This window comes from Bos mutus, chromosome 25 (assembly GCF_027580195.1).
Source record: "Bos mutus isolate GX-2022 chromosome 25, NWIPB_WYAK_1.1, whole genome shotgun sequence".
Lineage (NCBI taxonomy): Eukaryota > Metazoa > Chordata > Mammalia > Artiodactyla > Bovidae > Bos > Bos mutus.
In genome coordinates, this window is record NC_091641.1 from 38,881,265 (window position 1) to 39,003,334 (window position 122,070).

A 122,070-nucleotide genomic window follows, 5' to 3' on the forward strand; every position below is an offset into this window, starting at 1 on the left:
TAAGTGGGGCGCGGGGGGGGGGGGAGCGAGGCGGCGGCGCGGCGGCGGCACCATGTTCCCGGGGACTGCCTGAGCCGCCCGGCCGGGCGCTGTCGCTGCCAGCCGGGCCCGGGGGGGCCGCCGGGCCGCCGGGGCGCCCCCGCCGCGGAGTGTCGCGCTCGGGAGGCGGGCAGGGGATGAGGGGGCCGCGGCCGGCGGCGGCGGCGGCGGCGGAGGCTGGGGGCGGGCGGTGAGCGCTGCGGGGCGCTGTTGCTGTGGCTGAGATTTGGCCGCCGCCTCCCCCACCCGGCCCTGCGCCCTCCCTCTCCCTCGGCGCTCGCTCGCGGCTCGCGCTCGCTCCTCTCCCCTCGCAGCCGGCCGGGGCCGGCGCCGACCCCAGCCCCGGAGCCCTTGCCGACCCGGCCGCCCGCGCTCGGGGCTGTTTTCGCGAGCAGGTGAAAATGGCCGAGAACTTGCTGGACGGACCGCCCAACCCCAAACGAGCCAAACTCAGCTCGCCCGGCTTCTCGGCGAATGACAGCACAGGTGAGAAGGGGGCCGGGGCCCCGGGGGTTGCTTGTCAGCCCCATCCGGAGGTGAGCGCCCCCGGGAGACCCCAACTCGGCGGCGGGCTGTGCGGGGCCCGCGGAGCTAAGGCCCGCGCAGCCCCTTCCCCTGGACCCCGGCCGCCGAGAGGGAAGTTTGTCGGAATACTGTCATGGGGCCCGAGTGGGGTGGCACATGCCCGGTGCGCTTGGATCGCCCGGAGTTGGGGAGCCCTCCTCGCCGGGAGACCGAGTGGTACTTCCAGGGAGAAAAAGTAAAGTGGAGCGTGTGTATTCTGCGTGGTGATTCCGTCTGCCTCCCACTGCCGCCGTGTGTCCGTCCACACAAGCGTGGCTGGCTGGAGGGATGACAGCGGAGGCGACGCTGGCTAGTGAGAAGGAAATAGTGCAGCCGAAAGGAATCCCGAAGAGTTTTCTGAATCGGTAACATATTCACAAGGCTGCGACCAGAGGACTTTCCTAACAGCAGCCAGCCCGTGAGTTACGACTTATAAGTTTCTTGGAATGTGCTTCCTGAGAAAATGCTTAGTGCTATTTTGAAAACTCTTGTCGCTGGTCACCTAAGCCATTCCATTTTTCACAACCCAGAACTTCTTAGCAAGATGTCATAAAAGTTGCTGTGGAGTGTTAATTTCACGTGTATAACTTCGGAAGAAAGTTAAATAGCAGATTCATCTGGGCCGCAGTCTCCAGGGGAGCTTGTGTTGTTCTTACAATGTACATATATATATATGTATATATGTGTATATATATATATGTATATAAATAAATTATGTTCAGGAATGTCGGAGTTACCATTAAAAAAATTTTTTTTATCAGAGTATTAAATAAATCTTTTAAACAGCTTGTCTGGAGACTTTCTTCGGTACTCATATCAGTTGCCTAAGAGAAGTATTTTAGTTTTCTATTGGTTTAATGGTTCTGGGTTTTTCTGGGCTGGTTCACGGTAGCGTTATGTACTAGTTATGTTTCCTCTTTCAGAGCTCTCCTTTGCAGTAAAACGCAAACTTGTGCTCTGCTGCCCATGATTTGATTCCCAGCGTTGCTTGCATTTCTCCACTACGGTCTTGCAGTAGCAGCATCTGAAAATCAGTTTATAATGAATGGGTCCAAATTGAATTATATTGCTGCAGCAGTGCCTTCAGATTTGCAGTAGACACAGCTGTTCAGCTTGTGCAAATATTTCTTTGACCACTAGCGTTTTTCTACTAGTGGTCTAAATATCTCTTTCTCCTGTTGAGACAAAACTTGAATTTTGTGGCTGCAGTTTTAATACAATTCCTAGACTATTATTTAATGTGGAAGTGAGAGAAACAATAAAAAAATCAGTCATGAGATTCTTGTCTGGTTGAAATAAATTTGTTAAGCAGCGGAGAGGAATGAGTAAGTCTGGTGGGTGATATGTAAGTCACTAATAATACTCTATTTAAAAGCTGATAAAGAATTGAGTTTGATGTTAATTTTGTAAAATCGGCTTATCTGAAGTGAGAGATGTGGGAACAGGCAAGAGTTAAATGCTCTGATTTCACACCATGAAAATACTATGATTTTACTGCAGAATAGATCTCCTTTGCTTCATTAATCTTGACATGTTTGAGTGAAAAATCTTTGAACATATGAAATGTAGATCATACCAGACAAGTTCGGCCTTGAAGCTTGTCCTCTGAAACTGGTAACTTTTGAATGGCTTTGCAGCTTCGCTATTGTTAAATGAGGTTATTTTAGATTTTGTTTTATAAAGAGGGACAAATTAGTAACATGACACTTTAACAGAAAGGCTTGTTGCACTATATACTTTCAGCTGTTTCCAGGATGGTGCACAATGGATTGGCCTTTGGGGCAGTTCTGTTCCTGGATGGTTAGATACTTAATGTGCTGCTAATCACAACAGAGTTTTATCAAAAAGGATTTTCTACTCATGACCATTTTCCCCCCCTTCTTTCCAGTTTTGACCCTTGTAAGGCACGGGGGCTCTTTTGTGAATGTGGAACAAAAAAATCAGTTTTTAATGGCTCTGTTTAAATAATCCAAAGAATAAACTCACCATTATATTTATGTTGGGTCCTTGGTTGCATATTCATCAACGTCACATTGTTGTGAAATGGTCCGTTAGTGTGGGGGCCATGGAAGGCCCACATGTTCAATCACCATTGAACATGTTAAACAAGGTGTAACTTTGTCTCCCATAATTGCTAGTCTAAAATAGAGATTTTAAGGACATATATTAAAGCAAATAAAGGACTAAAGGAATTACATTACACGCACAGAGTGGAAGCATTTGAATAGATGGAAAAGCAGGGAGAGACCTGGCAATATCATTCTGAGAGACTCAGCCTCGTTTTAATGAGGGGATGTGTGTTTGTGGTTTCTGGGATAAAGTTCGGCCAGGCAGAGCAAGGTGTGTTCACTGCTCATGAGATAAAATTTGAGGGAGGGGCGCTCCGAATGGGAATAGCTGAAGGGTTAGGCGGAGCAGGAGGTGGCCTTGGTGGCCTGAGAAGCAGGAGGGACTCGGACGGTCATGATCCAGTGCGTGTCTCTGGGGACTGGCCTTCGGAGCCATCCTGTCTGTCAGCTGAGTCTGGTGGGCAGGCCGTGAGCCCCCGAGCATAGTACACCTGAGGAGCTGACCAGCTAGGATGCTGCCTGCAGGGCGCTTGCAGTCCAGCCGGGGGAGCGTGGATGTGCGCAGGGCCCAATAAGGTAAGGTGGGATCTCTGACCAATGCCATTGCCACCAGTGACAGGTGGGGGAGGTCAGTGCAGGCTGGGGAGATCAGGGGACGATTCTAAGGAGAACATGCGGAGGTGATGCAGAAATAGGAAAGGTGCCCCAAAAGGTAGCAAGAGGAGGAAGGGAAAGCAGTGCTTTCCACCCACACCTAGCCTTTCTTCTGAAGCGGCACAGGATTTGATGGCATCTGATGTTGCGGAAGTAGCCTTGTCTTGTTTTACATTGAGGACGTAGATGCTTTCTCACAATTGTCATCTTCATTGACTTGGCACCCTTTATGAGCAGTGGGACCAGTATATAGTTTGTTGTGTGTTCTGGAAATTTTTGTGTTTAATATTTCCACATTAAAATAGCGTATTACTGTTTTGCAGCAGCAGGGATTCATGATTTAACAGTATGGAAGAAATACCTAGGCAAGCAGTAGAGGTTTTTTTTTTGGTCAGCTTTATTGAGGCCAAATATACATTCAACAAATCTACTATAAAAGTTTGTAGGACTGCCTTCTGAAAGTTGAATATAGGTATATTTTATCTCGTGCTGTATACGTGTTGCTAGTGTGTATTAGTTGCTCAATCATGTATGACTCTTTGTGACCCCATGGACTATAGCCTGCCAGGCTCCTCTGTCCATGGAATTCTCTAGGCAAGAATACTGGAGTGGGTTGCATTTCCTACTCCAGTAAATGTCCCTAAGCAGTTGTGGTTACATTGTATACTGTGAATCCCTTTAAATGCAATAGAAAACTGTATTTAAAGATACTTGGTGTAAATACCATTACCAACCAAAATGCCTTTTACAGCAAAATGATGACCTTTTAGGTTTACATCTCAAGAGTTCTTTTCTCCCCATCACTTCAGTTTGATCCTCAACAGCATCTTGTCAGGTGGGAAGGGAAAATACTGTTTTTGCCAATTCCAGGTGGGAAATCAGACTTGAGAGAGATGATCTATTGAAAGTAATGCAAAGGGTGAAAGCCAGAACCTAACCTAGATCCTTAAAGTCTGTACATTCATCTTGTGAATCTGCATCCAGAAACACAGAATTTACTTGAATCGTGAACTCAGGAGACTACGTCCTTAGCAAGTTTCAGTAGCATAACTCCAGCAAGTGGGGTCAGTTTGTCAGTGGCTTTACGGGGATGTTGGCGGCGGGTGGTTGGGCGTGGGCAAGCAAGAGAATGCTCCCCTCCAGGGGCAGGGGCGCCCCCTCCCCTTTGTTCTGGCACTGCAGGATGTCATCCAGGGTGTACACGGTCTCACCTGTTTATTGCAGCAGATAATTGAGGACCAGTCTCGGGTTATTTCGTGTCTTTACTACGTGCCAGCTAAATAGGAGCTGTGAGTTTTTGCAGAGACTTCTAGGGCTAGGGCTTTTCTTGACTTTGCTTAGCTTTTACTTGGTAGAAAAGTAGGGATTCTTGGATAACTGAGAGGCATGAGGACAGTGGCCACATTTGAAGTTGCTTGGGGTGGGGGTAAGTATGAATCCCACCAGGGGAGTTGTCACAGTAGAGCATAAGATTGGGAATCATCCCTGCTTAACGCTTGAATTTGATTGTGTGATTCTCCAGCATGGTTGAGAATGACTTGTAAAGGGACTTAGGCTTAATCCTATAGTCGGAAGTTAATGCTTGTATTGTTAGCCTGTGTTTTTACAACTTCTGACTTGTGCCATTGTAGTTGTGTGACAAAGTATGTGATTACTTGGGGCTATGGAAGTGCTGACTTTGTGTTTTCACTAATGTGTTTGAAGACAAATAGTTAAAAATGATTTTGCCAAAGCATGCCTTCCTTCCCTTGTTAATATGAAATGTTCCTTACTGTGAGCTGTTCAATACGAGGAAGGCTTGCTTTCAGCCAGGTTAGTTGTTGGTGTATTCTTAGTCAGGACAGCACCTCTTCATCTCATTCAAACCAGCTCTTCGGTATATTCCAGGGACACGTAAGAAAGTGTTGCTCAAGAGCAGATTTGTGCTCAGGAGAAATTGGGCATGGCTGAGGCTCTTGCCTGCAGACTCTCCCCAGCCTTCCTGTGCTCTGGGCTCTGAGTCTTGCAGGGGCTGCAGCATCATTCCCAAGTGCATGGGTCACACACCTTTTCTGTAGAGGGTCAGAGGACAGAATTTCGGCTCCGCAGGCCATGTGGTCTCTGCCACAGCTGCTCACTCAGTGCTGCCACTTCAACGTGAAAGTGGCTCTGGGTGGTATGTCCACGTATATGCCAGGAAACTAGTAAAACTCTGGTTTCAGAAACTGGCAGCTGGGGGTTTGGCCTTGAGGCTGCAGTTTGTGACTCCAAGGTGATATGGGACTGGTGCTCTGAGGATTTTCAGTTGCCTCAGGTGTGGAGTAGAACGAGCATTCCCTTCCCCAGGGGCTGGGTGAGATGGTGTGTGAGAGGTGCCCGGCGCCAGCGCTGTCCGGACAAGGGGAAGAGGTGCACTTTGTAGCCACGTTTGCTGGTGGTTCTGGAAGCAGTAGCAGCCGCATGCACGCGTCCACACAGGACACCAGTGGGCAGGTCTGTTGTAGTGGAGCACATTCAGCATATAGCCAGGAATTCTTCCATCAGCACTATTAATTTTTTTGCCTCCGTTTTCAACTGTTTTTTTTAATAGGAACACGATGGCCATGAAATTTTAAAATTGCAAAAACTTAAGCAGTGTGGTATGTTCTGAAAATTCTTACTAATTTTGAAGCATATGTCACGGACTGTTTAGGCAGCCAGCGTGTGAATCTGTTGACTTAGTGTGTGTATCACACTTCCATCTGAGGTGCCCCTTATGCCATAAGTGTACAGAGGATCCGGGTGACGCCTTCTAGTAGCTTAGAACTGTGTTGACGAAGAGAAGACTAAGAAACAGAACTTGAGAAAAGAATGTAAAATGCAGTTAGGTGCCCAGATGCACAACTCAGAAAGGGCAATTGAAGGAAGCTTCCTTTACTCACCTGCTTTTCACTGAGTGCCCCTTGTGCAGAAGCCCAGGGCTGGGTGTTCGGGAGGGGGTGGCACCAGAGGCAGGCACTTGGTGGTCTTTTCTTTGAAGCCCGCACCCTGGGAAGTCTGCTGGTTTTCTATACTTTCTGTGTGTTGGGAAAAGCGCTCTGGCTACTCAGAGAATTTCCTCTCTCGGTGTGATCTTGGCCCATGGCCTGCACCTAAGTCCTTTCAGGTTGTCCCAGCTGCTCTCTCAGATGCCCTCAGGCTCCTGGCCATGTCCTCTTGATTTTCAGCACGTGTGCCCAGTGTCCCCTGAGCCCTTCCCCTAGTGGCACGTCTCTCATCAGAAGACTGTCCCACACTTGGGGGGGCTCTCAGGATCTGGAGTGGTGTACACAGCTCCTGCACAAACTGGGAAGCGGGGGGTGAGGGGTGCCACACTTTCCCCGTCCAGTCTAGGTTTAGCTTTCAGGAATTGTCATGTCACAGCAAGGCATCGATGCAGGGTGTCCGCACTTGCACCAGTGCCTGTTGGGGACACTGGCGACTTTCCGTGGGGCTGTGATTGCCAACAGGGGTGCTGGGGAAGAGCCATGTGCAAGGGTTGCCCAGCTCGAGCTTTGACTGGAAGAGTTGGGAATCGGGGTGGGGAGGGGCGGCGGTTCTTTAGGAAAGGCATGGAAGTAAGCAAAAGTGGCTTTTTTTCCTTGTTCTTAGACAATACACAGAACGACTGCTGCTGATTTAGAAAAATCTGCCTTTAGGGTGTTTTCTTGTTCTAAATTTGGGAATTAAGGCTATTTTTGAGCTCTATGTCTAAAAGTCAAATTCCTGTCTTTTAAAACCTTACCCTTAGAAAGACTTGGATATCATCCCATGTGTCATTTTCCCCCGTGTTTCATTTCCATTAATCAAAAGAATGTTTAGTTGAACTCTCGCTAAGAATAGTAAAATCTAATGCTGAAGAAATTTTCACTTGGTTAAATCCGACTTTCCTATTTCTAGATGTCCCGTCTGCTGCTGTTTGACAGTCTCTTAGTTTGCCAGTCTCTCTAATACACCTGTGCCTCAGTCTATGTAGGAGGTGTTTCTTAATAGTTGGAGCTGTTTAAAGGGGTTGTACAATTCTGTTGTGAAGTAAAATCTTTATATAGTTCAACAGCTTCCTTTTGCACTGCCCCCAAATATTTTGAATTTTTTAAAAATCAAAACTGTATCACCTGGACATGTTTTAATTTTGTAGTTAGAATACCCAGTGAAATCACAAGAAAAATAAGCTACTATTTTTTATAACAGCCTGTAGAGTGAGGCTTGGGCCATATTTGAATAACGTGGATTTTGGTGGATTTATCAACAAACTTCATGATAACATTCAGGAACTATAGAAATACATCAGATAATTGGGGTTTGCTTTGACAATTATGGACTATATGAGTTTGACCCCTATTTCTTTGCGTTGATTGCTAAGGAAGGCTTTCTTATCTCTCCTTGGTATTCTTTGGAACTCTGTATTTGGATGAGTATATCTTTCCTTTTCTCCTTTGCCTTTAGCTTCTTTTCTTGTCTCAGCTATTTGTAAGACCTCTTCAGACAACCATTTTTGCCTTTTTGCATTTCTTTTTCTTGGGGATGGTCTTGATTACTGCTTCCTATATAATGTCACGAACCTCTGTCCATAATTCTTCATGCACTTTATCAGATCTAATTCCTTGAATCTATTTGATACTTCTACTGTATAATTGTAAGGGACTTGATTTAGGTCATACCTGAATGGTCTACTGGTTTCCCCTGCTTTCTTCAACTTAAGTCTGAGTTTTGCAATAAGGAGTTCATGATCTGAACCAGAGGAAAACAGTAGAATGGAAAAGACTAAGGATCTCTTCAAGAAAATTAGAGATACTAAGAGAACATTTCATGCAAAGATGGGTGCAATAAAGGACAGAAATGGTATGGACCTAACAGAAGCAGAAGATATTAAGAAAAGGTGGCAAGAATGCACAGAAGAACTATACAAAAAAGATTTTAATGACCCAGGTAACCATGATGGTGTGATCACTCACCTAGAGCCAGATATCCTGGAGTCCGAAGTCAAGTGGGTCTTAACTTGAAGTGTCACTATGAACAAAGCTAGTGGAGGTGATGAAATTCCAGCTGAACTATTTCAGTCCTAAAAGATGATGCTGTTAAAGTGCTGCACTCAATATGCCAGCAAATTGGAAAACTCAGCAGTGGCCACAGGACTGGAAAAGGTCAGTTTTCATTTCAATCCCAAGAAAGGCAATGCCAAAGAATGTTCAAGCTACCACACAATTGCACTTGTCTCACGCTAGCAAAGTAATGCTCAAAATTCTCCAAGCTAGGCTTCAACAGTACGTGAACCGAGAACTTCCAGATATTCAAGCTGGATTTAGAAAAGGCAGAGGAACCAGAGATCAAATTGCCAACATCTGCTGGATCATCGAAAAAGCAAGAGAGTTCCAGAAAAACATCTACTTCTGCTTTGACTATGCCAAAGCTGTTGACTTTGTGGATCACAAGAAACTGGAAAATTCTTAAAGAGATGGGAATACCAGACTACCTTACCTGCCTCCCAAGAAACCTGCATGCAGATCAAGAACCAACAGAACCAGACATGGAACAATAGACTGGTTCCAAATTGGAAAAGGAGTACATCAAGGCTGTATATTGTCATCCTGCTTATCTAACTTATATGCAGAGTACACCGTGTGAAATGCCTGGCTGGATGAAGCACAAGCTGGAATCAAGATTGCTGGGAGAAACATCAATAACCTCAGATATGCAGATGACACCACCCTTATGGCAGAAAGCAAAGAGGAACTGAAGAACTTCTCGATGAAAGCGAAAGAAGAGAGTGAAAAGGCTGGCTTAAAATTCACCATTCCAAAAACTAAGATCATGGCATCCAGTCCCATCACTTCATGGCAAACAGATGGGGAAAGGATGGAAAAAGTCAGAGACTTTATTTTCTTGGGCTCCAAAATCACTGCAAATGGTGACTGCAGCCATGAAATTAAAAGATGCTTGCTCCTTGGAAGAAAAGCTATGACCATTCTAGACATAATATTAAAAAGCAGAGACTTACTTTGCTGACAAAGATCCATATTGTCAAAGCTCTGGTTTTTCCAGTAGTCATGTGTGGATGTGAGATTTGGACCATAAAGAAAGCTGAGCACCGAAGAATTGATGCTTTTGAACTGTGGTGTTGGAGAAGACTCTTGAGTGTCCCCTGCAAGGTGATCAAGCCAATCAATCCTAAAGGAAATCAGTCCTGAATATTAATTGGAAGGACTGATGCTGAAGCTCCAATTCTTTGGCCACCTGATGCAAAGAACTGACTCATTGGAAAAGACCCTGATGCTGGGAAAGATTGAAGGTAGGAAGGGAATGGGACAACAGAGAATGAGATGGTTGGATGGCAGCACCGACTTGATGGACATGACTTTGAACAAGCTCTGGGAGTTGGTGATGGACAGGGAAGCCTGGTTTGCTGCAATCCATGGGGTCGCAAAGAGTTGGACACAACTGAGCGACTGAACTGAACTGAACTGACTTTGACCCAGTTCCTTTGGATTAAAATATTTTGAGTATTTGTCACTTGATTAAAAGTAGAACCTTCTAACCATGACTCAGAGTTGAAGGAAATGTCAGAGCTTTTTATACTGGGAGGCAGGCAGTGTGGTAGTGAAGAAGGAGCTCGGCTTCCACTCAGTGGACACTGGAGCTTGGTATCCAGCTCTTCAGCTCTGTGACTTGGACCAATGACTGTACATTAGAACTTGGTTGGGGAGGATGGATCTCATGTCTAAAAGGGAGTCTTTCCCCCTAAAATTTTGCATTTTTTCTCGGTTTGATTAGCTTTGCATATTGGGCTCCTGAGTGCTTCCCAGATCGTGCAGTGGTAGAGAATCCACTTGCCAGTGCAGGAGATGCAACAGACGTGGGTTTGATCCCTGGGCCAGGAAATCCTCTGGAATAGGAAATGGCAACCCACTCCAGAATTCTTGCCTGGAAAAATCCCACAAGAGCTTGGCCAGCTACAGTCCAGTCCTTGGGGAGTCAGACATGAGTGAGTGCACAGAGAGAGAGAGAGAGACACACACACACACACACACACACACACACACACACACACACACGGTTCCTGTGGTTTCTGTCATTTAGCCAGGTGCAGTGGCTCTTACTGTTGTATCATTGTGTGGGAAAGTACTAGATTCGTTTTCCTCCTGGGCTGGTGAGGACGGGCTGATGTAGGTGAGGGGTCTGACCCAGAACCAGATCCGTGGACATCCTCGCCGAGCACACAGAAGATGCCGCCGCTGCTCGTTCCCATGGAGCACCAGGGCCAGCGCGGCCTCCGCCCCTGCCGGCAGAGGAGTGAGTGAGAGCTGAGATTGAAGTCCCAGGACATGGGTGCGAGCGTGACACACTTCACTCAGTCTGTGTTTGTAGTTTAAAATTGTTCTTTATTGGAAAATTGAAGTCTGAATGGAACTGTTTTTCTAGTATTATTTCAGAACAGGGACTTGACTTAAGTTAGGACTTGCGGGGAAAGAAAGTGAGCACAGAGAAACTATACAAATGGTCTTTCTTTTTTAGAGAACAGAGTTAGGGGAGAAAACGTCCTTTGAGTCACTGTCCAGTTTAGTCAGGCTGATTGGTTGAAATATCAGTGAAATTTAATTTCCTCTTTGATTCAGCAACCACTGATCTTGAAAGGGGTAGATTCAGCTGCTTGCTGTTTTGTAGAGTTTTCTATTCCTGCAGATTCCGTAATAGGAAGTGACCTCAGTGGAGTTTACTATTTTTTCCATTCTAGATTTTTGTTGTTGTTGTTGTTTAATGGGCAAGTTGTGTCTGACTCTTTGGACCCCGTGGACTGCAGCCCACCAGGCTCCTCTGTCCATGGGATTTCCCAGGCAAGAATACTGGAGAGGATTACTATTTCCTCCTCCAGGGGATCTTCCCCCCTCAGGGATCGAACCCGAGTGCCCTGCATTGGTACATGGGTTTTTACAAACTCTGAGCCACCTACGTATTTTAGGTATGGCAGTTTATGGGTTTTGCTAGTAAAGATTGCCCCATGGTGGACAAAGAATTTTTCTCCCTAATTTGTGTTCATCTTTACATTGGATCTTTTTTACATTTTATTTAGTTGTAATTTTTATTGAAGATAACAAAAGAGGCATAAAGCTCTGATAGATTGTCTGTGTCGTTTTGGTTGTGCCTCTACTGATGCTGCGGAGAAGGCGATGGCACCCACTCCAGTACTCTTGCCTGAAAAATCCCGTGGACGGAGGAGCCTGGAAGGCTGCAGTCCATGGGGTCGCTGAGGGTCGGACATGACTGATCGACTTCACTTTCACTTTTCACTTTCATGCATTGGAGAAGGAAATGGCAACCCACTCCAGTACTTTTGCCTGGGGAATCCCGGGACGGGGGAGCCTGGTGGGCTGCTGTCTATGGGGTTGCACAGAGTCGGACACGACTGAAGCGACTTAGCAGCAGCAGCAGCTACTGCTGTTGGGATTGTTTTTTGTTTGAAGAGCAGAATCCACCCAGAGTTGAACTTCTCTTTTAAAAATCTCTAAGAAAATCGTATTGAAAGATTAACTCCTTGTCTTAGCTCACAGTGATGACTTTTTCAGTCTGAAAGTTGAAGGAAAAACTGGTTCCTTCTCAACAGTAAGAATGGTTTTGGACATTTCCCTTGTTGGAAACTCTGTAGAGTTCTCATGGTGGTCAGTCCTGTTGAACTTCCACTGACGGTGGCCACCTTCTAGACCCGCACCCCCAGGACTGGGTCCACTAGACTCTTGTGGCCAGTGAGTGCTTAGACTGTTAGTAGTGTGACTCAGGAACGGCATTTTTATTTTTCTTTAATTGTAACTAATATAGATGTTAATAACCACGTGTGCCTATCCGCTGCTGCGCAGACAGCGCAGCCCAAAGTCACGTTCGTTGTTGTTTAGTCGCTGAGTTGTGTCCAGCTCTTTTGCGACCCCATGGACTGTAGCCCATGGGCTCCTCTGTCCATGGAATTTTCCAGGCAAGAATACTGGAGGAGTTGCCATCTTCTCCAGGGGATCTTCCCGACCTAGGGATCAACCCCACATCTCCTGCATTCGCAGGCAAATTTACTTACCTCATTTGCCTAGAGTGTTCTTTAAGATATAGGCCTGAAGCCCAAGTCCTCTAAAAGGACCAACTTTTAAAGATGGAAAACATTTTTAAAAATACACTTTGGTTTAGATTCCAGATTTTTCACTCATGTAGAAAGTATTCTAGTGTGAGTCAGCCCTGGAAATCTAGGGGACTCGGTGGGCCCAGGGTCTGCCTTCGCAGAAGGCAGCTCTGTCAGCGGCAACTGAGCGCCTTGGAAAGGAGGCCTCGATTGGGGCATAGGACAGAGGCTGTTCGGAAGGGCCCTGGTAGGGCTTCTGGAGGAGCTAACGGAGACCTGAGAATGAGTAAGACACGAGAGGTACTATTCCAGGCACAGGGAACGGCATAAATAGCGAGTGTGGTGGTCTGGAGGTATACACTTCTGAGCAAGTAAAGTTTTTGCAAGAGCCGGTTTTGTTTTTCTTTTACATTCAATAAATTGCCACTTAGAGGCAGTGTGGTCTTGCCTCTTGAGAGGGGGAGACTGCTAGTGTCGTTCGACCCTGGTGGGCCTGGGCTCCAGTCTCAACTGTGCCCCTCTTTATTCTTTTATTCAACAAGTATCAAAATGCTTATATAATTCACATTATCTATGTGTGCTTACTATGTGTGGACACTGCTTGGCTGTGGTTATATCATTGTGGCCCCGTCTTCTTGGACCTCAGAGGGTGGTGGTGCGGTCAGGCAGCCCAGCAGCCCTCCCTTGCCTGTCTTAATCACAGACTGAAAGCAGTGTCGTGATGGGAAAGAGCCCGGAGCTGCTGGCTGGCTGGTCAGGGAAACTCCTTAGAGGAAGGGCACTGGAGCAGGACAGACCATTGGGGGGGTCAGGCTGGGCACGTGAAGGCAAGGTCACCGCGTGGGAAGCCTGCAGTGTTGGCCCAGGGAATCCAGACTGTCCATTTGGGGCTTAAAAAGCAATTCAGAGTTTTAGAAACCCATCACATTCAGGGTGATTGGAGGAAGTGACTGTGACTTGTTCTCCAGGAGGCTCAATCATCTTTTTCCAGGTGTATTTTCATCCAAGTTCATATGTGCAGTGAGAGCCAACAGTTGCCTGCTCACTCCCCAAACTGTATTTGTAGGAGCAGGAAAAGACCCTAAGAACAACAACCTAAGAATCAGAACTACAGTTGACCCTTGAACAATGCGGGGCGTCGGAGTGCCAACCCTCCGTGCAGTCAAAAACCCATATAAAACTTGCCCTCTGTATACCAGTTCCTTCACTGTGTCTCCCTAACGCAGTTTCTCTGTATCCACGGTTCTGCATCCTCAGATTCAACCAGCCACTGTGTAGTAATGTAGTCTTTATTATTATTTTTTTTTATGTAGTCGTTACTGTTGGAAAAAAAACTGTGTGTTAAGTGGGCCTGTGCCGTTCAAGCCCTTGTTCAAGGGTCAACTGTAGTGTTCTTATTTAAGGTATTAGAAAATTTTTGTACACACAGGAGGTTTTTGTTAAAAAAGTTTTTTTTCTTTTAAATTCTTTTGACTGGGTGACATTTTCATAGTGTTCCAAACAGTACAAAAGGCTGTTTAGTGAAAAGCCTTCCTGTCCTTTTTCCAAAATCACCAGTTCCCCTCCCCACAGGCAGCTAGTGTTCCTCGTGTGTCATGCAGGAGACGCACTGTGTATGTGAGCACAGGCTTCTTCTGCTTACTCCTCCTTCCCCAAGTGGCACGTGGGTGTGTTGATCCAGTCTAGGTGCATTTCAGACTGATGAATAGCTCAGAGCTGCTAGAAGTGTTAATAATTGAAGAGCGGGCATCATTCTAAAAATCCCTTTTTTTAAAATGTTAAAATGTTTTGGCGCTGTACTTAACACAGAATGATTTTTGTATTTGTGCTACACTTTATAAATACGAAGAATCGAAGTTTTAAAAATTAATCTCGTCTCAAAGGGTATTCGAGGTTTGTTGCTGTTCTCATGTTGCACATCACGTGACCCTGGTTGACACCAGAGTTCTGTTTTATGGTTTTTTCCCCAGTTTCTGGAAAAAATTCTTTAAACCTGTGGTATTTATTAACCACCTTACTGGTTGACATACAAATACCTGTAGCTTAACACAACCTACTTCTGCACCAAGTAGATAAAGTAAAAATCAGTCTCTGGCTTGGTAGGACTTCTGAGAATATTCATATTCACCCCAGACGTTTCTGTTAATTTAGTCAGTCAGTCTAGATGTTGCAGAACCTTAACGGTGACGCAGCTGTCCTTCAGAAGAGGAGTAGCTGAGCTTTCCGCCATCGCACATCTGGTGAGGGAAATTGATAGGTGTTTAAGATGGAAGATAAATTTCAGAATTGTTAAGTAGGATGGAGAGCAGAAATGATAATTAGACCCTTTTTAGGGGTAGAAAGATATACTAACGCACGCATAGAATATTTTCAGAAGGAAATCCCTGGAAATTGTTTTTCTTAGGCATGGGAGTCCTCCACTTTCACTGTGTATTCTTCCAAATGTGTTTTTTTTTTTTAACTTTAAAGCATAAATATATTGTTTTTAAAATGAAAAACTAGTTTAAAAGTAAGTCAAACCCACAGCAAAACATCTTTAGTATTTGTGGTTAGAAGAATCTGTGAAATGGGGAGAACTGGAATTCCCTCTTGTAACTGGTTAATCCCTCTTGTAAAACCTTTAGATCTGTAGCAGGAATGATTTGAACAGAATGTAAACTAACTTAGAGGTGTTGTCCAAGGATGGGAAAATATGATTGTGTTTTAGTGTGGTGTCCAGTCATCACTTCCTTTGTCACAAGCGCTGACTGTAGCAGAGTCCTTTTGTTAGAGAATCTTCATTGATGTGCTTGAAGCTGCAGGACCTGACAGCCAGCTGATGTTTCTTCAAGTATACTGAAATAATGTCACCTTTCCCAACGTGAGCAGCGTGTATTTTACTACTGCGTTGGGTACAAAACATTATATGTAGATTATCACATTTCTTTAGAGAAAAGATAGTATTTTTGAAAAGTCCTTCTTTACAGTACGTTTTATTTTCCTGCCTTTCAAACTCATTTGAATGCTAAAAATATTTTAAAGTAATATTGAACCCATTTCTGATTTCATCCTCAAACTGTATAAACACTTCCAAGTGTAACCAGGAGCATCTGGAAGCCTTCCAGGTGTTATCACCTGGGCTGAAGCTAATCGCCTGGGTCTGGACACCGCAGGGGCTGCCTAAAAACATCAGTTTCTTTAATTAAACCGGTAGTTCACTCACATTGTTAAAAAACTGACACAAGTCTGTCAAGTGAGAGCCTCCCCCGGTCCCCTCGGTGCTTTCCTCAGGGGTGATTTCTTGGAGCAGAGAGCATGTTTGCAGCTCCCTTGCCCCCGTCCTGCCTTTGTCTTCTTACTGGAAGCTGCACCCCGTCCACATGGTTGCCTGCCTGTACACAGCAGCACGTGGAGAGCTTCCCCACTCTCCCTTTCTGCAGTTGCTTGGTTCCCACTGTGTGGGATTGGTTCAGTCTGTTCCCCACTGGTGGATGGTCAGCTTTCTAGTCTCATCAGTGCCATAATGAATAGCTCTCCTCAGCTACATGTATCTGTGTAGAACAGATTCCTCAAAGTGAAATTAATGATGGAAAGGAACATGCATTTGTAATTTTGATCAAATCATCAAATTGTCCTCCAAGAGTTTGTATGTTGGTGGAGCCCTAAAGCTTTAAAAGCAGCACGCTTAAACCCAGCATAGACATCACTGGGTATTTTGTGTATGTTATTAATACAGTTGATAAATACTCAAGTTATTCTTCAGCTTATGATTCTGTATCATTTTGTACCTCTCAGTCGTTTGTGATTTATCTGTAATTTTATGGCATACCCTTTTTTTCCCCCTTAAGACAATTTTTTAACACATTTTCATGTTCAGAGCAAAACTGAGGGGAAGGTTGTACAGCGATTACCCACATATGCTCCCGCCCCCTACCCACGATAATCTTCCCATTATCTGCATCCCCCACCAGAGTGTACACTTGGTATGATTGATGAACCTCGTTGATACATGATAATTATCCCGAGTCCATAGTTTACTTCAGGGTTCACTCTTGGCTTGGTACATTCTGTGTGTTTGGATGAAGGTGCAGTGGCATGTATCCATCATTAGAGTGTCATGCAGCGTTTTTTCACTGCCCTAAAAATCCCCTGGGCTTCCTTGGTGCTTTAGTGGTAAAGAATCTGCCCATAGTGCAGGAGATGCAGGTTCGATCCCTGGGTCAGGAAGATCCCCAGGAAGAGGGAATGGTAGTGACATCCCATGCAAGAGGAGCTCCCATGAACAGAGGAGCCTGGCAGGCTCCAGCCCATGGGGTCACTTAGCGACTGAACAACAGATCCCCTGTGTTCCTTCTAATTTATCCCCCTCACCAACAAAAGCAAACTCCTGGCAATCATTGATTATTGTTACTGCCTCCATAGTTTTGCCTTTTCCAGAATGTCATATAGTTGAAATCATGTAGTATGTCATCTTTCAGATTGTATTCTTTCATTTAGTAACATGCTTTTCAGGTTCCTCCATGTCTTTTCATGGCCTGATAACTCATTTTTTTTTTAGAACTGAATAATATTCCATTGTCTGGATGTTGGTGTACTTTTTAGACTAAATGCATTCATTTCTCTCCTAGCCCACACACACTTCCATATGTTGTACACTGACACCTCTAAGTTCAGAACAAGGCTGTTCTTCTTTCTCCTGACATGGGACTGCTGCCTACCAGCTGCAGCTCCCAGCATTTGGGCCAGGGGACCCATCTCTGGCTGGCTGCTTGCTTGTACATACGCCGTGGCCAGTAGTCTGAGGTGGCCTAGCCCCTGAGGTGAGGGGTTGCTCCCGCAGAGGCCGAATCCTCGCTCCGCCCCCACATCCTCCTCTGGGACTTTTAACTGGGTTGCCAGCACTGCCCTTCTCTGCCTGGATGCTGGAGAACAGTGAGCCCCTTTCTACAGGCCAAGCTGTCTGGTCCCCATTCCGGGGCTGCTGGTGGTTGATGGTTGGTCTCATGGTGGCTGTACCTTCTGACAGTACCTTCTTTCCCACCTTTGTCCCAGGAAGGCTTTTCTCCCCTCAGGGCTGAAGGAGGCAGCACACAGACCTCATTTAGGAAACTGTAAATTGTCCTAAACTGTCTGGGAAATGGCACTCCCCTTTCCCTGGGGCTTCTGAGGGAATCAAATGAGGTCAGAGGCTGGCTGCAAGTCCAGGACTCTCCTGATTTAGGGTCTAGTGTGACAGAGAGCTTCCACTCAGTATTATCTTATAATCCTTTCATACAAGTCTCTGGTGAACCGTCCCTGCCTGGAACGAAGGCCTGAGAGCAGGGACTTGCTCCCACTGAGGAAGGCCTGGGAGGAGGGGGATCACCTGGGGCTCTTGGGCAGATAGTGATCTTGAGGAAGGGCATTTTGTTGTTGTTGTTGTTCAATATAAAATCACTGTTCAGAATAAAGTAAAACCTTATTTTTACTAATTTATGTATTGCATTAAATATTGAAGCCTGAATCATAGATGATTTTAGAAAGAATTTGCTTTTAATTATTTCCTAATAGTTATTGTAACCAAAAAAAAAAAAAAAAGGTTACATTAGATGTCTTTTAAGAATGTGACTAAATGCCTGAAGTTTATTTATAGTGGCATAAATGCCAATAAAATAGTGCTTTTTTTCTTTTCCTTTTCCTTTAGATTTTTTAAAAAATTTTATTTCTCCATTGTTGAAAAGTTGTTCCTTTATTTATTTGCATAATCTTTAAGAATTTTCAAAGCAATATGAGCATTAAATCTAGTAGAATTGTCAGATTATTAGGGCTTTTTACCATACAGAAGAGACGATTGCTGGCACGAACTCTGTACCAGGCATAGGGTGCCAGGTCCTTGGTGTGCATGTATCGTTCAGTCTTCATAGCAACTGTGGAAGATGGGGCAGTGACAGTAATAATAATGACTAATATTTACTGAGCACTCACTGCATGCCAGGCTAAGTGCTGTGTACACAGTGCATGACTTAATTCCTTCTTCAGTGATCCTAGAGGCAGGTACAATTTTCCTTTCCAGGTTAGAGCTAAGGAAGCACACATAGGGAGCAGGCAGGAGTAAGAGACAGAGATGGACCCGAATGAGGCTCTGGCTGGGTACCTTCCTCACTACCCAGCCTGAGCTGCCTCTGTTGTTGGTTGTCTGATCAGCAGTATATTAACAAATGCACTGACGAGGCCTTGAAAGGGGTCCAGGTCATCTAAGACTGAAAACCCTGTGAAAATGTCTAACATTCTGTGGATTCCTCAGCTTTAGACGTGAGCTTTTTCAGGATGCATTGCCCTTTTTGGTTCAAGGTGGTTTTTCTTTCTTTCTTTTAATCCAGTTTTGACTCAGGAATTAAAATTCTTTTTGTAAAAATTTCCAAGGTTGATGAATAAAGGTGCTCAGCTTTTGAAAGATTTAAGAGATGCATTTAATAATGCCGAAGAGAATCTAGAGAATTCTGAAAAGATTTTAAAGAAAGCAGGCCTTTTTCATGGGGCCGAAGGGCTGCAGAGAGAAATAGGGGTAAGTGGGGAAGAGAGATCCTTGGGAGGGAGTTTGATGCTCAGAAGTAGAGCAGCACATGCACAAAGCAGCGTCTAAACTCTTGGATAGTTTACTTCCAATACCACCATCTCTTCTCTATTATGCTTTTTAATGTTTGCATCACCGGTAGGATAGAGGGTCATTGATGCCAAGATGTAGCCAGAGGGGGAAATAGACTTGGCTGGTTTTCTGGAAGATAGGCAGCAGGAAGAAGGTGTGAAGAGGAGGATGAGCAAAATAATGTAACATTTCAAGAAAATTCATTGTTGAATTTTGTTCTCTTTGTTTCTGTTCTAGGAAAATAGTAATAAATGTTAAAATTACCTCTTGCCCTCTTGGGCTAGACAAAGTAACTTGTTAACATTGATACTGTGTATCACCTGTAGCTCAGGCCTGTTCTCTCTTTCAGCTTGCAGTTGCCTGTCCCGGCTCCTCTGCTAAGCATGGGGTGGGAGGCACTGGGCACTGACCTAATCCCTGTGTTCGTGGCCTTTACAGCCTCATGAGCTGTAACAAGAAGTGATAGGAGATTTTAAGATCACCCATTATGTCTGTAGACTGTGGAAGAGTTCATACTTCTGGCCAGTGCAGAGTGTAATAAACTGGTTTGTACATGTTTTGAGAGAAAAATCAGTTCTGCTGATGTGGAGGATCTGGGGTTCTGAATGTAATTCAAAGAAAATAAGATATTATGACAGAAAGAGGAGAATTCAGAAAACCTGAGGGAAGAAGTGTCTTTTAGATGGTTTGTTTAATTAGCTGATGCATTTGAAACAACTCCTTTCAAACAAAACTTATCAGATGTTACTGGCTGGAAAGATTGAGTCAGTCACCTGCCAGGTATTTGATTTTGTAAAATGAAAAGCCTTTTCCAGCGTGTCTGATAGTAGTTCATTCCTTAAGGTGAAATGCTGCCTTCTGGTCGAGATGCATCGGAATGGGTCTTGCAGCATGGGGGGTGGTCAGTGTTTGGTGTGACCGTCCCCAGACTGAGGTCTCTGTGGTCCAGAGGGGAGAGGACCCTTGTGGCCCCGCGTGGTGAAGCCCTTCTGCTCCCGCGGCGTCGGGTCTGCTCAGCTTTCTCCTTCCTGAGCTGCTGCCACGGGCGCCGCAGCCTCACCGGGCGTGGTGGAGCCTGAGCGCCCGCAGCTGCTTTTCCCGGGTCAGCTTAGCTGAGAGGCACAGGGGAGCCTGGACCTGGTGGAGACGGGGAGGAAAGAGGTTCAGCCCCGCACCCCTCCTTCTCCCAGTGCTTTCCAGCCACAAATGAAGAGTCATTTGTGGAGGTTGACTCCCCAAAGTGTGTATGTTCTATCTTGAGTTCCTTGGTGCAGCTGGAAAGTCCCGAGGGGGCGAGAATTCCTGTTCCCAGCTGTGGCTGCGGACACAGCGTCTGCCGTTGGCTGTGTGACGGGTCTCATCTTCTGCTGAGGGTGACCCTGGAAAGCAGGTTCACCCCGAATCTCTTGCAGCCTCAGCTTTGCCCTCTCCTGGGCCCATCCCGTGCTGACGTGGTGGGGAGACAGGAACCTCCTGGGATTGGAAGTGGTGGCGCTCAATCTTGAATTTTCGGAACTTCCGATGATTCAGACTGGTGTTTGCCCAACCTGTATGTGGGGACACTGGGTGTGTGGAAAGCACAGCTGTGTTGTGTTGCAACAGCCTCCTGCTTCACTCTCCTGTGTCATGTTTTGTTCTGAACTAGAGAACAGGGAAGAGTAATGGTGAGGAAAGTGCGATGGTGTGAGTGTGGATCTGCCTTGCGCAAGCACTGCACACCCCCTTCTGTCTGTTACAGAGACTGTATATCATGTATGTGGCTGTTAGCGTATTCATACATGTTTGGACTGGGTAGGTGAGGACGCAGCAGAGTCAGTCAACCCTTCCTGCACCCAGACAGCTGTGAGATGATGTGCTTGTGCTGAAACAGGATGAGAAAGAGTGGACACAATGTGGCAGACCAGTAAAAACCAAAACCAGAAACGAGGCATAGACATAACACCTGCCACAGCCGTAGAAGGTGCGGGCTCCCTGGGACTAGAGCAAGACAGAACCAGAAAAGAATACGCATCAGTTTGATAGTGGCAGCACGTGGTGAACTTTTTAAGGTAAGAAAGTTTTTGTGCAGGATGGCGTTAAGATAACTGGTGTCAGTGGCAAAGCGCCCCTTTGCTGCTCTCAGCGCGTAGCCCTGGGATACCATTGTCCCTGTTTCACAGTTGAGGGAATTAAGACGCAGAGATTAAGCTGTTTGCCCAGGGACACGGGGCTGATTGACTCAGCCAGGATTTGCACTCCTGTGCTCTGCCTGCGAGTGTTCTTTCTGCGTTCCCATTTCTGACTCCCACTTGCTACGCTGGACTAGGGACCCTGTTGTTGACTTTGCTGTGGTTATCTGTTCTTCTGAATTTACCTGCTGTTGTCCTGGCCTGCCCGCCCTCTCCTAGAAAAGTGCTTTGGGACTCCTGGAAGGGTCAGTCGGGAGCATCCGCAGGCTATTCCAAACTTTGAATGTACAGTATCTGTAGCTCACTTCCTTCTTCTGGTCTCTAGAGCTTGACACTGCATCCCCTCCTAGCAGGTAAGAAGGAAACCTGGTGTCTGCAATAAGTGGCTTCCATTGTCTTTGTTTAAATGAGTTTCATTTTCTTGTTCATAGATTAAGAAGCATTGAATTAAACATATGCACACACTCAATTTTTCTAAAATAGTGGTCAGTAGAAGGCGATGGCACCCCACTCCAGTACTGTTGCCTGGAAAATCCCATGGATGGAGGAGCCTGGTGGGCTGCAGTCCATGGGGTCGCTAGGAGTCGGACGCAACTGAGCGACTTCACTTTCACTTTTCACTTTCATGCATTGGAGAAGGAAATGGCAACCCACTCCAGTGTTCTTGCCTGGAGAATCCCAGGGACGGGGGAGCCTGGCGGGCTGCTGTCTCTGGGGTCGCACAGAGTCGGACGCGACTGAAGCGACTTAGCAGCAGCAGCAGATGTGTGTACATGTGGAAGGCAACAAATACAAATGTTAGTTATATTAGAGGGTTGTTCTCATTTATTTTGACTATATCTCACGTCGTCTTTGTGTCTGGAGACCTTAGTGAATCTCCAGGTTAAGGACGACACAATAGCATGAAAGCCGTGGCATGGAACCCCCGAAGCCCCAAAACGTGGAAGCACAGGAGTGTGGAGGTCGCCTGCGGGAAGCCCTGGCCAGTGGTTCTCTTTGCTGTCTTCTGTATCCAAGAGTCCTGTTGTCGCTTTGTAATTAAGTGTTCTTGAGCCTGAGGAAGCAACCCCACCTTGGGGCACTCTACAGAACAACTGACCTACCCTCTTCAAAAATCTCAGAGTTATGAAAGACAAAGTCTGGAGGTCATTTCTAGAATAAAGGAGAAGACAGAGACATGACAACCTAAATGTGTTGGGATCTTGAAATGGGTTTTTTTTTTAAATTGTTTTGCAGTGTGTTTTTTTCTTCTTTATCTGAAATAGATTTTGCAACAGGAAAAAGAAATGTGATAAAGGACATTTTGGGAACAACTGGCCAGATCTGAGTAAGGGCAATCAGTATTAAGTACCATATCAGTGTTCAGTTTCCTGAATTTGTCAGCTGCCCTGCACTTGTGTAAGGGTGTTCTTAGGTGTCACACAGTAAAGCACTCAGGAGGAAAGGCGAGGCTCATGCCGTCCACAGCTGCTCTCAGAGGCTCTGCAAGCAGAGTGTGTGTGCAAGGAGTGTCTAGTCCCTCACAGGCAGGATGAACTAAGTATGTGTTCGAGGTGGCTTATGAGGCATGTATGTTTAGTGAACTCAGGAGGTTGAAAAGGGACTGGTTGGTTTTGCAGGAGGAGTCTCCGTAGTTACTGTTGAATGTGACAGAGGGCTGGACGTGAGGTTTTCTAGCCTGAGAGAAAGTGCATACAGAGGAGAAAGCTTGCTGATGCAGGTGCTGGCTTGTGGTATTGTGGCTGGGAGGTTGGGTGCCCCAGCAGGTGCTGAGGAGAGTGAAGGAGTTTGAACTTCATCCGTAGACATGATGAAGATACCAAGATGCCTTCAGCTGCAAGTTACCTTAGACTGCAGCTGGAATGGCTTCAGTGATACGAGTGTATTTTCTCTTGTTACAGGAAGTCTGAAGATGGTGGGGGGTGGGGCGTGGTTCCAGGATCGCTGTGTTAGCCTAGAGATGGCTTCATGGACCTGGGTGCTTGTGTTTGCCCTGCAGCCATCCTTAACGCGTGAGCCCTGTCTCCTTTCCTGGCTGAAGAGCGTTGCTGCAGTTTCAGGGTGAAATCTAGTGAAGAATGGGAGGTCATCTTCTGAGCATCCCTTAGCATTGGGAAGGAAAACCATCTCCAGAATGCCTTGGCCCACTTGCCTTCCGTTTCCATAGCTGGGACTGTGTCACTTGCCATGGGGAAGGTGGTCTGGTGGTTTTTGCTCCTTGGACTGGAAGGCGCTTCCCTTCCTGAAAGGAACATCCCAGGCAGCCAGCTGAGGAGCTGGTTGGGGAAGACAGTCGCAAGAGTCTGCACCTTGAAGAAAAAGGTTTTCAATTTTCTAAAAGTGGTTGGTGGCAGGGGCAATGGCTTGTTAAATTTTATAAGCCGCATGCACACATCACCCCCCATTTTACCCGTGCACCTATTTTTGGCAGGTTACTTTCCAGCTACTGCCCACATGCACGCACTTTAGTGCTAATCTTGCTCTCTGTGCCATTCTGCATACAGTTTCTATTTGCATGTTTTTATATAACACAAACATTTTCCTATATTTGTACAGTCTTCATATGTTAATGGATGTATAATGTTCTCCTGTTTCTATTGTGCAGCAGCTTATTAAACCTCTATTATTGGATGACAGTAATAATAATAGCTGAGGGCTTCCCTGGTGGCTCAGCAGTAAAGAATTCGCCTGTAGTGCAGGAGCCACAGGAGCCGTGGGTTCGATTCCTGCGTCAGGAAGACCCCCTGGAGGAGGGCATGGCAACCCACTCCAGTATTCTTGCCTGGAGAATCCCATGGACAGGGGAGCCTGGCGGGCTACAGTCCATGGGGTCACAGAGTCAGACATGACTGAAGCGACTTAGGAAGCACACACAAGTAGCCAATACTTTCTGAACCCTTAGCACCCACAGGCACTGTTTAAGTTATTTACATGTATTAATTCATTTAGTCCTCACAGCAACCCTCTGAGGTGTAGTAGCCATTATCACTCCCAGTTTCTAGAGAACTGAGGCACAGAAAGCCTACGTGACTTAACCAAGGTCGCACAGCTGGTAAGTGGGAAGCAGGAGGCAGAGCCGGCATCCAGATACTGGCAGTCTTGGTCTTGAGCTGTGATAACCAGTAGGTTAAACTGCTTCTGAGTATAGTCTGCGTTTATTTTGATGTTACAGGTAATTCCACGGTGACTGTATTTCTGCACATCTTGTCCTTTGCACTTGCACACATGGCCAGGTTGTTGTTATTTGAACACTGTGTGGTCAGTGAAGGACTAGGGATGACATATATAGGCCACACAAGAGAAGTGTTACTTTGAGAGGGACTGGAAAGAAGGAGTTGCTATAATTTTCATGTTTGATTACCAAAGAATGGTCTCTTTGGTTTACTGTTTTATCTTCCTTTGTGATCCTTACGTGTTTGTATATCCGTTGCACATTTATTCTTGGGAGGTGTGCTTTCCATCTTTATGTAAGATTGACTTTAACCCTTTCTGTATAATTCAAGTACTTTTTAAGCTATTTTCTTTTACTTTTAATTCTTTTTAATTTCTGTATATATCTTTATTTCCTGTAGCTTTAGCACTTTGAGGAATCTCATTTTCTGTTAAGGCTAGTTTTTTTTTTTATACTTCTTTTATATATATATATTCACTTAAGGCTAGGCTTTAATTTTCTCAAATTACTGTTGGTCTAACCTGATGCCCAGTTAATGTTTTACACACATACATTCTTGAAGCATTTTAACATCATAATTAAGCGAACTCGTTAAATTTCCGTTGTATTCCTTTAATTTGTATTTGCCTTACCCCACACTCTTTATTGTTTTGGAATATAGGATAGAATCTATCATTCTAGATAGCCTTCCTCTCATCTCTGTTTAACTTTCCCTTCTTCAGAATTTGAAAAATATTTTTCTGTTTTATTTTTTCAAATGAACTTTCAGATCATTTTGACATTACTCGTAAGACACGCGAGTGTTCCGTGTTAAGCGCCCCTTTAGGTTACGCTTGTAGTAATATGTGACAGTTGGAGAGAGATTATGGTTGCTTAGTTTCTCATTTCTGTTTCTGTTTCATTTCTAGATTTTGGATCATTGTTTGACTTGGAAAATGATCTTCCTGATGAGTTGATCCCCAATGGAGGAGAATTAAGCCTTTTAAACAGTGGGAACCTCGTTCCAGATGCTGCTTCCAAACATAAACAACTGTCCGAGCTCCTGCGAGGCGGCAGCAGCTCCAGCATCAACCCGGGAATAGGCAATGTGAGTGCCAGCAGCCCCGCGCAGCAAGGCCTCGGCGGCCAGGCCCAGGGGCAGCCCAGCAGTGCCAACATGGCCAGTCTGGGTGCCATGGGCAAGAGCCCTCTGAACCAGGGAGATTCTTCCGCCCCCAGCCTGCCTAAGCAGGCAGCCAGCACCTCCGGGCCCACTCCTCCTGCTTCCCAAGCACTGAATCCGCAAGCACAAAAGCAAGTGGGGCTGGTGACCAGCAGCCCTGCCACGTCGCAGACGGGACCTGGGATCTGCATGAACGCAAACTTCAACCAGACCCACCCAGGCCTCCTCAATAGTAACTCTGGCCACGGTTTAATGAACCAGGCCCAGCAAGGACAGGCGCAGGTTATGAATGGATCTCTCGGGGCTGCTGGCCGAGGAAGGGGAGCTGGGATGCCATACCCTACTCCGGCCATGCAGGGGGCCACAAGCAGTGTGCTGGCTGAGACGTTGACCCAAGTTTCACCGCAAATGGCCAGTCACGCAGGGCTGAACACCGCACAGGCCGGAGGCATGAGCAAGGTAAGCGAGTGTCAGTGCTTTGCAGCTGTCCCGCTAACCAGGGGCACGTTCCTGTCCTCCTCTAGGTGTTCCTCCTGCCCCTCCTTCTCGAAAGGGTTGGATTTGGCATTCCATGTCCTTCTTCCCAGCATACAGATCCCTGCCGTGTCTTTAAGGTAGGAATTATTGAAGAAGCCAGTGGTAGGCTAGCCTGCACGTCAGATGGTTGAGAACACGGAGGGGAGTGTGGGCCGAGGGCCAGTTTTCAGCCTCTAAGACAAACGTGTGGAGATAGGACCACGTGGTTGAGAGGCAGCTTCGTGGGGAGTCAGCCTTCTGTGGCGTTAGTGGGCCCGGCAGAGGCGCTCTGCCGTCGCCTCCCGCCGCCAGCCAGGGCAGTCCTCTTCATGCCCTTCCTGTGTTACAGCCAGCTGGCCTGGTGTGTTTTGCCACAGCCTCCGTTTTACCAGCGAGGAAGCTGGGTTCCTAGCTGGTTATCTCCTGCTGGGCTTAACAGGGAAGAGGTGGCATGGCAGAGCTTCGGGTCTCAGAGGAAACTCAGAGCAAGGGTTCTCCAGATGGGCTCCCAGGCCAGCGGCGTTAGCACTACCTGGAGCCTGTAAGGCACTCAGAGCTGCTGACTCGGGGGGTGTGATGGCTGTGCAGCGTAGAGCTCTGCTCCTGAGAAGGGCCTTGCAGCTGGTGTACAGTGTAGGAACTGAACGTGGAGAACAGGGAAGGCAGATGCCAAGGTGGAGAGAGCCCACTGGAAAAATGAGAGCAGACAAGGGACAGAGGATGCGGGCTGCCTTAGTGGCTTAGATGGTGAAGAATCCGCCTGCAGTGTAAGAGACCTGGGTTGAATCCCTGGGTAGGGAAAGTCCCCTGGAGGAGGAAATGGCAACTCACTGCAGTGTTTGTGCCTGGAGAATCCCATGGACAGAGGAGCCTGGTGGGCTACAGTCCATTGGGTCGCAAAGAGTCTGACACGGCTGAGCGACTTCACTCTCACTTTCAAGGGGCAGAGCACGGGCTGACCCACCAGACGCCGACCCCTGGGACACGCTGAGGAGGCCAGCTGCTGCCCCCAGTGCCCCTGATTTAGGCGGTGTTTGGTGCAGCAGATTCCAGAACAGGAACAGCAGAACTGTTTGAATTTGATGAGTCCCAGATGAGGGAGAGGGAGAGGTCAGCGTCGAGCAGTTTCCCCGTAAGGTTGATGCCAGCACTGGGTGACAGCTGTGAACCGTGTGACTGGCTTGGCTAAGAAGAGGGTATTTTTTAACTGAAGAAGTAAAAGTGAAGTAATTCTAAACATTCACATTTCATTTATCTCTTTTGAAGTGTTATTAAGGGAAAATGTGAACTCAAATTTTTGTTGTCCCTGGTGTTTGAAGAGGGGTCTGTGTGTGCGTGCACGTTTTAAAGTTGAATTGAGAAGAGATTTCTTTGGGTTTAGGCTTCATGGGTAGATTTGATGTTTGTTCCTTCCTGATTCACTGGTCATTCTGCTCCAAATGCCCAGTTACGAAAAGGTATTTTGGAGAATTTAAGTCACACACAAAAATAAACAGGGCTCCTGAGTAATCTTAGAAATTATCGAGTTGTTTTCTTTAAAATGTGGATTATCTGTCCATATTTGCCACATTAGATACTAAAAGAGAATTTTAAAACACAAATGTTCATTAACCATTGTAGTGATGTCAAATGTCACAGAGCCTCTTGTGAGAGGATGAGAGCAAAAAAGGCAAATAATTGTCTTAGTGTTTTATGAAAATAGTTTTGACCCCTGAAAAGACCTGAGTCCCTTGACCACATTTGGAGAGCCATTGGTAGTGTGTGTGTGTGTGTTCATGTATTCCTAAAAGTTGGACTTGGCATACCCGGGCAGAGTACACTGTCACATGTACATACGTGATGTCCTGTGTCATCGGTGTCCACTAGATACTCGGTTTCCCAGTGGTTGCATGTGTCGTGGTTTGTTATTAGAGTCCCCTCCCCCGAATTGAATAACCTATCTTTTATTCAGTTGCTGTGGCTCTTAAGAAGCTGTTAATCTCTAGAATTCTTACAGTTTATTTGTTGACACATCTGGCTGTTTTGCTTGTTTTTTGTTCTGGGAGTTGCCTGAAGCCTGGGCATTGCTGATCACGTCTCCCTCGCTCCATGTTCCTCCGTCTGCCCAGCGTTTTCACTCCTTTGTACCGCGGGGTCTGTCTTCAGACAGCAGCAAGCGTGCAGTGTGAGGACGGTAAGCCACATGACTTGTGGCACAGCCGTCTCCCATCCCAAAGAGGCCGATGGCGAAGAAAGGGTGGGAGGTGGCATTTTTGAAAGTTGCCGTGGCCTTTGGTTGGGACAGAAGAGCTAACAGTGGTGGGCAAATAGTGGGAGCGAGAGACACATTCATTTTAAGCTGAATAAGATTTTAAATGCACAGAGGGACAAAGAAACTTTTTTTAAAAGGCAATTTTGTTTAAAAAAATTATTGGTACAAAGGATATGCAGATTTCCTATAAAATAATGTAAATAGTAAAAAGAGCAGCCCCTCTTCTGCTTACAGGTAACTGCTTCTGTACAGATATATTAACACAGGTCCTTTTTTAATATACGAAATGGAACTAGACTACATGAGATGAGCACCTTGCTGTTTTAGGTAACAATAGACCACGAAATGCCTTTCCATGCCAGTGGGCACAGATTTTTCTTGTTTTCCGTGATGCACCATAGTTCCTGTACCCTGATGAGGAGCATTTGGGTTCTTTCTGACATCCCATTAGTACAGGTAGTGCTGCAGCGACTGTCCTCCAGTGGGCATACCCACATGCGTTGTGAGGTACATTCTGAAAAGTGAAGTTACTGGGTCAAAGACTTTGTTAACAGTTTTGTTTTTAGACAGTAATCATGCATATGGTTTAACAACTAAGTCAAATTTTTTTAAAAATCAGCATTAAGGATAAAAACTGAAAAGTTAGTCTCCCTTAATTTTTGACCTTTACTGCTACTGCTAAGTCACTTCAGTCGTGTCCGACTCTGTGCGACCCCATAGACGGCAGCCCGCCAGGCCTCCCCTGTCCCTGGGATCCTCCAGGCAAGAACACTGGAGTGGGTTGCCATTTCCTTCTCCAAGGCATGAAAGTGAAAAGTGAAAGTGAAGTCGCTCAGTCGTGTCTGACTCTTAGCGACCCCATGGACTGCAGCCCACCAGGCTCCTCCGTCCATAGGATTTTCCAGGCAAGAGTATTGGAGTGGGGATTTTTGACCTTTGGTTCTCCCAAATTCTCTCACCAAAGGCAGCTACTATTTCTTATCTGTCCTGCCAGAGATGGTCTGTAGATATACAGGCACAGAGAGGGGGTGTGTGTGTGTGTGTGTGACTTCTAAACATAGTATAGTATAATCTCTCCCCTCCCCTGCGCCCCCATCACATACATGTGTGTGCACCTGTCCTTTCCGCCCCGCAGCAGTGCAGGTTGGAAGCTGTTGCATGTTAGACGGAGCTCTCAGTTCCTCTCACGAGGTATGTCAGGGGAGTAGCCCCTGATTTGGCTGTATCTTAATTTATAGGACTAATGCCCCAATGGCTGTATGTTTTGATGCTATACGTTTGATTTTTGATTTGTGTATATATCTTTGTATAGCTAGATGTATCTGCTGGAGAGATTTGGCGGGTGAAATTTCTGGATTAAAGGATAGTGACATTTTTAATAAGCATAGATATTTAAGCACAGATCCTCTCCCAAAACATGCAGATTATACCCTAACCAACAGCAGATGAGTCCCTGTGCCTCAAATTCTCACCAACACTGATACCTTTTTTTTTTTTTAACTGATTGCCGTTCTCTTAGGTACAATATCTTGTCATAAATTCATGGGCCTTTCTATTTTGCTGTTGCTCATATTCTCTGTCAGTTTTTCTTTTGTCTTGTTTCCCATTTTTTCTTGTTGGTTTGTACTCAGTATTTTTGCATATTAAAAGCTAAAGTCTAAAGACAAAAAATTAGAAGCAAAAAGCATATAAAGTGAGATGAGAGAAGCAAAATCAAGCATAGCGTGTGTGAAAGTCGCTCAGCCGTGTTCAACTCTTTGCGACCCCATGGCCTATACAGTCCGTGGAATTCTGTAGGCCAGAATACTGGAGTGGGTAGCCTTTCCCTCCTTCTCCAAAAGATCCTCCCAACCCAGGGATCGAACCCAGGTCTCCTGCATGGCAGGCAGATTCTTTACCAGCTGAGCCACCAGGGAAGCCCAAGAAAACTGGAGTGGGTAGCGTATCCCTTCTCCAGTGGAGCTTCCTGACCCAGGAATTGAACCGGGGTCTCCTGCGTTGCAGGCGGATTGTTTACCAACTGAGCTATCAGAGAAGCCCTGAAAATATGAAGTGACTCATTTTTTTTTCCTGAAAGTGTTATCATTTTTTTTTTTAAGCTAAAGTCTTTTAATGAGGGAAAGTGTTTCCCCTTTTTTTACTTGCCAGAATGGCCACATAGTTCTGAGTTTTTACCGAATGGATGTTTTCAGTTTTTATAGAAGCAGATTTTTTCCATGTTTTCCTTTATGTCTCTTGGGTTTTATGTCATGTTTGGAAATACTTTTCTATTCCAAAATGGAGTATTATATATTCTTTTCCCTTATAGCTTGGGTCTTTAATCCAGAATTCATTTTGGCTTGAGTTTCTATATTAATAGAAATCTAGCTTTGTATACACTTTTCCAAATTAGTTAGCCCAGTGCATTTATTTAGTATTACTAATCTATCTATTTTCTCAGTTGTCTTACCCTGTTCATGCAAGCTTTGTCTTTTATGTCTTTTTATGAGTCTTATGTTGCTCAGAAGCATACTATAGTTTTCTTTATATAAGTAATACACCTTTTTTTCCCCTAAGTTTCTGGATGTATTCATGGTGTTTTGATATAGGAAAGATGTTAACATATATATGTCACTTCAGTAATCTGGCCACTTGATGGAATTCTCTTGTTCTAATACTTTTTCAAGTGAGTCTCTTAGGTTTTTCCTAGTATACAGTTATCTTTTGCATTATTGGTACTTTTGTCTTCTCCTTGGCAGTATTTCTACCAGTGTTTATGCTCTTGGGCATCCCTGTCTTGTCTCTGATTTAAATAGAGATGTATTTGGTGTTTTATTATTAAGTATAACGTGAGCTTTGGTTTTCAGCCTTTTTAAATTGGGACATAATCTATTCCTCATTTGTTGGATGTTGGATTTTATCAGAGTCCCTCTTGACATCTATATTATTACCCTGTGATTTTTTTCTCCTTTGTTTTATTTATGTGGCAAATTATCTCAGATTTCCTACTGTCCGGTTGAACCACCTCTGTAATTGTGAAATTAAGTTAATATTTTGCTGGATTTTATTGGCTAGCATTCATTTAGAATTTTTGCTTCTCACTAATCAATAGTGAGATTGATCCCTGATTCTTTTTCGTGTGTTTTGTCAGGTTTTCGTATCAGAGTTGTGTTAAATCGGTCAGAGTTTGGAAGCTGTTCATATCTGTTCTCTGAAACAGTTTGGAATTTAAATGATCTGTTCCTTGAAGAACTGAGAAGCTTCATCTGTACAAAAGCTATATGGGCCTGAAGTTTTTTCCCCAGAGGGTGACTTAAGATCTTTGACAATACTCCATTAGACTCTTGGTCTCAAATCAATATCTTTTTGTTTTAGAAAAATTTAAGTTTGTTTTTATTCTGAAGAAAAACTCAAAGCATTTAACTTCTACTCTTCATTAAAAATAAAAAGTGGGTACTATTCCCATTTTACAGATTAGAAATAGAGGCACATAGAATGGAGAGGAGAAACTATTTCATTTAAATCACATCATTCTTTGTTAACATTACTGGCATGTTGTTGAAATGGCTCGTGTTTTCTATTTTAAATGTTTAAGAGTCACACAAAATTAGGAATGAGAAAGTGGAAATAATCATAAACATCATAAAGGGCTTCCCTTGTGGCTCAGCTGGTAAAGAATCCACCTGCAATTCAGGAGACCTGGGTTCAATCTCCAGCCTTTCCCTGGAGAAGGGAAAGGCTACCCACTCCAGTATTCTGGCCTGGAGAATTCCATGGACTGTATAGTCCATTGGGGTCACACAGAGTTGGACGCGACTGAGTGACTTTCACTATCACTATCAGCCAGGCTTCGTGGGATCCTATCCTGGCTGTGCTGGGTGATCATGGGGAGTTACTCAGCGCCCCTCTCCTCCCTCCACTCTGTGTGTCTCCGTTTCAACAGTAGGAAACCTCGTATGTTACCTTTTTGGTAGCATGCTCTACTTTTCTGTAGAGAATCAAAACTTGTCTTTTAGGAGGACAGCAAAAAATATATTTAAAGTGGGGATTGGAAGCTATACGCAAGTTCTCTTGCCTGGAGGTGTTGTTGCCGTGTAGAGAGGTGGCAGAGGAAGCAGACTGATAGGAAGAGGAAGGTATTGCAGAGTATCTGGGCAAGGGGTCCAGTTCCAAGGCTGTTAAGTGCTTTTGCAGCCTCGGAAATCTGTTCAGTCCTTTCTTATAAGTAATATATAAGAAATCAGGGAGTTTTGTAATTAAAAAAAAAAGAAATCAGGGACCAAGATAGTTTGTATGGTAAGCCCTCTTCACAAAGGGTTAGATTAGGACTTGTTTTTGATAAGGCTTTTGGAATATTAGTCTTGTTTTAGAAAGTAGTCAGAAAAAAGGGGCCTGGCTTTCCCTAGAGCTGTCTTATAGGTGAAGGTTTTGATTTAGATCTAGATCCCCTGGTCAGTCAGCCAGCATTTTGGTTAGATAGGATAAAGCGATGATTCTCACACTTGGCGTCCAGCACAGTCACTGCGGGCTTGCTAACCCAGCGTGCTGGGGCTCCCCAGAGTTCCTTCTACAGTAGGTTTGGGGTGGGGCCAGCTCCCAGGTGACCGTAGTTGGTGCTGGTCAGGGACTGCACTCCGAGAACTGTCGTGCTGAAGGGATGGATTAGCAGCATGTTGTCACTAAGGGAGGAATGGAGCCAAATTGGTTATTGGGAATGAGTGACCCACCTTTTCTATTTTGGAATGATAATTGAAAATTTCTAACATTTAGTAGCAAGAGAAATAATCCTGTACATTTGTCTGATGCTTTTTTCTTTTTCATGTCATTTCTTTTTAATGTCATGTCATCTGATCCTTGGTAGCAAATAAGGACATTTTTTGTTAAGTAAATCCTAATTTGGCCTTTTTAAAAAAGATCACAGTGAAAGTAAATGGTGACTTTATAGAACAAAAGGACTGAAAGCTTAGAAATACTCCAGTGAGCTGTGGTATGATTATAGAGCTATTGTAGGCACAGGTTTTGGTAAAAATGTTAAGCAGTCTTCTACTGGTTCAGTCATCTTATCATGACTTTCATGGAGAATATGTGAGTCAGGATGTGCTGAACTTCCCATGATATGTATGCATGAATTTATTTTTATTTATTTTTTGTAATGAATTTAAAAAATAATTTTATTTTTTTAATTTATTTTAATTGGAGGCTAATTATTAACACTAGAACACTCCAGTATTCTTGCCTGGAGAATCCCACGGACAGAGGAGCCTGGTAGGCTACAGTCCACGGGGTCGCAAAGAGTCAGACATGACTGAGCGACTTCACTTTCATAAATTAATTAGCCTCCAATTAAAATAAATGAATTTATTTTTAAAAACTTTTAAATGAGACTGTATATGTGTCGGTCATGGCTTTGCACAGAGTCCTGCCCTGCTGCTGCTCCTGTCCTCGCTGTCGTCTCCTCTTCATCTTCAGCGGTGGTACAGGTTGCCTCCCCACATGGAGTGCAGTTGAGTGCTTGCAGCAGAGGTTGGAATCTGGACTTGCTGCGTCACTAATTATTAGCTGTGGGAAAATCATGTAATCACTCTGGGTCTTGTTTGTCCTTTAAATGAGCATAATAGTAATATCTGCCTTTGAGAATTGTGTAGATTAAAAGAGGATAGTAATATCTATCTCATAGAATTGTTATGCTGATTAAATGAGATGGGGTATATCTAGTTCTTGGTGTCTGGGTTTACTGAAAACTTGCAGAGAAGACTGGGTTAGTTAGCTGGCCAGATGCTTTCTTACCTAAAGGATTTGAGATAATTAACATTTGAAGTGATGAGACTGCTTTTCTGCTGTTTTCAGAGAATTATTTTTTAATTAAAAAAATAGTTGATTGAACAAAAATTGTAGGTCTAGAGAAGAAAACACTGTCAATAATCCTATCACCCACTTCATAGTTGGTATTAACTTTTTGATGTTTTCCCTAGCAGTCTTTTATCCATAATTACTTACCTCATTTTATTTTTTTTACTTTATTTTATTTTTTTTAGAAATATATGCATCATATTTTTTTAAATTATTATTACTTTACAATATTGTATTGGTTTTGCCATACATTAACATGAATCCATCACGGGTGTGTACATGTGTTCCCAGTCCTGAACCCCGCTCCCACCTCCCTCCCCATACCATCCCTCTGGGTCATCCCAGTGCACCAGCCCCAAGCATCCTGTATCATGCATTGAACCTGGACTGGCGATTTGTTTCTTATATGATATACATGTTTCAATGCCATTTTCCCAAATCATCCCACCCTCACCCTCTCCCACAGAGTCTAAAAGACTGTTCTATACATCTGTGTCTCTTTTGCTGTCTTGCATACAGGGTTATTGTTACCATCTTTCTAAATTCTATATATATGCGTTAGTATACTGTATTGGTGTTTTTCTTTCTGGCTTACTTCACTCTGTATAATAGGCTCCAGTTTCATCCACCTCATTAGAACTGATCCAAATGTATTCTTTTTAATGGCTGAGTAATACTCCATTGTGTATATGTATCCATAATTGCTTACCTCTTTTTAAAATAGAAATTGGAGTTACCTTTCTTTTTTTCAGTTAACTTTATAACATTATTTTTTGTAGCACAAACTGAATGTTTTGCAAAATAGCAACATTGAGTTCTTTGATTTGATAGGTCTCTAGGGTGACTACTTGGAAGAGCATACTTGTAAGAAAAACCAATCAACCTTATTACTTTCTAACTAGAGGTCAACAATTAGGATCTGGGGTTAGAGATCCTAATTAGTGTTTTATTATTTTTAAAAGTATAATTTGCATAGAGTGAAATGCACAAGATCTGAAGCGTTACAGTTTGATTTGTCAAGACTCATGCCGGTGTTATCCACACCCCTGTCACAATACAGGGCGAATCGTTAGCCAAAAAGTCCCTTGGTATTCCTCCCTTTTTGTGTTCTGCCACCCATTTCTTTCACCATGGATGAGTTTTACCTGTTCTCAGACTTGATATAAATGGAATTGGGTAGTGTGGGGTTTGTTTTTGATGAGGCTTCTTTTTTGCTCGGTGTTTTTGAGATTCATCCATGTTGTTGCCTGGATTCAATAGTTCTTTTTACTGTTAGTGTCCACTGTGTGAATATACCATGACTGCTTATGTGGTTTCCTATTCATGGACATTGTGGTGGTTTCCAGTTTGAAGCTGTTAAGAATAAAGCTTCTGTGAACGTTTTTGTATAAGTCTTTGTGTGGCCATATAAGTTTTCATTTCTCGTGGTTAAATAACTAGGGATGGAATTGACTGGATAAGGAGGGGTCTGTTTCTGGACTCTAGTCCAGGAGTCAGCAAATTTGTAGCCCATGGGCCAAATTTGGCCCATAACCTAAGAATGGTTTTTATATTTCTAAAGCATTGATTAAAAAACAAACAACTAAAGAAAAGAATGAGGGATGGAAACCACTGGTTACCTGCTAAGACTAAACTATTTACTAATGACTTTTACAGGGAGTCTGCAACCCCTCTTCTAGTCTGTCCCATTGATCTGTTTATATATATATATATATATATATATATAGCTTATTTATTTATGGCTGCGCTGGGTCTTTGTGGCTGCATGTTTTCTCTAGTTGCGACAAAGAGGGGCTACTCCAGTTGCCGCGTGGGGGCCTCTGGCTGCAGTCGCTTCTGCTGTTGCGAGCACGGGCTCTTGGACTTGTGGGCCTTGGTAGTTGCAGCACGTGGGCTCAGTAGTTACGGCGCGTGGGCTTAGTTGCTCCATAGCATGTGGGATCTTCCTGGATCAGGGATCAAATCCTTATCTCCTGCATTGGCAGGTGGATTCTTTACCACTGAGCCACCAGGGAAGCCCTGATCTGTTTATTTCTTTAGCTTTATCAGATCAGATCAGATCAGTCGCTCAGTCGTGTCCGACTGTTTGCGACCCCATGAATCGCAGCACACCAGGCCTCTCTGTCCATCTCCAACTTTAGCTTATAGTAAGTATTAAAAACAAATTGTTTAATTTCTCATTTTCATTTGTTTGATGTCTAGATTTTGTCTAGATTGTTTCACTTGTTTGTTGCTAATATAGAGAAATAGAATTGATTTTTCTTTATTAACATTATATCCTGTAACTTTTCATAACTCACTTGTTAGCTCTACTTATGTGATAGATGCCTTAGAATTTTCTAGGTCATGTTGTCTTTGTAAAATAAAGAATTTTACTTCTTCCTTTCTAATTGGTGTGCTTTTTATCTTTTTGGCTTCACTGCTCTGCCTGAGACCTTCAGTACAGTGTTTAATGAAAGTGTTGAGAGCATGTACACCCTGTCTTATTCTTGATCTGTGGAGGAAAACAGTCTTCCATAAAGTATGGTGTTAGTTGTAGGCTTTTAAAGATCCCCTTCGTCAGGATGTTGCTGAGCCTTTTTATCATAGATGATTATTGAATTTCATCAGGTATTTTCCTGCATCTGTTGAGAGGATCAGGAGGATTTTCTTTATTCTGTTAATGTGGTAAAGTGCATCTTTCTAAATGTTGAACCAACCTTACCTTCCTGGGATAACCAACCTCCCTCGATTGTGATGTGCTATCCATTTTATGTACTGCTGGATCTTATTTATTAAAATATTGTCTTAGGATTTATGCTTCTATATTCATGAGGGATATGGATCTGTAATTTTCTTGCAGTATCTCCTGATTTGCTTTGGTATCAAGGCGATGCTTTTTTGTTCTCTGTTCCTTACTTTTCTATGAGAGTTTAGTATTGTTTCTTTAAATATTTAATAAAATTCACCAGTGAGACCATCTGGGTCTGGAGTTCTCCTTGTGAGAAGATTTCAAATTATGATTTGATTAATTTAATAGGTACAGATTATTTCAATTTTTCATTTCTTCTTGTGTTAGTTTTTTTTTTCCCCAAGGAATTTATCCATTTCATCTCAGGTCTTAAACTTATTTAGCAGTGAAGTATTCATAATATTCCCCTAACTTCCTTTTAATGGCTATAGAATCTGTAATAATGTCCAGTGTCCCTTTTTTGAGTCTGGTATTTATAGTTTTATGTTTCTCTCATTTTCCCCTGATGAGTCTGGAGAGGAATTTGTCAACTTGATTGATATTCTCAGACAGCCAACTTTTGACTTGTCAATATTCTCATTTTCTATATCATTGATTCTCTTTATTTTCTTTCTTCTGCTTTGGATTTTTTTTGCTCTTTATAACTTTTTGGGGGTAGGTGAACATTTGAGCAATATATTTCATTCTAAATTTGCTTTACACTGCACTTGATAAATTTTGATAGAGTTTTATCATTTAGTTCAAATATGTTAATATTTTACTTGTTATTTCTTGGACTCATTTTTTATGTAGAAAGTGTTGCTTAATTTTCAAATATTTGAGATTTTTGCAGATACTATTTTGTTACTGATTTCTTATTCCATTGTGGGCAGAGAATGTGTTGTATATAATTTTTGTCCTTTGAAATCTCCGGAGGCTTGTTCTATGGCCCAGCATATGGTCTATCTTGATGAATGTTCTGCATATGCTTGAAAAGAATATGCGGTTGTAGGGTGTAGCATTTGTAAATGTCAATTAGAGTAAGTTGATTGTGTTCAAGTCAGCTACATCTTTACTGATTTAAGTTAATATATATTTTGGATTATTATGTCTTCCTGATGAGTTGAGTTTTGCATCATTCTCAGTGTTTCTCTTTATTTCTATTTTTGTTTCATTAACACAGCTACTCTCATTCTTACTAACATCTGCAAAGGATGTCTTCTTTACCCTTTGTCCATGTCTTTGAAGGATGTCTTGTGTAAAGAATATGTAGTCAGAACTTGTTTTTAATTTATTCTGACAGTCTTTGCCTTTAAGTGGAGGGTTTAGTTTATTTACATGAAATGTTGATACAGTTACACTTCGGTCGATATCTTACCATTTGTTTTCTCTTTGTCCCTTCTGCATTTAGTTCTTCTTCTTTTTCCCTCTCTCTTTGTTCCTTTCCTGCTCTCCTTTTGAAGGCTAATTCCAACATCTTTGTCCTCTCTGTGTTTGCAGTCTTTCTGTTCGTTTTTTAAAAATATATAATTCCCAGTGATGGGTCATATTTTCTTGCCTCTTTGCATGTTTAGTTATTTTTGATTATGTAGTAGACATGGTGGATGTGTTGTTGAGTAAGAGTTTTGTTGTCTTTCTTTAGAGAGTGTTGGGTTTGTTCTGGAAGACATTTGACTCTGCCCTTCGTATTCCTCTTGGGTGCTTTTCCTTCAGTGCAAATAATTTAGGAACGATTTGATTCTAAAGCCCAGCCGTTAACATATCTCAGACTTGAACATATCTTTGGGCAGGGCTTCCTAAACTTTATAAGGATTTGCAGATCACCTGGGGATCTTGTTAAGGTGCACATTCTGCTTTGGGAGGTCTTGGGAGTGGGGTGCTGTGAGTCTGCTTTTCTTAGCAGCTCTGGGAGGGTCAGGTGGTGTGGCTGTGCTATCTGGGCACTGGAAGGTCTCTCCATCTTGATGGTATAAGCGTAATTAGGGTGTGTAATGGGTGCCCACTGGTGACCGAATACATCACATTTCAGAAGTTATCTTTCATTTCTTTCATTGTTTAGTGCATAAAGTTAGGAAGTACTAAACTTAACATTCTTAGTGTAAATGGGTCCAAAGCATGACTTCAAGGATCGACTTCTCCAAAATGTTTCTGCAATATTTTGGAAAGAGTTGCATTTACTGTAGACATAATTTGCTGTCCATCTGTCACCAAGTTAAAACATTTAGGGTTTTTATGTTGATTACCGTGTAATACTTCTGGCATTTTCAGAAGTATGTAATGACTATAGCATCAAATTGCAGTATGATCCTTTATGAACAAGGATAACAGTTACCGTGTTGACTCTTTTTTGAACTACAGACAAGAGCAGGCAAAGAGTGACATTTCTGGGGCGCCGGTTATACGGGACTCTGTTCTAGGTGTCTTTGCAGAGTAATCTTGATTCTTTCGTGTTTAATAATCCTGTGAGGTGCATGCCATATCCGTTTTGCACATGGAATAAAATATTCTGAGCCACTTTTCTGTCTCCCAGGAAATTATTCAAGATGACACATGTTAGAAAGTGGCTGAATTTGACTTGCAACCCCTCCATGTCTGACTTCAAAGTCTGTATTTTTTCTTCACCATTTTGTCTGTGATATACCAGGATTCAAAATAAGGTGAGAAAGTGCATAATACCCGATTTTCTGTATATGAATCAGATTTGACCCCCATCGACAAGATGTCTAGAATAGATAACTTGGAGAGCGAGTCTGATTTCCCAGGAGTACTTTTTGTTGTACAAAAGGATTTGCTATTTACGTCCTTTTAAAAACACACCCATGTATACTGTACTGTGGTCTGATGGGGCTGTAGCTCTCAATCTGAAACAGTAATTCAGCCAAGCAAGATTGGCAAGCCCCATAACAAAGTTGATTTTTCTTGCTAGTGAAAATGTTTTTACCTCCCAGGTAGGAGGCCAGCATGGTTATAATTACTTTTAATGTGGTATTTTGAAGTCATCTTGCCTTTTAAAATTTTTTTAAATAATACTGCTACTATAGCAAAGAAAGGTTTCATTTGTGATTTTCTGGGTTTTTAAGTTTTCAGAACACACCAAAGAATGATAGAATCAGTATGTTTCTGTTAGAATTAACATGTTTATAGTTAGCAGATTTTTTCTTCACAGTCTTTTTTTTTTTTAACTTTTTAAAAAATTTATTTTTGTGTTGGCTGTACCACGAGGCTTGCAGGGTCTTAGTTCCCCAACAGGGGACCAAACCTGCACCCATGGCTGAAAGTGCTGAGTCCTAACCGCCAGAGAGTTCCCTTTTCATCTTTAAAGTAGACGTTTTTTAAGAACAGTTTTAGATTTGTAGAACAACTGGAAGATGGTTTTAAGGATTTGTACACCTCTTCCTCCCCCCATTTCATTTTCTCCTGTTATTATATTTGTATATAACATTTGTATATTTGTCACAACTAATGAGCCAATATTGATACGAAATCCATACAGATTTCCTTAATTTTCCCCTAATGTCCTTCTTTCTTAAGGATCCAATACCACTTTAGTTATGTCTCCTTAGGCTCCTCTTGGCTAGGACATTTTCTCCATCCTTCCTTGTTTTTGATTTTTTTGACAGTTTTGAGGAGGACTGGTCAGGTGTATTTAGAATTTCCCATTGTGATATCATTCTGTGATGACTGGGGTTTTAGACTTAAGGTGTTGGGGAAGGAAGATCATAAAGTGCCATTCTCATCACATCATGGCAAAGGTACATATTGTCATCATGGCTGATCACATGGCTGTGTGGCTGCCTGGCCTGGGTCGTGTCTCCGCTGTGCCGGGCCATCCCCTCTCCCTTGTAGCCAGTCCTCTTGGAAAGAAATCACCATGCACAGCCCACACTTAAGGAGTGGGGTTGGACTCTACCTCCTTTATGGGGGGTGGGGCGCATCTGTCTGTGTAACTTATTTGGAATGCTCCTGCATGGGAGATTTGTCTCTTCTTCATAGTTTTTTTTTTTTAATAAATAAAATCAAGTCTAACCCACTCTAGTATTCTTGCCTGGGGGATTCCATGGACGGAGGTGCCTGGCAGGCACCATAACATCGCAAAGGGTTGGACATGACTGAGCGACTTTCACTAGCCAGATTCAACATTCATGAAGTGCAAATGGGAAGTAGATGGGTTTTGACATTGGACAGGTATGGGTGTGAAGCACTAATTTATGAAATGGTAATAAGAATATTCACATCACAGTAATATTGTGTAGAAATTATCTATGTAAAGTTCTTGACATGGAATAGGTGCTTTTAAAACATTAAGCTCCCTTTCCTCCTTTCTTCCACACCTGACTCCCATACCCAGACACTCCCAGTCTTGACTATGTGGTCTAGATCGGGGTTCCTAACCTCTGGGATCTAATACCTGATTATCTGAGGTAGAGTTGATATAATAATAATAGAAATAAAGTGCACAATAAATGTCATGCACTTGAATCATCCCCAAACTACCCCTCTGTCCCCCAGTCTCTGGAAAAAATGTCTTCCACAAAACTGGTCCCTGGTGCCAAAACAGTTGGGGATGGCTGGTCTAGATCATGTGAATCAGGAGATTTGTGTGACGTTATTTATCATGCATCTTCCATAGAAAATATGTTTTAAAAACCCAGTTCATATTGTGTGTTGGGATTAACTTACTGGCTCCATCATTGACTACTTAACTTGTGTAAATCCTGGCTCTGCCATTTACTAGGTAACTTAGGCAAGTTTTTAACCTGTTAGTGACTTGGTTTCCTCATTTGAACAATGAAGATAATAACTACCCAGGATTAGATAAGATAACCATGTAATACACTTGACAAAGTACTTGTTGCATATTAAGGGTTGGATTTTATTACTATCACTGTTACATTATTAGGTATTTGATTTGTGATGGTACATAGATAAGCTTAGACAAGCCATACTATGTGCCTTATTTTGTAATCCATGCTAATAAATTTTATTAATAGGTAATAAAAAACAAAAAAATAAAATAAAAAAAAAAATAAAATAAAATCTAACAGATTAAAAATCTACATGTCTTATGTACGTTATACATGGCACACTATACATATTCATCTCATTTTTCAAAAACTTAATATTATTAAAATTGATAATATAGATTTGATTCATTTATTTTAAACATCTGTCCATGTGACTTTAACAATTCTTCCTTAAATTTTTTGTGTTACAGTTTTTCTGTATTGTTTGTGCAGGTTTTTGAATATATATGTAACACTCTGAAAACTTTGCCTTTTACAAGAACTTGAAGCAGTGGGTATAGTTGAATCTGAGATACAATAAATTTTTGTTTTAGTAATTTTTAAAATGAAGACTACTCACAAATGGAGTTTTCCCCCAAGCATTTTTTCTTTTTCTTTGCTCATGTTTATGACACTTGGTAAAATGAACTCTGTGTGTGCAAACATTCCTTTTCCTCCCTTTGGTTTTGTGCTGAGGAATGAGCACCCTTCTTGAATGTTTTAAAGAACGAGTGTCCAGAGTGCTCTGAACACACCAGGTCAGAGCTATCGGTTGATTGTTGATGACATTTTCTGTTCAGGAGGTGTAGGTAATTATCAGTGGATTATAATTCCAAAGTCATAGTTCTGTGTTAGTACACCTGTGCCCAGTATTATATATTTTAGGGGAGGAATGTGGCCTTTGGGTTTGTAGCTTTTGATGAATGGCATATTGCGGTGGTTGCTTTGTTATTTACTTGGTAGAAACTTCATACCCTCAGTAACAAGCCATTTCATTCATGTTTTTCTGCCAAGTTTTTGAAGAATGAACTGGGAGACAAGCCATCTAAAGTCCTAGAGTAAGATGAGAGATAGATGATACTGAGAAATGCCAACCTCAGACGTGATATTGCAATCACTGACTTTAAATCGTTAGCAGTTATGGTGCAAGCCCGCCTGTTTTCAGTATTGTAGAAAATCTATTCGCTTTAAAGAATCCTGTCTGAGGTTAGAGATTTTCTGTGCTCTATTTTTGGAAAGAGATATTAAAGCCACCTCAAGACTGCACAGTGCTTTGTGGTTTTCAGTGCATTTTCCTCTGCACTATTCCATTTGAGTCGGAAACAGGAAGTCTGGGCAGCCCCGTGTGCTGGTGTACTGGGGCAGTGGTCTCGGTGGTGGGCGGCCATGCCGATAGGGCCGTGGGGAAGCGCTGGGTGTGGCGATAAGGGACAGACCAGGCGGAGGTTTGGAGTCTTGTTTTCTCCCCATAGAACTTGGCACATTTTGCTTGAAGATTGACTATAGAATGGGAGGTGCTGGCCAGCTTGGCAGTTGTCAGGGTGTGACTGCGCCTCGGTGTGCTACTGCCGCACGTGGGTTCATTGAAGGAACGGCGTGGGGTAGGAGTGGCTGGAAGCTGCATGGCCGTGACTCTCAGGTCAGTCTGTCCAGATCTGACTGGAGACGTCACAGCAGTTTCCATTCCAGTCTGTCATGTTGCAGGGCTGCTCTTGAGAGACAGAGCTTACCTCTTATAAGTAATTATCAGCATTAATAACCAGCTTACTTCTGTTCTTCCCAGTCTCGATGTTCCTTTTAATTAATACCTTAGATTTGTCAGTCAGCTCCCAGCCAGATGGCTGGTCATCTAGTCCAATTGTTGTGGGTATTTGAGTGGAGAGACTTTGAAACTGAGAGAGTAACTCCTCTGTGGTGGGTACCCGGGGATGTCTTACCGTTTTCTCGTTCCTGGTGCTGATTCTGAACTGCAGCCACCACTGATGAACATTAGTGGTTACTGTTCAGCCCGCTTCTCGGGGCCCATCTAAGTTGGCCCACCTGAGCTGTTTGTCTGCCTGCCCCATCCCTCCCCAGACGCCATTTAGCAGTCGGGGTTGATGCCGCCTGCTGACAGCGCACATGTGTTTCCTTGTAGCTCGTGTCTCTGGTCTTGGGCTCGAGAGCACGTGGCCCCGTGTGCTCTGCACCGCCACCAGCCCGCACTGTCCCCTTGTGGAAGGTGCTGATAGATGGCATTCTCATGAGTGATGAGCATGCGTATCACCACCACCTTTTCAATTCCACTGTGCCGAAGGTCAGAGCATCGTTCCAGGAGCTTTGAGCTCAGAGGTAGATGGTCATCAGTGAGAGTGGGAAGGTGTGATAGATGCTGGACCAGCTCCTTGCTTGGAGGGTCTGCTCCCTAAACAGGTACTCTCCGCTGGCAGTGCATCTCACTGTCGAAATCTGGGAGCCAGACACGTTCTGCTGAGTCCCTCGTGATGCATTCTCTTGCCTGCTGCTCTCCAGAGCTCAGGTGCCAGGTGGAGTCAGAGGAAATGGTGTTCCTTGCTGCCTGGACCAGAGTGCAGGGAACAGGAGTTCTTTGTGCCTTTGTTGAATCAAGAGTCACTCACGCAGTTTCCAAGTTGATAAACATTAGCAACTGGAGCAGCACACAGTGTGTTACATCCTGATTGGCTGTTAACTGCATTTGCTTCTCTTTTCCCTCCTTCCAGCCTTTCTTGCCAATGGGAGCATAGATGTCTGAGTGGCTGAGCCTCATTCAGGCTTTTTATGGTCATATGTATAATACATTAGAGCAAAGTGTGACAACCTACAACCATGTTATAACTGTGGTGGATTTAATTTAAATTCCCACCCAGGAGTAATCTCTGGCAGTCATAATCAGTTTGATCTACCTAGTTTTATTCAGTGTCTGATGACAGGTTAAAATTAATATTTTAAATACAGCTGTGCAGCCCATCAGTGGGTCATATTAATGTGAGCAGTCAGAATATTTGAGTAGAGAATGACTTAAAAACAACTTTTCCTCGGATAAAATAATGCTTTGTGGAGAGAATTTGGATAATATAGAAAATGTTTAAAAAATAAAAACCACCTCTAAACCCTTTATTAAATATTTTGGTGTTCTCTTTCATGCTCTGCATGTATCTGTGTGCATGTGTTATGGGGATTATATGTTTTTATCCTTTTTTTTTTAACTTAAGGTACAAGGCCATTTTCCCCTTATCAGTAAGGGGTGAGTTTTTATAGTAAAAGAACTATTTTACCTTAAATGCCACCGCCACTGCTTTACACTGATTTTGCACTTTGCCTTTGCGAGAGCTTTCACATAAGTTATCTCTAGGAGTGAGGCGCAGAGTGTGTGAAGTGTTACGGTGCCTCTGTGTGTCCTCAGAGCTGTGTGCACCAGTGGACATGACCAAGAGCACGTCACTGTACCGAGTGTGTTTTTATTAGGACTTGACACAACTCGGATTTTGGTTAGAAGTAGAGCCACATGTATTTGAAACGACGACGTGTCTTTGAGTGTGTTTTATGGCTTGAGATTTATGGTGTTTAATAAGCTGGGCAGGACTTGACTTCATCCCCTTCGTTCCTCCTCTTGCAGCCGAGGAGGCCCCAGAGAACACTGGGCTCGTGTCCTCCCCTGCCTCCTGGGACTCTCCTCCTGCCCCGCCGGGAAGCTCAGAGCCTGCCTGTTTCCAGAGCTGGTTCAAGTTTTCCTGCCTCGGTGGAGAGGAAGAACAGAATTCTGTGAAATGTCAGCTTTCTTTCTCTTTCAGATTCTACAGGAAATAATCACGGGGTCTGGTCCCCCGCAGCCTTCTTTGCATATTCGGTCCCATCTTTAGTTACCTCTCCTTCCCCTGAATTCCCTTGTTACCTATGTGAGCATCTCCTTGTTCCTCTGTTGTCTCCCCTGTCTGCTGTGTTTCTTCATTCTTCAGGTAGTTTGTAAATCCACGGAGGAGGGTTCTTTTTGGCCTAATAGGAGACTTCTCCCCGTAGAGGGTTGGGGCAAGGTTTATTGAAAGCTTGGCATTCTCTTCTGTTGTGCTGTAGCTGGGCTGCAGTGTAAATTAAAATTCATCTTTATACACATTCATTCTTTATAAAATATAATGCTTTGTTCTCATGTTTTTCCCTTTTTTCTCCTGCTCTTTTATCATCTTTTCCTTTTTCCTCCTCTTTCTCCATAACCACTGTGGGCTGGGCTTGGTTTTGACTCATAAAGAGGCTGCTTTCCTACCTTAAGAAAATATTAGGACTTGAGGAATTAGGAGAAGTGACTGATTTTGAGTTTCGTCGCCCTTACCTTGTCTTGGTGGTACTTCCTATAACGCAGTCTGGGAGATGGCGTGGAGGATGCGAAGCTGTGGAAAGCCTGGCGTCTGTGGCAGGAGTGCCCTGCAGAATCCAGTCTCCTGGACAGGCCACTGGCCCCCCGACAGGGACCACGGCCTCAGTGAGATCCTCCCAGGCCAGGGGCCGCACTTGACCAGGCAGACTCCGAATCTCCAGCTTCCTGTCCCCGTCGATAGCTGGGCCTTCCAGGATATGGATATCAGACGATTCAGCGTTGATTCTGTTTGTTTGTTCTGGCTGCACCGGATCTCTGTGACTGCCTGCGGGCCCTCTCTAGTCGCGGTGCGCGGGCTTCTCACTGTGGTGGCTGGGCTTGTTGCGGAGCACTAGGGTGGCTTCAGTAGTTGGGGCTCACGGGCTTAGTCACTCTGCACCATGTGGAATCTTTCTGGGTCAGGGATCAAACCCGTGTCCCCTTCATTGGCAGGCGAATTCTTAACCACTGGACCACCAGGGAAGTCCCACACTGATTTTTTAAAACCGGAAGAGTCACTGGTTTTAGGATCCCAGGAAACTTTAAAGATCACCTAGTGGCCGTCTAAATGCTTCGTGTCTCGTGGTTGAGGAGAACTGAAACTTGGAGGGAACAAGAGGTTTGTCTCAGTCACACAGCTGATTAGAGGCAGATTCAGGATTAGTTCCCCCTGACCTTGGCCTGGTGCTCTGCTTGTGAGTTAGTGCAGACTGCACCCTGGAGAGCTGGTGTCTACCTATAGTGACCTCTGAGGGATACCAACACTGTTAGGGCATTTTTATTGCTAGAAGTTTCTGGAACAATTGGGCAAACACAAGTGAGGCCACCTGAGGCCTTGGCGGTGATCTGCTGTCCTTCATCTTCCCTTTAGGAGCTTCCATGTTCTAAGTCACACTCTGCTCACACACCATCCGAGGGCAGCACCAGGAGAGTCAGTACATACTTCTTTCCACCCGTTTTCCAGTTGCAGTTTATTAGTCTAAGGGGGGTCTTCAGACTTGGGGGGCTGTGTGTTTCCCCGAATACTTTCAAAGCTGGAGGCGTCGTGAGGTGATTTCTCCCATACTCGGGGTCTTCCGCCCAGTTCCCTCACTCCAGGTGACTCTGCACGGCCAGGTGATGGCTTTGGCATCGCGACCCGTTTGCGTATTCTCTTACCCTTTATTTGCCAGGTTGAGGTACTGGAAGGATTCCAAGAGCAAGCGGGTGATAGCAGACAACTGAATACAGCCGTGTCTTTCCATGAAAACTGTTTTTCTTGGCTTTCTCCCAGCACTATCAGGTTGCCAAGAGACAATGCTTTTGGCTTTACAGACGATGTGGCCAAACTCGGGTAGTCCTGGGGTTGTTCTGGTTTGTTTTTTGTTGTTTTGTTTCTTTGGTCATGGAAAAGAATCAATGCTTCTGGCTCTTAAATTATTTGGCATATTTTTGCTCATGGCATACCAAATTGTGTTTTTACACACTGTATATGAATTTGTGGTTTTATGTGTAGAGCACCGTGTGAAGAAAGATGCGAAAAACTTCAGGTTAATAAACCTGTCAGGTTAGGTCGAAGCCACATCAAAGGGAACATTCGTTGCTTTGTCGTGGCCAGCTTGTGAGTGGGCGTCACTTCAGTCTCTTTTTTGTGGGAATGTTCTTTCTTACTCAGTTCTTCTATGTTTTGATTTAAACTTCAACCCAGGAACATTAGTCTAGGGTATTTTGACTGTATATTGTTTCTGCTTAAAATCTATTTTAAGTTCAAAGTGAACATTCTGACTTATTTTTTGCTGGCAAACAATCTAGAATGAAAACTGAAAATTTTGTGATTTGCTAGGACAGTTAGAACACAGTTGTCTGTTAAAAGTATATCTACAACTAGTAAATGCACAAGATTGTTTTTGTCACAAGTTTATTTCATGTTTCTCTGAAAATGTCTCATCATCAAATGCCAGTAATCCCAGCTGGCTTCTCCCTCTGATCCTCCGTGTTTGAACCACTCCTTACTATCATGCATTCTCTGAAAAATGTTCATTTGCTTTATTATTATTAGCCTAAGCGTACTTATGAAAGAAACTGCATCTGGTGTGAAATAATTCCCCCCAAAGCCAAGTGGTAACACAGCAGCCAACACCGGCAGCACCTGCTGTGCATGGCAGTCACTCTTCTGGTGCTTCATGTAGTGAACCCACCTGATTCTAACAGGACCCTAAGCGGAGGCCGCACCTCCTCTTAACTCCATTTTACAGACGATAAAACTCGGGCACAGAGATGCTTAAGTAAATTATCCAAGGTCACACACCAGCAAGTGGCAGGGCCACCCTCAGACCAGGTAAATATCCCCAGCGTCCACAGGCTTAACCGCAGTGTCTTACTGCCTCTGAGTGCAGTCTTGTTTGTGGCTGTGTTCCAGTAAAACGTTTGTTTGTTTTTTCAAAAATAGGCTTTGAGCTGCTTTGGCCCTGGGGCCATGGTTGCTGACGCCTGGTCTTCGTGGACTGAGCCTGTCTCTGTCCAGCAGTGCCCAGAGCTCGAGGCTGGCAGTATGAGTTCGGGTGGCTCTGCCGGGGGCGGGGCCTCGGGGCGGGGCCTCGGGTGGGGTGGACGAGCCACCGCCAGGTTCACCAGTGACTTGCTGTGTTCCTGAGCTCTCTGGGCTACCCTTTCCTCATCCACGAAGTGTAAGTTTTAACTAGATTCTCTCTGAGGCCTTCCAGCTGACAGTTCTAACCTGTCCTTTGTCCCTCCTAAACTTAGCACTGAAGGCTGTATTTTGTTTTTTTTTTTCCTGACCAGTGTCAGTTACACTTACACACACACACACACACACACGTATGTGTGTGCACGCACGCACGCGCAGTACTTCCCCTGATCTTTCTGCTGTGTAGTGTGGTTTTAAGTGTGTATCAAGGTGTGAGGATGAATTCAGCTTTTGAAAAAACAACGTGTTTAGTGGGCTCATCAAAACCACATCAGACTCGGTATCGGCTGCTGGCTGACGCACTGGTGGGGCCGTGACGATAAACGTGCTCCTGGCTGTCCTGCCCCTCTCCTGGACATCCTCCCTGTTACCATCGTTCCTGATGCGCTCAGCTGGTCACCCAGTGTGTCCCCATCAAGCTGTTAGCTCCTAAATGGTTGTGATCTGATCCTTCCTGTGCGTGTGTGTTGCAGGAAGCTGTTTGGAGATGGAGACTGGGAAGAGTTCATTTGTGAGGATGGTGGTTCTGTGGGTGGTTGATGTCTCTGGACAGGAGTCTGCTCCTGGGAAAGGCCGTGTGTGTCGGGGGTGTGTGAAGTCTGGGGGGAGTTTGTCCTTTGTCCTCCCGCAAGACTCAGGGAGCTGCCTTCCCCAGGGCGGGTGTCTTTATACTTTAGGGGATCTCAGGACCCCTTTTGAGAACCTAATAGTGGATCTTTTCTTTCAGAAACACACATCACACAAAATGTGTACAAGCGCGGCCGCCCCAGCACCCCTCCCCGCGTCGACTGCCCAGCGGGCCCCGGCCTGCCCTGTCATCTCCGCGGAGTTCAGGTGGCCAGTTGGGGGTGGGGGTGGGCTGCACCGTGAGGTGGCCCTGCCTGCAGGGAAAGAGTTTCTCCGTTCCCGTTCCCACCAAAGGAGCGGGACTGGCTTGCTGCTGTGGTGGAGACTGCTGGGGAGGAGCCTGCATGACCACGGTTCCTCCCAGCTCACGCCCGAGTGAGTTCTCTCGTGTTCAGTTACTACCTTACTTGATTCCCTGAGTGAGGGCGGCAGCAGAGATCGTCTCCGGGTTAGTGTAGTGTGTGGAGAGCATCTCCCTGCACTCTGGGAGCTCACAGCTTGTCTTCTTATCAATAATGTTGGTAGTTGTCATAGTCTGACACAAATAGAAGATGGAAATATTTGTTCCCACACTGAGGTCAGCAGCGGAGGCCGTTGGCAGCCAGAGGTGACCGTGGGTGCTGATGGACCAGAGTTGCAGAGCACCAGTGGGAGGCTCTGGGCTGGAGCCTGGCTGAGGCCTTGCACCAAAGCAAGGGGTTTGCTGGCCTAGGGCATGCAAGCGCAGAGTGCTGTAGCACAGCCAGGCTGGGGTGCTGTCTGTGCTGTCACGGGGCACAAAACTGTGTTCATTCTGTAAGACCAACTTCGAGTGCGTGCTCTCTTTGTGCTCAACCTTCAGCACAGGCCAGTGGACTGGCAGCCTGTCTGTTGCAGCCTGTAGCTGAGATCCTCATGGTGACTGTTTGAAAGTCAGAAAGGAACCTGTTGTGCCTCCTCGAGTGCCCCCTATACCTAGGGGTGACCCTCATCTGTGCCTGCCTGCAGTGACTGGGTCACAGTGCTTTGAGCAAACACCCCCCGCCCTCGGTGCTGATGTTGGGGGTTCTGTTATTCTGGGGCGGGCTGCAGGATGCAGTGGTCTCTTGGATGTTCATTTATTTGGTTCTCTCCCCAAATACTAATCAAGTACCCACTATGTACTGGGGCCCATGGACACAGAGGAGACAGAGATTCCAGGAAGGCAAGAAATTTCATCCTGGTTTTGTGCCAAAGACAGATTTAGTCTGGATTGTCATAAATACTATTATGACAAGTAATTGCACAGAGCTGTGTCCTATTATAAATCTTCAGTGTGTCTGCACCCTGCGTCTGTCAGAGTGGAGAGAGCACGTTGTCTGCTCTGTCCTGCTTCTGGGCTGGTGGTCACTCACCTGTTGGCCCAGCAACTCAGAACTTGAGCTGTTTTTGATTGATGGGCCAGACGCCGTCACCAGAATTGGCTGTGGACACTGTCTTTGTTTCGCACGCTTTGTGTGCAGGCATCGCTCAGGTTTGCTGGACTGAGCCCTAAAGACCGGCTTCCTCATCTGCTCTCATGCTTCAGAGCCCTGCCATCTGGGGCGGGCGCAGGCTGCAGTGCTGACACTACTTTCGGGGGGCAGGTTTAGGGGGTTGTCTTCCCTGGTACACATGGCTGTAGTTTATGTGTCTTTATTCTCTCGGTGAAGTGATGAACAGCTAGGGAGTAGGTTCTCAAGTGGTTGATAGATAAACTTGATCATAGGAATGCTTTTTCATGGGAAAACTTGGTAGACTTATAAAGCAGTATTTAATTTAGATTTCATTCTGGGGGAAATTGTCTTTTTCCATTACTTACTATAGTTAACTTTTCCTATTTTCCAAGATTCAACTTGAATTAAATGTTTAAAAGGGCTCTGGAAGAATAGAGTGAAAGGATATTTTAACATGTATGGGCTGTTGCTGAATGAGGCAGAATATAAATACTTACTGTATAGACTTTAATTTGTTCATATATAAATTGCACCATTAACTGAACGGTTGCCTGTTTCTGCTCTTCTACTTTTTGAATTTTATTGAGAAGACTATGTGCTGTTTTTGGAGCAGCCTTAACCCAAAATTTGATAAACTTCAGTTGAAAATAAAGTTTACTAAGTTGCTATCAAGTAACTGTTGGGAAATTAAAAGAAATATGTAGATTTTATTAATTGGAGTTAGACAAACATCTTTATTTATACAGTTTCATCATGAGTGTTGGTGCTAAAAAACCTGTGGTAACTAGACTTGGGAATGTTCAATCTGATCAAAGGAGAGTAGATACAGGAAATCAGAAATCTAGAAATCTCTGGACATGAAAGGGGTTACTCAGAACTGCAGGCTAAGACTGGAGAGCAGCGTTCCAGTTCTCTCAGGCTCTGCCAGGAGATAGCTGGGACCAGGGGGCCTACTTGGCCGAATGCTGGGGGGACTGTTAAAGGACTGTCCTTACCTGGCCTCTGTTAGCTCTGATGTTGAAGAGGGTCTGGCCTGGACCAGGGAGCTGAGGTTGACCTTGGAGCCTGATCCTGTGGGTAGCCAGGACTCACTTTGGTTCATCTTTGGAGTGCGGTGTCATAGGCTGAGGGCGGGATTTTCCCCTATTTTTAAAACGCATCATCTCTGTGAGCTGGCCATTCCTTACCTGAAATCTCTGATCTTTGACTTTACCTTGGTTCTTGCCCAATGAGGGTAGAACCCACGTTGAGAGCTTTCCTTCACTATGGGATGGCCAAGAAGAAAAAGTGAGAACACATTTCCTGATGAAATCTGTCAGAGTTCACAGCACTGGTGCTTTGCCCCAGCGACTCACCAGGCAAGTAGTCGCCAACCGAGCAGATCAGTACGCACCAGGTGTTCACCCTGGCAAGGTGCGCGTGTGAACACTGTCCAGATGTTTGCAGCGCCTTAGGTGTTTTTGACAGGCCTGATGACCTTTGAACCACACAGGTCCCCTCTGGCAGCTCGTGGGCCTCCTGGTATTCACTTCTTGCTGTGCACTGAAGGGCCTGTCTGGGACAGTTAGATCCGTGCAGGGACAGTTGCCTTTACTTCCCCCCAGCTCCGCCCGTTCTGGCTCATCAGTACCAGAAACTTCAAAAGAACATTGATTTTTCTTGTTTATCAGATCGGTGGTTACGAGAAGCGAGCTCCATTGCATGCAGGGAAATTGCACTCAGTGCGCTCTGAACCAGGCTTGGCTCATAGCAGGCACTCAGTAAACGCTGGCTGGCCGTGGCAGAGGTTCATGGAGGGCGAATAGATGCATGTGTTTCCCGATATACTTGCTCCTAAATAGAGAAATTTTAAATGAAGTTTAGGAAATGGAAATTACAACTGTTTTTTCCACAAATTCTTGGGGCTCTGAGAACAGTGCAATGAAACAGCAATTCAGACCGTTTGGCAATCTAGTGGTTAAGAATCCACCTGCCAATGCAGGGGATGTGGATTCGCTCCCTGGTCCGGGAAGATCCCACATGGCTCGGGCAACTAAGCCTGTGGGCCGCAGCTGCTGAGCCTTGCTCCAGGACAAGAGAAGCCACTGCGATGAGAGGTCCCTCCCTGCAGCTGGAGAGCAGCCCCCATTCACCGCAACTGGAGAAAACCCGTGAGCAGCAACAAAGACTAAGTGCAGCCAAAATAAATAATGTTTTTTTAAAGCAGAATTTCTACAAGAAATAATCATTATGCAGAGTTAATTTAGTGTAACACTTCCTGAAAATACAGGGTTTTGGTTCATTTCTTCTTAGTTTCAGATAACAACTGAAGGAACCTAGCTGAAAATCAGAAATGTCCTTTATGTTAAGAAAAAGTTTGTCTATTAAATCTCTCCTTGATTAAGTCATGTGGATTTAAAGTGGAATCTCCTTGTGGGCTTTGTGGAGAATTTGTTTTTCCTTCAGTTTACTCAAGTTGACTTTGAGTTTTAGTTGTTCAAATTCGTTTCAGTTTACTCAGAGCAAATAGGGCAGAAATGGTAGCTAAGATGTTCGGAAAATGAGAGTATCAGCTGTGAGGCTACGTGTGGAAACCACCAGTACCTATGAAAATGCTAGACAAGATCTTTTTGGTTACAGTCATTTGGTTTTGTGTTTTTATGTGGATATTTCAGCAGAAAAGCCTCAATTGTGTTGAGCATCTATTTGTTTGCAACCTAAAATTTTAGAGCCAAAAGAAATAATGCAGTTGCCTTGTGCGGGCTCATCTTTCAGGTGAGGGAAAGGAAGGAACCAAAGTTGGCCTGTGTGAACGGGCTGGTGCTGCAGTCACCATGCGAGGCTGGTGGAGAGAACTGAGCTGTGATTTCTTGAATGGAAACTCTCCCCTAGGGAAGCGGGGTGGTCTTCTCTTCGGGGGACTCCTGCCTCCCCGTTGCTAAACCTCAGATGCACCAGGACCGCAGCAAAGTAGAACAGGCAGTAGGCAGCAGATGGGCTGTTGCAGCTTCGTGAGAGAGCAAATACGGGCAGGCTAGAAAAGCCCGTCTCTCAGTAACGCATCTCTGCTGCTCCTTCTCCAGGGGGGCAGCTGAGCAGCAGGGCCTCCCTGTGGGGACTCACGGGTGTGGAGGTTGGAGCTGAGGGGTCCTGTTGTGGCCTCTTGACTGCAGGGGACCCCCGAGGGGGTTGCTGACCCCCTCCCTGAGGCATAGGTGGAATCCCTCCTTCCCACTCTTGGCTTTGTCTACTGTATAGATTATTTTATTTCACTGCCAGTGCAGGAGACACAGGTTTGGTCCCTGGATTGGGAAGATCCTCTGGAGAAGGGAATGGCTACCCACTCCAGTATTCCTACCTGGGAATCCCCATGGACAGAGGAGGCTGGTGTGCTACAGTCCTTGGGATTGCAAAGAATTGGACATGGCTTAGCGACTAATAAGACTTTATAATGGAAAACTGCCAAACACGTACAATATTAGAGGGGCTAGTATAACAACCCCCTGCACTGTCCCGGGGTGAGGAGTCACCAGCATTTGTCCAGTCACTCTCCAGGAACACTACCTCTTGCTTTACAAGGTTCTTTTAAAGCAAACCCCAGACATTATATCATTTCTTTGTCAGTATTTCTACTGTGCATTTTGAACTGATGGAAACTTAAATCTGATTGAGGGAGGTGGTAGCTGAAAGAAGCTACTTACAGAGTAATTAAGGATTAAGCTGAAGGAGCTCCCCTTTGTCAGTGACTCGAAAGGTTTTGTTTTCCACATGATCTTCTGACTGTCAGTGCCTCAGTCAGCATGGCAGCGCGGAGAGGGAGTCAGGCTTAGGGGTGAGGGTAGAAGAGCATGGGCTCTGGGGTGATGTTTAGGAGGAGGGAACAGACAGGATGCTGGGAGCGGCTTTACTTGTCTTCGTCTTTAGTCTGTAGCCATTTGAGCAAGTTGCTCTGTTCATAATGCTAACTGTGAACCCTGAGAATTCACCTTTAATTTATAATTGAAATGAAGGTTCCAAAGGGAAGTAATGATTTTTGCTTCAGTGGGTCACAGTGAACATTTCTGAGACCCTTCCTTTCATAAGTGGTCATGTCAGGACGGCTGATGTTGCTCTTTCTGTTTCAGATGGGAATGACTGGTAACACAAGTCCATTTGGACAACCCTTTAGTCAAACTGGAGGGCAGCAGATGGGAGCCCCTGGAGTGAACCCTCAGCTGCCGAGCAAGCAGAGCATGGTCAACAGCTTGCCTCCGTTTGCCGCAGACATCAAGAACGCTTCAGTCACCAACGTGCCAAACATGGTGAGTTGCCCTTGGTCTCAGAGCTGTGGGTCTCCAGTGGGTGCTTCGGTGTGTGGATTTTCATCGTGCTGACAGTGAAGATCTAAGGCTAGAACTGTGTTGTAGGTGATAGGAAAATAACACGTATTTCCTGTGTGTGTGCTGTCTCCGTGAGTTTAATTTTCTGTTATGAGCTGCCCATAAGGGGCTAGTAAAGATGATTCAGCTAGTCCTCCCATGGTCCCTACCAGGAGGGAGGGGGTTTGTGAGTCACTTTGACTTTCCTCCAGTCACCCTCTGATTCAGTAGGAGAGCTGAGAGAATGGGGAACATGGGCTTTTGGGGCTTTTTTACACTTCCTGTCTGTCAGAGGTTGAGGCTGTCAGTAGAAGAAGCCCATCAATTTGTGTCACAGTCAAACGAAGGACATTTATCTCAGAGAACTGTGACTTCTCTGGAGATATGTGTGTCCTGTCTGACTTGACAGATGGCTTCACGTGTCTTCATTCTCCCTGAGATTTCCTACCTATAAAATAGAAACTGTCCTTGTAACTCTCGATCTCACTAACCCAGGGATCAGTGGGAAATAGCTCCTTTGTGCCGCAAGATGGAATAGCTTGAGTTCCAGCCACTCACGGGAAGTGTGTTCTTCTGTCGGACCTCACTGTGCGCACATGGCCGCTGCGTCTCTGATGTGCCTTTGGTGTGGGGTCAGGGCCTGCAGCAGCCACTCTCCTTTCCCTGGGCCAGCCCCAGGGCTGCCGGCCACTCAGCTATGCGGAGCCATCTGGGCTGACTCAGAAGAAAGCTGGGGGTTATGTTCAAAAAAGGTGGTTCTTGGTCTTTTGATTTTTTAAAAACTGTAACTTGGAGTATTTGTTGTGAAGATATCCCAGAGAATTCCTCTATCACTATCACCTGCTTCCCTGGATGTTAGCATCTTCGGTAACTTGGGACATTTGCCAGAACTAAGTACTTACAATACTTAGGAGTCTGGAGGTTGTTGGAAGCAGAAAGAGCTGGGTCTCTTTCTCTTTGTTTTTGATAAAAATCAGGACATGGGGTGATATCGAGGTGTCCTGATCAGGTTTGCTCTGTTTGCCACATTCTCACATCTTAAAACAAGAGAGAGTATGAGTGATGAGGCTTGTCCTCAAGCTGCTCCGAGTTCTGACCGCTTCTCCTTGTGGGCATCTCTGTGACTCTCCTGAGTCTGCTTCTCTCTCTCCAGTAACGGTGTGTGGCCAGGATCGCTCTGTTCGCAGCCAGGCAGATCCAGAACTTAAGGCAAAGCCCACTGCTTCTCGCACGCCCCCGCCCCCACCCCTCAGCGCCGCTCTCCCTAACCTTGCCTCCTCGAGTCCTCACTGGGGGGCAGTCGTGTGGACTTCAGCGCTGCTGATTGTCCCCTGGGTTTGCTCAGGGACCTGGAGCACATTTTGGCTTCGGGAGTAAAAGTGTTTGCTTTTCACAGACATCCTGTGTTTTGTAGTCTGGGAAACCGTGACCCAACTTTTTCCTCTCTTTTCTTCTTTAAAATTTTCTCCAGCCCCGCTTTTTCACCCTCTCTCCTTCATGCACAGTCTAGTGGCAGAAACGCTTCCCTGTGGTCCTCTGCCCGCCTCTGCGGCTCCAGGGACTGAATTCCCAGGACTGGTGCGCTGATCAAGGGCAGGGTCAGACCAGACGGGAAAGAAGCTTCTCTGTCTACCTGCGCATGGCCTGGAGCTCTGGGCTGTGGAAGGGCTTCTCTCTGCTGGAGGTTTCTCACTTGCGCGGGCCATGCTGTATGTTGTGGGATACTTAGCAGGATCCCTGGCCTTCACCACTCAGTGCTCCCAGCCCTCCCCCATTCCCTTTCTTTCCCTGCCTAACCCCCACCACCCCCAGCCCGCCCCAGTTGAAAGCCCCTGCCCTGGGGGAACGGTTAGAGGAGGCAGTAGTGATAAAATCTCATCCTTCTGTCTGTGAAGCTAACAAATGAGACCATCTCTTCCCCCCACCCCACCCTCCCGCATCCTTGGGCCCCTCTGGACAGCATGGTGAACTGGGGCAGCGCCTTGGTCTGTGCCAGCCTAGCCACCGCTTTCCCATGGGGACCCAGGTGGACCCGGGAAGTGATGCGCAGCTGTTGTCTTTGGAGTAAGGTCCTCAGACATTCACCCATGAGACACCAGAGCTTCACCAGCATGTACGTCTGAAGCCTTGGCCTTCGTGCTATTGGGTGCGCACAGGGGCTGGTGGGGACCGTCAGAGGAGCGGGCACGAGGGCGTGTCACTTGCCTAGTATCCAAGAGCTTTCTCATCGTGTGTTCTACCTTACTCTTTCACAGCCTCTTGAAAGACATCATTCACCTCCTGTTTTACAGATGAGGAGGCTGAGGATGCGACTGAGTTTATTCAGGGTTTGTAGCCTGTTGTCTGCAAGGCCCAGAACTCTTTCAGTGGTCCTGGCCATCATGTTTTAGGGGCTCCAGGCTATTTGGGGTGTTTATATCACTTATATCAGTTCCTCAAACATATTTGGTGGTCTTCCTTGAACTTCCTAAATTGTATCTGGCCTGTTGGAGCTCAGAGATTGTTGTCTGCAGGAAGGAAGCAGTTACCAAAGACTTAGGTCTCTTTAGAAAAAAGAGAGAGAAATTTGCACCTTGAGTGTTCTTGTGGTTTTTGTCATGCTTTGGAGAGTGACCTTGTAAAACCCAGCGAGGTTCTGTGTGTTGATTGGGTGAGTTTGGGACTCTGACTCCAGCTCACCTGGTGCCCTGGTTGAGCTCTCTGTGGAACCATTGAGACACTCGGTCTTTGGCCAAGGGGCTCGTGCCTGTCTCCTCTCCATCACTGGGGGTGCAGAGGAAGCCAGGGGTGTGGCCAGTCCTTTAATTTGCCACTTTTGTTGAGCACCTTTTCTGAGCCCAGGTGTATCTGGAATGTGGCTGTGAGTGATGTAGCGCTCACCCCCATGGAATTGCGGGCGGGGGGGGGCAGTGGTGGTGATGGAAAACAAATAATCAAATACAGACTGCCCCAGCAGGTCTGAGTAGCACACAGAGGTTGAGGTTGACACAGGGACCTCCTTAGATGGAACCATCAGAGAGAGAGCTGCACCAAGAATGGGGTTTAAGGGCAAGTTAGAGAGGGTGAGCAGAAGCCGTGGAGACCCCAGGGCTCTGGAAGAGCATGGCTTGTATGGGAGCCAGCGGAAGTCCAGGGAAGGATGAGGGGAAAGTGGTGTGAGGTGAGTACTGGGGGCTCAGCTGGAGCTATCTCAGGGAGGCTGTGGCTGGCAGTGGCCGCTGCAGTGGTCCAGGCTAGAGGAGACAGGTCACAGTAGGGACAGGAGACCAGACAAGATTTGCCGCTAGAGTAGGGTCACCATGAGAGATGACTTGGTGGGTGGTGGGACCATTTAAAGAGCTAGCAGAGGAGCAGGCTGGGAAAAGGGTGATGAAGGAGAGGGCACTCGTAATTCCACCCTAGACCTGCTCCTCTTGAGATGCTTGTGAGATGTCCAGGTGAAGAGGCCAGGCAGGTGGACGGACATACAAGTAGGGTGGCCACTGTCCAGGGGGGCTGGCGATGTCCCTGAAGGTAGGAGAGGAGACTGAGAGGGGATGGTGACTGTTGAGGTGGTGAGCGAAGTGAGGGCCAAAGATCATCGCTGGAGTGTACAGGTAGATGTGTGGGCGGTCAGGGAGCGTGTGGCCCGTAGTCATGGAAACCTGTGGCTCGCCATGCTCTGAGGTCTCCCTCTGGGTTGTGCTGCCGGGAGCTCCGAAGGGCAAAGAGCTCCCATTGCAGATGGGGTCCTTGTTGAGGGCATCCATATCCCCAGGACAGCATTCAAGAGCAAATGCCACATCTCCCTAAATTTTCACATGGATTTCATTGCAGCTCTGTCTTCGGCCATTTTATTTGTAATTTCTTAACTTTCTACAGATTTTTGAAGTTCTTAGAATTTTCACCATATTATTACTCTGTATTTCATGATTCTAAGGTGCACTTCCCCCCCCCCCCGACATTGTAGCATCTTTGAAATCAGTCAAGTTTTAGGTCTAATAAGACTCAGTATGTATGCTATTGTTTATAATGTGAATTAAGAAGGGTGACAACTATTAAATGTACGTGCTCACTATCCAGTTTTCTAGGACTACTCACATGGATGTAAGAATTTCAAAATAATGTAAGTTTTACTGATGAAGAAGAGTGATTTTGGTGGGGGCATAGGTTGGATTGTCTTTCTGTAGCCTGGCTTCAAGGTCCACATGGGCCATCTCAAAGGAGAAGTTTGCCCAGGCGGAGCGGAGTTGTCCCAGGGCAGTCCTCTGGAAGTGGGGCCGCCTGACCCCTCAGTGACGTTGCCCTTCTTGCCATTTTCACCTGAAAAGGTCATAACAGAGCATGGGAGCGTTAGCAGGAAGGGGGCGGAATTCGGGTATCAGCTGGAACCGGATTGTCCATTCTGCTGTTGCTGACCTTCATGACAGGTGTGGGGTTGTTTTGAAGGGGCCCCGTTTCAGGTGGGGCACCTCTGGGCTTATCTCACCTGAGAAGGTTTGGTGACCAGAGGGGCCCCACCGTCAGTTTCTCTCTGGAGTCTGCTGTGGGCGCCCCACTGTGGTCTCCCACAGGGTTATTTCTAACAGGAAGTTCATGTGTGTTGGGGTTTTTTGTTGTTGTTTTGAGAAAAACTAAGAACTGTATTATAGAGAATCTGCCATTGTGAACTTGTAATGGAGGAGGGACTTCCCTGGTGGCCCAGTGGCTGACTCTGTTCCTGCTGCAGGGGCCCTGGGTTCAGTCCCTATCAGGGAACTAGATCCCACATGTGGCAACAAAGACTAAAGATTTCGTGTCCCACAACTAAGACCTGGCACAACCAAATAAATTGATTGATTGACTTTAAAGACAGAGTTGTAGTGAAAGAAAATAATCAGGAGTGCTGCTTATTTAACACATTATTGCTTGGGGGATTTTTACAGAAACTCACACATGTGGTTAGCAATTTGTTACGTGAGTGAATGTTGAAACATCTCTGGTCAATAAAGTTCAGATAACAAAAAATGAATTAATACATCTCTGGTCAGTAAGTTGTTAAAATTGCACGCAAAAGGAAAAATAGTAGCTCATGGGAGTGGTGTTAGGATTCATTTTGTTCTTGTGTCAGAGAATTGGAACCTGAAGGCTCTGGACAGGCCCCCAGGCAGCTGCTGGTTCAGGTCTCTGAAGTGGGGAAGGGTGACTTCGGGGCACTCCGTGCGGAGGCGGGTCCAGCTGGAGTGAGCCGGGGGGCAGTGCCGCTGGCAGCTCGTGGTGACGTGCCATCAGCTCTGGCCCTTCCGGGGCAAGCTGTGTGTCTTGGAGTTGGTTCTGTCTGCTTCGAAGTGAGTCAGCGGACCCACTGCATCAGAGTGACTGGCCTCTGGAGCCCTGTGTCCTCCTGGTTCGGAATCTCTTAGAGGAAGAGGGAGGAATCTTTTTGTCTCTCACTGTTAATTGTGAAACTTTCATTTTTTTCTTTCTCAGTTTTCCAGTGTGTGCCACCTACTTCCCTCTAAGACAGTTCAGGATAATTGCCAAGTAGATGGACTTGTTCTTCGTCTTGTGGGGGAACTATGCTCCTCCAGTGATTCTGGTGTAGATTAGGCTTCCAGAGGCTCTGTCCCCTGCAGTGTCAGGGACTTGATGCCCAAATGCCCACTGGGGAGTGGCCTGCTTTGTTAGTCTTTGTGTCCACTTCAGCCTTCAGAAACCTTCACTGTCTCCCTCCCCCTTTTTGTCTTATTTTCTCATCATTTTCCATCTTCCATATCCAGTTTCCAGTCACTGAGGAATCAAGACTTGAACTGATTGAACTTCCTGAACCCAAGCGTCTCTCCCTGTTGTCGTCTTTGATTGGCTCATCCTAGTTTTAGCTGCCCTTTAAATGCTCGTGTGTGTAAAGCATTGTCTGTAGTTCCTTGTACTTCACAAGCATGGATCTAAAATCACTGGCACTCTGGTGTTTCCCTCCACCCTAGGACTAGGGAGAGAGCTTCCAGCACTCTCATCCTTCACTGGAACGACAAGTGAGTAGTGTCGTCAGCTCTTCACTGTGAGAGCAGTTTCTGTAGAAAATCACTCTGTGGCTATGAATTATGCCTCAGTAATTGAACTGGAATACAAGGGACAGTGTTGGGAAGTGCGTGCTTGCCTCTCACTATTAGTCCTCCAAGTTCTTGTAATTTTAGGCATTTACCTTTCTTATTCTCATCGCCCCACCTGTAACTTGAAGATGAGAAGATGAGTTTATGGGCCTTTGAAGAATAATTTTTAATCTAAAATTCTTACCAGCACCTATATAAATCCTTTCTACTATTTAAACTCATCCTCTTTTGTTTTAGCAATAAATATCAGCCTGGGAAACATAGTCTAAGCCCAAAATATGATGTGTTGCAAATATAAAAAAAGCTATAAATTGAGAAATATTTATGGTATTCTTTGATAGTAGGGACCAGCTGTATTGGTTGTACTGGTATTGGAAGTACTCAATCAGGATCATTTAACTGGGTTTCCCTGGTGGTTCAGTGGTCAGGAACCTGCCTGCCACTGCAGGGGACACAGGTTTGATCCCTGGTTTGGGAAGATACCACGTGCCACGGAGCCACTGAGCCCCTGTGCCACAGCTGCTGAGCCTGTGAGCTTAGAGCCGCAACAGGAGAAGCCACTGCGGTGAGAAGCTCACACACCGCAGCTAGAGGGTAGCCCCAGCTCTCCACACTAGAGGAAGCCTACAGGCAGCAACAAAGACCCAGTGGAGCTAAAAAAAAAAAAATCACTTAACTTCTTTCCAAGACTAGTTTCCATTAACCATGTCTTTTCTAGAGTCTAATTAGCATAGCCTTTTCTTCAATGAAGCTCTCTAGGTAAAACAGCATAAATTATCTCCAGAGACATTCAGGTCTTTGACTTCATGTAAAGTAGAGACTTAGTAAGCAGATTCTACGTGTCTAAACAAGTTGTGCCCAGTACACACACTAGTGTCAGAATTTCTGCCTGCCCGGTAGCAGCAAATACAGGGACTGTACCAGGCGTTCTGGAAAATGAAGTGACTGCTTTAGGAAGAACTCAGTAGATACCTTAAATGATTATACCTATATATAAAATTTTTTTTAAGAGGTAGAACTCAGTAGGCAGCACATTTAATGGGTCTGGAAGGAGACAGTCACAGCTACCAAAGATGTGAGCGCAGTGTCTGTCTGAAGAGTCACAGCTGTCTTCGTGTGGCCCCAACTTCCCAAACTTCTGTTTACCTTTTCCACAATTATCTGAAATGGCGCTTAGGCTCAAGCCATCAAAAGCTAATGTCTGTCAAATGATTAATTTGCCAAGTTATCAAAAACTTACTGTAATAAATGTTCTTGAAGAATATGTTCATATAGATGGGTGGTCGAGAAGATAATTCCTTGAAAGTTGTGCCTGCTGAGTCGATTCAGCCGTGTCTGCTTCTTCGCAGCCTTATGGGCTGTAGCCCCCAGGCTCCTCTGTCCATGGGGTTCTCCATGCAAGAACTGGATTGTGCTTCTGTGCCCTCCTCCAGGGGCCTTCCCAACCCAGGGATCAAACCCGCATCCCTTATGTCTACCTGCACTGGCAGGCAGATTCTTTACCCCTTGAGCCACCTGGGAAGCCAGTTGTTAGTAGACGGGTAATTCTCGTGGACTGGTTGTATACAGTAACGGGGCCTGATGCCCGTAAGACCTCGTAAGTCAGTTGAGATGTGTGAATCTGGTTGGCCTGTCCCCTTGGCTGTTGGAGTAGATCCAGCAGCTTTTACCCTCGAGGTTTCTTTGCACAGGTGTACTTGACCACACAGCCCCCAAGGCAGATCGACTCTCCAAGTGGACAGGAGTGACGCTGGGGCAGGGGAGAGAGTGGGTTTGTCCAGTTGTCTGTCCTGTGCTCTCTCGCCCATGAGTTTTCTTTCTTGACTTAGCTGTTTGTTTTCCACTGTGAAATCAGTGTTTCTGATTTGGAAGATTGCTTAGAAATCATTCTGGTCCACCTTGATCATTTTTAGTTATTTCCTTATTGAATTTAAATCTTAAATTGTTAGATAATCTTATTTTTAAAAAATCAACAGACACCAAACAAAAAGAAGACACAAGAAACATTATTCTATCTAAATAACTGTTCTCTTTCTTACCAGTTGATCTTTATCATCTCAGGTGATTATCACTTCTTCCTGGTTTGATAGCTGAGTACATTTAATGAGCATTTTCTCTATTTTATGACTGCAAAGCTTTGTGTAACCAGCTGTTCTAGGGTCCTTCTGGGGGAATCAGAACAAGCAGATATTGCAGAACAACCCTTTGTCCCACCTGGTGTTCACTTTGGTGTCATTTCCTGACTTTTAAGTGGAGACTGGGGAGAAGTAAAGTTTCCAGGTGGGTCGGGGGAGGATGTCAGAGAAGTAGGGATCTGGACTGCACTGGTTATGTGGCAGATCTGGGCCAGGCTGATCTGAACAGTTGTCTCTGCGAACCCCAGTCCTGCAGATGGGGGGCTGTGGTCATGTGGTCAGAGGAAGCACTTTCCTTCACTGTTCTGACTTGTCACTTTCTGCTTCTTACTGTTTGCAGAGTCCTTTGCAAACATTGTAATCTGTTCTTGGATACTTCATGAAAAATAACTTCTTTTTCTAGAAAGAATCCAGGATAAACTTTACACACACTCCTTGTGCACATCTGTGATCCTGTTCTTAGGATAAAGGGCATTTTAAAAAAATGGGGTTGGTGCTGATTACTCAGACCTATGTAACAACGACAGACCTAATAAAAATACAGCAAGCTCCTTTAAAATTAAGAAATACACCAGAATAAACATAAAATGTTTGCCTTTCAAGGCCATTTAATGGACAGGGGTTTAAATGATGGTTGAGTTACGATGCCAGCAAGATACATGCAAAGAACAAAAGATCTAGCAATGAGATGGGGTGAGTGGGCTGTGCTCTCCACAGCCCTTGGGTTGTACACTTTATGTTCACCTGCTGTTACTCATGGTTCAGAATGTTTACAGGCAGGGGGTCGTGATGGCAACACTGCGATTCCTGTTCCCCAGTAACCTTCCCCTTCCACCAGTAGGAATTGCATGTGAGCTGATGGGAGTTACCAAAATGTATTGCATGAATTTTAAAGCTTGTGATGGATACTGTTGTATTGCCTTCCAACAAAAGCCAGGGAGCAGGTCACTAGTATCCCATGATGCTCCCAAGGCTGGGGGTTATCATTCTGTCCTTTGACAGGAGGAGATAGTGTCCAATTATTGTGATTTGCATTTCTTGATTACTGGTAAGAATGAAAGTACATGTGTTTAGTATGTTTTTGTTTCTCAAGTTGCTTAGTTCCTGTCCTTGGCCAGTTTTTCTTTTTTAAAAAACTTAATTTATTTATTTTAATTGGGGGCTAATTACTTCATAGTATTGTGGTGGTTTTTGCCATACTCTGACATGAATCAGCCGCAGGTGTATATGTGTCCCTCATCCCGAAGCCCCCTCCCACCTCCCTCAGTTTTTCTGTTACATTCTCTTCAAATGGTTTATAAGGCAAGGTGGGCAGCCCTGTGACAAGGTGAGCGCAGAAGGGTTAAGGAGGTGGGAACTCTGCTGTTAGGCCGCCCCCAGGTCCACCCCCGCGCACGAGGCTGTATGGGCCTGCGTTAGTCCTCCCTGGGCCGCGGGTGGGCATTAACTGAGCTGCTGCTTGTTGGGCACCCAGCACAGAGTCCTTGAGAGGCGAAGGCTGGAGAAGGACCGACACCTGCACGGTCTGCCTCGTCTCGTGTGTGTCACATGTGTTGCCTGGTTTGTTGGTCACTGTTACAGGTCTGGCCCAGGCGCTCTCCCGATACTCATGACTGCCGCTGCATGAGAATCACCTGTGCATGGCTCTCCTGAACGTTTCTTTTTATTGTAACTGTAAAAGCGCATGCCTGTTCATTTTGGAAAACCTTTAAGAAGTATAAAGCTGTTGTAAGGAAGCCTCCTCTGTGGAACTTGAATACAAACAGCTCTGTCCACCCGCCCCCGCCCCCCCACCCCCCACCGCCAACCCCCATCTTGTGAACCGTAGTCTCTAAGATGCAAGACTGGGGAATCTGTATTTGAAGAGGTTTTACTGGGGACTAGTTAGGAACCACTGCTTTATATATTTTTACAAAGGCCTGTACCACTTTCTAGTACTTTTACAGTTTTTTAAAAATATTTAATTGTTCATTGTTTTCTACTGATTCTTCTGATTTTCCTCCCAAAGTGGGATTTTTTTTTTTTTTTTTTGGTTATAAAAATAGTAGACATTTCTTGTAAAACATTCAAACAATGCATGAAGTTGATAAGGAAAAACTGAATGACTTTATGGTACTATTTTAATAACTTTCTTTTGTAGCTTAATGTGTTCCATTTAACTCTCGGCGGCATGAAGGCCTGCGTTATTATTGGGGTCTGTCTGTGGGTGTTTCGGCCGTGCTGGTCTCCACTGCTGTGCGGCGAGCAGGTGCTGCTCCCTGGTTGTGGTGTGTGGGCTTCTGAGTGCAGCAGCTTCTCTTGTTGGAGCTCACGGGCTCTGGGGCAGGCGGGCTCAGTAGCTGTGGGGCGTGGGCTTAGTTGCCCCAGATAACAGTGATTCTATCTCTCAGTGCTCGGTGGGTCCAGGATTTGGTTGGGGCTTGGCTCCAGGCCTTTGTATTCCACGTGGCTTTGACTGGGGTCTCCTCAGGTCCCCCTTACTTTTCATGCCTGCATCTGATTTCATGAGGTCTGTAGCCATAATTTTTTTTTAATTGGTCTGCCTTTTCTAGACATTTAGGGAATTTTCCAGTATTCAGTAATTTAATCAAAGTGTGGTGTCTGTCTTTGTACATACATTTTAGCATAGTAGTCCAGTTACTTCCCTAATAATAAATTATAAGACGTAGAACCACTGGATCAAAAGGAATGGACATTTTTATTTATTATTTTTTTATCGTGGTCATATTGATAAGTGAAAGATGCTTCTTGGTTCTAATTTCATTTCTTTGATAATTAGTGAGATAGAAGTCATTTTATTTATTTATTTTTTCCTTTCTTTTTATTTTTTTTAATTTTATTTTATTTTTAAACTTTACATAATTGTATTAGTTTTGCCAAACATCAAAATGAATCCATCACAGGTATACATGTGCTCCCCTCCTGAACCCTCCTCCTCCTCCCCTCCCCATACCATCCTCTGGGTCGTCCCAGTGCACTAGCCCCAAGCATCCAGTATCGTGCATTGAACCTGGACTGGCATCTCGTTTCATACATGATATTTTACATGTTTCAATGCCATTCTCCCAAAGAAGTCATTTTAAAACCGCTTTATTGAGATACAGTTGCTCTCCCGTGCAGCCCCCTTCTTTAAAGTGTGCAGTTCAGTGGCATTCAGTGTTTTGTGCCGCCATCACCAACCGTGTTCAAATTTAGGACATTTTCATGTTTCAAAAAGAAAGTCTGTACCGTTAGCAAGTTCCTCCCATTTCCCTGAGATCTTCAGCCAGATGCAACCACTAATCTCTTTTCTGCCCCTGTGTATCTACCTGTTCTGGACATTTCATCAAAATGGAATTATACGATATGTGGTTGTTTGTGACTGGTGTTTTCACTTAGCACAGTGTTTTTGAAGTTCATTCATGTTGTAGCATGTACTGGTACTTCCTTTTTTGTGGTTGGGTTATATCCTTTTTTTGATATATCATGTTTTTCCAGTCTCTACTTGATGCCCATTTAAGTTGGTTCCATTTTTTGGCTATTAGGAATCTTGCTGCTGCAAACATTAGTGTTCATGTTTTTGTGTGAACATATGTTTTCAGTTCTCTTGGGTGTATGCTTCAGATAATTGCTGGTCCAGATGGTAACTCCAGGTTTAACCTTTTGAGGAACTGCCAGAGTATTTTCCAAAGTGGCTGCACCCTTTCACACGCACATACTACTAGAGTGTGAGAGAGACCAGGCTCTTCTCCAGCACTTGTTACTGTCTCGCACATACTACTAGAGTGTGAGAGAGACCAGGCTCTTCTCCAGCACTTGTTACTGTCTCGCACATACTACTAGAGTGTGAGAGAGACCAGGCTCTTCTCCAGCACTTGTTACTGTCTCGCACATACTACTAGAGTGTGAGAGAGACCAGGCTCTTCTCCAGCACTTGTTACTGTCTCGCACTACTGAGTGTGAGAGAGACCAGGCTCTTCTCCACCAGCACTTGTTACTGTCTCGCACATACTACTAGAGTGTGAGAGAGACCAGGCTCTTCTCCAGCACTTGTTACTGTCTCGTTTTTAAACTGTAGCCATGCGGTAGGTGTGAAACAGTACCTCACTGTGGTTCTGAAGATAGTTAATGGTATCGAGTGCCTTTTCATGGGTTTCATGTTTCAGTAAACATACCAGTTTTTTCATGTGTTTCTCTGTATATCTTCTTTGGGAAAATGTCTCTTCGTATACTTTGTCCATTAAAAAAAATTAGATTCCTTTTTTTAAAAATCATCGAGTTTTAAGAGTACTTTGAATGTTTTAGATATAAGTCCATTATCACATCTGTGATTTGCAGATGTTTTCTCCCATTCTTTGGGTTGTCTTTCACTTTCGTGATGGTGTCTTTTGAAACAGCTTTTAATTTTAATGAGGTCTAGCTTATTTTGTTCGTTACCATGGTTTCTGCTTTTGGTTACGCACCTAAGAATCTATGGCAGGATAGAGTCCTCCTCCATTTTTACCATTTTCCAAAATATTCTTGGTTATTGCAAAAATAAAGTTGCCTAAAATTATAAAGTACTTTTGGGGGGAATTTGCAAATTTTGTTCTGTATGTTTAAAGGGAGGTTCTTGTCTAAGCATTTTTCTTTTAATTCTCTTCTCCCGCCTGGACAGTGGGGACTGAGCTGGGAAGTTGGTAGAATCTAAAGGCTGCTTCTGACAGATTTTTGCAGAAGTTCATACAGCCCTTCCTTCTTGTTGAGCACTGGCCTAAGAGAGAAGGAAATTAAATGTGCCCCACGTTTGTAAGCACTCTGCAACCTGGACTAGCCTCATGCAAGCCCATGGAGTTACATGGGGAAGGCTAACCCAGGGACGCGAGTCGTGTTGTCTGCTTCATGTTGACTCAGCTTCATCCTCCAATTTGTTTTTGAGATGTGTAAACAGTGTGTAGGCTTACCGAACAGCTACATGTAGATGGAGAGTAGACCCAGACTTGAGCAGGCTGTATTTCCAGCTGTGCTATTTCTACATGTTGAGGTTTCAGCATACCATCAAATACAGTTCAAAATGTGTGATTGAGAACATTGCAGATGAGAAACACTGCGTTAATTTTTAATGACTTTAAAAGTCTTTTATAATTTAATCACATGATTGAGATTTTTTTAACCAGGTTTTTATATGACACCTCTTTTTACGTTTATTTATTTATTTTGTACATAGTATTTCTGTATTTTAAGAAATGGCAGGAGGACAACTGGCTTGATTCTTCCAGACGTCAGTATTGTGAGAAAGTAAAGGCGGGGGAGGGTAGCAGGAGATGAAGAACCTTAAAGACAGTAACCAGGTGGATGGTGTGGGCCTGAACTGGGCTCTGATCTGTGCACACCAACTCTAAAAGACTGTTTGGAGACAAGTTGAGAAACTTGTGTATGGACTAGATGTTAGAAGGTACTAAAGAATCCTTCATTTGGTTAGATGTGATAATGGTATCCTTTCCTTTCTACTTTTCCACATGTTTGAAATTTTTTTGTAAATGCAAAAGAGACCTAACCAGGGATCATCTTACATTTCCCATATTCTTCTGTTCCTGTTGATTTTCGCTTGGACTTTGTAGTCCATGGAAATAAGCTGATGGATGCAGAATCATTTAACATAGGTACTTATTGCTGCAGAGGGCATAGTCACAGGCTGTTTGTTTATGGGAGCCTTATTTTAAAGTGTCAGAAAAAAGAGGAGTGGCTGCAGTTTATCCCCAGTCTTTGGAGTTTGGATAAATGAATGTACAGCCACATGTTCACTACGCATCATGCTACAACTTACTGGTACGGGACAGAACCTAGAATAAATACCAAGCCAAATTTATATAAATGAGACTATTGGTCATGGTTCACACATACAAAAACGACTGGGAGGAGAAAAACCTGTCTGCACTTCCGCAGTGGACTCCTGGCTCTCAGGATTGCAGGTGTTAAGTATTTCCTTAGTTCTTTTGCTTTCCACATTTTTGAAATCGGGGAAATAGACATAAGGGAAAGAGGCTGTTTTCCCTCAGGCGTTAAGTACTTCTCCACTCAGTACACTCAGCCTCTTGGCTTGAATTTTGCTTTTGTTTTGGTTCCTGGTTAGGGTTCTAGGAGTTGTGCTCTTGAGTGAAGCCAGGTAGCTTTTCTACATACTTATTTTATGAGTTCTCATCGAGGTAAAGCCAAAACACAAAACGCTCTTTCTACAGTGAACTTTGATTCATAAAGAAATATGTTTTACTTGGTGTTCTCCTGGTTGCAAATGCATATAGTTTTGACTCTTCATTTGAAAAATCAGGCTGTGTTGTGCTTCATCGGAGGCGGTAGGTGTTGTAGAATGAAGTCAGAAGTGTGACCTGACCAGAGCGATAGATCGGAAAGTCCCGGAAAGGTGGGTTATATTGTTGCCTGTTAGGAGCTTTACATTGCTCTTACTTCACAGTTTCTTTAGTAAATTTCTGAAGAATATTGGTAGTTGGTAAAGAGTAAGAAGTTCCGCAGGTCCCCTTTTCCGTGTTCTTTGCAGTTAAGAGGTATGGTTGATCTGGCCTACTATTTTGAAAGGATGAAAGTAACTAAGCTCTGTTTCTGTATCTTTAGCACATCGTCAAATACGGAGAAAAGATATTGTCTGATGTCTGAGTAGAAATTTTAATGAAATGCAAAGCGTTAACGATTGTACTGGATGGTTGTATTCAAGATAAATGCTGTCTTAATCTTTGAGAAGTAATGAATGCTGCAGGTATTGTCCTTCCGGTCAGAAGACTAGAAATCTGCAGGGTGGCTCTGATTGCTCTGCACCGTCAGATCTTCTCAGTGGGTTGGAATTGGTCAGGCCTTGGCGATCTTTTTATTAGGTTGAATCCTATAGAACTGCCAACGTTTGGTCATCTGGCTTAGAGAAACAATAGTTTCATATGGTTCAACCTAATATAATAACGGATTTTCCTGCACTTGTATGTATTGTAGTGTGATAAATTGCCGATGAATTAAAAGAACCTCACCAGCTGCATTCTCACTGCGGCCTAAACTATCACTCAGCTTTACCCTTAGTTTGAAAAAATAGTTAATGAACATGAATTGGAACTCTGAAAGCTTATTAAAATGTTTGTGTTAATTTGTTTTATTTTAGCCTCAGATGCAAACATCAGTGGGAATTGTACCCACCCAGGCGATTGCAACGGGCCCCACCGCAGATCCCGAAAAACGCAAACTGATACAGCAGCAGCTGGTCCTACTGCTTCACGCTCATAAATGCCAGAGGCGAGAACAAGCCAATGGAGAGGTCCGGGCCTGCGCACTCCCACATTGTCGGACCATGAAAAACGTCTTGAATCACATGACGCATTGTCAGGCTGGGAAGGCTTGTCAAGGTAAGTGCTGTTTGCTCAGGTCCTGGTGGCAGAGCCAGGGGTGGACTTGTCTGGTATTCTCTGGCACCTCTCCTGTTGAGAAGGTTCCCACTTCCCACGTCCCCATGTGCTGACCAGTCAGATGCCTCTGGACGCTCACCTGCCCAGGAGAAAGGCGGTGTGCTTCTACAACGTTCCGTGAACTTTTGCTGGTGGGGCTGGGCCCTGCATTCGTTCTTTTCTGCCTTCCTCTGTCACAGAAGACCTGTGTCCCTTCCTGAGCACTGTCTTCGCCATGCATGTCTAGATCAGGTTTTCTTTTTGACAGTGTAGTGTGCACGCGTGCATGTGCCCACCTTTCCCCAAGCCTAGAGCATCTGTCTTGCAGTCGTTTCGTGCGCCCAGGCGCCAGGGCTGCTGCCTCGCCCCTCCGCCCTTCTGTCTTGGCTCATCAGGCTCCTGGCCCGGTTGTCCTGGGGACCTGTGTGTCCTGCCCACTCCTGCCACCTCCTTCCTTGCTCTCCAGAGGGGAGAATCATGCACACACGTGTCCCCTCTCTGGTCTTCACACAGACACCCCAGTTCTCCTGAAGAAGCCTTCCCTTAACTAACGGTTCTGCTTCCCTTTAATCTTTATCCTCTTTCTGTCTCTTCTCACTTGTGCTCCTAACCTTGGGGAGAGTCTCCCTGATCTCCCTGCTTCCCCTTGTGACACTCGTGAGTCCCGGGTGTAACCCTGTCCTGATGGAGAAGCAGAGGAGGGTCGTGCTGGACCTTTAGGAAGAAGTGGAAGCGAAGATAGAGACAGAGGGGCTGGCCGCAGCTGCCGTCTCGAGTGCTCTGAGAAGTGCCCGGGCCCCCTCAGGGTCTCCACAGACCTCTCATTTGCTTCGCTATGTTTCTTCAACTCTAGTGTTCAGATGGTTTCATCCTTGAGCATTAATAAACATAATGTAAACTTTTTATTGTAAATAGTGACATTACAGAATTATTTGTTCTGCCTTTCGTTCCACTTGTGTGGTATTTCAGGCCAAGTAGTTTTGTTTTGTTTTTGATTTGTGGTCTGAACCTTGTTCACCATCATTCATAACATTGCTTCTCTGGGAAGTTTTTGTTTGGAATTCTCAGTAGTCGACTTACAAACTTTCTGGAAAGCAGCCTGTTTTGTAAGCTGAGGACTGCCTGCACCGTGCTACAGTTACACTTGCGATCATCTTTTATGGAAGCTGGCCTTATAATGTAGGTGTAATGGAAAGCGCGACGATTTGGATAGAAAAATAACATCTCGTTGTTTTTCTGGTCATAGTTGCCCATTGCGCATCTTCACGACAAATCATCTCTCATTGGAAGAACTGCACACGGCATGACTGTCCTGTTTGCCTCCCTTTGAAAAATGCCAGTGACAAGCGAAACCAACAAAGTAAGTGAGCACTGCGGGTAGAGAAGCTTGGCGATGAGACACTGAGAACGCAGAGGAATAGGCAGGGAGCAGGGCAGAAACTAGTCGCTGCACCGCGTAGTGGGAGCTGGGGCGCCAGGGCGGACGCCGAGGGGGAACCCCCGCCCCGCCCCCCCGGACTTGGCCACTGCAGAGCAGCGAGCGCAGAAGAGGGACGTCACTTGGATCAGAGAGGCGAGAGCTGACGGGATGGCTCTCTGAGTTTCTTGACAGACACTCAGCATTTGTCACTGTAATGGCAGTGACTTTGGGGTGAGGGGTGGATAGACTGGACACTTTTTGAAATCACCCTAAAGTAGTCTTGAGGACCCTTTGTTCTAGAGTCAGTCAGTCAACAAACACCACGTGCAGGTGTTGTGGAGGCGACGCGGTTCCCAGGTCTAGTTGTGTAACTAACAGTTCATTCAGCGCAGATGGAGGGTCTCTGCACCAGGATGCCGCACCCTGATCGTTGCCCTCGCTTCGTCATCTTTCCATCGGTCTGTGTGCCCTTAGCGGGTGGTTAGGCAGTGCCCCCGTAGGAGGCCTTGTGTGGCTCCCGGGGGCTCCCATGGGCATCGGAGCAGGGAAAGGATGAGCGTCTGTCCCCAAAGTTAAGTCCCTTCTGGTTGTTTTCAAGGTCCAGCTGTGCTCTCGGGGTGTGTCCCTTGGTGTGGACAGGTAGGCCATGCCCTTGGCGCTCGTGTCCTCGTGGGCTGGAGCTGCCCTCGAAACTCCAGCACCGTCTGCGTCTTCACAGCCGTATCTGGGCCATCTCGCCCCACCCGCCCTGCTTGTGGTTATGTGTCCATTGCTCTCATTCTTCTTCGGCAGACCTGTTGCTGCCTCAGAACACGTGTGCTGCTTCTCTTTCTGCTTGTTTCCAAGTGGCACTGGGAAAGGTGGTCGAGCCCGCTAGGCCCCACTCCCTCCCAAGCGCCCCCAGAGCCCCACACACAGGGGTGTCTGTGGCCCAGGAAAGTGGGCCATGGCCACAGACCCACCCTCCCTCCCTTGCTCCCCAGTAGAAGCAGTCATACTAAGTTTCCTTGAAAAGTCACTTTCCTAAGTCAGTTAAATTATACTTTTATTAAGCAAAAAATGAATTAATACATGATTTTCTAGGACATTTCTTACATAAAGTGAAGATCTAGGAATCTGTGTCTTCTAGAAGCAGATATTTGAGACAACAGTTCTAGTGGAGTACAGTCTGAGTTTCTTCCAAGTTAGTGTAAAATGTTTTCTTTCCTACTAACATGTTGTGATGGTTATAGTTTCTTACGTCTTAGGATGTATTTCAGTTATAGTCCTTTTAAGTGTCAAAATATTTATTGTCGAGTTTGTGGTTGTACAGTATTCATTCCATGAATGATGAATTAGGATAGTGTTCTTAACCTTTAATTTGGGACTGTGAATTTTCTGAGATCCTTTGGTTTTTAATATGTATTGCCATGACAGTTGTAAACTTTTGAGATTTCTCTTTTTAAGAAACACTTTGTGTGGTTTTTACTTAAAAAAAAAAAAAACAAAGAAATGAGTGTGGGTTTTTTCTACCATCTTTATAACTGCCTGCTTGTTGTAATGATTGATCCAGAGTGAGCCCTCAGAAGTGGTAAACCACAGTGTCTCTTCCAGTCATAACGTAAGGTGTTGTCAGGGTGATTTCACACTATAAAGTCATGGGGCGTGTACAGACGAACTCTGTGCAAGGTTGTAGCAAATTTTCGTGAAAGAAATGAAAGTGGGGTATTTTCCTGTGTACTTTGTGTGTTTGTATATGTTTTTGTTTTTAATGCTTCTCAAGTTAGGTTTCTGCTCTGAGTGTATTCCTTTGGTTCCAGCACTGTGGTTTTGCGAGGACAAGGAGTTTGATAGGATGAGCGAGAACGTTGCAGCAGTGTCTTCTCTGTAAATGTTTGTTGCTATTCCTCCTCTCTTGAAGCAAACTGTGCCCATCGTGTGTGAAATGTAGCAACAGTGGGGAAGTGTGGCTCTGCCCCTCCAGCAGCTGATGGACTCTGTCCAGTTGCCCCTTACACAGCTCAGGATGAGGGCGCCGATCCTTCCACACAGTCAGAGGGCCACAGCCCTCCCAGCACATAGACAGCTTGGTTCCTCCACGTCCACAGCTTTGACCAGCGTGGACAATGTGTGGCTGTTGTATTTACTGTTGGAAAATGTCTGTGTAAGTGGGTCCATGCTGTTGAAACCTGTCTTGTTTAAGGGTCAGCTGTACGTTAAAAATAATGTGACAATGGCGTCGATCTGGGACTTCTTGCTGGTCCAGTGGTGAAGACCCTGCACTTCCACTGTAAGGGGTGTAGGTTTGATCCATGGTTCAAAGTGCACATGAGGTTCATGAGGCACATGGTTCATGAGGGCACAGTAAGATCCCTCATGCTGTGGGGTGCAGCCAGAAATAAAAAATGAGGCGACAGTGGTGTCAGTCAGAGGAGTGAGTTAGAGTCAGTGGTGTCGGCAGTCCTGGCAGGGAGGGTCAGTGTGCGTGGGAGGGGGGGCTGGGCAAAGCCCAGCTTCAATTAAGTGACAAGGGAAGAACTTTCTAGACAGCAAGGCTGACATGCCTACAAGGGGATACCTCTGATTGGACTCAGAGATTCCTATGCAAGTGAGGTTTGTAAGTGGGTGGTCAGGACCCCCAGGGATCATCTGAGACCCACCTGTGTCCACCGAGGCTGTGCTGTCCAAGCAGGTTTTCCCACAGATGCTCGCCAGGCCTGCTGCACACACCCTGCTTCTCTAACTCCTCCCTTGATGTCTCTACTGAGAGAGCCTGCCCAGGCCACCTGTGGAGCCTACCCAGGGGCCGCTGAAAGGAAACCCAGACTGCTGTGGCCTGTGTGGAGGAGACTTCGTGTAATTTTTCCCACGAGTTATTGTCCAGTCATTGATCTTGCATTATCCATCCCTTATAGAGATCGTCAGGTTTTATTGGCTAATGAGGAAATTGCAGGGCGTGTATCTAGCGTCAGTCTTGGCACCTGCCTCCCAGACCTGTGCAGGGTGGCAGTGGGTAGGCTTTGGCGGCACAGACGGGACTCCCTGTCTGAATTCATGTTGCCTCCTCAGGGGGCTTTTGCTGCTCCGCGTATGGTCTTCAGCCCAGCTGCAGGCGCACCCCTTGTTGCTTGTGAGAAACGCAGAGACTTGGACCTTCCCCCAGGCCTCTTGTGTTATTAGACTGCATCTTAACAAATTCCGCGTTTGCCGCTCTGGATGCCTCGCAGGGCAGAGCGTCGGTCCTGGAGCTCTTGAGACAGTGCGCGTGCTGCTCTGGGCAGCCACAGGTTTCCCAACTCAAGAGCAAAAGGACTGACAGAATGGGTGCTGCGGGATCAGCCCAGGGCCGCCCCAGCCTGCCCACTGCCTGCGGCTGCCTGGGTCTCCATGGGGGCACAGTCAGCCTCCCCAGACCCCTGGCTTGAATACCTCTACTGGCCTGCCACTCACTACTTGGCCCTGCTCTGTGATCCAGCTTTGCTGCTGCTGCTAAGTCACTTCAGTCGTGTCCGACTCTGTGCAACCCTATAGACGGCAGCCCACCAGGCTCCCCCGTCCCTGGGATTCTCCAGGCAAGAACGCTGGAGTGGGTTGCCATTTGCTTCTCCAATGCATGAAAGTGAAAAGTGAAAGTGAAGTCGCTTAGTTGTGTCCAACTCGTAGTGACCCCATGGGCTGCAGCCTACCAGGCTCCTCCGTCCCTGGGATTTTCCAGGCAGGAATACTGGAGTGGGTTGCCATTGCCTTCTCCGGTGATCCAGCTTGAGGCCCCTCTGATTGTTTGAGTTGCCTGCCTTCACGGTGTTGAGTCCTGCTTAAAACATGCCCTCCAGATGCCTACTTGGTGCTCCACAGGCACTCGCAGGCTAGGCACCTGCTTCACCTGCAGGTTCTCCAGAGACCACCAGTGCCTCTGTGACAGCCTGTAGCGGGGGCGGGGGAGGGGGTGGCGAGGCCGCCTGTGGCTCAAGTACCAGACAGCCCTCGGTGATAGCCTTCATTGGAGGAGCTTTGACCTCGCTCTTCTGGGCGGCGCCAGGTTGCCAGTTCTGAGCTCTTTGGCTTCTGAGGACACCTGCTGCAGGGTGCGCGTTCGTGCTTGGTGGTGGCTGTGACGGGGGGCCTGGCCCTCAGCTCGGTGTCCCTCTGCCCTGGTGGTACACAGGCCCGGGACGCCCTGTGCTGTGGGAGCAGCTCTGCAGAGACGTCCGCAGGTCTGACAGACTCAAGCTTGGCTCTCTTGGTAGAAATCCAGGTGACGACCAAGTAGTGGCTGCTATGCCTGCCTCATGGTGTCCCCCACCAACCTGACAAAGTTTTGGAATTCAGCGTGTCCATTTTTGTTGGCTTTCCAAATTGAGCACAGTTTTATTGAGACCAGTTGGGGGCTGGAACTTGAGGTGAGCTGCATGTTTCACAGCAGCAATGGCTAGTGTATGTGGAGCTTGCCCATGGGCCAGTCTCTGTGCCCACGGGGGCGTGAGTCCTGGACAGAGCCAGCTGTGAAATCCGGCCCTCTTCTGTCCTTAGTAGCTGCGGCAGAAGGGGAGCAGGACCACTCTGGAGACGTGCTGGCAGCAGGAGTGCTGACTGACGTTCGGGGAGAGGGCACACTGTGCTGAGATGCACTGAGACGCTGTGGCGGGATATCACAAAGATGGATTGTGTGTGAAACGTAGCCTTAAGCTCTGAGAAAGGAAGCAAGATGTAAAAATGGTAAAAAGAACAAGAAGTGTTGGTATCTAGAGAGGTAAACGTTGGGAGTTCCCTGCGATCCGGTGCTTAGGACTCCGCACTTTCACTGGGGGGGGCCTGGGACTAAGATCCCCTAAGCCACGCAGCACGGCCAAAATAAACAAAGAGGTGACTATCAATAATGTGTAAAATTGATTCGTGCAGCAGGCTGTATTCTCAGTGACACCAGATACGTGGAGCGTTGCTGTTTTAGCACTCCTCACGTTTTTGCTCAGCCTCAGAGCCCTCAGCGCTGCGGTGCTGGGAGGGCGCCTGCTCCACTGCTGCAGCTTGAGGCGAGTGCCCTGGTGTGAGGAGAGTCCTGTGAGGCACATGCAGGTCCCGCTGCAGGGAACGTGCAGGGAAGAAGAGATGGTCTTGATCATCTTGATCAGAGACCACTGTCTCTGATACAGGATCCAGGGCTGCAGCCTTTCATTATTAGATAGAGATGTTGCTCTCCCAGCAGACCCTGAGCTCCATGAGCGCACACTGCTCACTTCTATCCTGTTGTCTTTGTCTGTCCTGGAGTCTGTGCTTGCAAGTGAGAGAGGGAGCAAGTTCAGGCAGGAGTCGCAGGTGTCCGGAGAGGAGCAGAGGCCCGACGGCCACAGGGCAAAGTGGGGGGTTCGGGGAAGGCCAGCTGCTGCCAGGACACCAGCAGGGTGTTCACGGAGAGTGGAAGCATCTTCAGCTTGTAGGACTTAGAGTTTGTGGTGGCTTTCACCAGGTAACTCCCCTTCCAACCATCTCCCCCGTAGGAAGTGCCTGCGTTCCTTGTCCCTGAAGCGTAGATGTTATCTCACAGCAGTGTTTGTATTCGGATTGGGCCCTGTACGTCGGAGACCTTTTTACTTGTTTGTATGTTGATTTCCTTGTCTCTAAATTAGTTAGAAATGTCAAGTACCAAATGCTTGTCTTCAGATAGATAGGTATGTTTTCTTTTAAAGTAAAAAAAAACAGTAACGTGTGCATTTAGGACATAAATGCTTTTAACACACACACAAAAATACACTGACCAAGTCAGCAGCTTCCATGAGAGGAGGAAGTCCGTAAAGTAGCCCATAAGTGGCCTTGAGCTTGGGAGTGGCACTCCTCCTACGATGGGGAATTTGGGGTAAAAGGATAGCATTTGGGGAAGTGTGGACACGAGTGGATTTTAGTAGAAAGAAATCGTTGTTAAGGTACTGCTATTGCATCTTCACCCAAAACCCAAAGCCTTGTACACCTTGTTTCTTTAAATTCCTCTCTCTCCACAGTTGATCAGTATGCATGTCAATGTAGGTCTAGGTCTGTTCCTCCTTACACCGCAAAGTAATAGAAAAATAAATCATCTTCCCATTGTCACTTTCCTTTTTCTCTTGTACTTCTTTTAGACAAGTCAGCATGTCAGTTTCAGTAGTACAATGGCACGTGTTTAAAGTTTCATGGAGTATTAACTATTAGGAAAAATACCTTTAAAAGTATTATACATGACTTATTTCAGAGCTACATACTTGTCATAAAATGTACCTTGGGAATTGCTTTTCATTTATAATAATGAGGTGCTTGGTGTGTATAATTGTGTCTAATGAGCGTTAATGAGTTTGAGATCTGAATATTCTTATTAGAAAAGTTAAATAGTGTGGAATATGTAATTATCAAGGGCTTTTTTTTTTTTTTTTAACACATTTTGGTTTCATTAAGTTACTCAGATAAGTGTTTGAGTTGTTTATGTTATAATTGTGCTGATGGTGATATGAGGATATTATTATTACAGTAATGGTCTGAATTTTAAAGAAAAATTTGTGATAGTGTTTTATGTCTCAAAGATCAGTTATAGTATCAGTTTTATAAGCTGCTGTTGATGACACGACTCGAAGTTTGGGGAAGTTGGAAAGAAAGGAACTCTTACAAATAAGAATCAATGGTATGATGCAGAACTTCTACATCGATTAGGACATTTGGACGGATGGACAGACAGACGGACAGATGGGTATTTGGGTCTTCTCTGTTAACTTTGAAGCCCTTGGCAATGGGGCTCTTTATGTTGCTACAGATTTTCCTCAGTCAGGCACCGTATCTCTTGAACAGCTTCACGTAGCAGAGAGCTTAGCATGGTGCCCTCCCGCGTAGGAAACGCGGAGCAGAGAAAGGCGTGGAGTTGCCTGGTCACTGTACGTCAGGGGTTCAAGGAAATGCAGTTTTGTTTTTTGGAAGATTGTGTCAGAGATCTTAATTAAGTTACTGTTACTTGATACCTTTAGTAATTAAGATATTAATTAGGTTAATAAGTAACAGAACTGACCAACTAGGCATCTCCTCCGCTCCTCCTCCTCTGTGCCTGTGTGGTGAGCAGTGAGGGGCACCGAGGAGCAGCAGCAGGAGGGGCTTCTTAGCTCGCCTCAGTGGTGGCTGATGACCCCCAAAGAATGTGTGTTTTCCCATGTTTGCTGTTTCCCCCGAACTGACTTCTTATGAGGCTCTAGATTTAATACACGCTGACCTTGATTGCGTGATCGCTGATTTCCTGGTCTGTTGTTTTCTAACACAGAAGCTTGAATTCTCTTCAGATTTTTGTTCTTCAGGTGCCGCTGTGCAGATGAGATTAATAGAATGGGCTTCTTCTGTCTGCACAGTTCCTTTCTTGGTAGCGGGGTTCCAGTGCTTCATGACATACATAGGTGGTCTTCTGTTAAAATTTTACTTGTTTTTCAGTGGTTTTTAACTCACTTGTGGACTTTTCCCTTTTACTTATCTCTTGTGTTTGTCTGTTTGTTTTTATAGCCATCCTGGGGTCTCCAGCTAGTGGAATTCAAAACACCATTGGTTCTGTTGGCACAGGCCAACAGAATGCCACTTCTTTAAGTAACCCAAATCCGATAGACCCCAGCTCCATGCAACGAGCGTATGCTGCTCTTGGACTCCCCTACCTGAACCAGCCCCAGACGCAGCTGCAGCCTCAGGTTCCTGGCCAGCAACCAGCACAGCCTCAAACTCACCAGCAGATGAGGAGTCTCAACCCCCTGGGTAGGTGAAAGGACTCTCGAGAACTTCCTTGTGCAAATGCAGTGTCGGGAATGACGAGCCTTCTGGAGCCTGGGGCTGTTTTCAGCTACTGTTTTTACTTTAAATTCAAATTTTAAATTTAAATATATATATGTATATAATAAAATTCAAATATATATATTATGGCAAATGGTATCTTTTAAATGATTAAAATAAAAAAATTCCAGGAAAAGGCTAAAATGTCAGGTACACTGAAGATGTTACAGGCTTGTAAGATGAATCACATTTGCAAATGAACCAACATTTTTGTCGCTGTATCTGGATAGTTTTCATAAAGGGCATTTCACATGGCTCAGGATGCAAAATCTCAGGTTGGAATTAGGGCAGTACCAGTTGCCTTGACTCTGCAGCTCCTAGCATTTCTTGGTTGTGGACTACTTGTGACTGGAGCCGACCAGTCTGAATCCGGACTGGCTAACAGGGATCTCAGAACAGGGTTGTTGTGCTGGTTTTGTTCTTTTCCTAATAAAGTATTTTCACCTTAAAGATACTTTATCTGTTGCGTGTTGGGAAATAGTTGCCCTAATGCATTTCTGACTCCTGCTGGCTAGAAGACTGGGTTGGAGTCTTGAAATGTCCCTTCCAGTCTGACACCACTTCTGTTGGTGGTATAATCTGGGACAAGACAATTAACCTGTGTCTCACCTTTCTCTTACTTTAGAACAAATACTGTAGGCAAATTGATCTTTTGTCTTCTTCACCTGAAGTTAATTTCTATGATTTTTATCTTCTGATACGCAAAACAAAAAGATGATGAAGTGTATGTGACGGGAATGAAGCCAGAATCAAAACCGAAGCTGCAGATGGATCATTTCTGATTTTTTTCCACAGCCGCCAAGCATTCATGCTGCCAGCCAGCCTCCGTAGAAATGCTCTTCTTTGGTTTTCAAGTGCAATGGGAAGCAATTGAATTTATACAATTTGACCAACATTATTGAAAATATAACTCCCAGAGTTCCTGCCATAGCATTTATTATTATGAGTCATAAGAATAATTTTCATAAGAATCATTTATTTATATGTGACTTGTTATTTATCTGTTATTAGGACTTTGAGGTGTGTAATTTAGGAGTTGGTTGATTGCTTTTCGTCTTTCAGGAAATAACCCAATGAACATTCCAGCAGGAGGAATAACAACAGATCAGCAGCCATCAAACTTGATTTCAGAATCAGCTCTTCCAACTTCCCTTGGGGCTACAAAGTAAGACCTTTGTTTCATTTGGTTCCTATCTGAGTGACAGTCACATGTTAAAGTGGGCTGGGAACCACATAGAACTCTTGATTCTTTCTAAAGTGTAGGGCTGTTTCCCTCCCTCCCTTCTCTGTCCCTCTCGCTTCCCTCCCTCTTTCTTTCTTTCTAACAGATAGCAGAGTTTAAAGTCACATATGGTTGAAGACCCTTAGTTGGGTGAATGGCATGTGAGTCACTTTTCCAGTTGGATGACCTGTTCTTCCTCTCCCCTCAGCCCCCTGATGAATGACGGCTCAAACTCTGGAAACATTGGCACCCTCAGCACTATACCTGCAGCAGCACCTCCTTCCAGCACCGGAGTTCGGAAAAGCTGGCACGAACACGTCACTCAGGACCTGCGGAGCCATCTAGTGCATAAACTGTACGTGGCCCCCTCGCCTGTTACTCACATGTGGTGGGAGCACTTTGTGACTGATGGCAGTGTGACAGTTTTGCAGTTTGCTGGGTGTCTGATTTAACGCCCAGGTGTTTTTTTGGGCCCTAGGTGATCATACCCTTGAAACTGAAGGGGGTCATGTGCTTGTTTAGGGAGGCCGGAGGATCCCAGATTCTGAGTGCCCAGTGGATCCTGGAGAGGAATATGAACTTTGACCCATGTCACAGGGGCAGGCCTGTTCTCTAAGCTCTCAGTGCACGGGGAGCTGGGACTCACTCAGAAGCTTGTCTTATTTTATGGCTCAAGGTTATAGTTGTGGGGAGCCCTGAGAATTGCAGGCATTTGGGCCTAGTAAATACAGATGGCTTCACAATACCATCATACAATTAACATGGGAAATTCATAGTTGATTTCTCCAGCAATTTAAGTTAAATGAAGGTGACGTTAATCAACTCAATTCCGATGGAGTTTTCTTTTTTTTCTCCTTCATTAGTTTAATCAAAAATTTTTGTACTTAGTAGTTTAAAGATTAGGAATTCAAAATCATAGTATTCTTGAGTTGGTCAAGCATTTATTGTTAATAGCAAAATGTTGTGTTTGACTTGTGGATAAATTGACAGATCAGTATTGTCTCCAAAGAGTGACTGCATATGGGGGTCTCTCAGCAGTGTATTGTGCCCAAAGGTAGACAGCGGTTTGTTCTCTTCCCGTGTCACATGTGAAATGGCAAGATGTTGATGTTGTATTAAAAGTAGATTGAGAGTACGTGCTGTCCTTTCAGTGTCCAAGCCATCTTCCCGACACCTGACCCTGCAGCCCTGAAGGATCGCCGCATGGAGAACCTGGTGGCCTACGCTAAGAAAGTGGAAGGGGACATGTACGAGTCTGCCAACAGCAGGGTGGGTCCGCATTCGCGTTCCAGCCACACGGCACCCGAGCGACCTGTGGCTGCAGGTCTGGACGTGGTGGGGGGCGGCGGGGGGCGGGTTGGGGGGGAGGGTGCTTCCATCAGCCTGCTGGTCTCCTCGCCTGAGGACACTGACCAGGGAGATGTCCCAGTTAAGACTTGAGGTCCTCCTGCACACCTCTCTTGGTTTGTAACTGCAGAATCTTCAAGTGTTCCCACTACAGTGGTAAGTGAGGTGTATGAAGGTTTCCTAGTCTGTGGGTGTACTTTATAGTGGAGTGTTCTTGTACTATGTTGTCACCTGTGTCAGTGAGTATGCAGGAAGAGGTTCAGCTGTAGAACGAACTGTCACGAGGACTTAGTACCCCCTGACTGTTAAGTCCCATAGCATCCCTGGGCTTTGGTTTATGAGTTAGAAGTGCTGAATACTTCACCCGTGCCAGTGTACATAATTTTAATTTAAAACTTCATTAGTTTGTTAGAACCTACAAAACCAGATCAGTTGTTTGTTTGCAAATAACTAGTATTGACTGTTGCTGCTTTTTAGGATGAATACTATCACTTACTAGCAGAGAAAATCTACAAGATTCAAAAAGAGCTAGAAGAAAAGCGGAGGTCGCGTTTACACAAACAAGGCATCTTGGGTAACCAGCCAGCCTTATCAGCCCCCGGGACGCAGCCCCCTGGAATACCCCAGGCGCAGCCTGTGAGACCTCCAAGTAAGGACTGCATGTCCCGCCCCTGGTCTGTTCCCTCGTGTGTCTTTCTGCATTTGGTGTGTATTTCTCAGCACACAGAATTACATTCCCAGGGAACCTGTTGCTCTGAAAGCACGTGGTCGTGGCTGTGTTCTGCGGTGGCCTGTGTTTAGATGTTGAGTCTCACAGAAGGCCCTGTAAAGGGTGTGCTGACATCAGTGCACAGCACTTTTGGATCTGCTCTTCTCTTTAAAGGATTGTTTTAAGTAACTCCTTTTTTTTTCTGCCATTGTAGATGGGCCCATGCCTCTTACAGTGAATCGTATGCAGGTTTCTCAAGGTATTTAACTGTTGTTGTAAATCATATTTTGGGTTAACATTCTGCAGGACAAAGTTTATTGGTTTGTCTTCTTCCCTGTGTATTTCTTTCTCTCCATTTTTCCTTCAGTTTCCTTTTCTAATTGCCACCTCCCCCCCCCCCCGCCCCCCTCCCTACTGACGAGCACAGTGCACGTCCACAGGTAGTGTGAACATGTTGCCTTTGGAAGTTTGGAGATCACAGCGAAGCTCTCCAAGGAGATCAGAAGTAGGAGTTCACTTTTTTTTTTGATGGACAAGAGAAAACATTTCCCTTGGAAGAGTCTCAAAAAAAAAAAAAAGCATTGTAGGAGGGGGAAAGAAACATTTCTGAGCACTTGAAAGTAGGGCGTCAGGCCTATCCTGAAGCCCGAGCACCCTGACTTGGGGGATGGGAGGAACGGGTGAGGCTGCTCTGGGCTAACGAGCACAGGCGCCTTGCCTACCAGACTCGCCGAGGAGGGTCTGTGCTCAACAGCCCTCACCGGGCTGGGCTCCTGGCAGCTGGTCTGAGCAGCTTCCGGAGGTTCTTTCTCAAGTTGAGAGTCTTTGGTCGTGGTTGAAGCCGTCATTTGAGTTTGGGGGTGAGGGTCATTTCAGAGCTTTTACAACTCTTAGCAGGTTGAGACCTGAACAGTAGGATGTTTCTGCTGGTTGTGAAATGAGATGGCGACATTATCCAGTGTCCAGTGTGTGGAGTAGTTCAGGGAGAGAGTGGTCGTTCTAACAGCTGTGGTGATCGTCCTGCATACACCAGACCTGGTACAGCTGATGATACTGTGGAGGAAACTTTTTAGGGACTTGTTCAGATGGACCAGATGTGAAGAGTGAAAGAAATCAAGAAGGCAGAGAAATTGAGCCTTCGGAGAGACAGGGTGCTGTATTAGGGACAGGGTAGACGAGTCTGCTGCTTCGGGATCTGAGAACGGGGCTGTTGAGCAGAGTGTGGAAGGAGGAGCCTTTGAAGGAAGTGCTTGCATGCCCCTGTCACCGGCACGTCCAGGTCTGTGGAGAGGAACTTGTTACGGTGCCGCTTCTTCATGCATCTTTTTCGCATGCTCAGTAAAATCTCCTCTTGTCAATAAAACCCTCCAGAAGAGCAGGGCACTTTGTTCTGTATGCTTCCTGGAAGGTCCTGGTTACTCAGGGGGACATTTTTCGCTGGTGCTGAGGGGACTGGTGCTCTTTGATGCCCTCTCCTACTCCACAGTTAAGGCAGTGCCTCAGGATTCTGTTCACAGCCACAGGATTGGGCCAAGTCCTGAGACTTACTGAAGCAGTATTTACATTGAGCTCAGAGTTCACGGAGAATTGTGGGAAATTACAGAGAGAGAGGCTCCATGGCCTGGAGTCATGTAGCGGCTGGTGAGAGGTGTCGTTCGTGGTGTGGCACCCTTGGGAAGGCCAAGGCAGCCATGAAAGTGAGATCTTTCCAGTCAGCAGAGAGGAGGCTGACGTTGAGAACCGCCAACCCTTGGGCACTTTCTAAATGCTTAATGTCCTTGCAAAATTAAAGCCATGTTTTGAGTCTTATCCCAGATTCTAACAATAAATGTAAGCCCAGCCAAGGAGCTGGGGGGCCTGGGGTGATGGGAGCGGGCTTCCTGCTGGGAGTCAGGTGGTCCAGAAGGCTTTGAGGGGTTGGCTCAGAGGGGTGCCCTGGCCTCAGCAGACCTCCTCTGTGCATGGTGGGTGCTCCTTCCCACCACCCCGCCCACCCCCGTCTACTCTGTCACTCGGACCCTCAGATGCTCTGGCGCCGAGTGCTGCCTTGGCTTCAGCTGCTCGCAGCTTCCCTGATGCGCCACCTTCCTCTCCTCACACCGCCCTGCCTGCCCCCCACCCACCATCTCACCACCACCACAGTGGTGCCGTTTTTCCTGGATGTGAGCAATCTGTTGCTTAGCCATCTTTTCTGATTGGCTGATCTCCTTTCAGTTGTGTATGTAGTGTGTGTGTTCTGTCTTATTTGGCTTCAAGTTTCTTTGGCAAATTGTCATTCTGTTTTCCTATGGGTGCTTTTCCTAATGAACTGTTGTGGGTACGTTTACAGGGATGAATTCATTTAACCCAATATCCTTGGGGAACGTACAGTTGCCACAAGCGCCCATGGGACCGCGTGCGGCATCCCCCATGAACCACTCTGTCCCGATGAACAGCATGGGCTCCGTTCCAGGGGTAAGTGCTTGTCCTCCCCTCAGCTGTGCTGAGACGGCCTTGCTGCAACAGGACAGTTCTCCCCATGGGAGCTTGGAGGTTGGGAATCCTGTGGCGCTTGTTCCTTTGGATTGTGTTGTGCTTTGGCAACTCCGTCTCTCTCTCTGGTCCTTATTACTCCAAGGTTTATTTGACCTTTACTTATTTTTACTGAAATGAGAGATTCCTTGGCACCTGTGACTTTGTGAGAAGACGGGAGTTCTGGGGATGTGTGACAGAATGAGAGGAAAGGTGTCAGTGTCCGCTGGCTCTCAGAGCGTCCTCTCCTGAGGCTGTTTTCTAAACGAGTCCGAGAACTCCTAAAAGGCGTATTTGAACTTTACACTATGGCATGCTGTTGATTTCTGTTCAGAGGACTGTGTGGAGCTGGCTCATTAGAGATCTGCATGAAAAAGTGTGCAGAATGCCTGGGAGCCAGGAGGTCTTAGTGCGTGGTGGGGTCCCCTCCTGTGAAGGGGGTAGTTGAGGATTCCTCTCTCTTTCGGTTCACCTTGGAGACACAGGCCCTGCAGCCCTCTGAACACAGTGGCACATGTTGTCTTGTAGATGGCTATTTCTCCGTCCCGAATGCCTCAGCCTCCGAACATGATGGGCGCGCACGCCAACAGCATGATGGCCCAGGCGCCTGCGCAGAGCCAGTTCCTCCCGCAGAGCCAGTTCCCGTCGTCCAGCGGGGCGCTGAGTGTGAGCAGTGTGGGCATGGGGCAGCCGGCGGCGCAGACTGGCGTTCCACAGGTACTGTCCATCGTTTTAGTTGTCATTTTCTTAATTTTTGTTTGTATATTTTAAATTCTAAGCTTCACATGTGATCCTGAGAGACACTGGTTTTTGAAGAGGGAGTGAGGAAAGATCCCTTGAGTTTACGCTTAATGATTTGGCACTTGTTGGTTTAAACTGCCGAGGTGAAGTCCAGCTAACTGGGCCATTTGAGTAGTTCCCTTCTTGTTGAATGTGGTTTTATTCATTCAATATAATGCTGGCGGGGACTATTTTCCACTCATTTCACCGCCTTTCCCCGACTTCTATTAATTGTTAGAGTACATCAGATTGCTGCTGTGTACAAATGTACATGTATTTAAAACAGACCAACTGTTCCCCTGAGAGATCAAATTCATTATTTAACTTAACATGAATAACATTGAATAATAGGCAGTGACTACACTAGATTCACTAAGTAAACACTTATTAAGTAATTGTTTTTTAAACGTTTTATTTGTTATGATTTACGTTTGGCTGTGCCGAGTCTTCCTTGCTGCGTGCAGGCTTTCTCTAGTTGCAGTGAGCGGAAGTTACTGTCAGCGCGCTGCCCAGGCTTCTCCCTGGGGTGGCTTCTCTGGCGGAGCATGGCCTCTAGGCATGAGGGCTCCAGTAGTTGTGGCACGCAGGCCTAGTTGCCCCACGACATGTGGAATCTTCCCCGACCAGGGATAGAACCTGTGCCTTCTGCACTGGCAGTTGGATTCTTAACCGCTGGGCCACCAGGAAGCCTGATGCCTCTTAATTAATTCTTTATTTGCATAAATTTTATTTCTCTAGCAAAGGGGTCGACAAGTTTGTCCTGTAGATATTTTCAGCTTGGTGGACCGTGAGGGAACTGTTCTGCTCCACTGCTGTGACACAGAGGCAGTCATAGACATGTGCGTTCACACGTGAGTGAATGGAGAGGCTGCTGGCCAATAAAGCTTTATTGACAGAGACCAGCAGCTAGCTGGGTTTGGCCTTGGGCCCTGTGTGCTTGGCAGATTCTTGCTCTAGATTCAGAATAGCTTTTTAGTTGGCCCACAGGTAATTTTGAAGCATATCCCTAGCTGAGAACTACCATACTGAAACAATTCAGTGTTTGAGTAACTCATTTTTTTAAAAAAGACAAATACCTTTTCCAGTGGCCTTAGCTGTTGGTGGATATTATGGAACATGAGCTAGTAACTGAAGTGTATGTGTGTGTGTTTAAGCCAGAGATTTCTACACTTACATAAATCCAAGCTTGATTACTACAAAAGCAGGTTACTATAAGCATGCAGGTCAGTGACACGTTACAAGTGGAACGTTCCCGTATAGTCAGCAGACCTCATCCAGAAACCGTGTCAGGTTCTCATATATTTAATTCTTTATGTCTGCTGCCACATTGTCAGATGGAGGGGAGACCAGTTTTAACTCGCTCTTTTCCTTCTGCCTGTCAGGGGCAAGTGCCAGGGGCCGCTCTTCCCAACCCCCTGAACATGCTTGGGCCCCAGGCCAGCCAGCTGCCTTGCCCACCAGTGACACAGCCGCCGCTGCATCAGACCCCGCCTCCCGCCTCCACGGCCGCCGGCATGCCGTCTCTGCAGCACCCAGCAGCTCCCGGGGTGACGCCCCCCCAGCCAGCTGCGCCTACCCAGCCTTCAACTCCCGCATCGTCTTCCGGGCAGACTCCCACCCCGACTCCTGGCTCCGTGCCCAGCGCCAGCCAGACGCAGAGTACTCCTACGGTCCAGGCAGCCGCCCAGGCCCAGGTGACCCCGCAGCCTCAGACCCCAGTGCAGCCTCCATCCGTGGCCACCCCACAGTCATCGCAGCAGCAGCCAACACCTGTGCACACGCAGCCCCCCGGCACCCCGGTGAGCCCCTCGGCCTGTGGCCGTCTGCCCACAGAGTTGCAGATGAGAACTTGCCCCTGAGCAGTTGGTCGTGAAGCACCACAGGTCTTGGTGCAGCTGCACAGCGAGTGTGTCTGCAGCCTGACGGAGCTGTAACGGGTTGTGTGTTCATTCCAGAATGGGCTCTGGAGGCCAGGTTTGGCAGGACATGACTTGTGATTATCTTCCCAGTTAAACCAGCTTATAGAAATCAGCAACTGAAAGAGCTCGTACATGGGTCCCCTGTAGAATATTTCAACTATCCATAGGAGCGTCACCTGTCACAGGTGGTCATCTCTGAGATTTAGTTGTCTTGAGGGTTTGATAAGCAAGTCAGTTTTTTAATTGTACATACTTTGACCTTGCTCGTCAGCCTTGTTTTCCAGTTGGAAGCTTTTTCTTTTTCATGACAAAATGGCACAGCCAGGTTAGCACTTCTGTGGCTCAGATCTCCCCACTCCTCCGGGGAGGTGGCAGTGGCAGGGTCACAGCATATCCTGTGTCCCGGTCCCGCGCTCTGCCGGTGGCACCCGGCCGGGCTCCCCCACATGGGGCCATCCCCACCCACCCCAGGGGCCCGAGGCTACTGTTTCTTACCGAGCCATGGTATCTGTTTTCTTACCAGCCTAATTTAAAAACTTCCTTCCCCCTGAAATGCGTTAACTTTATTTGTGGGGGCTGAGGATGTTTATTTATAAAATGTCAAAATTAATCCCAAGATGAGTCCCAAGATGACACTTTTTATTTTTCCATAGGGAGTGTTCTTATTGTTTCTTATTTTATGTTATCTCTGAGTAAGATCCCTTTGTAATGTTACGTTTTTATTTGTTTACTTAAAACTCTTATCAGGTAAATCTTTGAAAACTTGAGAGCTTTTTTTGAGATTTCATCTCTTAATGCTTGTTTACTCCTCCACCACTGTTCCTGCAGTTAACAGGCTAGTTATACACTCTTGTTCCGTGAAGTGAAGTCGCTCAGTTGTGTCCGACTCTTTGCGACCACATGGACTATAGCCTATGAGGCGCCTCCGTCCATGGGGTTTTCTAGGCAAGAACACTGGAGTGGGTTGCTATTTCCTTCTCCAGGAGATCTTCCCAACCCAGGGATTGAACCCGGAGCTTCCCTTGTGGCTCAGCTGGTAAAGAATCCACCTGCAATGCGGGAGAACTGGGTTCAATCCCTGGGTTGGGAAGATCCCCTGGAGACAGAAAGGTTACCCACTCCAGTATTCTGGCCTGGAGAATTCCATGGACTGTATAATTCATGGGGTCGCAAAGAGTCAGACACGAGTGAGCAACTTTCACTTCGCTTCACTCCCGCATTGTAGATAGACGCTTTACTGTCTTGAGCCACCAGGGAAGTCCATATAGGTACTTTATTCCCCTTCTGACAGTGTATATACACATATTTATTATTCATCCTTTTACCAAAACCATTAGGATCGTTGTTGGAAAGAATTGAATTTAAAATAGGTTCTCTGACTTATGTAGAAAATTCCCAGAAGATAATTTTCTATCACAGTGTAGAAAGCTTCTGCTCTTGTATCTCTGCATTGTTGACAAGAAGTCAGTTGTGTTTCTGCCTGATGTTGACTTCTCTGGAACTCTTCCTTTAACTCTTATATTCTTCAGTTCTCTCAAATAGGGGTGCCTGTTAGGTTAGTATTGAGAAAGAGTAACATGGATCTGTGTTGGGTGAGCAGCAGGGTTTAAGATCATCTGTGTTGTTTACAAAGATAAGTGATTTTGGTTTCCCCACAGCTTTCCCAGACAGCAGCCAGCATTGATAACAGGGTCCCCACTCCATCCTCAGTGGCCAGCGCCGAAACCAACTCCCAGCAGCCAGGCCCCGAGGTGCCACTGCTGGAGATGAAGGCCGAGATCAAGACCGAGGACACAGAGCCCGATGCTGGGGAGCCCAAGGGAGAGCCTGGGGCTACGGTAGGTGCCTTTCCTGGACATGGGTGGATGTGCTGCACACAGAGGTGCCATGGGGCGCCCGGGGGAGGCGCCAGGGTCCGCCGTGCGTGTCCCTGCGTCGCGTTTCACTACCCCACTCAGTTATGGTTCAAGTGCAGAAGAGATTAGAAACAGATGGGTTGTTTATTTTTAGATATTAGGTATGGGTTTATTTTTATTTTGCCAGAAGTGAAGAGCACTGGCTTATATTTTAAATGTTTAAATCATCCAACAACTTTTTCACTGCTGTTCCTCATTCATTTATAATTCTCCAGAGGCAGGCTGCTCAGGCGGTGTGTTCTTTTACTAATTAACCTGTGGCAAAAGTTGAAAACTGGCAGACCGTGGGCTGAACCCAGTCTATAAATGTATTTTGTTTGGCCCACACAGTATTTTTAAAATGGGAAATTACAAATAATACTCTAGACTTCTGACTTTTCTTGGAAAATGAGGAGCTTTGCCAGCACCGTGTGGCAGCAGAGCAGTCTGGGTGGGAGCGCCGGCATGGCGCTCAGGCGGGTCACAGCTCCCCACTGCCTCCCTCCGCGCTTTCTGCTGTTCTCGTGGGCTTCCTCTGCCAGGCCTCTGAGCAGTTGGACTTTCCATCCTTCCCACAGTTTTCAAGGAAATTCTTGTTCCAAACTAGAAATATATGTAAAACTACTGAAGAGGTAATGGTATATGCAATGTTTGTTTTTAAGACTATAATACACTGGCACTGTATTAAAGCGCCTCCCAGGCATTCGACCTTTCCTTTTGGGAGAGAGAGAGTGATCGATGCAGCTCTGACTAGGGGAGGTTTTAACAAGCCTGTAGAGACTTTAAGGGCCTTCCGATAAGGCTGGGTAATAACAAAGATCTCTCATAGTCATGTATCTGTGTCTGTGACTCTGTTTTTCTCAAGATGATGGAGGAGGACTTACAAGGATCTTCTCAAGTTAAAGAAGAAACAGACCCGACAGAGCAGAAGTCAGAACCAATGGAAGTGGATGAAAAGAAAACTGAAGTGAAGGTCGAAGCTAAAGAGGAAGAAGAGGGCAGCACCAATGGGACAGCCTCTCAGTCCACGTCCCCTTCGCAGCCTCGCAAGAAAAGTAGGTCGTGTTCTCAGGAATTTACGTGGCGCTGCTTTTCCATCATGTTACGAGTGCATTATGTGGTTGTAAAGCTAAAGCAAAAAAAGAATTCCATCCCTTCCTGTTGCCCTTCTTACTGGCCATTCCCCCAGTTTTAGAAATGGTGACAGCTGGACTCCAGGGCACCGGCCCACAGGGTTTGTGCTAGGGCTCTGAGGAGCAGCCCACACCCAGCCTCTCCAAGGTGGTGCTGGCTTTACTTAGCATGCTGTGGACACCCACGGATGGTCTCCATTGATAAGGTGACCAGGAGCTTGATGTTGGGGAGTTACCACCATGGCAACCTGTGGGCTATTAAGTTTGTAGGTTTCTGCTGGTGCAGATGGAACTGAGTCCAGAGTTGGGGGCTGGGAGCATAGAACCAGGGACCAGTGCAGTGGGAGGAGGGCAGCAGAGAAGGGAAGATGCTGGAGTTCTGAGTAAGCAGGCTGAGCCAGGCTCATGGTGGAGGGCAGATAGAATCCATCTAAGACGTGTCCAAAGTAGGGAGGAGGAAACAGTGTCAGAAAACTGTCAGGTGACAGAAACATGAGACGAGGCTCAGTGGTTCAGGGGTTGCAGGTGATGCGTTTAGGAATGATGGCAGAAAAACTCAGAGAGGCTCATGCTGTACAGTCCTGCTGCCCTGGGACCCTGGGGATCACAGAGGACAGCAAGCCTCAGGCTTGTGGTCTCAGACCTCTTTACACTCTTAAAAATTGACCATCCCAGAGAAGTTATTGTTTGTATGGATCATCTATGACTTCTACTCTGCTAGGTGTCTTTTTAAATATTTATTTAAAACTGAATGTGTTTCATGGCACCCATAAGTAACACACTTCTGTGAAAAATAACTTCCACAACAAAAATAATTGGAATGGTGACATTGTTTTTCACAACTTTGTTTCTCGGAGAATTAAGTGAACACGGCTGGCCTCTCCTATCTACCTGTCCCTTCGCTGTTGTATTCTGTTGTTTGTTTGACGGACACAGAGAAAATCCAGCTCCACTCAGATAAGTAGCTGATAGACAAGAGTATTTTAATATTTAATAGCCTTTTCAGGTACTTGTAGATAATTCTTTCTTGACACTACACAAAAATTCAACAAATAGAAGTTTCTTAAAGGCTGTTTGCAGTGTGACGTCTGAATCTGTAGCCCTGAATTTCTCGTGCTCTACAATTTTTCTGTCTTGTACTCAGACTGGCTCTTTTGCCATTGTATGACTTTTTTTTTTTTAAAGCATGATCCTTTGGTCATTTGGGAATTTTGCTCATCTTCCAAATGTTGGCATACTTTATTATGTAATATTTTTAAAAATCACATTTATTAATATCACTGTGACTCGCTTTAAAAAGTCTTGTAAACTTTGACAAGCTGTCAAGCTTGTGTAGCAGATACAAGTTTTTCAAAAATTCTAATTTTTGATGAAAGTCCAAATTGTATCATTGCTAGCAAATTGCGTCAGTTGTCCTGGAAGTAACTGGTGTACTTGGTTCATTTTTGACAAAATGTCGTGTACCCGGATCTGAGTAACCATAGCTTGTCTGTCAGCCATTCTCTCTAGTTTTCTGTGTTCCATGAGAAATTGCAGTTACTTCAGCTCTTAGCTCAGCACTCAGACGAGTGCTTTCTCTGAAGACAGCGACTGCCTGCAGCAGAATGCTTTCTGACAGCTTCCCTGTTTGTCGTGCAGAATAAAAGAGCTGTAGCCGAGGGCTGAGATTTAATAAAAGTAAGGATTTTTGCTCCTTCATCAAGGACATTTGTTAAGTGCAGATGGCATTTTACCTGTGTATGCAAGACAGCCCTGAAGAGCGCGTGGCCACTGAGTCACGTCAGGCGCTGCGGCCTGGTCCCGTTGCCGTGCTGGTGTCCACGGTACTCCGTGTTGCTCTCACCCCATCTGTGTGCATGTCAACACAGTGCAGAAAGCAAGTGATGACCGAGTGTTAGCGTGAAAATCATTGTGCATCATGGAATTGGATTTCACACACCCTGGAAAAGCCCTCAGACAGTGCTGGAACTTTATGCAATGATGGAAATGCTATGTGTCTGCCCACTCTGTAACCACCTCTGCCTCTGAGGTGGAACCAGCCGTGTGTGGCTCCTCAGCACTTGAAATGTGACAGACGTGCCTGAGGAAGTGGGTTTTTTACTTTATTTAATATTAATTCATTTCCATTCAGGTAGCCGCACAGGCTGGTGCGGTCCCCATAGACAGCATGGGGATCCCCAAGTCATCCGTGGGCCATGCTGTGGACACTGCTGACGTGGCCCCTCTGGTTGTCTGGAGAAGGTTTCAAGCCAGAGGAGTGGAGTGACTTGCTCATAGGACACTGCACTAGTCGGTGGCAGGAACTTGTTTCAAGTACAGCTCCTGACTGCTACCTCCACTCATTTGGAGTCTTGTTATGTCAACGTAGTGGTTAAAGACAGGAGTTAGAAATGACTTTTCCTTGCCATAGGTTTTAAATGTTCAGTGAATGAATGAGCAGTCGTCCAGAGTGAGACACATGTAAGCGCCGTAAGCGATCAACTCCAGAAGCCCAGTGGGCCTGGGACAGTGCGTCAGCAAACCGTCCGGGCTGCCAGGGAGGGCGTGTTTCGGGCTGTGTACGTCATTGGGTTTCTGTGGCAGCTGCCGGTGCCTGCCTTGTGCGGGGAAGGCAGCCACAGACACACGTGCACAGATGAGCATGGCTGTGTTCCGATAAAGCTTTCTTTTGGAAGACTAAACAGTGATTTTGTGTAATTCACGTATCATGAAATATTATTCTTTTTTTCCCTAACCATTAATAAACTTAAAAACTATTCTCAGTTCCCAGGCCCATACAAAGGCAGGCAGCTGGCCAGATTTGGCCTGTGGGTCATGGTTTGCCGACCCCTGATTTAGAAGAATGAAGAAGCTATTGATTAACTAAAGAATTGCTTTCTTATAAAGAGTTATTCGAAGAAAACCAAGCTCTGTAAAAGCAGACTGGAAGAAAAAGGGTTAGCTGAGGGCAGGGTTTGCCTGTGTTTCACAGCTCCATGGGGCACGTCTGCTCCCTGGACCAGGGCTCTGGCCTCCAGGGGAATGTCTGTACTGGGTGACCCTGGTGCCCACTGACCGCCAGGCGTTCTGCAGCACAGGAGGCCGATCAGGACACCTGGGCGGTCCCTGCTCTGGTGGCAGTAAGCCCTCTAGAAACTTCCCAGCCAGTGCCTGCTTCTCTCAATGTACCCAGTGCAATTTTTACGGTATTTTAGTCTGATTTATAAATTTACAACTTACAATGCATCCGTTCTAGAAAATACTTTCAAAATCCGAAAAACTATGAAGTGGAAACCTCCTATCACTTAGGACCTAAGCCATCAGAACCCGTCTGCAGTGTTTGCCTCTCTGATGATTGGGCTGTGTGCAGGGGTGTGTGCCAGCGAGGGTTGTGAGACACTCGCTGCTGCCTTCACGGTTCCCGCACCCTTGCAGTTCACGAGGGGCTCGTGTGAATGAATGGCAGCCAGTGTTTATGCTACGTCGGTGACAACACTAAGTGTAGTAGGAAGTGGGTGGGCCTGGAGCTTGGAGACTTGGTTATTGCTACATCTGCGAGGGGGCAATAGAGCACTTTTGAGGAGAATGCATATTTTTGTAGCTTGCTTATGATGTACATTTGTTGGTGAGGTTGTAACAAAACCATCTGTCTCAGGTGGTGTGAGTTTACTTCCGCCCGGAGAAAAGGCCCGTTCTGGTGAAAATGGCTCTGTTTCCACACATTTGATCAGTGAGGCAGATTTGGAAGTTAGCTTCAGTTTTTTTCTGTTCCAACAGAATTTGGTGTTGGAAATCTTTTGTTGAGCAAGCAAACTTCTCAGTGTGGTAGTTTTGCCTCATGATGTGGATGCAGTTTTAAAAACGCTAGTGTGGGGGGTGGAATTAAAAAAAAAACGCTAGTGTGACTGTGTTCTCAGAACCCCTGAATGGTAGCTTGAGAAAGTGCTCACGGCCGGGAGGAAGGTGACTTGGGCCTCCTCAGAAGCAGCCCAGCTTCCATTGAAAAGCTCTGCAGGAGGAGTCTGGGTGCCTTGTCAACAGTGTCATTTCCTGTGTTTTCTAACGCAGTCTTCAAGCCGGAGGAGTTGCGCCAGGCTCTGATGTCAACCCTGGAAGCTCTGTACCGACAGGATCCAGAGTCCTTACCCTTTCGGCAGCCTGTGGATCCCCAGCTCCTGGGAATTCCAGTAAGTGGATGTCATGAAAACACTGTGGCTTTTCCAGTATGCTTCAGGAGCATCCACGACACTTGCTTAATCTCTCTAAATTGAGTAGAGTAAGATTTTTTTCCCCCGAATGTAAAGAAATTAGTTTGTTGTCAAAATAGAAATATACTTTTGTCTTACTAACTGAAATGTGTGTGTTCCCCCACCCATTTCCATTGAGCCCCAGGGTCGTGGGGGGATGCGGGAAGATGTGGGAGCACAGCCCGGGGCATGCAGCCTCTGTTGCCTTGCTTTACTCGTGGGTAAGACTTTGTCCACTGGAGTGGGTTTAAAGAATTGGTGCAAGTCCCTTATAAACCACATGGGCCTCTCACTTTGGCATCCCTGGGTGCTCTTGCAAAGGCCGTGGTGACCAAACAGGTTCTATTTAGTCTTATTACTATTTTTGTTTGTCTTAAATTTCATTTTGCTTGTTAGGACCAAGAGTAAATCTCTAGAAAAACATATTGTCTGATAAATATGCTCACTGTTTTAATTCAGTGGATCAAAATCTTATTTTTAAAATCTGACACTGAAGGACATCTCTTAATAAATAATTCATTTTTTTTTCTTTAAATTTGCTTTTGAAGTAATATGATCACACTTAGTAACTACCATCGTAGAGTAAAACCAGAGGAAGGTCAGGAGTTGCTCTCTTTTTGGTCACTCATTAGGTTACACTGGTACTCTCTGCTGTTTTAAGGCAAAGCTGCCAGATAAGGCTTACATTGGGGGTTTGGGATCAGCTAGACTGAGAGCCTTTTGTCTTTCAGGATTACTTTGACATTGTGAAGAATCCCATGGACCTTTCCACCATCAAGCGGAAGCTGGATACAGGGCAGTACCAGGAGCCCTGGCAGTATGTAGACGACGTCTGGCTCATGTTCAACAACGCCTGGCTTTACAATCGGAAGACATCCCGGGTCTACAAGTTCTGCAGCAAACTTGCAGAGGTCTTTGAGCAGGAGATTGACCCCGTCATGCAGTCCCTTGGGTATTGCTGTGGACGCAAGGTACAGTTGGAACTTTTTTTGAATTCAGCCAAAGAGGATGTTATGAGGATATGATGGACTCTGTACTTTGGCCACACCTGTATATTGAGAAGGACCCAAGTGGAGTCGTCTGAAGCTAGAAGTTCTTATGGGTCAAGCATTCCTGGCTGCCCTGGTGTCCATTCATCTATCTGTAATAAATGTCCCTTAGACACTAATTTTGTCCCATTTTATCCAAAAATATCTTTAACAAGAATCATTAAAAGACTACTCAGTGTACTAACAACTAATTTACTAGCTAAATCTAGTTCTCCATATCAGACACAGCATTACATGACAGTAAATGCATTTATTTTTAATATTTTTTCCTTTGTTTTTGCAGTATGAGTTTTCCCCACAGACTCTGTGCTGCTATGGGAAGCAGCTGTGTACAATTCCTCGAGATGCTGCCTACTACAGCTATCAGAATAGGTAAGCACTGAGCAGTTTTCTGAATTATGGGACAAAAAGGTCGTCTTAGGGCAAGGCAGGCTCATCTGATTGCAGCTTGGTTACATTATTTCTTTCGTGAAGTTTCAGTGAAGTAGGCTGAAGTTACATTGTTTCTCTCTTCCCAGTCACTCAGTTAGGCCCAGGGTCTCTTAACTTAAAAGCATGCTTGTATAGTATAGAATTTCAACTCAAAGCTGCTTGCTGCACTGCACTCTTTGGATTAGGAACATTCGTTAAGCCATAATGTCACCATATGAGAAAGAGTCTAAGTTGAAGTTAACTCTAACAAAGGTTGATGGGCCTTTTTCAAGATACTAATAAAGTTGAAGCATTGTATTTTACCAGTCTGACTGTAAATATTTGCCTAGCTAAATTGACCTGCACAGCCTGATGGAAAGACTTGTGTTTGTGCTGATTCATTAAAGAATTGAGTTTATGAATGACTCCGTGTCAGGAGGTGGCCTTTTCAGGGCTTAGCGAGTGACAGGGATGCTTGAGAAATCTTGGTTCTAATCTTGAAATGTGGAGACGGCCAAAGAGTAGATCTCTTGTCTTAAGTAGAAGGAGAATGAAAATAATTTTTGTTGTTGATCCCCTTACCTAAATATGGCTTCCTGGTTTGGGGACTTGTCTTGAAAATTAAGCTCCAAGGTATCCATGGCTCTAAGTATCCATAGCATGAGGGCATCCTGCCTTGAAACGGGTGGTATTTCTTGGTCATATTCAGTTACCTTGCCTCCATTTCATGAACTGACAACTGAATTCTTTTTGTGACCAAGATGAAACTTCATGCCTGTTCTTTGTCTTTAGGTTCAGGTATTAAATGTCAGCTTTTGGGTCTGATGTTTTGATTATTTTTATCTTACTTGCTTGTAGTAATTGCATATGTTTTAACACTTCAAAGAAGATAAGTACGAGGCTTTTTATTTATTCAAAGGTACATGCAGAGGCCTGAATGATTTGGAATGTTGCAGTTATTTTTCTTCCAATTACGTTTTTTTAAATTATTCTTTAAAAAAATATGTAGGGAATTCCCTGGCAGTCCAATGGTTAGGATTCAGGGCTTTCACTGTGGTGGCCTAGGTTCAATCCTTGGTCAGGAAACTAGGGTCCTACAAGCCGCATGGCACAGTTGGGGGAAAAAAAAAAAAGGTTAAAATTTTAAAAATCTAACCATATTTAAGTTCATTAACAGCTCCCATCAAAATGCTATTGGGAGGTGGGGGGGGGAACTGTTGACCTAAAAATATCTTAAGACAAGGTTTCTAAGCCTAGTCTGGCTCACTATCCCAGTGAGATGCTGGTTCCAGGGAAAGAAGCGAGTCCCCAGCAGGCATCTCTAGCAGAAGTGCTGCTGACACAGCTGTCCTGATGAAAATATTTCAACAGTTAGAATTTAATTTCTCCTTTAACGTGCTCTTCTATCCCTGGAAGCATTTTAATACTAAAAGTTTGAAATGATATCATAGCCTTCGTAGTGGAGTCTCTCCACAGTGGCAAGTGTTGTTTTGGGAGTTCTGGCCCCTCCTTTTACAGTTTTAGCCCAGAGACCTTTGACATAGCCCAGAACCTGCTTGTCGATGGAGTGGGCACAGTAACACCCCCAGTTGACACCCTTAGCTGTCAGTCTCCAATGAGACAATGAGTAGGAACTCACTTTGGGAGCTGATAGGCGCCAAACAAAGCAAAGTTATGAATTTTTAAGGAAATAGGTTAAAATGAACTCTGAAAAATGCCCCCACTAATTAAGTGCACAGCATAGTTTGGGTCTAGAAGGAAAAGCAGACAGCGGATTGCTCACCACCATCTCTCCAGTTCGGGGCCTTTTCCTTGTGGGCTTCACTGTTCTGGGTCCTGTGGCCCCACCTTTGCTGAGGTGCACAGGCTTTGGCCATATTTAAGTGGAGAGCGGTTGTAGTTCAGTAGGACAGGTAGCGTCAGCGTCCACTACTGCCCCCCAGAGGGCGGTGTTGATGGGAGGATTCTGTTGAAAGTTCTGAAATGTCCAATTAGATTTCTGTGTAGCATTTAATTTTTACTGAACAAAAGTGATATATTTTCCTTAAGAGTAGAAACATAAATAAAGGAGTTCTTTTTTACACATAAGACATTTTAAGAGTGTGAGCACACCGCTCCTCAGCTGAGTCTCACGAGGTGTGCTTCCTGGAATACGGACATGGAAGCGACGCCGCGTTGAGTCTGAAAGCAGCGGTCTCGTTCTGTGATGGACATTTCAACTGCTTCCACTTTTATTCTCAGCCTTGACTGTTTAAGAGAACGCTGTGGTGTTCTTTTGAATAATTGTTTTGGCATTTATAGTTCTAAACTGTTGGGCACTTAGAATAGGAAATTCTATGGACCGTTTAAACAAGTGAAACTAATTTATAAGCTAGTGTATGGTTACATTTTCACTTGTTTCCATCATACTTCGAAATTTTGAAAGTAAGTCATGTTGGGAAAACCATTCTATAGATTTTTCCAGTTATTACTGATAGATGAGAATAGATATCTATTATCCCAGTTATTTGTGTATACTTATATGGTACTTAAAACAATCTGCATTTGAAAATTTACTCCATACATTCAGTTACCCTTACCGATGAACTATGCAGTGACACTTACCGACTTTAGGTGCCCAGATATACATCGTCATCAGGTTCTGTGAAGCGTTTCTCCTTTACAATTCCATATTCATCAGACTGCTTCCTCGTGTCAGGCGGAAAGGCTCTTACGGCTGGAAAGAACCATTATGTATTTCCAGGGTGAATAAAGATGGGGCAGGCTGGCATTAACATCTGCCACCTGCTGATTCCCAAAGTGGTTCCCACCTGCTGGACCAGATGGGTGGCTATGCCCACTCTGTGAGCTATCATCATCTCAGAAGGGTGCTCCAGGGAGGCCCAGACCCTTCCCCCGTCCTCTCCCCATCCACCTGAGGAGGTTTGATTCTCCAGCATCTCCGCTCTGGCTCTTGGACAGGCACTCTGTCCCTTCCAGTTTCTGAACCTGAGGTTTTTAGGGATGGGAGTTAGTTATATGCAGACAGTGTAGGTTTCTGCAGCCACCTGGGGGCTGCCATTCAGCCACCAGTGCTCTGTTCTGGGCCAGTTTCCTCCAGTGGAAATGATGGGTTTATGATTCCTGTTCTGTAGATGTTGCTAGGTGTCTTGTCCTGCTTGAATAAAAGCAGTGAGTTGTCCAGGATTTTAAAACCATTTAGACTCGCGTGTAATTATTGTGGCAATTTCATTTCAAAATGTGTTCAATAGTACTCTTCGAGCTAGCCCACTATGGCCGGATGTTTGCTCATAATGAATTGGAACACTCATTCATTTTAAAAGGGACACAATTTGGCTTTGAAGAGATAACATTTTTACATATTGTTCTGATTGCTGCATAATTGGTTTACAGTATCTATATTTTAATTCTTTCTTGCTAGTTATGATTATGCCCTCCTACACATGAAAATTCCTTTTATTACATGATTTCAAGGCTCTGTAAAAATATTTACAAAATAGTGAATAACCAGAGTGTTACTATAGTTCATTCAGAGAAAGAGACACGAGATACATAGTTTTTAAAAACAGCATTGTTAGTCTGTTTATTCCTGGTCAGTTTTTAATCTTGGTAGACTTTGTTAATTGAATTAGTTCTAAATAAACTGGTCCCAGCAGGAAACTCCCAGTTGCTACACACAGTGAATCTGTCATGTTCATCAACAGTCTGAAAAATTGGATAATCTTGAAATGCATGCATGCTAAAGTTTTATACTTTTAATTCACTGTATGTGTTTAGTCAGTGAAATATGGCAGACAACAATGCTCACTCAGTGTGTTTAATTAAGGTTAGGATTAGAACTTGTGGGGATCTGTTTTAGGGGTAATGGAGACAAGCTGGCCAGGCAGTGGCCTGAACCTCAGTCATTTGTAGCTACACGTGTGTGTGTGTGTGTGCATGTGTGGCTGTGTGTGTGTGTGTGTGTGTGTGTGTAGCTGCAAGCTGCTACATCTCCTCCTGCCTGTGTGGTTCCGTGTGGCGCTCCAGTCTCGTCACAGTGTCTTTAACACTAATCCTCTTGGCATCTTGTAGATGTACTTTTGAGCACTAAAACCACATTTTATTGTGCTGCCGTTGCTACCATATATTCATCCTTTTCGCTTGTGCAGTTCACCTCATTCGGCTTGTTTACTTCTGCGGTATTCCTCTGTGCCCATCTTGTTTTTTGCAGCATCACATGCATTTTTGTTGATTTCTCATTTGTGTCCTTTCCAAACATTTAATAGTTTTTATTTAAACTAATCTTATTTGGTAGCTTGAGCCCAGGCTCTATATTATAAGAAATTGGGGTGATGGATAATTTCTCAAATGCAGATTGTGCTTTAAAGATTAACTCTAAATTTGCTTAACTTGGATTGTTCCCAAGTCAGAGCAATCATTGAGTATCTCAGATTGATGAATGATTGGTTCCAGTACCAAAAAGTTTAAAGTCAAAGCATAGAATTGAATTTTAAGATTGTTCATGGATTTACATATATTGTATTGCTTATACAATATATCATAGTTTGTTCTCTGTATATTCTTACTGATAAATGGCTGGAAAGTCTTTGACCCCGATTGCATTTCTGTTAAGTGTTTGTCTAGAGTATGGATTTGGTTTCATTTCTGTTGTAACTCAATTAACTAAGTGAGTAACATGAGAAAAATAACAGGAGAAAATTAAAACCAGTTCTGGGTGCTCAGCATTTTCATACCTTTAAAGATCTGGCTTAATATCGGAAATAAAATCTGTGAATTGCTGTCAAGCATAAATTTCCCATTTTGAAAAATAAAACTATTTCAGTTTAAATTGCTTTTTTAAGGACTTTTGTCAGAATGTTTTGTTCAAAGTAAATTTTTTCCATCTCAAACCCTGGAGTTACGTTTGGTTTTCTCTAAGTAAGAACAAAATCCAAACTCCTAAATGTAGGCTCCTTGCAATTCTAGTATTACCAATTCCTTGAAAACATTTGCATTTTGGAGCTGAACAAGCCCGTTGTTAGTGATGATGGCCTGGGATGTATGCAATGAGACCGAATGCTAATCAATGCTTTGCCTTGGCTTTCTGCTCTGTGTTGTCTTGGTGTTTGCGTCTTACCTTTATGTCTGTGCTATTTGTTCCCTCCCCTGTTCTCTAATCCTGCCCTTCCCCACCTGCCCCTGTTCCTTTCATTGTCCTCACTGACCCATCAATCAACCAACAACGCCCCCCCTTCGTCGTGGTGATCTGCCCTGCTCTGATTGGTGGCTTCGTTGCTTGGGTGGCTGTGTGTTATGATGGACCAGTTCACCCAAGTATGGCCTTCTTGCTGACAGGTATCACTTCTGTGAGAAGTGTTTCACAGAGATCCAGGGGGAGAATGTTACCCTGGGTGACGACCCTTCACAACCCCAGACGTAAGTACCATCCCATCATTTCTCTTGGGGGTGACCCTGGATTGTTGTTTTCCTCTTGTCCACGATTGAAAGGGAAGCACCACTGCCGTTGTGACTTTTCTGTTGTGTATATTTCATAGTAACTGTACCCACATTCATACTTTACAGTGTGGCTGAATCTCAGTGCCATGCCCACGTCCTTCCCTCCACCCAGGATCTTGATGCTATAGCCCCTGTTGAGTCCCGGGGCCTCTTGTAACCTTGCTCTATATCTCTTCTTCCAAAGCACTTGCTTTTTCCCAGTGGCTGTCAACTTCCATTTGGGGGGATTATAAAATTTCCTTTATATCTAAGAAACCAGATAATCCTAGTCACAGAATTGGCAGTAGCAAAAGTGAGTCTTGTGTGCGTACCCCGTCTCCAGCATTTAGTTGATCTTCCCCTGAAGCCTTTGTCCTTGAAGTTGTGGAGGTAACAGAAGCCAGATGGGGAGACCCCAACGAGTACATGTATCTCCCTCCTCACTAGAGGCTGGATACCTGCTCACAGCTCCAGCACAGACAGGCACGAGTTAGTTCATTCATTCCCTCCCCTCGAGTTCACCATTTCCTGCCTGATGCTTATCCTCTGATGGAGTAGACAGATGTCCAGAATGTGGTGAGAAAAAAAGCAGAACCAAATCCTCAAATTGGATGGTCATGGGGCCTGAAGACCTGCCAGCCACCATAGCCACCCAGGACTGCCAGCACTGTGCCTCTCTCTCTTCTCCTGACTCTGCCCTAACCCCTGCCACCCAGAGAAGTCTGCTGGTGCAGCTGCCCCCACAGGCAAGAAGGGCTTCCCAGTGAAGGAGTTTCCAGTGCTGTTGCAGTGACATTTACTCTCTATCCAAATGCAGAACAGACCATAGGCACCCATAAAATATATAAACCAAAATGTCAGAAATTCTACTTACTCAATTTCTTTTTCTACCCCCTGTCATCTTGATTCTTTGGTCCAATTGTGTGATTAATAATTGGATTGTATAATTCTGCGAATCAAGTAATTCACGTATACACTGATCACAACAAAAGGACAATAGAAATGAAACACTCAGCCCTTAAAGAATAAGTAAAACATCCCCAAGTACATGCTGAAGGAACATTGTAATTGGAAGAATTGGTTACACCAGTCTTGGTCAGATTCAGTAGCCATTTATCATATACATTTGGAAATTAGCAGGTTTGAGTCGGAACATAATTTTCCCACCACATTTTGACTGAACTTACTTACTTAAATCTTGTAATAAGTGTTGATGAGCATTTTGAGGAAATATTCGAAGGAAGACAAAAATAAATGGTGGTGCTTTCTGTGGAATTAAATTTTATATGTTCATGCCATCATTGCATCCACTTGAGAGTTCTGACCATCATTTACTTTTTATGTGAAGAACTAGTTATAGGATAATATTCCAGAGACCCTGTAGTTTATACACAACAGATAAAATTTAGTTAATTAACATTTTTCCTCTTTCCCCCCCCCCAAATAAGGACAATTTCAAAGGATCAGTTTGAAAAGAAGAAAAATGATACCTTAGATCCTGAACCGTGAGTATACAGCTATTTCTTTCTGACTTTTAGGTTTTAACTTTCAGATCGGGAAAGTTCTTCCATGTGATTGGGTTGCTGTAGAAGACACTGGAAATAAACATATTGCCCTGGGTGGAACTTTCTGTGTGGATTTACTTCAAATATGGATTGTTTTTTAACTCACGCAAAAGATGTGTGTCTGTAACATGCTGTCCAGCTGCTGAATTTTACCAGTGAGACGAGTAGGTGGATGTTTTGGTTCTGTTAGAACCTCTGTAATAACTTGGTCATCATTGTCTTTAAGAAGCCATTTAGTGTGATTCTTTAGAGACTAAAGATAGTATTTGGTGAAGGGGTCCTAGTATCACTTAAAGGGAATTTTTAGAGAAACTCTTAGAAACCAATTGTAAAAAAATAAATAACGGGAAGCCCGGTATTGTGTTGGATTGGCTAAAAAGTTTGTTCAGTTTTTCCACATGATGTTACAGAAAAATCCAAAACAGCTTTTTGGCCAGCCCACTTGTGCTTGCCACCATCTTTGGTATGGTATGTTTCCAAAGGTCGCTGTGTTCAGTGATCAGTGAGAATACTCAGTGTGTAAAATTTGCTTTATAATAACCCCTTAAGAGGCCTCAGAGCCCCTCCTGTGCTGTGGCACCTCCCAGGTCCCCAGAGCCAAGTCCTGAGGGCACCCCAGTGTGTGGAGACACCTGTCTTGTTCTGTCCCCGTGGTGAATGCCCGTCCGGGGCTGCTTGGTGAGCAGAGGCTGCAGCCCTATGGGTAACTGATAAACGTGGCCGTGGTGCGTCCAGAGCTGAGAAGCAGGTCCTGCCCTCCCTAGGCTCAGCTTCCAGCGGAGAGCACAGACTTCACTGTGTCAGAGCTGCTTCAGTCTCTCCTGCCAGCCATGCTGGCGGGGGTTGAGAGGGGAGCAGTGAGGGAGGGCACGATGAACAGTTCGGAGAGCGCCTGGTGCATGAAGAGCTGGCTTCCAGTCTCTTTGTGGAAAATGTTTACTTTATATTGGAGTATAGTTGATTTCCAATGTTGTGTTAGTTACTATATTAACTTTCCAATTGCAGAATACTTTATGTTGAGGTAGTAGGTACCAGACAGTGGGGAAGACACAGATGGATAAAGGGGGCCTGGCCTGCAGCCGTGTGTCTTCTAGTAGGACAGACAGACGGATGGTAGCACAGGCAGCAGGAGCCAGTAAGGTGTCCAGAGGGAGGGGCCCTAGCCCAGGCAGAGTGGCATCCTGGAGAAGGTGGTGCTCACCTGGAGGGGGCGTGGGTGGGGGTGGGCAGATCGTTGCAGACACAGAGCAGTGAAGGGGCCTGGAGCACCAGCAGTGGTGCAGGTGAGCGCGGGTGGGGCCCCCGGCACGAGGAGGCAGGGGTGCTGGGTTCCCTGGCGCCTGACTTGGTGTGGCTGCAGAGGTTTTAAAGGACCACATAGAGTGGGAGGAGGGCAGCCCGGGAGAGAGCGCTCGAGGACGGCGGATGAGGCCGCTGCCGTGCTGCCCGCTTTGCCTGTGGGTGTCCAGTTTTCCTTCAGCAGAGCAGGGACAGAGAAGCTGGGTTAGGTTCGATCTGTGGTCGAAGGCTCGTTCTCAGCAGGGGCAAAGGGTGGGCCCGGGCCAGGACCCGAGCCGTGGTGTGAGAGCGTGCCTCAGGTCTCAGGGCCCAGCACCTAGGCTGAGAGGAGGAGCCAGGGCCCCAGACGGCCTGCAGAAGTGCAGTGCTTGCTGGGCCCTTCAGCCTCCACAGGGTGTAAGTCGTGGCAGCCTTAAGGGCATGGCTGAAGAAACAGGCCTTGACCTTTAAGCATGTTTGACGATGAAGATTACTAGGTGAGGAGATAGGGTCCGGGTGAGCCATGCAGAAGCTGTGAGGAAGGCAGGCGATGAGGTGAATCCCAACCTCTGCAGTGTTTCCTTGAACAAAGGCCATCATTTCCCACCCTGGCGACTGACTCAGAGCAGACATTTCCTGTGCGAGGCGAAGAACAAGAGCTTGTAACACTGACAGCATTGTTTTCTGCTGTTGAAGTCCGTTTAGGCATTTGTAGTCGTCTGGAGCAAGCACTGGTCTTGAAAATGTGACCTGTAAGATAGGCCTTTGTCATAGCAGTTTTTAGAAGTAAACTTTCATTTCTGGTTACAAAAGAGATGAGGAGAAGAGAGGAATGAGGCATTGGTACAAAGAAGGGGAGAAAGTCAGCTCTTCCTGTAGAACACATCCTACTGATGCGTGTTTCAAATATGGCCGAGTCAGTCAAGAGACACGTGAATGCTGAGGAGTCTTGAAGTCTTCATGGCGACAAGGTGTGAGCACAGCACTCAGGTCCACTGTGCAGTTCTGCGTGTGACAGGGCACTTCTTTGTCTTCTAGTTTTGTTGACTGCAAGGAGTGTGGCCGGAAGATGCATCAGATTTGTGTTCTCCACTACGACATCATCTGGCCCTCAGGGTGAGTAACTTCCTGGTGATTTCCTGAGACTCCAGGAAAGGGAGAGCAGTCTGCACAGAGTGGAGGGGAGGGCACTGGCGGCTGCTGTGCCTCTCGTTGTCGCCAGCAAGGATCCGGCAATTAGAGGGATGGCAGTTGGTTCTAAATTTAAGTCTTAAGTGTTTGCCCGCTTTGGGAATTGTAGAATCAAAGCAGTCTGCCTCTTCACTTTTGTATAATGATGTGATGTAAATTGCCAGCAAAGTATTTTAATGCTGCATTTCACTAGTTTGGCAACATATACTGTTTTATATAATCTGATCACACCCATTATTTTTTTGCAGTTTTGTATGTGACAACTGCTTGAAGAAAACGGGCAGAACTCGAAAAGAAAACAAATTCAGTGCTAAGAGTAAGTCATGGAAGGGTTTCTGTTTCCTGGTCTGTACATCTTCCCAATCTTCCTTTGGTTCCTCTAACACACGGCTTCAGGGCTTGCTTGTCCCGGGTCTTTATCTGTGGCTTTGTTTTCTAATACTTGTATTTTTCTCATCTTACCCTTGAAGAGAGTCATTTAGCTTAATCTTTATGTGAAAGTCAGCTTTATGATCAGACTGTTTTAGATGAAAGTTTAGAAACTTTAGGAAGTTATATAGTACACTTTGTGAATTCTGAGAAAATGTCATCAGATCCTTCTCAGGAAACTTGGAAGTAATGCACGGACACACATCCTTTGGTGACGGGTACACTCAGCCCCGGGTACACGTGCGGGTGTCTGTATGCCCATCAGTAGGTGTGGACCCCGCTGTTGTGAAGGGTGACCCTCTGGGACCCTTGGAAATCAGCCAGCATCACCAGGACCGGCCGGAGCCTGGTCTGCCCAAGGGCTGCGTGGGTGTGTCGCTGCTGCACTGGTGTCTGCGTGGAGCACCGTGTCGCTACAGGAGTAAACTGTCCTAAGGGTATGGTGTGTCATCTTCGTTAGCTCGGCTCTCAAGTGCCGGGGCCACCTTCTGTAGCTTGACATTCCCAACCATCCTGTGCTGAGTCAGCAGCAAACCTGAATAGGAAAAGTCCCTGAAGGACTTCCCTCGTGGCCCAGTGGATAAGAATCCACCTGCCAGTGCAGGGGAAATGGGTTCAATCCCTGTCTGGGAAAATCCCACACACCTTGGGGCACCTAAGCCCGGGGTGTCACTACTGAGCTTGCGCTCTGGAGCCTGGGAGCCAGTTACTGAGCCCGCACGCTGCAGCTGCTGAAGCCGGCACTCCCCAGAGCCCGTGCTCTACAACGAGAGAAGCCACCACAATGAGAAGCTCTCACGCCGCAACTCAAGAGTAACCACCACGCGGCACAGCTAGAGAACGCCTGCATGCAGCAACGGAGACCCAGTGAAACTTAAAAAAAGTAATTCATTTTAAAAGGGAGGAAAGAAAAGCCGCTGCAGCAGTGCCTTCAGAGCCCAACCCGCCCCCAGACTCCTGGCTGCTCTCGCTTCTCTCCAGCAGGACCCGCAGCTAGCAGCACACTGCTCGGGGTCCTCGGCCAGAGCTGGGCTGACGAGAGTAGAAGAGAGATGGGATGTTGCGGGGGTCAGTGGGCAGGAGAGAGGGGTGGCAGGCAAGGAGGAAGCCTCTCGGAAGCTCTCCAGATCGGTGTTGACTCAAGTTCAGACTGTGTCATTACCAAAGTCCAGCTATCCTGTCACTTAAACTCTTGTCAAGCCTTTTGAAATATTGATAAAATCACCAGCTGGTGTAATAGCTTTCTTTAGATTGGGGTTTCTGTACTGACATTTGGGCCAGAAAAATCTTTGTTATGGGGGCTAGCCTTTGTAGAATTTTAGTAGCAGTGTGCTTAGTCCCTTAGTCATCTCCGACTCTTTGCAACCCCATGAATCGTAGCCCACCAGGGTCCTGTGTCCATGGGATTCTCCAGGTAAGAATAACAGAGTGGGTAGCCATTCCCTCCTCCAGAGGATCTTCCTGAACCACGAATCAAACCTGGGTCTCCTGCACTGTAGGTGGATTCAGCAGCAGCTGCCCACTAAATGCCACTGCTTCCCCTCCCCCACCCCCCATGAACAGTGGCCATGAGAAATGTCTCCGTACGTTACCAGATGTCCTGGGCAGGGGGTGCAGGTGAGGACTCCTGCTTTAAAGGATTCATTCCGAGTGATGTCACTAAAGTAGTCAGCAACTTAGAATCACTTTCCTGGGCCAGAGCCTCACTGACCAAAACAAATTGCTAGGAAAGCTAGTTCTCAACAGAAGAGCAGTTGCAGCCTGAAGATAGAGCGGTGGAGGGATGAGGTGGGACAGGAGAACCTGAGAGCTGGTCCAGCCCCCACCCCCACTCTAGAGTCCAGCGAATGGCAGAGAGTATGTGGACCTTTAAAGGTGTAGAACATTGACTTACAGAAAAGGACCTTAAAAGTGCAGCATCTCCCCTTGGTTTTTGATTTGAGCACGAATTAGCATCATCTCTGCAAGCATCTGTCAGTCACAAGAGAAAAGTTGCCTCCTGGGTGTCTGCACTGACTTGGTGCAGGGGCTGTCTGTCCTGCCCCATTTTATGTAAGGAACTTGAGTGTTTTTGAGTTTTGGTGTCTGTGGGACTCCCAGAACCTATCAGCCCCCCATGGACGCAGTGGGACAACTGCATTGAAAATACCTTCCAGCTGCTGGTCAGCCCGTGATGCTAACAACTGACCAAAACCACCTCCCTACCTTTCTCTACTTGGCTGGTTAAAAACGCAAAAAGTAACAACGCCAAGTGTTTTGGAGGTCAGTGTCAGAGTGTTCTTACTGTGTTTGTTTATGGAAATCCTTCCTAAGAAAGATGCAGCCCGGAGGTCAGAAAGCACAGGCTGAAGGGTTTGATCACATAAAGGGGAATATGAGGCCTCCATCACGTGCTGCGGACAGGCATATGCATGATGGGGTACAGTTTAAAATGTCCGTTTTCAGACTCAGCAGTTCCACTTTGACCCACGTCTCCCACAGGAATATTTGGGGATTTACTCCTGTGCATTGTCGGGAAGTCATGGTGCGTGTAGCCGCGATTTCATGAGGGAAGGGGTGGTGGTCCCTGTGGCAGGGCTGGGTGGCCGTCTCAGCTGTCCTCCCTTGTGGACTGGAAGCCACCTCCTGAGGGAACAAAACCTGCTCAGTGCCCATGTGCGTGGGAGCACTTGGGGGTGAGAACGAGAGGGTTTTCTTCAGGGTCTTCACAAAGATAGATGAGGTGGTTGTGTGAGCCCTTTGCACCTGATTCCTTGTTTCTCAGGATGGCTGAGAAGCCATGGGTGGTCACGGGAGTGGGGGTGCAGAAGTTTATACTTTTAATGGGGTTTTTATTTCATTGCCATTATTAAATTTTTTTCCTTTAAATCACTTTCATTGAGGTACAACTTATATACCCAAAAACTCCACCATTGGTGTGTTTATTGCAGAGAGACTGAACTTAAAAAATCTAAATTTTGCAGGTATTTCTTAACCTCAGTAAGGAATCAAGCCATGTAATTATAAATATAAATTCAAGCCATCTTTATGCAGTCACTGTCGACCTTTTTGCAGTTTTCCCTTCTAGTTTTTCTTTCTGCACATGCACAGCTTTTTTCTGCCGTGAACTGTATGTGTAGTTACGTGCTGTGTAACTCCTATCACAGGGGCCGCTCCTGGGAGAGGGAGGGTACAGGAGGGATGGGGAATGGAGCCCACCAGGAAAGGGGCCTGGCCAGTCTGCATCCTGGGGCAGCGGCTCCTGCTGCCCAGGTTTGGAGCCCTCGCAGGACTGGACTGGCTCGGTCATCTTAGATTCAGCAGCAGGACGCCCCTTGGAGCTGGGCAGGAAGGGGCATTCATGCCAGCCTGCCTTCCAGGGAGAGCAGCATCAGGCTTCCTGTTTCTGTTAAAAGTTCTTCCAGAGTGGGAACCAGCCTCGGCACAGCCAAGACCCCGAGCAGCCATGTGGGCACAACCAGGGCAGAGCCTGGTGTCACCAGGATCTGGGCACGTGGGGCAGGAGGCAGGTGGACCCTGTGTAGCCCCCTCATGCCTGCTCCTCTGCTTAACTCTGGAGCCCATCTTCTTTCAGATTTGGGTCCACCTTTGTGGCTCTTCTGCCCCTTAGAGTTGGAAAAAGATGGAAATTTGGGACGTTTGATAGCAGTTTCCAGTGTGTGGAATGCCTAAGACTTCAGGGTTCACTTTTCTCTCGTAAAATGCTCACCTTATAGGATCTCATGAGATCCTTTCTGTATTTGGAGAATGTCCGTCCTTAAAATATCAGACTACCTGGAAAGAAAACGTGGATTCTATAGACTCGGCCCTTCCTAAGCCCTCTCATTGCCTCTTCTGGATTTTGCAGGACTACAGACCACACGGTTGGGAAACCACCTGGAAGACCGAGTCAACAAGTTTTTGCGGCGACAGAATCACCCTGAAGCTGGGGAGGTGTTTGTCCGTGTGGTGGCCAGCTCAGACAAGACAGTGGAGGTCAAGCCAGGGATGAAGTCACGGTTCGTGTGCAGATGTTGTCCCAGTGGGCACCCTGCCTGGTTAACCAGAGCCCCACTTTCTGGCAAGGCTTTAGAGTCTGGCAAGCATAATTTGAGAGCTTGTCATCAATTAGCATGTAGCCACCCTTCTCTCAGCATCCCACACTCTTCAGGGAAGGGGGAATCCCTGTCTGAGTGAGGCTGTCACAGAGAATGGGGTTGCAGCTCTGAAGTGCCTGGGCCAGTGGTCCAAGGGGGCGACCCCACCTGCGTTTCACCTGCGCCACACGGGTCAGAACAGCGAGTCTTGTCTGTGTAAACGGTGATGCATGCAAACAGAAGGCTCTTTGTTCCAGGTTCGTGGATTCTGGGGAGATGTCGGAGTCTTTCCCATACAGAACCAAAGCACTCTTTGCCTTTGAGGAGATTGACGGGGTGGACGTGTGCTTCTTTGGGATGCATGTCCAGGAGTACGGCTCTGACTGCCCCCCGCCAAACACAAGGTAACCCTCAGCCTCCTGATGTGCACGCACCTTGTGCTGTGTCGGTGACCAGGGCTCTAAACATCCTGGGGAACCGCTTCAGCAACCAAACAAGTCAGTTTGGTTTTCCCCTAAGCCAGTGAGAAGGGAAGGGTTTTGATGACTGTTGTGTGTTGAGTACATGGGTTCTGACCCTGATCTTGCTGTGGCCCCTGTCCCACCTGGGGCAGGTGAACTTATGGAGAAGGGGTGGGGACTGCTGCCTGGGCCTGAGTGCTCATTGATGGACCTGTGAAAACATCTCACCTCTGCCAAGAGTTACTTCCTGTTCAATCAGGAATCTGGGTGGATGGGAATCAGAAGTGGCTCTTCCTAGTGGCCCTGGTCTCTCCCTGTCATTGTCACGGTGAGAGATGATATTGCTGCCTAGTTCAGGGGTGAGATTGGATTCCATTGTCGATTGGTAGCAGAGGTTGCTGGTGGTGATTTTCTCATGTCTTGTTTGTGGCCAGTGTAGATGCTATCAGAGCAGTTTATTTCTAGAGCTTTCTTTGGATGCTGGTGTTTGGTTTCACCTTTGGGAGATAACCTGAACTTCGATTAATTTCTCCCTGCCCACCCCCCAGGCGTGTGTACATATCTTATCTGGACAGTATTCATTTCTTCCGACCCCGATGCCTCCGAACAGCCGTTTACCATGAGATCCTTATTGGATATTTAGAGTATGTGAAGAAATTGGGGTGAGTTGAATTCAGATTATCCAGAACTAATAAAACTCTGTCTTTAATTTTCACTGTGGCATTTATTTTGTGAAATAATTTTTTTTTTTTTTTTTTAACGTTTTCTGTGTTTTTATTTTGGTGTCCTTATATTCAGAGACAACCCTTCCTGACATCGTCTTGAGCCATGTGGGGCTGGGGCTTTCCCTGCCTTCTGTGTTCTCGCATTCTAGCCTGTTCTTAACACTTTGTTGAGGCATATTTTACATATCATACAATTCACCTATTTCACTTGTACACTTCAGCGATCTCTAGTAATCTCAGCAAGCGATGCAGCCGTCACGCCAACAGTTTGAGAATGCTCTCACGCCGCACTCCCACTCCCATGAGGGCCCTGTGGCCATTTGCTGTTCATCCCTGTTGGACCCCTGTCCTCAGCTGATCTCCTTTGTGTTGATTTCCTGTGTAGTTACTTCTGTCCCTGCTTTGGTGCCTGTGCCTCACCGTTACTCCTGAAGGCAGGGATGGTTTTGCTCCCTGCTTCCATCTGAGTTGTGTGTGTCCTGCAGGTATGTGACAGGGCACATCTGGGCCTGTCCCCCGAGTGAAGGAGATGACTACATCTTCCACTGCCACCCCCCTGATCAAAAAATCCCCAAGCCGAAGCGCCTGCAAGAGTGGTATAAGAAGATGCTGGACAAGGCCTTCGCCGAGCGCATCATCCATGACTACAAGGTGCGCGTGCCTGGGGAGGGGGCAGGGCGTCTTCACATGTCTTTCTCTCTGCTCACATGGGTTAGAATTAATAGCCACTTTAGGAGAAATGTAAAGCAAAAATTAAAAAAGTTTTAAAGGCATAAACTTAGAGGCAACTTCTCTGCCATCTGTGGAGACTCACAGACGGCAGCTTGAGAACAGAGGTGACACAGCCTCTGAGGCCGTGCGGTCCTTCCCCTGCATCGTGGCCCAGAGCCCCCTCCTCCCCAGAATGTCGCCCAGGCCCCCTAGTCTCACCGCTGCACTTGGTCATTCTCTAGGACATTTTGAAACAAGCAAATGAAGACAGGCTCACCAGCGCCAAGGAGCTGCCCTACTTTGAGGGGGACTTCTGGCCTAACGTGCTGGAGGAGAGCATTAAGGAGCTGGAGCAGGAGGAGGAAGAGAGGAAGAAGGAGGAGAGCACCGCGGCCAGCGAGACCACAGAGGTAACACCGGCCGCGCGCTGAGGCTGCGCTTCAGCGGCCAGGTCCTCAGCAGGGGGCCAGCCTCGTCCACGGTGGTGTTTCCGCACAGCCTCACCGCGTGATCACCCACCGCGGGGCCGGCCTGGGCCTGGACCTGGGCCGCAGCCCAGCCACGGTGCCCAGCTCCACGGAGACGCATGACCTCCTAGGTGGACGGGGGGCCTCGCTCTGGCTTCTCTGGGCAGGACGCCCAGGTCTGAAACCTGGAAAGATGAGAGGAGAGCATCCTGCAGGGAGCCCGGGAGAGATGGGCAGAGGTGCAGACGGGAGTTGTGGTCAGGAAGCAGTCCGTTCACTTTAACACTGACTTGAGGAGGAGGCTCATATTTGCAGGCCTCATGCACTTGCTCTGTTATAGACTGCGCCCTGCTCTCCACTGGGCACTTGTGTGTTTGTGCCCTCGCTCGGGTCACTCTAAGCCCCCGCTGTGTACAGGCCCCATCCTGAGGACTACAGTGGGAACTAGTGAGAGAAGGAGGAGAACAGGCGCATGCGTAGTGCACCCTGAGGTGGTGGAGGAGACACAGGGAAGGTGGATGCGGGCTTTCAGGGAGCCTCATCTGGGGAGGTGGTACATGAGCAGAGACTGTCTAGGGAGAGGAGCCCAAGAGATCCAGGGGAAGGGCCTCCAGCAGGGGGAGGAAGATGTCAGAGTCTGAGCCGATGTGTCGTGTTTGAGATGCTCAAGTAAGAGCTGATGGTGGTTTAGTTGGACGCGAAGCCGTCAGCGGTGAGAAGCGTAGGATGTTTTTCAAGACTAACAACCCTAAATTTAGGGCGTGTAAGGACAGTTCTGTTTGAAGGCCGCCTGCTAGGTCTGGGCCTCAGAGTCGGTGTTGCAGCCTCTCTGAGGGGAGGTGGACAGGGAGCACCCCTGGGGGACGACCATGAACTGGCTGTGGACCCACTCATCTCGAGAGGCTGCTGGTTGCTGACTGCGCAGCTCTGGGACTCTGGGGGGCCTAGGGCAGCTTGAGGAGCTGCATCTGGAGCCCTGGGCTGGGGGTTCATGTCTGCAGGCTGCTTCTGCCGCCTTGGGTGCTTTAGGGCGTGTCCTCTTTGGAACACAGCCACCCCAGCCCCTTCCAGAATGGAGAATGCCTGTGTGAGGATGTGATGAGCTCTCATGTCACAGGTGGGCCCCAAGGGGCTGTGCTCATTGTCCTTGGCCTGCCAAAATTTTGCCGGGCCTCCCTGGAGGCAGAACCTGTGGGCCTGGAAGATCGGGTGATTTAGGGCTGGAGGTGCTGGGAGGCTGCACTGGTCAGCACCATGCCCACTGGGTCCACATCCAGCCACATCACCTTCCTCTCAGCACTTAGGTCTGAAGGCAGCAGTGTTCGTGGCCTGTGAGCAGGCAGGTTGCAGTCCGCTTGGTGGTCACCTGCCTCACCCTGGCTCCCTGGAGCCCCCGTGACCAGGAGCTGGCGGCCTGGTGCCTACTGAGCATGGTGCAAGGGGCAGGGTGGGGCCGACAGCCATGCGTCTTGTTGCAGGGCAGCCAGGGCGACAGCAAGAACGCCAAGAAAAAGAACAATAAGAAAACCAACAAGAATAAAAGCAGCATCAGCCGCACCAACAAGAAGAAGCCCAGCATGCCCAACGTGTCCAACGACCTGTCCCAGAAACTCTACGCCACCATGGAGAAGCACAAAGAGGTGGGGGCCAGCAGGGCGGGGCGGCTGGGCACCTAACGGGGAGCCCCCGCCAGGCAACACCAGGCGCTGCTCACAGCCGCGCTCAGCCCCGGCGACGTCAGGAGGCGGGCTTGGTCCTTCCCTTCACGGGGCTGACGTGGCTTCTCCCTGCACCCCCAGGTCTTCTTTGTGATCCACCTCCATGCTGGGCCCGTCATCCATACGCTGCCCCCCATCGTCGACCCTGACCCCCTGCTCAGCTGTGACCTCATGGACGGGCGGGATGCCTTCCTTACGCTGGCCCGGGACAAGCACTGGGAGTTTTCCTCCTTGCGGCGCTCCAAGTGGTCCACGCTGTGCATGCTGGTGGAGCTGCACACCCAGGGTCAGGACCGCTTCGTCTACACCTGCAACGAGTGCAAGCACCACGTGGAGACGCGCTGGCACTGCACCGTGTGCGAGGTGAGTGCTCCCGGGCTGCGCGTGTGTGCTGCATGGGACTTGTAGTCAACTTCTCCAGGGAGAGAAGGACCAGGTGAAGAAGGCTTATCTGTGCACCGGTCCATTGTTGGTTTTGAGGTTGATTTGGGTTCACACGAGAGGCCTGGATGTGGAGGGGTTCCTGCCGTGTGCCCGTGCCAGGGTCCCTTCAGGGTTCGGCCTGGGGCCTAGTCCAGGCCACACGTCCTGGGGTAGGGGGCAGTTGGTGAGCTTCCCTGGGAGACTGTGTTTGTGCTGACCTTTCCAGGGTGAGGAGACGCTCACAGGGCACCGCGTTATTTTACTCTCCGTTTCATTAGCACCAGCCCAGTGTCTCGGACGTGAGCAGGCCTCTTGGCGCAGGGCGGGGACCCAGACAGGAGAGCACAGTGGGTCCTGGTTACACTTGCGGTGGCCCCAGCTCTGCCCTTGCCAGGAGGCCGAGGATGCCGGGAGCCTTCCCTTTGTGGAGGCTTCAGCCCCAGTGCCCCTGAGCTGCCCTGCAGAGCTCTAGGGACACTTCAGAGGCACTCAGGGACTCCCCCACGGCATGGGCCAGCAGCTCGGGAGAGGCACAGGGACCACCAGAAGAGAGAGTGGCTGGGGCAGTGGCCTCCGGAGCTTTCTGGGGTGCAGGTGTTCCCAGGAGGGAGGCTCTGGGGAGCAGACGTGTTCGGCATCTTTGAGCCTCTCATTGAGGGACTGGGTGCCAGGGCTGCTGGTTGTGGCTGCGTGCTGACTTGTCCCCTGTCCTCGCCCGCAGGACTACGACCTCTGCATCAACTGCTACAACACAAAGAGCCACACCCACAAGATGGTGAAGTGGGGGCTGGGCCTCGACGACGAGGGCGGCAGCCAGGGCGAGCCGCAGTCCAAGAGCCCCCAGGAGTCGCGGCGCCTGAGCATCCAGCGCTGCATCCAGTCGCTGGTGCACGCCTGCCAGTGCCGCAACGCCAACTGCTCACTGCCGTCCTGCCAGAAGATGAAGCGGGTGGTGCAGCACACCAAGGGCTGCAAGCGCAAGACCAACGGCGGCTGCCCGGTGTGCAAGCAGCTCATTGCCCTCTGCTGCTACCACGCCAAACACTGCCAAGAAAACAAGTGCCCCGTGCCCTTCTGCCTCAACATCAAACACAAGCTCCGCCAGCAGCAGATCCAGCACCGCCTGCAGCAGGCCCAGCTCATGCGCCGGCGGATGGCCACCATGAACACCCGCAACGTGCCTCAGCAGAGCCTGCCTTCCCCTACCTCAGCGCCGCCCGGGACCCCCACGCAGCAGCCCAGCACGCCCCAGACGCCGCAGCCCCCCGCCCAGCCCCAGCCCTCGCCTGTGAGCATGTCACCAGCCGGCTTCCCCAGCGTGGCCCGGACTCAGCCACCCACGACGGTGTCCACCGGGAAGCCCACCAACCAGGTGCCCGCCCCGCCACCCCCCGCCCAGCCCCCACCTGCAGCGGTGGAGGCGGCCCGGCAGATCGAGCGGGAGGCCCAGCAGCAGCAGCACCTGTACCGGGTGAACATCAACAACGGCATGCCCCCGGGGCGCACGGGCATGGTGACCCCGGTGAGCCAGATGGCCCCCGTGGGCCTGAACGTTCCCCGGCCCGGCCAGGTCAGCGGGCCCGTTGTGCCCACCCTGCCAGCCGGGCAGTGGCAGCAGGCGCCCATCCCCCAGCAGCAGCCGATGCCGGGCATGCCCCGGCCTGTGATGTCCATGCAGGCCCAGCCGGCCGTGGCCGGGCCCCGGATGTCCGGTGTGCAGCCGCCCCGGAGCATCTCGCCCGGCGCCCTCCAGGACCTGCTGCGGACCCTGAAGTCGCCCAGCTCCCCGCAGCAGCAGCAGCAGGTGCTCAACATCCTCAAGTCCAACCCTCAGCTGATGGCAGCTTTCATCAAACAGCGCACGGCCAAGTACGTGGCCAGCCAGCCCGGCCTGCAGCCACAGCCTGGCCTCCAGGCCCAGCCCGGCCTGCACCAGCAGCCCGGCCTGCAGAACCTGAACGCCATGCAAGCCAGCGGGCCGCGGCCTGGCGTGCCTCCGCAGCAGCAGGCCATGGGTGGCCTGAACCCCCAGGGCCAAGCCCTGAACATCATGAACCCGGGCCACAACCCCAGCATGGCGAGTATGAACCCGCAGTACCGAGAGATGCTGAGGAGGCAGCTCCTGCAGCAGCAACAGCAGCAGCAACAGCAGCAGCAGCAGCAGCAGCAGGGCAGCGCCGGCATGGCCGGGGGCATGGCAGGGCACAGCCAGTTCCAGCAGCCCCCAGGCCCCGCGGGCTACCCCCCTGCCATGCCGCAGCAGCGGATGCAGCAGCACCTCCCCATGCAGGGCAGCGCCATGGGCCCGATGGCGGCTCAGATGGGGCAGCTCGGCCAGATGGGGCAGCCCGGGCTGGGCGCAGACAGCACCCCCAACATCCAGCAGGCCCTGCAGCAGCGGATTCTGCAGCAGCAGCAGATGAAGCAGCAGATGGGGTCCCCGGGCCAGCCGAACCCCATGAGCCCCCAGCAGCACATGCTCTCAGGACAGCCTCAGGCCTCGCACCTCCCCGGCCAGCAGATGGCCACATCCCTCAGTAGCCAGGTGCGGTCTCCGGCCCCTGTCCAGTCTCCGCGGCCCCAGTCCCAGCCTCCACATTCCAGCCCGTCGCCACGGATACAGCCCCAGCCTTCACCGCACCACGTCTCGCCCCAGACTGGTTCCCCCCACCCAGGACTCGCAGTCACCATGGCCAGCTCCATAGATCAGGGACACTTGGGGAACCCCGAACAGAGTGCAATGCTCCCGCAGCTGAACACCCCTAACCGGAGTGCGTTGTCCAGTGAGCTGTCCCTGGTCGGCGACACCACGGGAGACACCCTAGAAAAGTTTGTGGAGGGTTTGTAGCATTGTGAGAGCATCACTTTTTTTTTCCCCTTTCATGTTCTTGGACCTTTTGTACTGAAATCCAGGCATCTGGGCTCTTTTTATTCCTAGATGGAACTGCTACTTCCAAGCCATGGAAGGGTAGATTGCTGTTTAAAGAAACAATACAAAGAATATATTTTTTTGTTAAAAACCAGTTGATTTAAATATCTGGTCTCTCTCTCTCTTCTCTCTCTTTTTGTTTTTGTTTTTTCGTTTTTGTTTTTTGTTTTGGGGGGAGGGGGGTTTTGTTTGGATTCTTTTGTCGTCATTGCTGGTGACTCATGCCTTTTTTTAACGGGAAAAACAAGTTCATTATATTCATATTTTTTATTTGTATTTTCAAGACTTTAAACATTTATGTTTAAAAGTGAGAAGAAAAAAAATAATATTCAGAAACTGATTCCTGAAATAATGCAAGCTTATAATGTATCCCGGTAACTTTCAGACGTTGCGGGAAGATTTTTTCTATAGTGAACTCTGTGGGCGTCTCCAAGTATTACCCTGGACGCTAGGGATTGGCTCCTGCGTGCACACACGTACACACCCACACACACGTCTATCTATACATACTGGCTTAAGCCAAACTCTTGTCTTGCAGATGTAGAAATTGTTGCTTTGTTTCTCTGATAAAACTGGTTTTAGACAAAAAATAGGGATGATCACTCTCTTAGACCATGCTAATGTTAATAGAGAAGAAGCATTCTTTTCTTTCTTCTATGTGAAACTTGAAATGAGGAAAAGCAATTCTCGTGTAAATCATGCAAGCGCTATAATTACTATAAATAAGAAAATTCAAGAAGATCCAATCACTGTATAGAATGGTAAAGCACCAACTCATTTCTTATATCATATTGTTAAATAAACTGTGTGCAACAGACAAAAAGAAGGGTGGTCCTTGAATTCATGTACATGGTATTAACACTTCGTGTTCGGGGTCTTTTGTTATGAAAATGCTGTTTTCAACATTGTATTTGGACTATGCATGTGTTTTTTTTCCCCCCATTGTATATAAAGTACCGCTTAAAATTGATATAAATTACTGAAGTTTTTAACATGTATTCTGTTCTTTAAGATTCCTGTAAGAATGTTTAAGGTTTTTATTTATTTATATATATTTTTGGAGTCTGTTCTTTGTAAGACATGGTTCTGTTTGCTCACGGAGGAGAGGCGGGGGCTGTGGTCCTGCCGGCTGTTGGGGGAGCAGCTGGGCTCGGCTGGGGCCCCGCAGGTCCTGCTTGGCTGCCAACAGAAGAGCCCCAGCCAGAGCTAGGGGCACCAGTGGGCCTGAAGCAGCACTTTGTCTCCCGTCCACTCCCCGTCCTAGCCACCCCCACCCCCACCACACCCCAGTTCCTACCTGCCAGTCCCTGAGCTCCTGCAGAGGGTGTCCTGGGGGCTGGAGGGAGTCTGCGGCCCGCCCCTCACCCTGGCTTAGCAAGGGAGGATGCCATCACGGCCCCCTGGGCTGGGCTGGGCACACCGGGCGCCGGCCCACCCTTGCCCACATGAGGGGCTGCTCTGGGGGCCGCTGGGGGCACGGCGCAGAGCACTGAATGCCAGCCCCACCGTGATGAGAAGAGGCCTCCAGCTTCGAGCGGCGCTTGCACTTGGCCACCACCCGGTCCTTCCCCTATCTCTGCTCCGGTTCCAGGGGTCCTTACTGAGGGGGTGACACGCAAGGTCCTGAGCACTGTAGAAATGACATCTCAGAAGAGGACCACCAGCAGGAGAGCTGAAGTGCCTTCTCTGGTCTGCGTAGTCCCGCCCTGCCTCCCATTCCCTCAGCCCCCAACCATGGGGGTCTAGGTCTAGGGTCGTGATGTTCAACTTGGAAATCATGGCCCAAATAGCTCTCCTTTTGGCCCTGAATTCATAGAAATATTTCCAAAATAATGTGAGTTGAGAGTGTAAATTTGAGGAAACTCTCTTAAGAACTGAGTTGTGACACAGCTTTGAATCTTGTTCTAATATTGTACATCTAGTCAGGTAAGTCTTCAGACTACCATCTTCTCCACCATCCAGCCCCACCCATCGCCAGAGAGAAACAAGGCCAGACCCAAGGCCACATGCTATCCCTGCTCCAGCCCCTCTCCCTGGTTCTACAGCCTTCTACAGCGATGAGAGCACCCTGGGCTGTCTGTGTTCACACAAGAAGTGTGGGCCTTTTGGGCCCTGGAGAAGCAGCTTCAGGCCCACACTCCAGATGCACAGCCCTTTAATCTGGCCAGTGGGGAGTCTCTTTTAGGTCATCCTGGAGTCCAAAGTTCTGTACTGACCTCATCCTCTTGGAAGTCCCATGCAATTTTGTTGCCAAAGGATGCGGCCAAGGGTGTGGTCCGGATGCTAACCCAGCACTTGGCACAAGGAAGTTTCTGTGTGAGCCGGAAAGCCCTGACACGGTATCTCACGTGCTGTCTACTTAAAAGAAGATAAAAGCCCTATATTTGTAATCAAAAAGAGGAAACTTGAAATGTGCTGGTGTTTATAATAAAAGCTGGTAAAACTGCTTGGATTCAAAGATGGTTCCAGTTGGCTAATGACCCTGAGAATTAGCTTAGCAGCCAAGTCATAAGATATAGGGGTTCAGTTGATTTTGTCTAGTCATGTGTTTATGTTTTTGAGAATTTAGCTTGTTAAAAAGAGGAGTTGGCTGCAATATCTGGGTAACAAAAGGTGAAAAGCCTTCTAATATCTCAGTCTGAAGACATGTAACTTTCTTTTGATTGCTGTTAAGTGGAACCAAAAATTTTATTTGAGCCAAAATATGCTTTTAGAACTACGTGAGAAAATAAGCTACTTTTGGCAATTACCTGGTCAGTGGTTAGGGCTCCCCATGTCCGCTGCAGGGGGCATACATTTGATCCCTGGTTAGAGCTAAGAAACTGCAAGCTGTGCAGCATGGCCAAAGAAAGCTACCCTGAAGAAGCAAAACCGAGTATGGGGGGCAGCCAGGAAGCCCTTGACCCAAGGCCAGTGTTGGGAAGTAGACGCTGTGTGTATATGCAGGAGCGGGTGGGGCTGGGGTCAGCATCCGCCTGGGATCACGAAGCCACACTGTGTTACTCAAAGTCAAGAGCATGGGAACCGTCGGTCGTTAGATACTAACCTGAGTAGCACCCAGGCTGACATAGACAAGGCTGAGAAACTGACAAGGAGCTGGTGGTGCAAGTGGTGCCTTCAAGGAGCTCTTGCCTCTATATAGAGGATGGACTTGGATCCAGTGACTATATCATGACTGAAATTACTTTACTAAACTGAAGGATTCAAAGGGCACTGACAGAACACCCCGAGGAAGCGGTTCAGGTGTCGGGATCAGGAAGAGACCTCGGGGTGGGAGTTCCCTTGGCCGTGAGCAAGCCCCTCTGCCTTCCCAGCCTTGTGAAAAGTAGCAACACTAGGTAACAAGTGCTGTTCAGATGTGTGTCCACCCCTCTGTAAGGTGGGAGAACAGAGGCAGCATCTGGCCTGAATTCATGAGCACCCAGGGCGGACGTGGGCCCCAGTCAGACTCGCGCCTTGTGCTGGAAAGGAGCTTTTCCTCCAGCCTTGAGAATAGTCCTATGACCATCCCCTCCCCCACCTCCGCCCCGCA

The 122,070-nt window shown here is 46.6% G+C and overlaps 1 protein-coding gene across 1 annotated transcript; it reads left to right on the forward strand.

Annotated features, from left to right (window-relative positions):
• The first annotated feature begins 305 nt into the window (after window positions 1–305).
• Window positions 306–119,588, forward strand: CREBBP (CREB binding protein). Its single transcript, XM_070362471.1, has 31 exons — window positions 306–525; window positions 25,273–25,985; window positions 54,835–55,011; window positions 70,392–70,632; window positions 71,918–72,031; window positions 79,571–79,813; window positions 80,951–81,053; window positions 81,319–81,465; window positions 82,262–82,379; window positions 82,935–83,106; window positions 83,381–83,425; window positions 85,496–85,620; window positions 86,206–86,394; window positions 87,840–88,256; window positions 90,035–90,214; window positions 91,137–91,326; window positions 95,452–95,570; window positions 96,362–96,601; window positions 96,963–97,051; window positions 102,425–102,505; window positions 104,014–104,070; window positions 106,447–106,524; window positions 106,848–106,915; window positions 110,876–111,026; window positions 111,362–111,508; window positions 112,114–112,227; window positions 112,776–112,941; window positions 113,244–113,411; window positions 114,947–115,108; window positions 115,268–115,549; window positions 116,331–119,588. The coding sequence occupies exons 1-31, from the start codon at window positions 441–443 to the stop codon at window positions 118,455–118,457; spliced, it is 7,308 nt and encodes a 2,435-aa protein (XP_070218572.1). The 5' UTR covers window positions 306–440; the 3' UTR covers window positions 118,458–119,588.
• Window positions 119,589–122,070: the final 2,482 nt, after the last annotated feature.

Coding starts and splice junctions, on each gene's coding strand:
- CREBBP (XM_070362471.1), top strand. CDS start 441: ATGGCCGAGAACTTGCTGGACGGACCGCCCAACCCCAAACGAGCCAAA. Junction 96,602..96,962: donor GGTATTGCTGTGGACGCAAG/GTACAGTTGGAA, acceptor TTGTTTTTGCAG/TATGAGTTTTCCCCACAGAC. Junction 115,550..116,330: donor GGCACTGCACCGTGTGCGAG/GTGAGTGCTCCC, acceptor CCTCGCCCGCAG/GACTACGACCTCTGCATCAA.